Here is a 144,179-nt window from a genome sequence, read left to right on the forward strand (position 1 = left end):
GAATACTTCTCCAATGAATTCAATAGTTTTTTTTAAAAGCATGGAATTCAGAGACAATTTTCATGCAGGTATACTCCGTAGCAATATGGTGTTTCTCAACGGAAAAAAAGGCACATTGTAAAAGTTGTTAGAGTACTGATGAATGAAAAGAATATGCCTTATTATTATTGGGGGGAGGCTATTGCTACAACTGTGTACATTACAAAAATGACCCCTACTGCTACAATGCATGATATGACACCGGAGGAGAAGTTTTGTGGTGAGAAACCAAACGTATCACATTTTAAGGTGCTTGGATGTATTTCTTATGTGTATATTCCAGATGATCTAAGAAGTAAGCTTGATTCGAAAGCAAAAAAAAATTGTATTGAATGGCTATTCCCTTGAGCATAAAGGGTACAAGTGTTACAATCCTATCATGCGTAAAGTGAGGGTGACTAAGGACATTGCTTTTTACGAAATGGAGAGTTCGTATGTTGATGTAAAAGATGATTTGGTGGTTGATGTAAAAGAGAATGTGGCTGCAAAAAATACAAGTGTGCAGTCACAAGTCTTGAGTGGGCCACAAGGGTCACCTAGTGCAGTTCATGGCAAGAATCCATGGAGTGGCAGGCTGCGTGAAAGAGTGAATCCTGCTAACTCTTCAAATGTGTTAAGAAAAGCGAAGGAAAAAGTTGATGAGGCCCCTAAGCTGCCAAATTTGAGTGTCGGTCATGATGATGGTGATTAGATGAGGAGTTTGGCATACCCTCTATAAAGACTCTTGGTGCAAGAAGGGAGCAAATAACCTGGAAGTTATCCTGGACCACATAGGCTGGAAAGAGTAATAAATCATGTGCAGAGATTGACTTATAACAATTATGTGGCTCGTCATTGTGCATTTATGGAGAATATTCTAGAGGAGGTATAACCCACATGTTTTGAGAATGATGTCAAAGATGAAAAATGGAGGCAAGCTATGGATGAAAGATGGATGTACTTGATGCAAATGGAACATGGGAATTGGTGCCATTATCAAAGAGAAAGAAGGAAATTGGATGTAAGTGGGTTAAAAAAAAAGTAATAATGTTGGTGGGAGTGTGAGTAGGTACAAGGCTAGGTTTTTGGCCAAAGGTTATGCATAGACGTATGGGATTGATTACGAGGAGACGTTTAGCCCCGTAGCCAAGATGGCTAGCATTTGTGTGTTTATTGCAGTGGTTGTCGCGTTAATATGGGTGTTGAAACAAATGGATGTAAAGAATGAATTTTTGAGTGGAGACTTGGAGGAAACCGTATATATGGAGCAACCACAAGGTTACGCAAATATGAGGTTATGTGACCTTGTATGCAGGCTAAAGAAAGCATTGTATGGGCTGAAGCAAGCACCTAGAGATTGGTATGAGAGGATTATGACATTCCTCATTTCATTGGGGTTTGAAATGTCTGATTTTGATCTTTCATTGTATGTGCACAAGAATGAGGTAGGAATTGTGGTGATATGCATATATGTGGATGATTTATTAGGTGGAGGAGATAATTTTACTGAAGTAGAGGGAATACAGGCTCTACTTATGAAAGAATTTGAGATGAAAGATTAATTAGACTTGTGATACTTCTTGGGCATTGAAACTATTTGTACAGAAGAGAGTCATTAGGAAGAGAATGGAGTCTAGGAGGGCCTCTTTATTTGGCAGTTTAAGGGAGTCAAACCTTTAGTATTAAGAAAGCAATCAAAGATAACTTTTGAATTCAAACAGGTAAAACAGCTAGTTTATTTGAATTCAAATGTTCCCCCCAAAATGAAATTTAAAGTCTAGCGGGAAAAAGTATATCATGTAACATATCTATGGAAAGACCTCGGCGTATAGATTCTAGATTTGAAATCTCCGCTCAAATTGGAGATCATATGTAGGAGTTATGGAAAGCCGAAAATCATAAATTTGTCCTCCCCCTTTTTTGGGGAAAAAGTGCATCCTTTGACTACTCTTACACCTGTCTTACACACCCACCATTCTTGCATAGATGGCATGTATCTATCCGCGGGCGGTCACTTATCAAAAGCTTCCTATATCATGTACGTTCAAGAGGTTATTAATAATACCTCAATATACATACTATATTTACACTACGTGCCTATTTAAAAAACCCCCACCCCCCTTTGTATGTATACATTTTGATCTTTTAATAATCCTCTCCGGTTAACTCACGTGATATCATACACATTCTAAAAAGTGACCGCCCCGAGGTATCTATTCGTCCAAATGTTAATAACCTCCATAATGTCATGGCAATTAAAGAGGCCCTCCTAGACTCCATCCTCTACGTAGGCTGTCACAAAGGCAATATGCTTTTCATATATAAAAAAGGTATGGTATGGCTGATTTAAGCCAATTGCAATGCCTTTATATCAAAATTTGAAGTTGTTAAATGATGTAGATCAAGTGCTTGAGAATGCTACTATGTACAAGAAGATAGTGGGCACCTTGATCTACTTAACTATCTTACGTCCAGACTTAAGCTACACATTTGGATTGGTGAGTCAATTTATGCAGTCTCCCAGGAATCCACACTTGAATGTGGTGAGGTGCACTTTGCGCTATGTCAGTGATACTTTGGATTATGCACTCTTTTATAGGGTTGATGTGGAATTGCAGCTCTATGGGTACACATATGCGGATTGGGTTGGTCGTGCATACAATTATAGATCTACCAGTGGATTCATGTTCTCACTTGGGAGTGATGCTATCACATGGATCAACAAGAAGTAGCCTACAGTTTCTCTTGTGAGTACAAAGGTAGAGTATAGGAGTGCTGCAATGGCGGTATGTGAGGTAGCATGGTAGGGATTCCTACCTTATGACTTTCGAGGACATGGTACAGAGACCGGTTGTCATCTATTGTGACAACCTTAGCAGCATACAATTGGAATGAAGCCCAATGTTTCATGCCAGGTGTTAACCCTCACAGCTCATGGACACCCTATCACCTACGAGACGGATGTTGTAACCTACTGAAGACATTGTATTATTTATTGGTAGAGTCAGGTACCGGACTTGTCGGTCCAATAGGAAAGAGTAAGAGTGATCGCCGATGAGAGGCGCACTCTAACTGGAACATTCAAGGGATTAGTTGGCTAAGCATGGGCGCCCAAGTGTGAATGGGGCGAGCTCATATAAAAGTCAACTAAACCTAAAATTCACTGATTCTCTCATTTGTGCAATTGAAGAGTGCTCTTGCTCCACCTCCTTCTTCTTCTTCTTCATCTCTTTGTGTGTGTGTGAGAGAGAGAGAGAGAGTGAGAGAGGGAGAGAGAGAGGGAGTGTGTGGGCGATCAAGCATTACGAAGGCACGATGGCGGTGAAGAGGTTGAGCGTGGCATAGCGGCGTCTCCTTCTTTTTCGCGGCGAGGAATCCTCCACGAAGCAAGCGTAGAGCGGTGAGTGACACACCATCGCCTTCTTTGAGCTTACTAGTTTAGGCTTGTTGTGTGCTTGGAGCCATTTGTGGCTAGCACATGATGTATCGGCAAGTTCATTGCATTGACACGTGCGACATATGTGCACATTTTTGGCGCTATTGCCGGGGAACGCCATACATGAAGCTCGAGTAGCACTCTGTGCTTCTCCGTGGTGCAATTTCTATTATAGGAAAGGTAAGGAAGGAGTGTGTGTGTGTGTTGAGAAGAGGGATTTGGTGTTATACTGTGTGTTTTTTTAATTAATGGAGTTTTCAAAGGTTCTGTGTTTATTCTCTGTGTATTAAGGTAGTTAGTTTTCTTTGTTAATAGAGATTTCAAAGGTTCTGTGTTTATTCTCTGTGTATTAAGGTAGTTAGTTTTCTCTCTCTCTGTCTGTCTCTCTTTCCTACACACACACACCTCTCTCTCTCTCTCTCTCTCTCTCTCTCTCTCTCTCTCTCTCTTTCCTACACACACACAGGATGTAGAGGTAGAGAGAGAGAGAGAGAGAGGGATTGGGGAGGGTGGAGATGGACATAATACCTGCGCAGCAGGTTTCGGCCAAGACCCGAGCAGGCGAAAATGGCCCTTGTGCGTGGGTTTCTCTTTTTTCCCCCAAATTTTTTTGTGTCGCTATACGCGTCGATATACGCGTGGCAAATAAAAGCCTTTCTACGCGTATATCGACGCACATTGCGACGTGTATAGCGACGCATATAGAAACACGTATAGCGACGCCCACTAATGTCGTCGATATACGCGTGGAAAAGCATGGCCGTCGATATATACGCGTCGATATCTTCATTTAGTGTTGTAGTGTTGCCGACACTTGTAGGGCACCCAAAGCACATGTATCTACGCTCTGGTCGTGTGCTAGAGTCTGAACAACTAGCTAATGCTTCGATTTATGGGGGTACTCACTATCCTTCCACGCTAGGGTGTACACCCTCGGCGGGGACCCAAGGTAGTGCAACCCAAGACCCAAATATAGCGGCTAGCGACTCTTCCTCTGACTACGATATTATGGAAGAGCATCTTACACAAAGCCCCCGGGGAACAAATGAAACCGTACCTAGCTGGGCCCAACAACCTGGACCTAGTGTTTTTAGCCGTTTGATGGAAACTTTTAGTAGAGCTACGCGCTCTGAACCTACAGCTAGTGAAGTAAACGAAGGGGGTGGGGAAGTAGAATCACCATTCACATCTCCTGTAGACCCCACACTCCCTCAGAGTGTCCACGTGGACATTCTACCTACCTCATTTAATGAGGGCCCTACCAAGCTACCACCTTCCAAAGTTGCCTCTAAGGTAGCGGTGACTAAAAGTCAAAACACGGGAAGCAACATTGCATCCACCTCACGGCAACCCTCTAGTACACCAAGTTTGGACGGGGTATTTCTCAATGAAAATTGGGAATATGACCTACACACGGAGACTTTGACCGACCTATACATGGGCTACACATACCATGTGGGTTGGTTAGAAGTTGTACAATCCACATCTAGTGCCACTAGTCTAGAGGAACAACATGATCTGCAATGTCATCCATAGGATTATCCAGTCCGAGAGGCAAAATCGAGGAATAAACATACCTTCAACGGGTCCTATGCGATTTTTAGACACGGGCAAAGGGAAACAACCCACTCTATCACAAATGGAGACTCCCCCAGTGAGTCCCATCGATCCCCCATATGTTGTTTCGCCAGGGGTCTCAATGCAATCTGAGCCCACAAGTGATAGCTTTACTTTTCCAAGTCTAGCTCATCTTTCCCTGGATGACACCACAGATACCATGCCTACCCCAATGATGGGCATGCCAAGAAACACGCCATGGACCTCATTTGTTAGTAAAGCACCACTACATGGTAGCTCAATGCGTGCAACAGTACCTACAAGTGTGTACCAATCGTATGCACCTATGGGTCCACGTACTCATGTAGTCCCTACCCCTTCCATTGTTTCAACTACCTATGCTCCACAACCACAATACAGAAGTTCTTATTTCCATGGGACTATACCAGATAGCATTAGCATGTTACATCCGACGTCTGCTATGCCTAGGGCCACCCATATGAACTATGGACCACCACATGGCACAACATCGTGCCCAACGTGGAACCGAAGGGCTTCCTATGCACCAAGCCCAATGCCAATACCTACTCCACATGTAGTCTCTAGAGTGCCTTCACCCACGGCGCCTGCTCACTTAGGTGACTTGGCAACATTTGCTCAAGTTATTGGTCGATCTATTGCTGAGAATATGCGTAACACGCCTGATAGAGAGCCTAGAAGTAAGGCAGTACAAATAGCCAAGCTCACACAAAAATTTAGCGGAGACGGGGATGCGAGGAAGCATATCGAAGTGTTTGAACAAATATGCGATTCTCTAGGAGAACACAATGACCTACATAAGAGCAATGCTTTAAGCCTAACCTTAAGTGGAAAGGCTGGGGATTGGTATAGAACCCTAAGGGTGGAAGAAAAAACGATTTACCCTACTCTTAGGAGACTATTCTTAAAAGAATACATACGAGAGGGAGTGCTTTGGGGTGTAGCTTCTCAGCTCCAGAAACCCAACTGGAGGAAGGAGAGTCGGTGAGAGGCTTTATAAGTCGATTGAAGCATTTGAATTCTCGTTGTAATCCAAATGAGCGCTTCAACAATAAACAATTGCTTGATAGATTCATTAGGGGATTACGACATGAGGATATCTACAATGGTCTAGTCATTAGAGGTATCACCACTTGGGAAGCAGTCACTACCAATGCGATCCAATTGGAGGATAATTTAATGATTCAAAGAGAAAGAGTGTCTGTTGAGCCTAAATCTATTAGCTCACAAGCATCGGGGCATCAGTCAATGACCCTAAAACCTATTGCTAAGGAGCCAAAGATATCTGAGATGACTTTAGCATATCTCACCAAGGCTATTCAAGAGAGTCTTAGAGACAATCATGCTCCGCAAAACAATCATCTGTATCCAAGAAGTGAGCAACAATGGTGCTCAGTATTCTATGGACCGCATAATACCAGTGAATGCCCTACTTTTAGAGTAAAATTCAATGGGAACTGCAATGCATGTGGAAGGTATGGTCATCAAGCTAAGGATTGCATAGTATTTAAGCGTGCGATGGCCAATAGACCAACCTTAGCATGGACAGACACACCTCGAGTGCCTGCATTGATGCCGGCCCCACCTCTTGAACAAACAACATAACACATGGTCCCTAGGGCCCAAAATGTTGTTCAAAAAACACCCTTACCACCTCCAGTGCTAGGACCGCAACCACCACATCCGAGAATCACTTCTGTGAATCAAGTGGGTTGTGAGTCATCTATTTCTTGTTTGGAAGGCTATGAGGAAGATATAGATCTTAATATCGCCTATGGGATGGATGTGCTTGAAGAAAGTCCACAATACTACATGGAGGACTATTGGGGACAAGTCAAACCTGTATATCAAGTAGCTGCTCTTGCGGCAAGAGGCCAAAATATCAATTACACTGCTAAGAGACCACCTCTTCAATGCTATGAGTGTGGAGGTCCACATCGTGTAGCCGAGTGTCCTATTAGGCTACAAAAGAACGCCACACTAATGCAAACCAATCAAGCGAGCACGTCTACAATGGGATAGTCTCCCAAGGGGTCCAATGAGCATTCAGCAGCCCAATGGCCTGCCTGATTCCTATTGGCCAGGAGGCAAAGGGGTCCAATGAGAGTTTAGTTGAATAATTAAATTACCTAAGCTCTCAAAAAAGGGGAAAGGGGGACACATGTCAGAAGGCTATCACTTATGCTGCTTAATAGTCATTGGATAGCTCTAGGGAGGTCCAATGGGAGGATAGCAAGAGCAATTAGCAAGAGGGCTCGCCCAAGAGAGAGAGGGGGATGACTTTTGCAAGGATTATCACACAGACAAACACTCACACAGTCTATGTGAGAAGCAAGAAAAAGACTATCTCTTCCCAAGCTTTAATGGTGGAGAGCTCATCACCTACTCCAAGCTTGTGAGATGGAAGCCTACATCGACACACTCTTGGCATGTGGATGCAAATCCAACCAAGAGCCAAGCTTCAATGCATGCTCATCTCCTCTACCATGCTAATTACTAAGCTAAGCTATGCTAATATGAGTGATTATGTGAGGAGATGTACATCTTTCTCGTAAGATACTCCTTCTTCCTCTCAATCTACTCTCATACCCTGCTAGCTCTCACCATCTTCGAAGGTGTGTGAGGTCTTGGGTCTGAGATCGGGGATAATTGATGTTGTGTTTGCTAAGTGTTTTGCTTAGTGCATGAAGATTTCATCTTCATAGCAGTAGCTAGTCTTGAAGGAACACAAAGAATTGTATTGTACAAAGTCTCTCTTCATGGAAGAAACCATAATACAAAGCCTTTTGGAGGGGGGACCGGCTCCATGCAAATCCGGTCCTCAACTGTTGTCAATAGCTTAATTTCTCTCTCTTTTGAAAGTATTGTTCATGCTGTCTAACTAGGTGTTATGCTTTTTGTTGCTCTCTCCACCCAAGCACTCTTGTAATTCTCATGAGGAATCTATTCTAATGAAATGCCCACTATGTTCATGCTAATTTCTGCTACACACAAGGTTTTAGGCCATTAAATGTTAGAGACGGCCCTTAGAGCTTGTTCATAGTGATGTATACAGCCCCATGCCGACTAAGTCTCTTGACGGCACATTTTATTTTTTGTGATGTTCATAGATGATGCAACACACAAAGTTTTGGCTTAATCATTAAAGTCAAAGGATGAGTTTTTCTCTTGATTTAAGAGATTTTTGTGAATTATTGAAACTCGGTCTAGTAAGAAGCTCAAGGCTTTACATTCTGAAGACAATGGTGGAAAATACATCTCTAAAGAGTTTGTTGACTTATGTGCAAGAAGAGGAATTAAGTGTGAGTTCAATGCTCCTTATACCTCATCTCAAAATGGTCTTATTGAGAGAATGAAGCTCAAAATGGTGTTGCTAAGAGAATGAATAGAGCGACTCAAGAGAGAATCATGTCTATGTTATCACAAGGCCATGCTAGCTAAGGATAAGACTTAGTCGAAACTTGCGATGAAAAGTGAGTTGTTTAGCATCAAAAAGAACAAAACTTGGGATTTGGTTCCATTGCCAAAAGGTAAGAAATCATTTCTTTGTAAATGGATCTGCAAGCAAAAGTTTGCATCCAATGTTGGGAAATATGAAGCTCAGTTAGTAGCTAAGGGATTCAAGCAAAATCATGGTATAGATTTTGATGAAATCTTTTCTCCACTAGTCAAAATGACAACACTGAGATTTTTTCTTGGATTAGTTGCTATAGAGGATCTAGAGCTAATTTTGATGGATGTAATAATAGCTTTCTTACACGGTGATCTTGATGAGGAGATTCATCTACAATAGCCTAAAGGATTTGTGCAGAAAGGACTCGGTGTGCATACTAAAGAAAAGTTTTATGGTCTAAAGCAAGCACCCATGTAGGGGTATCATAATTTTGCTACATTTATGTGATCCCTAGGATTTATGCGCAGTATTGAGGTTCCATGTCTTTATGTGAAAATACCATAGAATGGACAGCTTATTGTGCTTACTATTTATGTGATGACATGATTATTGTTGGTGATCATGAAAAGGACATTGTTGATCTAAAGCATAAGCTACAAAGTCAATTTGACATAAAAGATTTGGGTGATACCAATCATATTTTGGGTATGCGCATTATTCAAGATCGTAAGAACAAATTTTAAGACTTGTTTTAGAAGAGTACCTGCGGAAAGTTCCGGAGCATTTCAACATGCAGAAGGGGAAGTCATTGAGTACTCTATTGCTTGCCTATTTGAAGCTATAAAAAAATGATTGTTCCAAATCTGATGAAGAAAAAGACGTGATAGCTAAGGTTCCTTAAGATTCATCTTGTGACAATCTTATGTATGCCATGGTGGTATGAGACCTGAAGTTGTGTATGCAGTGAGAGTTGTCAACATGTATATGTCCAATCCTCGAACGAAGCATTGGGATGTTGTCAATTCAATCCTCAGATACTTGAATGGCACAACAGATAGACATTTATACTATGGTTTTGGAGAGTTATCCTTTAACAAAATATGGATATAACATTCATTGTATCAGAAATTAAAGTGACAATAGTGAGCATTTATTTAAGAGAATTATCAAAGAGCATAAGGAGAGTACTTGATTAAAGGTAGCAAAATGAACATTATACCTAGTTAGCTTGGCATGAACAATACTTGTAAATGAGAGAGAGAACTAGAGAAATCGACAAGAGTTGAGGACCAAATTTACTTGGAGCCGGTTCCCCCTCCAAAAGTCTTTTGTATAATATATTCTCCCATGAAGAGAGACTTGGTACAAGCACCTCAAGCACATGCCTAGCTTGCCTAATGTCTAAAGTACCTAAAGGTCCTAGGTCTAAGGACTTTTAACAGTAACCTTTGGAGGTCTTTAATGAAGCTAACCCTAAGGTATTTTAAGCTCCATTACCTACTCATTGCTCTTTGGTAGACCATCTCCCTTATGGACCCTTCATGAGATGTAGCCTTCTCTCCCTTTGGTCCCGTGCTAAGATAGGTCTAAAAACACATATCTATATTCTAACTCTTGTTCCCATTTTCCCACATTAAATTATCATTCAAATATGAGAAAATCATTTGGGATAGTTAGATATTAGATTTTATGACATTACCTCTCTCTTGAAACCATAGTCGTCCTCGACTATGACGTAGAGAAGATAAAGCCTTAGTCATTAGTCTATGTTTCTTAGCGGGGAGAGGATCCCTTTTTATCCTATAATATCATTCCAAAATGGATGACTAGTCCATTTGGTACTTGGGAGACTTAGTTGCCGCAAGCATGTCTACTCTTTAGTCCAAATCCTACTCCCAAACAAGAGTGACAAATTCTACTTGGTGTTTGGGAGACGTCGTCATCAAAAACAAGATTCTAAGCATGCATACTACTTAAATATGTGCACAATAAAAAGAGAACTAGTCTTATAAGACAAAAACATTGTTCATTTAAAAAAACATTTACATTTGCTTACTCTAGTGTAGCATTGTAAGCATTGACAAGGTTCATACTATCCTTAAGCTGTGTTCCTTGCATCCATCTAGCATCTTCAAAAGGATAATTTTTGAACTTAATAAGATATTGTCGGATAATGTATTCATGTCAAAGGATGGATTCGGGCTGGAGCACCTCTTCCTGATTCTTGATCTTGGGCGGGTCCTCAATTATCGGTTCTCTTGATGGCTCTCCTTTGTAAGGCTTAAGCAGGATCACATGAAAAGCATTGTGTATGAGCCAATGATTGGGCAACTTTAGTTGATAGGCCATCTAGTTGATTGGTTTTATGATTTGAAAAGGACCATAGTATCTTTTTGCCAGCTTAGCATAATGCTTTTGGTGGCCCATAGGATTTTTGCCAGTGGTTTGCCTCAATTGAGCCTTGGGAAACTTGAGTCCGGACCCAATCCTTTTCCTTGAAAGTGAAGGCCCTTATGTGCTTGTTAGTAGCATCTTTTTGCCTTTGTTGTGAGATGGATATAGCCTTCTTAATCTTTTGAAAATATTATTGTAGGTCTCGGCTATACTCATCAGTAGTAGCGAAGATCTTCCCATTTACCTTAAGTAGCAAGGGACTTTCAGGTCTTTGCTCAATGATTTTGAAGGGTGCCTTCGTTGTAGTAGTGTGGACAATGTTATTGTATGCATACTCTACAAGGGGTAGGTACTTCTCCCATTGTGAGAATGATCTACTTCCGTCACATAGGTCTTGAGCAGACCTATAATCGTAAGGTTAGCTATCTCATTTGGCCATCCATTTGTGGGTGATAGGACAAAGAGAAATTTAGCCTTGTACCTAGATTCTCAAAGAGACCCTTACAGAAATTATTGGTCATTCGAGGATCTCTATCTAACACTATGGATGTTGGCAAGCCATGGTGTTTGAAAATTTGTGGTATGAAGAGGGTTGCCATTTAATGTGCCTTAATAGTCTTTTTGATAGGTATAAAATGTGCTTGTTTTCTAAACCTATCAACTATTGTCCATATTCCCGTATTCCCACGGATAGACTTGGGTAATCCAAAGATAAAATCCATGGATATACTCTCCCATGGCAAACTAGGAATTGGCAATGGTTGGAGTAATCTAAGTTGCTTCCCTCTATCATACTTGGTCTTTTGGCATACCATGTATTTTGAAACATACTCTTTTATGTATAATTTCATGATAGGCCAATAGAAATATGTCTCTACTCCTCGGAGAGTAGGTTGAATCCCTCTATGCTCCGCATAGGGAGGAGCATGAGATTCATACATTACTTTCTTAAGAAGGGAGTTAGTAACACATAGGCTGTTGCCATGGAGAAGATAACCATCTTGCAAGGTTCTTTCTTCCCTAAGGAAAGGGCTTACATTATATCCTTGAAATCAGGGTCAATAGCACGCTCATCTATCATAGTGAAGCGGTCCAGGGCGGGCAACAAGAAGAGCAACCTCTAGACACCCTTCAAGGCTCCCGTGCCGCTCAATGGGGCTGGGGCACAACACAACACAAACCAAAACAACAAACCCACAGCCAAATCCCAACTACACAACGGGCACCACCTAGTTTAAGAGCGAACTAGGACGCAAAAGAGGAGAATCGTTAGAGCAACCCACAAACAAGCAAGGAATTTACACTAACCCTAACACTCATGGAACACTCTCACACACTAAAACAAGAGAGAGAGAGAGAGAGAGAGAGAGAGAGAGAGAGAGAGATGGTGCTCGGGCTGCTTTGAAGTGTATCGTTAATGATCAAGCAAACATAAATATATATATGTAAGAAAGAGAGAGAAGGGGAAGGGGGTGCTTGTTGCACTAATGCCTTCTTACAAATCTGTCATCACCAATCAAAGTGAGATTAGTATTTGTTCAACATAGCCTAAGTAAATTACACCAAAACACATCACAAGAAAAAAGCCACCCCAATCACTGTCTTAAGGCCAGGGGAGTCCTCTCCACCCTGTCGCCCTCTTACAGCATGTGGGATTTATGGCTAAATTGATAACAATACCCGGAGACAAGCTATCAAGAACTTAAATAAAACACCAAGACACTTACACATCATTATTGTCCATGACTTCACGTTGGAAGGGAGACAAGGTATCCATGCTTAGTCCAAATTCACCCTCCTTGATTCAGCAAATGTTGGGCTTACACTAGCAGGAGAAATGATAGATTTCCTACTCTCAATTGAATGATCACTCTCTCTTACAATGGCATAGAGTTCCCTTGCTAATCACCCCTAATACAACACATACATATGCCTAATGCCAATGAGATTCCACTCAAGAGCTCCTTCTCAAGAGGTTGAGCTTGGCTTCTCAAGCTATAGCATAGTGCTCTTTCTCCCCCCCCTTTTGTGCTAGCTACACCCTCCTTTTATAGCAATTTTGAAGGCTAGGGTTACTCCTCTAACCACGGTTGGGTTAGATTTTCAGCAATTTATCTAATTTCTTTTGCTTGGAATTATCAAGAAGTTGGTGGGGAAAGAGAGAGGAGAGAAATGGAGGTGATAGGACTTTTCATAGTGGGTTAGTGTTAGTAGAGTTAGTATTAATTTACAAATGGAATTGGATATTTACAATGGGAGTATCTATGTAGGATATAAATAAGGAAGAAAAACTCTAAAGAGGTAAGAAAAGGTGGATTTCTTACAAGGTTGATGCTCCAAGTGTCTTGAGTAGGGCCAATTTTGACGCTTGTTGACGGTCCACTAGCTTTGACGGTACATTCTTTCTCCACTCTTGACCTTCCTTGAGAGACAAGGTAATTGAAGCTGAGTAATCAACCACCATGATGCTGTCTTTTAAGAGAAGAGGCTGAATTTTGTGGTGTTTTTTATAGATATGGGTAATTTGGAGGAGGAAAAATGAGACTAGGTGGTCAATTTTGGAATGGAATTGTGTGTGGGAGGTATGAGTTCACCATGGTTTCTCTTATTCTTCAAGGTTGAGGAGAAGGTGAGTAGGGTGCAGAGAGGAGTGGTGAGAGAGGTGGGGATGATGAGTAGAGAAGTGTGTGTGAAAGAGGAAAATGATAAAGTGGAAGAGAGAGTGTGGCTGCATAGCATGGGAAAACTTGGGTCCACTAATAAAATCATAGCTCACAGCTCGTAGCTCAAAAAAATATGAAAAAATGTGAGGCAAAAGTTCAGCCGAGGAGCTACAACTTTTGTTTGTATCACCTTTTCAAATTCAAAGAGCAAGTGAACTTTAAAAATTCAGCAAAACCGACCATTTTTTTTTCACTGCACAAGGTCCTTGTGGGGTTCTTCTTTGGATGATTCTTTTGAATACCTCCAAGAGTGAGCCCTCCATAGTGCATGTATGCATGCCACCTACCCTTGACCTTATTTGGTAGGTCTATAATTGAAGATATTGTTGAGATCATGATATAAGTGAATAGTACAACTAAGAAAATCAAATATTGAGGGGTCTAAAAAATATGTACATGTCAAATATAAATAATATAAGTGGAAAAAATATAAAGGGGTCAAAAGAAATCTCTCTCATTATGAGGCTACCATAAAAAGATAAATATTTTTGGTGTTCTAATTTTTTTAGAAAAAAACAAAATAGATGTAGGAAGGGAAAAATCACAATAGTGAAAAAATATACACATAAATAAAACTAGTTTTTTTGGATTTTTGTTGGGGTGGAGTTACACCAAATATAAGAGAAGCTTACATGAAAATATTTCTATATGGAATAAAGAGTATGAAAAATGGTAAGAAAAATTGTCGTAATGTTGAGGCAATGTACAGAGCATAAATAACACACACCTAGGTAGAAATATTTAAATAAATACCAAAATAATTATGAAAAAATCTTTTATTTAGGCCCTATATACAAAGAAATATTTACATACGCATGGGCCATAATATACTTATATTTTTTATTTTTTTGGCTCAACTAGCCCAATGACTAGCTAATTGAGGGTTTTTTATTTCAGTAAGGAGATATGGGAAAAGTCCCCTAACTCACACGCGCCTATATACAGTGAAAGGGTGAGGGTAACCACAGTGTTTGAGTGATTTGATAGGGTGAGATAACTCACTATGGCAATTACAGAGAGCCGAAAAACGGCTATCATTAGCCCTCCCCCAAGATGATGGTATATTCATGTACCATCATAAAGAATCTTTTCCAAAGAGAGTGCTTCAGAGTCTTTGACAATATCTTCATTGTTTGGCCCCTTGGAATTTTGGTTTGTGTTACACTCATGCTTCATGGAACAATACTTACATGAGATAGTTGCCTTTTGCTCAGGTAGATCCTTTGGTAGAAGGCGACTCAAGTAAGGCTTCAAGCGATAGCCGTTTCTCTTCCTGGAGTGCTCTTTCCCATTCAAGTCCATAAGTTGATAGTAACTTGAATTGAAAGCCTTCTTGACTATGTATGGCCCCTGCCATCTTGTTTCAAATTTGGCATCAAAACGATTATCGAGTCGATTGTCATACCTTAGCACAAGATCTCCTTCATTGATGCCTTTGTCCTTCAGTTTCTTGTCAAGCTTCTCCTTTGTCTGTGTGGCTTTCCTCTTATAGCACTCGTATGCTGCTTCTCTTTTCCACTCAAGCTCAGCTAAGGTAAGAAGTCGATCCGTCCATGCTTCTTGATCATCTTGTGCTGATTTGCCATGAAGTCGCATTGTTGGAATGTTTAGCTCAATTGGTTGTAAAGCCTCTTGACCATAGACCAAGTGAAATGGTGTGAACTCGGTGGCTTCCCTATATGTGGTTCGATACGCCCACAAGGCACCATCCAAGAAGTCATCCCACAACTTTGTCTTGTTTTTCACCATCTTTCTAATGATGCCTGCAATGACACCATTATTTTTTTCTACCAAACCATTTGATTGGGGATAGTAGGGTGTATTGTGACGATGTAGAATGTGAAGTTCTTCACAGACTTCTGTGAGCAATCCCTTTCTAAACCCTGGACCATTATCAGAAACAATCTCCAAAGGTGTGCCAAATCTACAACAAATGTGAGTGTAGACGAATTTGCTCACTGTCCTCTCATTTACCTTTGCCACACTTTGTGCTTCCACCCACCTAGTCATATAGTCTACAGCCACTAGAATGTAGAGTTTACCATTTTTTGTCCTAGGCAGAGGACCCATAGCATCAATGCCCCACTTTTCAAAGGGTCCATTTGCAAGCACGATTTGCCTTGGACCATAAATCAATCTTCTATTCCCATTTACCTGACAATTGTGACAACTTTTACACCAATGTTGGACATCCACATGCAAAATTGGCCAAACATACCCCGCAAGCAAAATCTTCTTCACAGTTCATTCTTGGGAAAAATGACCACCACATGCCTCTTCATGCAAACCTTTTAGAATGGCTGGAATTTCCGCGATAGTTGGTACTCTTCTACACACTTTATCCTTCCCTCTTTGATAGAGGGAGCCTTCTAGGAAGAGATACATGCTTGCCTTCTTCATGAGTCTCCTCTTCTGAGCTTTTGTGAAGTCTGGTGGAAACTCACCCTCCAAAATGTAGCCAATGATGGGAGCCAATGACTCCAATCCCTGGTACCTCGGTTGCTTCACAACAACCGCCACCATGATGACCCGCACTTCTTTCTTTACACATGCAACGGCTTGTTGTGCAAGTAAATCAGCATCTTCATTTTGTTTCCTAGGAATATGATATAATTGCACCTCCTCAAATTGATTAAATAGCCTACGGATGGTATGAACTTTGGCCCTTAGTCTTTCATTTTTGCATGCCCAAATGCCTAAAATCTGCTTCACAATGAGAAGTGCATCCCCTTTTACCATGAGACGTTGTATACCATGGCCAATGCATATTTTTAAACCATGAAGTAGTGTGTCATATTCTGCTTCATTGTTGCTAGCTGAACTTGGTAGACTGAACTTCTCTTTCATGACCACCTCTCCACTTGGGTTGAGCAACACTAGCCCTCCCCCTACTTTTCCTGTGGCTCGACGAAAAGCTCCATCAAAGAACAAGGTAAAAGCATTAGGAATACTTTTTGGTGGTGGCACCTTAATCTCCTTTTCCTGCACCCTATAAGTGAGAATCCCTGCCAATTGTGCACGCACACTATCTTCTACCTTGAAAGAGTATTGAAACTCTTGCAACTCCATAATCCACTTTGAGATCCTAGTACTAAGATTCATTTGAGATGACACCCAAGGGAACTAATTCTCTGCGGTGAGGATTACAAAAGGTTTTGGGAGCAAGTAGGATCTAAACTTCCTTATCGCAAACATGAGAGAAAAAATCATGAGTTCTGCCTCCGTGTAGCCTCTCTCTAAAGCATTCATGACCCTACTAGCAAAGTAGATGGGCCGCATCCTGGTACTATATGGATCTTGTTGTAGCAAAACTGCACCAATTGTTTCTTTCCCAACACTTGAGCTAACAAAGAATGTGTACTCCCAACAAGGAGGCATGAGTGTTGGTAGCTCTGACAAAATGACTTTAATGTTACAAAAATACTCTTCAAGATCATCAGACCATGCAAATTCTACTTGTTGTGTCAACTTTTGCAAAGGCTGAAGTAACTCCGAGGCTAAGTGAATGAAGCGTGACATATACTTCACCTTTTGAATGAATGAGATGACCTCCTTAAGACTCTTGGGTGATGGTAGCTCAATAAGAGCCTTTGCCTTTGAAGGATCCACTTCAATGCCTTTGTAAGAAACTTTATGACCAAGCAAGATTACTTCATCCTCACCTATATGGCACTTGTCGGGGTTGAGTTGACCTCCCATGTCGTAGAGCTTCTTTAAACCTTCTTCTACCCTTTGTAGATGCAATGATTTTGAGCTATAAATACAGAAATCATCAATGAACACCCTAATTGACTTTCCAAAGAATGCTTGAAACACCATATTCATGAAACGTTGGAATGTTGCAGGATCATTTGTCAGACCAAATGGAATGACTCTAAAAGCATAACAACCCCAAGGAGTGATAAAGGTTGTTTTCAATTGATCCTCCAATGCAATCCCTATTTGAAAGTAACCCGAGTAACCATCGCACACAGTGTACTTCTCATGAACAGCTACCTCATTTAGTATCTCATCCTGGAATGGGAGGGGAAAGTGATCTCTTTTTGTTGCCTCATTGAGGGGACGGTAATCCACACACACCCTCCACTTGCCATTTTTCTTAGGAGTGACAACAACAGGAGAGACCCACTCTGAATTCTCCACTGGATAAATGAAACCTGCTGCTAGAAGCTTTCTTACCTCCTTGAGTAGAGCCTGCTCCTTTATAACTCCTAGCCTTCGTAGCTTCTGAGCTTTAGGTGTGGCCTCAGGCTTTAACTCAATCTTGTGTTGAACAACATCTACCCCACGCACGTCGGTGTAGTCTTTAGCAAAAAGCCTAGGAAACTTCCTTAGCACACATTTGAACTCCTCTCTTTCATCCTTTGTAAGTGTTGTTGATAGCATACCTTCCAGCATCCCTTCATCTTGAACACCTTCGTTCTCTTAAGGACCTACCTCGTCCAAGCCTTGACAAGAGGTCTCTTGGTTGCTTGGCTTAAACCTTACCCCCATGACTTCGATGGAAGACTCCTCTTCAGTAATGCTGCCCCTACTTTCTTCTTCTAAAGTGTTATCGGTCCAACCTTCTTCCGTCTCACTTTGAGATGATTCTTCATGGAGCTCCTCTTGGTGTTGCTCCTTCATGTCAAAGACAACCTTCTTATGATTGTCATTCCTGAAAATTAATTTCCCACTCTCCCAATCCTGCAAAGCTCGCATTTTCATTAGCCATGGTCTTCCTAGGATAAATGGATAACCACTTCCCTTGGTCGACATAACATAAAAATCCACCGCTTTCTTAATGCCAAAGGCCTCTACAAAGACATTTTTACAAATGCCTACACACCTAGCCTTGCTATTGTTTGCCATCTTGACTTTGATTTCAGGTGTCTCATGGATGTGCATGCCTAGTCTTTGCATGAGTCCCTCTGTCATGATGCAAATTTGTGCACCCCCATCCACTAGAAATTTCCTAACCAATCTTCCTTTGATGTAACAGTCTAGCACCGGTGTAATGTCCTCATTCATTTCAGCTTGTGCAATTTTTACAACAGGCACACTCTCTTTTACCTTTCTCCTAGTGCTAACTGCCCTTGTTAAATCCCTCCTAACTTGTGGACATAATGCAAGAAATTGAGGCCATGAAATATCAGGACCCTTACCTCTCATGTCTTCCAACAAGTTGTACAGAGCCATACCATGTCCAAGAGGGAAGTCTTGGAGGTTGATACGACGTCGAGTCCTCTTGGTTTCCTTGGTTTCCTTTGACTTCTTGCCTTGTCCATGGTCACTCTGTGATGTGACTCCTTCTTTCTCTTTACCTTTTCCTCGGCCACGCTTAATGCCATTGGCTTCCATGTCAACCTCATTTAAATTTGTCACCTCTACCACATGCACATTTGGATCTGGCAAAGGTGGAACTCCTTCTACCCCTTGTGGAGGTGGTCTTGGTCCATTTGGCCTTTGTAGAAGCCTTGGTTGTTGACCACCTCCTTCTCCTGCATTCATCACTGGGTAATTCAAGTTAGGTCTCCCTAGCTCTCCACGGGGCCAAGGACAATTATACATCCCATGTCCAGACTCTCCGCAATTCCAACATTGCAAGACTCTCCTAGTTCGTGGCTCTCTCTCTTCTAACTTCTTTGCTTGTCCCTTTGGACCTACAGCTTGTGCAAGGTGAATTGACAGGCTGCTTAAGGATTCATTTAACTTCTCAATCACTTCAGCCGTTACCTCAGGAAGCTCCCTAGATGTTGATGCTTGTGACTTACCTTTGGGTCTAAGACCTTCTATTGGAACCTCTCCCCTTAAGCACTTGAGCTTCCTATATTTCTCAGCAGCCCTAGTTTCAGCTGCATCAAAGGTAGCAGGTGCACCCGCCTCAACTTTTACCTTAAGGTCAGGAAAGAGTCCGGCTATGAACCTCTCCTTCTTTAGAAATTCTGCACCATCACCAGGGTTAGCAACATTTCGTATCCATAGAGCCCAAAGACGTAGGAACTCTTGCTTGTACAAGTAGTAGTCATCTAAGTCCTTTTGCTTATGAGAAACAATGTCTTGCCATAGTTTTTGAGTGTTTTGGGGATCAAAGAAGTATCTCTTAAAACGATTCAAAACTTCTGTGTAATTCCCCTTAACTTCCTCAGGCAAAGAGTCAAACCAAGTACTAGCATCTTTCCTAAGGACCACCTCAAACATTTCTACACGTTCTTGATCGATTACTATCCTCTTGATACGGCAAGACATCTTGAAATTTGCTAAAAATAATTTTGCATCCTCTCCAGGCTCTCCAAAGAAAAGAGGATATCCAGACATTTGGCGTTGGCTCTCCATTATTATGAAAGATTACAACACGAATTACAATAAGGGATACAATAGAGATATAGAACCACTCGCCTGCAAATGAAGAAGTAAGAAAATACCACTCTAGGTTTTCTTCTTCAGCTATCCAAGCTTCAATGAGGTCTCGATTTGTTTGATCAAAACAAAAAGGTAGACTATTGATGAGCTCTAAGAAGGGTTGAAATTCTTCAAAGCTAAGGCGATAAACAGAAATCTCTAGAACTTCATTTTCTGGATCCAAAAGAGCAACCACGTCCCAAGTGATAAATTGCACTTGCTCTACAATTCCCAACGCACAAGCAGTTTGTATAAAAACTAGATCTTCATGCTCGTCGAAGGCCGTGAGAAAGTAGCAATTGACTAGGAGCTCCTTTCCTTCGAGTTCCACACAGTCGGAGTGAGGCAACCTTCTCACAATTTCATAAAGAACATCCTCATCAAGTCCAATCAAGTTTGCAAGATGTAAAGACTCCACTTGTGCTACAAAATTCCTGGACAAAAACTCCTTAGGATTATGGTTAAATCATTCAAAAGCATAAAGAGATTCACAATGTCTCTATGAACAAAGTGTCATAGAAAGTAGAGAAGGATGAGAATTTATACAAATTTGCAATCTTCTCTATGCTCTCTTTATTAAGACAAGCTCTGAATAGCTCCCTATCTCCTTTGTTGAAAGCGAAAGGAAGACTATTAATAAGACGCAAATGAGGGAAAAATTCACCAAATGTGAGTCTATGAAGCATGAACTCTGGGCGCAAGTTTCCTGAAGAGTCTTCCTCAATGGTGAAATGCACTCGCCAAACGTCAAATTTCACTCTATTTACCAATCTTAGGGCACACACTAGTTGGATGAATGCGCGGTCTTCCTTAGTGCCCAACAACAAGAGGAAAATGGAATCCACGCGTAGGACCTTTCGTCTTAACTTCACCACCCTCTTGTTATGAGGGAGACGCCTTACTACTTGCTCCTGCAACTCAATTGGTAATAGAGCTAGATCTCTAAGGATTGAACTTTCACTGCACACACATTCCCTGTTAGAACAAATGATCTTTTTTTGTTTCTTGTAACAACTTGGACAAAGAAAAAACAAACATACACACTATTTTGCCGGGCTGCACTTCATTTTAAAATAAAATGAACACATGTACATCAAAAGAAGTGTGGTAGTTGATGAGAGGTAGAATGACAGGGTTTGGTGATGCAAGAATTTCTCCTACTCTTTGGGCACCAAACATGAACACCATTCGTTGTTGAAAATGGATCTTTCTACTAATTGCAACATTTATTCTAATGTGTGGAGTAAAATGAAAAGGAAAAACCTCTATTCTTGGGCCATTATCCATGGCCTATGCATGTCCTAATGCTTAAAATAACACAAAAATATAGACGTCCAAGCTAATATCGTACCTAATGAGAGGCAAAAGAAAAGGATTTACCGAAGTGTTTATCTCGGCTAACCTAAGAGGACCTAAAATCCTACGAATTACCCGTTGAAATTGCAACTTAGTACTAACAATTATGTGTATCTTTTGGCTTGCAATGGGAATGAAAGGATCATACAAACTCTCGTGATTCATGCAAACTACTTGACTATGCTAAAAGTTGATCCTACACAAAAACATACACGAGTTGTTTTCCTCCGTGGGGGCACCAATTTGAAGCGGTCCAGGGCGGGCAACAAGAAGAGCAACCTCTAGACACCCTTCAAGGCTCCCGTGCCGCTCAATGGGGCTGGGGCACAACACAACACAAACCAAAACAACAAACCCACAATCAAATCCCAACTACACAACGGGCACCACCTAGTTTAAGAGCGAACTAGGACGCAAAAGAGGAGAATCGTTAGAGCAACCCACAAACAAGCAAGGAATTTACACTAACCCTAACACTCATGGAACACTCTCACACACTAAAACACGAGAGAGAGAGAGAGAGAGAGAGAGATGGTGCTCGGGCTGCTTTGAAGTGTATCGTTAATGATCAAGCAAACATAAATATATATATGTAAGAAAGAGAGAGAAGGGGGAAGGGGGTGCTTGTTGCACTAATGCCTTCTTACAAATCTGTCATCACCAATCAAAGTGAGATTAGTATTTGTTCAACATAGCCTGAGTAAATTACACCAAAACACATCACAAGAAAAAAGCCACCCCAATCACTGTCTTAAGGCCAGGGGAGTCCTCTCCACCCTATCGCCCTCTTACAGCATGTGGGATTTATGGCTAAATTGATAACAATACCCGGAGACAAGCTATCAAGAACTTAAATAAAACACCAAGACACTTACACATCATTATTGTCCATGACTTCACGTTGGAAGGGAGACAAGGTATCCATGCTTAGTCCAAATTCACCCTCCTTGATTCAGCAAATGTTGGGCTTACACTAGCAGGAGAAATGATAGATTTCCTACTCTCAATTGAATGATCACTCTCTCTTACAATGGCATAGAGTTCCCTTGCTAATCACCCCTAATAAAACACATACATATGCCTAATGCCAATGAGATTCCACTCAAGAGCTCCTTCTCAAGAGGTTGAGCTTGGCTTCTCAAGCTATAGCATAGTGCTCTTTCTCCCCCCCCTTTTGTGCTAGCTACACCCTCCTTTTATAGCAATTTTGAAGGCTAGGGTTACTCCTCTAACCATGGTTGGGTTAGATTTTCAGCAATTTATCTAATTTCTTTTGCTTGGAATTATCAAGAAGTTGGTAGGGAAAGAGAGAGGAGAGAAATGGAGGTGATAGGACTTTTCATAGTGGGTTAGTGTTAGTAGAGTTAGTATTAATTTACAAATGGAATTGGATATTTACAATGGGAGTATCCATGTAGGATACAAATAAGGAAGAAAAACTCTTAAGAGGTAAGAAAAGGTGGATTTTTTACAAGGTTGATGCTCCAAGTGTCTTGAGTAGGGCCAATTTTGACGCTTGTTGACGGTCCACTAGCTTTGACGGTACATTCTTTCTCCACTCTTGACCTTCCTTGAGAGACAAGGTAATTGAAGCTGAGTAATCAACCACCATGATGCTGTCTTTTAAGAGAAGAGGCTGAATTTTGTGGTTTTTTTTATAGATATGGGTAATTTGGAGGAGGAAAAATGAGACTAGGTGGTCAATTTTGGAATGGAATTGTGTGTGGGAGGTATGAGTTCACCATGGTTTCTCTTATTCTTCAAGGTTGAGGAGAAGGTGAGTAGGGTGTAGAGAGGAGTGGTGAGAGAGGTGGGGATGATGAGTGGAGAAGTGTGTGTGAAAGAGGAAAATGATAAAGTGGAAGAGAGAGTGTGGCTGCATAGCATGGGAAAACTGGGGTCCACTAATAAAATCATAGCTCACAGCTCGTAGCTCAAAAAAATATGAAAACATTTGAGGCAAAAGTTCAGCCCACGAGCTACAACTTTTGTTTGTATCACCTTTTCAAATTCGGAGAGCAAGTGAACTTTAAAAATTCAGCAAAACCGACCGTTTTTTTTCCACTGCACAAGGTCCTTGTGGGGTCCTTCTTTGGATGATTCTTTTGAATACCTCCAAGAGTGAGCCCTCCATAGTGCATGTATGCATGCCACCTACCCTTGACCTTATTTGGTAGGTCTATAATTGAAGATATTGTTGAGATCATGATATAAGTGAATAGTACAACTAAGAAAATCAAATATTGAGGGGTCTAAAAAATATGTACATGTCAAATATAAATAATATAAGTGGAAAAAATATAAAGAGGTCAAAAGAAATCTCTCTCATTATGAGGCTACCATAAAAAGATAAATATTTTTGGTGTTCTAATTTTTTTAGAAAAAAACAAAATAGATGTAGGAAGGGAAAAATCACAATAGTGAAAAAATATACACATAAATAAAACTAGTTTTTTTGGATTTTTTTTGGGGTGGAGTTACACCAAATATAAGAGAAGCTTACATGAAAATATTTCTATATGGAATAAAGAGTATGAAAAATGGTAAGAAAAATTGTGGTAATGGTGAGGCAATGTACAGAGCATAAATAACACACACCTAGGTAGAAATATTTAAATAACTACCAAAATAATTATGAAAAAATCTTTTATTTAGGCCCTATATACAAAGAAATATTTACATACGCATGGGCCATAATATACTTATATTTTTTATTTTTTTGGCTCAACTAGCCCAATGACTAGCTAATTGAGGGTTTTTTATTTCAGTAAGGAGATATGGGAAAAGTCCCCTAACTCACACGCGCCTATATACAGTGAAAGGGTGAGGGTAACCACAGTGTTTGAGTGATTTGATAGGGTGAGATAACTCACTATGGCAATTACAGAGAGCCGAAAAACGGCTATCAATAGAAGATAGATCATTGTGTGTTGACTATAGAGCACTAAATCGGATTACTATCAAGAATAGATTTCTAGTACCGTGGGTAGAAGATCTAGTTGATAAGCTACAAGGCTCTACCTACTTTAGTAGGATTGACCTAAAAATTGGGTATCATCAAATAAGGATAGAGCACTAAATCGGATTACTATCAAGAATAGATTTCCCGTACCGTGGGTAGAAGATCTTTTTGATAAGCTACAAGGCTCTACCTACTTTAGTAGGATTGACCTTAAAATTGGCTATTATCAAATAAGTATAGAGCACTAAATCGTTACTTTAGTAGGATTGACCTTAAAATTGGCTATCATCAAATAATGATAGTGAATGAAGATATTGTAAAAACCACTTTCCGCACAACATTCAGTCTTTATGAATATCTTGTCAGGCCTTTTGATTTGACAAATGCTCCGATCACATTCAACCGCCTAATGGAGAAAAATTTTCGACCCCACCACAAGTTTATAGGAGTGTTCTTTGATGATATCATCGTCTACTCCAATTCTCTCAAGGAACGTAACCAACGTCTCTATGTAATCTTTCAATCTTTGAGGGAGAATAAACTTTTCATTAATAAAAAGAAGAGTGATTTTTTCCTTCAAGAGGTTCAATACTTAGGTCACATTATCTCTTAAGATGATATCCGTATGGATCCAACAAAGTTAGAGGTAATAAAAGGATGGCCTAACCCAAGGAATCTACATGAGCTACAAAGCTTTATTGGTATGTGTATATACTATAGACGCTTTATAGAAAATTTCTCGCAAATAGTAGAACCATTACATGACTTAACAAAGAAGAACGTTAAGTATACATGGACTGCAAAAGAGCAAAATGCTTTTGACAAACTGAAAGAAAAGATTATCTCCTCAACCTGTGCTTACACTCTCGGATCTCTCAAAACCATTTGAGGTCCAATGCGATGCTTGTGGAGATATCCTTACAGAAGTTTTGCTTCAAGAAGGGCATGCCATAGCATATGAAAGTCGAAGAATCATTTTGATGAGCGAGTGTTGGGCATATATGAAAAGGAGCTACTAGCTTTTTTACATGCCCTTGACACATGAAAGCGTTATCTTTTGGGGACTCCATTCATCCTACAAACGGATCACCAAAGTCTTAAGTACTTCATGACGCAAACACTACAACAAAAAAAGGTGGTATCGACGCATATAGCGACGCTTTACGTCGCTATATGCATCCCTGTGAAACTGTCGCAAAGAGCGTCGATATACGCGTGGAAAGGGTTTATTGGCGACGCACATAGGGACGCATATATAGACGCTTATGTAGATGCTTATATAGACGTCGATAGCGACGTGGATATCGACGACCATAACAAAAAAAAAAATCTTGGGCAGAGGGCAGGTAGCCTGGCCTGTGCCAAGTGAAAAGATGGACACAGCCACCACAGCCAGACTCCTACCCTCTGCCCAAGAAAGCGAGCAGCACCAAAATCAACCGTGCTCCCATAGAAATTTCGACAGAGTTCTCTTCGTTTTTACATAAAATTTTCAAAAAATATATATCATGTATACGCCTCCTACATGCTATCCATGTAGGATCTCACATGAGATTTAAGGCCAATGACCATAACGAACCATAACCATAACTTAAAAGCATAACCATAACTTAAAACCATAACCAACCAATATAACCACTTTGATCATAACTAGAAACAAAATTAACAATAACCATAAGAATAACCAAAATGTTAAACATAACCATAAACAAAACCTGAACCATAACTATGTCTATACAAGAATAGGAGAAATAACAATGACAATAACCATAACCATAAGGAAAACAATAACTGTCTCAACAATAATCATAACCATATATATATGTCTATACAAAAGGAGACACAGAAGCGTGTGTGTGTCTCACAAAGAATATATATGAAATTCGGTCCACTGATGACTAGGCGTCACAACTTGCAGATAGGACAGCGAGACTGTAAGGCCGCCCAGTCTACAGGCTCTCCTGCAGCATCAAGATCATTCAATACTTCATAGATACCTCTGCGATATCCATCTGACTCCTCCTGACGTGTCGGGGCTCGATGCATCGCAAGATTCTACGTTTATACAAAAATTAGAGTAATAAGAATACATGATTCATCGCGTTTTAAAAAACGCCATAGTTAAAATTGGATTAGAAACTCACAAACTCATAGCGAAAGGTGTCGAACCCTCCGCTGCCAAGATGAGATGTCTCCCTGGTCATCTGTCGTATCTGCGCGGCCTCACGTTGCTGTCTGAACCACGTGGCCATTGTTCGCTCATCCTCCCTGATTTGCAGCCACGTCTCGTGTGGGATGCCCGAAGGCTTCGGCGAGCCAGTCCTGAAAGCCTTCCGAGCTGCATCTCGTCGATGTTTTATGGTTTCCCATGCAACACCCTTGATCCACCTCCTTGGAACAACGCCAGAACCCAGAGGAGACTGGTACTCTCTCAGGATGGTCTCCACTATGTAAGTGACTTTGTCCTTTTTCTGCTGATCCCAAGACGTCAGAATGCTGGTCGAAAACTGTAGCTCCGCGAGTTGGCGAATCCGCTTTCTCATCTCAGTCCTGACTCTATCCATGTCAACAGAACCATCTAACCGTACAGTATAGAGCTTGGAGGCACTAGGATTGTGTGCCCCCCAAGGTGTCCGAGGTGTGCCAAGAGGTGTGTCGAGAGGTATTCATGGGTAGGACGGGGGTCGTGAGTGAGGAGGGGTCAAAGCATCTATGGACCCTCCTCCACAGCAACCACCACCTCCACCTGACGATCATCGAGATTGGCGAGTGCGCCTGTGCTGCAGAGATGAGGACGTACCCGCCTCTGCCCCACCCCTAGGTGTCGAAGTGGCCATGATGGGAGAAGCAGGCGTCGTACCCATAGGCGTCCCCCCCCCCCCCCCCCCCATATGTGTCCCCCCCTAGGCGTCGAACCCTCGGTGTCGAAGCGATCGTGATGGGAGAAGCCCGGAGGCGTAGTACCCGTGCCTCTGGCTACCCAGTACTGAGAAGCCTTTGCCATCTGAGAAGGCATCATCCATGTAACGAAGCCCATGAATGCATCTGCACTCATAGAAGCGGGATCTGGAAACTGGTATGCCATACTAAAGTCCTGCACAAAGAAAGTAAAATAAAGCGTCAGAACACAGTTGTTTAAATAACTTTAAGCTTAATTTTAAATCAACGTCTTCATAGAAACACTTACAGGCCTAGGCCTCGATGAGTGAGGCATCATCGATAAGAGCTTGCACCGTTTCATCGTCTATCTCTAATTGCAAACATAACTCTGCTCCAACTTGTTCTGGCAGATTGTCTTCATCCATTGCATCTTCATCTACAAGTGTCAATTCTGGCTCGTCTGCGTCATCCCTCGTATATCTATCAGCTTCCTCTGCCATACCTTCATCCATCCCATCTAATGTCACAGTAGTATGGACGTCGTCTGACTGACTTTCCTCCAGGAGATCTTTCCCTTCAAATACTTGTTTATTTCTTGGAGCAACCTGAACCACAAACCACCATGTCGCTCTCGAGGATCCGGTACAAAGACCACTTGATCGCAATGTTCGGGGAGAGCAAATGTGTCGCTCGCATCTGTCCAAACCTTTGTAGAATCTATTTGCACAAGTTTGTTTCCATCTCTGCGTACCGTTGCATTGCGACCAAAAGTAATCACCCTGAACCACTTCACATCCAACAAAAACATCTCAAACCGCCTGAAGCTTACTTTCAGGATATCTGACACCAGACCACAGTAATCTAGGTTGCTAGTGCTCTCATTCGTGTCTCTGGCACTAGCCCAACTCTTTTGCATGAAACTAGCCATTACCCCACTGTCAAACGTGTTTCTTCTGCTGTCAATTTGTTGTGTTTTGAAATGCTTTCCATGCGACCACAGTGCCATGTAAGTATGATACTTCCAGTCACATCCAATAGCCAGCTCTTCCTCTTCTAGAGATATGGGTTCTCCGATCTGTTGAGCTGCTCTCACTGTCTTGTCCAACCATGCCATTGTAGGGAATTCAGGTAGAGGAGCGAGATAGTCTGGCAAGGATAAACCTCTAGTGGTTCGGCTTCGCCTGAAATCCTGTCGCTCCCTATTGCGTCTCTCTTTCTCTTCTTCGTACCTTTCAAGCCATTTTTGCATCGGCGCTGAATTTAGTATACATAACTTCATGATCTTTTCTCGCATGGCGTCATTCATTTTCTTCGGCACCCCTTGCCCTTGCGGCTTCTCTCCCACCAATCTTGCATCCTCCTCATCGCTCCACAGTCGAGGCATTTCTGGGTCAGAAACGGATAGAAATTCGGTCGTCAATACAAGAGACTCTTGCACCAGCCATCCTTTTGCCATGCTCCCCTTTGGACGCGCTTTTTGGCGAACAAAACCCTTAAGTATTTTCATAAACCGCTCTAGAAAGAACATCCAACGGCTATGGACTGTACCTGCCACTGCAATCTCATCTACTACATGGACGAGCAAGTGTATTTGGATAGTTAGGCAGCTCGTGCGTAGATACTTCTCAATCATGCAAACTGTCTCAATGGAGTTAGCCCTTGCGACTGCAATAGATTCCTCCTGTATCTCCTTGGAAGAGATCCACCGCACTAGCTCTGAAATCTTGTATATGCAGGTCCGCACTTCCTCCGTTAAACACCCCTTGATCACAATTGGAAGAATGAATTGCAAGAACTTATGCCGGTCGTGCGATTTCAGTCCTGACAGTTGATCATCATGGGTGAATGCTGTCTTGAGACATCGCATATATCTTGTTGGCGTCCTGAACTCTGAAATTGCCCTTTTAACTTGTCGCTCTTCGTTTTTTAGCAATACCCATGGCGCTCTTGGATGTTTTGTTTGGACAGCTGCATTGGTGAAAGGCCACAGCTCTGGCATATTTCCAACTGACTGCAAATCATCTCGTGAAGATCGTTTGTCTTTCATTCCCATGATTTTCTTCCAGAGGAGCTCTCCCACATTCTTGAATATATGCATTGGATCCAGCAAATGGTTAATTAGTAGATCACCCCAGTACGGCAACGTATGGAGAATGGACAAATGTTTCATTCCTGGAACAGGCTGCCTCTCATGTTGCTCCCTTCGGCGACGCCACTCTTGTACATGCATAGGACGACATTCGATGCGACCAAGCTGACCTTCGTGCAAGTGATGGCCATCTGGAAGATAACAGTGGTGGACTTGATAAATTGTCTTTCGAAGAGAGGCAGAATAGCGCACATCCAAAGACTGCCCGCAAATTGGACATGCATTGTATCCCGAAGTTGTTAGCCCTGCATATATTAAAGCATGAATTAGGCCAAGGCAAAGTGCTTGCGAATAGCGAGAATTTTGTAAATCAATAACCATTACTAGAAGCTTCTCCGTATCCTGGCCAGTCATGCATAGTCCACATAAGAAGTCCATCGATCCTTGCATGTTGTTGTCCTACTGGTTCAACCGCATCTGCTATGTCGATCCCATGCCATAACTCCTGGAGCTCGTCAACTAGTGGAGCTAGATAAACATCCATGTTTTTTGCCTTGAACTTACCAGGTACAATCAAGCTTAAAATTAAATGACCCTTCTTGATAGCAAGCCACGGCGGGAGGTTGTAATTGATAAGACACACAGGCCAAGTGCTCCATGATGAGCTTCTCAAGCCAAATGGATTGACTCCATCCATTGCCATGCCCAAACTCAAATTGCATGGTTCACTCTTAAAATGTGGCCAGGTATCTTCAATGTGCCTCCAAGCCTTCGAATCAGCAGCAGGCACCCTAAATGTTGCATCAGTGGATCTATTCGTAGAATGCCACCGCATCAACTTTGCAATGGAACCACAACGAAACATGTTTTTTATCCTAGGAATAATAGGAAAATGCCGCAACACTTTAGATGGCACTGTCTCGCCAACTGCATCTTGTTTGTAGCGCATTGCTCTGCACTTAGGACACGACAGACAATCTGCGAATTCATTGCGAAAAAGAATGCAATCATTTGGACATGCATGAATCTTGTTGTAGTCCAAGCCAACTGAGGTCAATAGTTGCTTTGCGTCTGGCCTGGAGGGGGGCATTTCATTGCCATCCGGGAGAAGTTGCTCCTGCAACAACCTGTTTAAGCCACATAAAATTAAAAAGCTCTCCAAGCACGTCACCGTTGCAATCGGAAAATCTCTTTTGTAAATTACGTACCTAAACAAAGCAGTGACGCTTGCATCTGACCACCCGTACACTGACTGAAGATTCAAAAATGCCAGACAAGTACGAAGCGTCGATATTTTGGCGCCTTCATAAAGTGGTTGACGTGCCAACTTCCTTAGCATGTCTTCAGGAGATAGGCGCACGACTTCTGATGCTGCTTCGTTAGCGTTCTCCTCGCTTGTCTGGAAGAAGGCATCCATCATCTTCTCCATGCCGTCGTCTTCTGTCTGTAAGTCCTTTTCTACTTCCATCCTTGGCTCTATATTGGTCGGACCTTCACGCATAATCCTTTTTCTCTCTCTCTCAGATGTAGGTGCTTTGTCGCGAAAATCAATGCCCGTTCCGTAGGAGTCATATCGTAGATTTTGTATGGTTTCTTTAGAAAACTCTCCGTACTTGTGCACATGCTCATTACATATCCTACGCTTGCGCAGGATTTGATACTTGCATAGCGTGCACGAGCATGCAATCTTTTCCTCCATGTTAGTTAATGACGTTGCCATCTACAATGATTATGAATGTTGTTTTAATATATATACTCCTCACAATGTAAACTACCTTGCATTCTCTAGTCTTGCCCAATCTCCGTACACCTCGATCCAGAGGTGTACGGAGATCAGAACCACCGGGTCAAAATCTCGTCTTTATTGGTCAAATCCTATATGGGTAGACACATACGTACACTCCCAGGTGTACATGGCAATGCATGTAGCGCGCAAAACCCCTTTGCCTCTACACGCTCTTGACATTGCTTTAAGACTACTTAATGAACTATGGATGGTTTAGGTAGACATAGAAGCCATTTCCGAAGTCCGTTTGCACTTTTCCGTAGAAAAACGCAACCGGATTTGACCTACGGCTTGTGTATTTGGCATTTCTTATATCCGTTTGACCTACGGCTTGCCATACGCGCTCTTGACATTGCCTAAAGACTACCTAATTGTCTACGGATGGTTTCAATAGGCATAGAAGCCATTTTCGAAGTCCGTTTGCGTTTTTTCGTAGAAAAATGCAGCCAGATTTGACCTACAACTTGTGTATTTGACGTTTCTTCTGTCCGTTTAACCTACGGCTTGCCATACACGGTCTTGACATTGCCTTAGGACTACTTAATGGACTACGGATGGTTTCGGTAGGCGTAGAATCAGTTTCTGAAGTCCGTCTGTGTTTTTCCATAGAAAAACGCAATCGGATTTGACCTACGGCTTGTGTATTTTGCATTTCTTCTATCCGTTTGACCAACTGCTTTCCATACGCACTCTTGACATTGCCTAAAAACTACCTAATGGACTACGGATGGTTTCGGTAGGCATAGAATCAGTTTTCGAAGACCGACTGCGTTTTTTCGTAGAAAAACGCAACCGGATTTGACCTACGGCTTGTGTATTTGACGTTTCTTCTGTCCGTTTGATCTACGGCTTACCATACACGCTCTTGACATTGCCTTAAGACTACCTAATGGACTACGGATGGTTTCAGTAGGCATAAAAGCCATTTCCGAAGTCTTTTTGCATTTTTCCATAGAAAAATGCAACCGGATTTGACCTACGGCGTAGAAGCGTTTATGAAGTCCGTTTGCGTTTTTCCGTAGAAAAACCCAACTGGACTTCAAAAACGGCTTGTATTTTGGGCGTTTCTTCTATCCGTTTGACCTACGGCTTGTTATATGCCCCCGCCCAACCTTTTTTGAGGAGGAAGCTTGTCTTTAAGAGCAACGACGGCGCTGTTGTTGCTGCCTAGAGGACTTTCATGTGTAAAGGTGAGAGTTGAGCTTCGAATGTATTTTGAGCTGGTCAAATGAAGTCATAGGCTGCCTCAGACGATCCAGGTCACTTTGGCTCGACATGCACAACGTCCGGTCAGACTACTGACCATGGAGGATATTGATGAGGTCCGCCAGGACAGATGCTGGATCTCCTATGATCTACCTATCCCAACTAGCTGTTTTAGCTGCTTAGTCCACACCCAGCAGTTTAGGATTCCATAATATTTTATTTTGTCATTTTTTCATCTTTTTATTTTGACTTTGTATCAGTCTACCACATTATAACTTTCTGGTCTCATAGCTCATTTTGGCCTTTTGAAGAGTTAATATAACATTTCATTTCATTTGTTTCTTTAATTTTAATTTTTTACGCAAACCATAACTCTCTCTCTCTCTCTCTCTCTCTCTCTCTCTCTCTCTCTCTCTCTCTCTCTCTCTCTCGTTTTAATTTCCTACGCATATTTTTCTCTCTCTATCTCTCTCTTTAATTTCCTACACACACACACACACTTCTCTCTTTCTCTCTCTCTCTCTCTTTAATTTCCTACACGCACACACACTTCTCTCTTTCTCTCTCTCTCTTTCTTTCCTACACACAGACACACACTCTCTCTCTCTCTCTCTCTCTCTCTCTCTCTCTCTCTCTCTCTCTCTCTCTCTCTTTCCTATACACACACACACTGCTCTCTCTCTCTCTCTCTTTCCTACACAAACACACACACACACACACACACACACCTCTCTCTCTCTATCTCTATCTCTTTCCTACACACACACACACGATGTGGAGAGAGAGAGAGAGAGAGAGAGAGTGAGAGAGGGGTTGGGGGGGGGGGGGGGGGAAGAGTGGCATAATACCCGCTGCGCAGGTTTCGGCCAAGATCTGAGAACGCGCACGTTGAGGGCGAAAATGGCCCCTTTGCGCAGGTTTGTCTTTTTTCCCCCAAATTCTTTGCGTCGATATATGCGTGGAAAAATTTACCTTGCTATGCTTATATCCACAGGCATATCGACGGAGTTATCGACGCAGATATCGACGAATGGTAAGAACATCGATATTGACGTGGAAAGGCACGGGCCTCGATATATAAGGCGTCGATAACTTTGGGTTATGTTGTAGTGAAACCAAGCTTTCCAAACAACAATGAGGTGGGCAAATTTTCTTTCGCAATTTAATTTTCAAATTGCTCATATTGTTGGCAAGCACAATCAAGTGGCCAATGCACTATCACGACAACCAATATGGTATGTGCTGTTCTTTATTTTGGACTAATAGGACGGGTGAACAAAAGGGAGAGGAACTAGGCCTCACCATCCCCTTCTCTACAAGTTCATGCACTTGCCTCATAATCACCTCTTATTGAGCTTGAGAAACTCTATAAGGAGGCTTATTAGGCGTTGAGCTCCCAGGTAGAAGCTCTATCTTATGGTCATCATCCCCTCGTTTTGGAGGTAACTCTCCAAGGATGTTATTGATAAAAAAATCTTGAAATCCATTTAGGAAATTAGACAACTCTAATTCCTCTTGATTCCTACCACTTTGATTTGGTAAAACATTAGGATCATTTATGGACTCTTTAACAAAAATCATGTACGTAGAAAGTGAGCTTTCATTGACTTATCAAAAGCATGTGAATTTACAAGAGGTATAGTACAACCCGACTCATTAGCATCTAGGTACATATTCTTTTCCCTGTAGGTGAAATAAATTCTCCTTTCAAGGAATCTCATATTGGCAGCCATCGGTTGAACCATGGTGCCCCTAGGATAACATCCTCATGTTGGAGAAGGAAGATGAAATGTCTCCTTTGTCAACATAGCTTTGGACATGAAGCCTCAATTTCCCAATCAAGAGAGTAACGGAGGCTTGTTGTCCCTTGAAATCTCCATCGGCAGTCACAATATCTCTCATCTCAAAATCTTGTATGCCCAGCTTAGTGGCCAACTCCGTTGATATGAATTTGTGAGTAGAGCCAGGGTCAGAAAGAATAAAGGCATCATGCTCCCTCTCACCTTTCCCCAAGCATAGGAAAGGGATGATTCTTTGCAATGAGTATACTCTTTTGGAGATTTGACCATGGAAGCTCTAGGAGTCTCATTGAGTGTATTTTGTTTGGGGCAAGAACGATATCCATGTCCTTGCTCCCCACACTTGAAACATTTATGGTCTTTGCAAAAAGCTTCTAACTCTTCAAGATAGAGTTTATTTTTACCTTTGTAAACTCCTTTCTCCTTGGTCTTATTGTTGTTGTTGTTGTTGTTGTTGTTTTTGTTGCTAGAATTGCCTTGGGAAGAGTTTTGAGCGTTGTTCTTCCCCTCTAGGTTCATTTTGGTCTTTAGTTTCCATGGGCTTAAAATTCATTTTAGCCCCTTGTTGGAAACTGATTCGTGAATCGACCATAGTATGGTGAATCACCTCAGTGATGATCCTAGGCCTTTGAGAGTTGACATACTCGGCCATATCTTCAGGTAGTCCCGCACAAAATTGTTGCTTTTGTTTGGCAAAGTCTATCTTTTGGTAGACAGTATCTTTGAGATGTGGCTGAAAGCATGAAATGGTGGTCCGTTTTAAGGGCTTTTCTAGGTGGTTTTTGAATTAGTTCTCAGGTTTTCTTTGTTCCCTTCAAATAGTTTATTGGGGACGTGGAAAATTGCAAGAAATGGAGAATGCCACCACTTCAAGAATGCCATCATTCTTTGAACATCATTTACGGGTAGAGGGTGACTGTGACTTCAATTGCATGCCAGTCTACACAACAGGAAGCTACCCACATGCTACTCCATCTTCATGCACCCTGCGTGAATAGAGTGAGGAAGAACTACGGCGCTTGCCTTCTCTGTGAGACCTCAATCTTCAGCAAGTATTGTAATCCCCCCGCCCCCGTCTCTCTCTCTCTCCCTCTCCCTCTCTCTCTTTTGTTGCAATTGAGCAATGTGTTTGTTTGAGGACATTGTGAATCATGGATTGTGTTTTTTTGTTTGTACAGTGATATGAAGACTCCACCGCAAAAGTGCACCATGGTAGTTGATGGTGGTTGGGCGAGCATGCTTTCATCCAGTAGCAAGCCTACCAAATTTTTCCAGCCAACAAAGAGATCATAGAAAAGTTTGCAACGTTGTTTGTGTATGAGCGATGCCCAGCTGCTCGGCAAGATCCTGCAGGTCAAAAGGTTGCATGGGCTGCTTTTCGTGAATAGGTTTTGGACCGTTGAAAGAAGCTTCCGGGTGGCATTGACAAGAAAGTAAAGATTTGGCTGGAGAATAATGATGGGACATCACTTCAGCCCCTTCGTCTTGACAATGTCAGGGCAAGTCAGAAAAGTGAGCAAAATGCTCTCTTTTCTGGCAACAATTCTCTAATTAGTGCCTCCTTCATAAACCAGCAAGTAAAAGCACAGGTGGAGCAAATTCTAGATGCAAAAGGGATGCATTAAAGGTTTGGAACACAATATTGGATAATTTGAGAGTAGAGCTACAATACAGGAACCAAAATATGTGGAAGATACAAGGGACATCTTCAGCTGCGGTAGTGCTTCTTGGGCAATTGCAGGAGCTCCAGATATTGCGGTCCAGCATGAAGGGAGCTATCGATACTGACCCTGATTTTTTGGTGATTGAAGGCAAGATGGATTCTCTAACTAGTGCACTCACAGCTCTAGGGGTTGATGCAAGCAGCTCAAACATAAGAGATGAGGTGGATCGTCTCCAGGTATGCATCGACCAAGTTAAGGTAGGATTTTTGTTTATGTGGTAATGCCCTAGGTACTTGACATGGTCCTCTCTTCTATTTAGGTGGTTGTTTTTGTCATGCCAGTTATTTCTATTTATGTGGTAATGCCCTAGGTACTTGAGATGGTACTCTCTTCTATTTAGGTGGTTGTTTTTGTCATGCCAGTTATTTTTGTTATGGTGCTAAGTGCCCAACCTACCTGACAAGCTAGTTTTTTCTATTGTGGGGTTCTTTTGTGACATGGCTATTTTTTTGTTAGGTGGTAGAATCCAAGGTACTTTATATGGTAGATTTTTCTTATTTTATACTTTGGTTTTGCATTCCTGTTTAGTTCTATCATAGTAATAGTGCCCAAGGTACTTGGCATGGTAGTTTCTTTTAACATGGATCTCTTTTTGTTACGGTGACATTGACCAAGTACTTTTCCATGGAGGCTTTTTTTGTAATGGGTGTTATTTTTTTCCATGGAAGTTTGTCTATTATTATGGTACTTGTCGTGGTAGTTTCTTCTACCATGACAGGTGCAGGGGTCATGGCTATTTTTCCAGGTATCATGTAATGGCCAAAATTCTTGTCATGGTACTTCTTTTTATCATGGTGGTGTTTTTTTCATGGCAATATTTCTTGCTATGGTACTTTTCTTTTGCTATGGTTGTAGTGTCCAAGGAACTTTTCTACTTTCCATGGTATATGTCATTACCTTAGAGGTTTTATGGAAAGACATCTCTGTTATGGTGGCAGTGCCCAAGGTACCCTTTCATGGTTTTTCCTACTATGGTTGATTGTTTCTTTAAGGAATTTTTTTTGCTATGGTGGATGTGCCCAAGGTACTTGTAAAGGTAGTTTTTTCTACCATGGTGGTTGTAGATTCATTGCTGATTAGTGTAGTGGTGGTTTTCTATTATGGTGGTAGTGTTCAAGGTACTTTTCCCCTTGCCATGGTATTTTTCATTGCCTTGGTGGTGTTTTGGAGTGCCAGTTATTTTGTTACGTGGCAGTGTCCAAAGTACTTTTTTATGGTAGTTTTTTTTGCTAAAGGTACTTGTCATGGTACTTTGGGCTATAATAGTGCTTCTCAAATCTAATACTTGTGAGTGTTTTGTTCTTCATTTGTCATGCAGAAAGAAGTGATTGACTTGAAAGCATCAGCGAGTACGTGTGTGCAACAGATCAACTTTTGTGAGAGCATGTTGGAGCAGGTGAAGGCTGGTGACACAATGTTACTGCTTATGACAGCTGGCCAGCACTTGAGCCACTTGCAAGCTACAATCTCTATTCCAGGACTATGTGCCGCATGTGGTCTTGCATGGCTTCCCATGTGGTTTGTGTATACACGCTAGCATGTGGTCATGCATACCATGCTTTGTGTTGCTGCATGGCTTGGATCAGAGACGGTATGTGCGAACGCCTCTTGCAAGAGTAGTATTTCAAATTCACCTAAATCAATGCCCCTGCAGATAGGTTGGTTTCCGTTGCTCCAAATCTCATATAAATCCAAGAACTGTTTAGGTTGCCTTTCAGTATCTATTGATTGCACAAGCCTGAACTTCACTGATGTGCTTGCAGGTTCTGGCCATATTCCTTGTGTGGCACCCATACAGGATGACGTGCCAAGGGTTGTGCTACAAGATACTCATGAAGCCCATAGTGTGGACTCCAGTGAGGGCACTCTAGCTGTGAAGGTAGACCCCCCTGTAAGGACAACAGTAGTTGAGCCACAACCAAGCAAAAGCAGTCCAAAGGAAGATGCAACGGTGTTGATGCAAAGGCAATAGCACAAGAGGGAATGGATGCAGTACAGTGCATGGTAGCTGGTGATGAGAATCCAAATTCTCCCATCTTTCTGAGTGACATGGTGAAGGTGTCAAAGAAGCACAAGAAAAATGGTGATGGTAAGTGGTAATGATATTGGACTTGTCAACTTCTAGGCAATGTCTGCATGGGGCTGATGTTTTGTTTTATGACATAGGTGGACCTTCCAAAAAGAATAGACCTTTGGAGTCCACACGTTCAAAGCAGCATGCTCAGCATGCACATGGAGGTATGGGAGAGAGGGAAGCACCCAGATCACCTCCTGCCGTGAAGAAGACTCCCAAAAAGAGTACTCCCCTCCGCAATCCTTCTAATGTTTCCCACCCCCCCGAAGCCTTGAGTTTGCAAGAGATTGTGACTCTTCAATTGTAATACAAGAATCTATGATTTTTTATTTTGAATGCAAAAGAAACTTTTTGTCGGCCTCTATGTCTTTGTCGCTTTTATGTCAAAATATTGCCTCGTGTTTATTTTTCAATGTTGAATGCTATCTTTTACAGAGTGTCCAAAAGAAAAGGGGACCCTCAAGCTGCCCATAGAGAAAATCATCATCATCATCAGAGATCCCCAAAGTACATTCCCCCAACTATCTCCTCCTTGCAATATGATGATCCAACCCAACCAGCCCTCATATTAGATCTTAATGGTGTACTTTGTCTGTCCCCGATATTGAGGCTACATCATTTGTCAAGCAGGATGGCAGGTATCTATTTGTTTCGAAAGATGCATAGATTTTAATGCATGGGCTGTGACATGGGAAAATGTCTACATATTGAGTAGTGCAATGCTCAGCAGAGTGGGTTCAAGAATTCAAACATGTTTTCCACAGGTTCACAACTATACTAGTGGATGGGCTGGATAGCAGTTATGTGATGTGGGCAATTACTATTTTGGTGGTGGAAGACCAGCATTTTTCAAGGTATTGTAGAATTTTTTAGCAAAGTTGCAGTGGTATGATGCCTGCAATGTCCTTTTGACTGACAAAAATTCCTATAAATGTCATTATAATCCCTGTGGTACTTACATCATAGTGCCTGGTATTGAGCGCCACTCTAGGAAATACTTGTCAAAAGATCTAAAGGCCTGGCTGGGAGGGTGGCATCACGCTACAGATCATCGTGCCTTGGCAGACACATTCAACAAATCAAAACCTACTGATGACGACAAGTATGTATTCACAGCAATTGCAAAAGGGTTTGAAAAGACAACGCATGATGCGTACTTATGAGGGCCGCAAATCATGCCCATAGAGTGCAAGCGACAATGATGTCCCTTGCTTCTTTTAGGATGATAAATCCTTGATGTACCTTTTCTAACTAAACTAAACCCCTGGCAGAACCTTGTATATTTATATCCTACTTTCCATGTGGAAACCAATTATTTGGCTTCATTTTGATTGCCATTGTAACTCATGTAATGACTTGATGTCAAATTGACAAAGATGTAATATATTCCTTTTGGTTGGATGTGTTGTCTTTGTGTCCCAGCATTGAAGTGTTATTTTTCTGATTCAAGTAGTTTAAGACTGTTGAAGTGTCCTAGCTTTGAATTGTTATTTTTCTAATTCTTTTATTGTTTCCCAGTTTAAGACAGTTTCCTACAAAAACCACATGTGGACTACCTGTAAGGTACTTTGGGTTGGCATACAAAAACTTAACAAATTGTTATGCACAAACACCACTTGAGGACTACCTATAAGGTACTTTGGACTGGCATACAAAAACTTTTACAAGTCCTTGTTTCCTACATAGTTTAAGATAGTTTCCACATGTGAACTACCTGTAAGGTACTTTGGGCTGGCAGACCAAAACTTTTTTAAGTGCTTGTTTCTTACATATTTTAACAGATAGTTTCCTACAGAAACCACCTGAGGACTACCTATAAGGTACCTTGGGCTGGCATACAAAAAACTTTCAAATGTGCCTCTTTCCTTCATAATTTCATAGACAGTTTCCTATAGAAACCACCTGTAGACTTTGTTTAAGGTACTTTGTGCTGACAAACCTATAAAGTACCTATGAGGTACTTTGGGATGGCATACAAAAATTTTTACAAGTGCTTCTTACCTACATATCTTAACATACGGAAACCACCTAAGGAGTACCCCTCAACCAAATAGCTCCCTGCAGAAAGTATGTTTCCCTAGGAATCACTCAAGGCTCTTACTGCTTTGTATTTCTCCTCTGAGCACCTCAAAAGGTAGAAGTCAGCTCCATCTTCATTGGCTTGGTGGAAAAGGTATCACTGATGCATAGAGCATCACTAATTGTGTCATGGTGCCCACCATACATCGGCAAATCTGATCCTTCGTCATCACTAAAATCTTCACTTTCTGCATTATCACCATCCAATGCCTCAAGGGCTAGATACTCCCAGTTCTCAACACGTGTGTTGTTCAAGCATCACCTCCAACGCTGGGACATACAAAATTCACAAAAACAAGAGAGAAGTCTACAACGGAGTTGCACTCTTGTCACTCTTGCAGTATCCATTGACACAATGTATTGATCGTGAGCCTTCAACTCGCTTGCAATTCCACTTCTTCTCCCTTGGCACCACAGCTGCTTGGACCTCCCAAAAAATCCGATTCACCTCTGTGTGACCACTTTCATCATTAAATTTATGCTTCAAGAAGCCAACAACATTCTTGGCACACTTCATGTACCACACATCAGGCTTTAACTGTTCAGCCCTCTTAACAACCACCCCTGCCCCATCATGCTCCCCTTTGCCATGGCCCGAGGCAAAGAAACTCCACAACATTTCAATGCTAGTCAAACCATAGTACCTAAAACAATGACCCACCTTCAATGTTGGGCATAAAGAAAATTTTGGAAACTTTTCATCAGAGGTGGAATAAAACCTGGCATACCTTGACACGAAGAAGAATGGTCTAGATGACTTGAATTGAGCAGCACATCCTTCTGACCACACCCAGTGCCGCTTCAAGAATTTGAATCCCTGATTTTGAAGCCAAACACTATGCAATTGCAAGCAATGTTGCACAAAGAGCGTGTCATGATCTTTGTCATCAGAAATGTAAAAATGTGTATATTTTAACACGTGGTCTTTCTTGTCTCGACTGTATGTAATGTGCACCAAGATGGTAACTTGTGAAGAGTACCAATGCATTGACTGGATTTCATTTTTCTTCTTAAATGAGTAAGTTTCCACAAAGTCAATAATAGAGACCACTACATCTCTAGGAAACCTATGAATGCAATCTTTTAACTGCTGAGATTGCCACCGGGCAATAAAACTGTGTCAGATATGTAAGTGGTCAGATGCTTTTGAAGAAAAGATGTGAAATCCCTGCATCCCATTTCCTTCACCAGAAGATCCTTGTGCTTCTTGCCTTGAGAATGGGTTGAGGCAATGTCTTCAAACACCTTAACAAAAATTTGGACTGCACTTTCAAGTGTTTCATTTGGACAAAGCATTAATCTCCGACCCACATTGAGGACATTCTCCCTTCAAGCAAGGCAACTTATGAAATGCGGAGTCCATTGGTTTTGCACGTAACACACTTTCAGTCAATGTGCTTATGCTATGTGTACGTGGAAGCTTCACACTTACTTGGAGTCTCTTTTGGCAAGCATATAGCACACATGCAGCCACACCCATTGTTGTGCATGCCTGTCTTATTGTGTCTCATGTGGTTGAATGATTCCTTGAGATATATCATCTGAATATGAGCAATATAGTAGCACGTGTAACGATCCTTCAACTTACGAACAAACCAAGGTTTCAATCCCTCAGAACATTTGACTGAGATCTTGGTGTGTGGATATTGCATTTGGAACCTCCTATAAAGCTCTCCCTCTGCAAGAAAAAAATAAAACCCATCAGAGGCTCATACTTTTTTCAAAGTAAAAGCTCTGTGAGGTATTCAATGAATTTTTTCTACCTCCAAAGTACCTAGATAACCTCTTTATTGTCAAGGTACTTCCATGACTACCTTTGAAAAGAACTCTATGGTACTTTCAAGACTACCTTTGCGAGGTATTCTAGTCTCTTTCAAAGATCCAAAGTACCTAAAGAGCCTCTTTACTGTCATGGTACTTCCATGACTACCTTTAAAAGGAACTCTATGAACTTTTTCTACCTCCAAAGTACCTAGAGAACCCATTTAAACTCGCATGGTACTCTCAAGACTACCTTTGTGAGGTATTCTAGACTCTTTCAAAGATCCAAAGTACCTAAAGAGCCTTTATACTATCATGGTACTTCCATGAATACCTTTGAAAGGAACTCTATGACTTTTCTCTACCTCCAAAGTTCCTAAAGAACCTCTTCACTCTCATGGTAAATAACTACCTTTGAAAATAACTCTATGGTACTTTCAAGACTAACTTTGCGAGGTATTCTAGACTCTTTCAAAGATTCAGAGTACCTAAAGAGCCTCTTTACTGTAACGGTACTTCCATGACTACCTTTGAAAGGAACTCTATGAACTTTTTCAACCTCCAAAGTACCTAGAGAACCCATTTAAACTCGCATGGTACTTTCAAGACTACCTTTGCGAGGTATTCTAGACTCTTTCAAAGATCTAGCGTACCTAAAGAGCATTTTTTACTATCATGGTACTTCCATGACTACCTTTGAAAGGAACTCTATGACTTTTCCCTACATCCAAAGTTCATACCTGTGAAACTTTAGGAGCATACATGTGAATCATCAAGAAAATGTATTAGATGCTTATGTAAGATTTTCTGCTCAATCGTTTTCAACACACATCTTTTTGGTTTGGCGACAGTCTAGTCTATGTCTACCAAAAGGAAAAAACAAGGTCTTTTGTCGCCTGTGTGATGGTGGAACTTTGAGGTAGTTGACGACTACATAATTGCAAAGGAAATGCGCCAGCCTCAACCTGTTTTAATCGCGAATTGGCTGCTGTAAAGTTTCACCAATGCAATCCAATAAATCTGGCCATCTTGGAGTTGCTAATAGACCTTGATGGATCTCCTTCACTATTCACCAACATCATGCAGACATCTTTTTTAATTTTCAGCTCCTCTTCAAACATGGATGCTTTGACTTTAGTAATTGTGCCTCAAATATTGGATGGTATTGACTTCTCATATGCATGATGCAAAAATCTAAAAACTGGTAGTCCTAGAAGACATTGAAAGGCGGTTTTCTTAGCATCGCCCAAGTCATGCCTTTTGTTGCTTCCTGCCATCATTTTGAGACTTTCATGCAAACCTGATTCACATCTTCTATTGACCTTGAACCTGATGCATCACTTTCTCATTGTCTCCTATGGCTCTCTCTTTTCAGCATAGACCGATGTTATCGCATCGGATGTTTACCTTCATGGCAAATTGTGATCGAGTCTTCCCTGTGGGGCAATTTTGAGGCATGTCATCATGAAGTGGACTATATTGCGCATGTTGTTGAAGTACTTAGAGCCTTGCAGTGTACTTGGAGGTGGCTGGTCGTGCACAATCCTCTCTTCCAAACATCCGACACCACAAGCAATGGTCGGCCATCCAACCTGGCAATTGTGTGTAGACTGTTGCTAGTGCAAAACGTTCTCTCCCCAACTGCTGAAATCGACACTCCACAAAAGGTGACAATCGAGTGGAGGCTGCTGCTTGTGTTGGGGTTAAGGCCTATGTGCCTTGACCGGTCGCCCAGGTCATGGGCGCCCGCCCACTGTTACCCTATACTTATAGTGAGTATATTGTATAGGGGGAGTTGCCACTTCACAGTCTCCCCACCCACATCGTGTGTGTGTCTCCTTCTCTCTCTCACTCTCCATCTGTGGTGCTAACTAGCATAATGTGTCTGCTAGCCACCATACCCATTATGCTAACTAGCATAAAAACTAAGCTAACTAGCATAAATAGCATGCTTTCAGTCTCTCACAGTATGCCAAGTAGCATACAATGTCATGACTAACATAACTAGGTATGCTAATTAGCATACTTGAAATACCCAACATACTCAACATGTATGCTAACTAGCATAGCTGGGTATGCTAACTAGCATACAAACTATGCTAACAAGCATACATAAAATAACTAGCATAACTGGATATCCTATCCAGCATACCCACTATGCTAACTAGCATACAGACTATGCTGACTAGCATACATAGCATAATAAGCATGTATACTGACTGCTATGTATGCTAACTAGCATATACAATAGAATAGATGCTAACTAGCATAACTAGGTATGCTAACTAGCATGCAAACTATGCTGACTAGAATACACAGTAGCATGTATGCTAACTAGCATAAATGTGTGTGCTAGCTAGCATACAGAGTACCATATATTCTAACTAGCATAACGGGGTATGCTGGCCACCGTAGCCAATATGATAACTAGCATACATAGCATAACTAGCATGTATGCTAACTAGCATACACAGTAGCATTTATGCTAACCAACATAAGTAGGTATGCTAGATAGCATAAGTGGGTATGCAACTAAACACATTATTCTAGCCACCATAACCCCTATGCTAACTAGGATACGGACTCTGATAACTAGCATACATAGCATAATTAGCATGTATGCTCACTAGCATACATAGAAGCATGTCTGTGACTAGCATAATCGAGTATGCTAACTAGAATACAAAGTACCATGTATGCTAACTAGCATAACTGGGTTTGTTAACTAGCATACACAATACCATGTATGCTGACAAGCTGGGTATGTTAACTAGCATAATTGGGTATGCTAACCAACATACATAGTACCATGTATGATTACTATCATAACTAGGTATGCTAACTAGCATAAGGATGTTAGTTAGCATACATATTGTGTTAACCAGCATACTCAGAAAGACTACTAAGCATGCTAACTAGTATACTCATTATACTAAATAGCACACCCAACATACTAGGAATGCTAACTAGCATAAACCTTGTGTTAAATAACATACTCACAATGCTAGTGAGTATCCTAGGTATGTTAACTAGCATACTCTATATGCTAGGTAGATTACTAGGCATGCTTACTAGCATACTCATTATGTTCAATATCATAGCCAGCATACTAGGAAGCTAACTAGCATAAATTTTGTGTTAAACAACATACTAGGTATGTTAACTAGCATACTCTATATGCTAGATAGATTACTAGGCATGCTAACTAGCATATTCATGGCATGCTACCTATCTTACCTAGGGTGTTAGCAAGCATTCTTGGTATTATGTACAATATGGTAACTAGTGTTGAGTTTTCAGGCCCGTGGTCGGGTTGTGGCTGAGAGTGCCCACCCTCTTATGTACTCTTTTGTACATAAAGATAATAAGTAGAAGAGAGTGTATTCTCTCTCAAGCTCCACCAAAGGTAGTGTGTCTGCTCCTGCATCCCCTTCTCCTTCCCTCTCTTGCACTGTCCATCTGTGTCCATCAATTGGTATCAAAGCTCAGGGCACCCGACCCCGAGCCCCGGCATCTCTCTCCCCCTACCCGCGTGTGCTCAAACCCCAAGCAAGAGGTGAGCAGTGCCCACACACACACGGCTAAACACACACGGCTACACACACTAACCTCTGGCTCGTCAAACTTTCGACAGTCCTCAGACCGTGCAGGCATTTTGACAGAGAAGGCAGTAATCGATTTTTTTATATAAATTTTAAGCCCACACATACCTTATGTGTGCAAGGGATCACTCCCACGGATCCCTCGGCGCCCCCAATCCTTTGACCCCCGACTCTCTGACTCCTCATCCCGAGTTGCTAGAGACCGAGAAAAACGGATTGAGAGTGAGAGAGAGACAGCAAGAGAGTGATGGAGATGCGAGTGAGAGAGAGAGGGAGCGAGTGAGAGACAAAGCAATCGAGTGAGAGACAAAGCAAGCGAGTGAGTGAGCAGGTTTTTTAACACCAACATATGCGCCTCGACATCGATGGCGATTCGCCACTGCCTCGATGCTTCACCGTTTTGACACCGTGTTTGCGACACGGCATTGACTCTTGATGATTCCCTTATGGCTATTCAACTAGCCACTTCCATTTGGTGGCAGGGTTAGAGCCGTTTTGACACCGTTTCTTGAATTTTGGCATCGGCTCAACATTACTTCCATTACAGGTAAATTTTTGACACCCGACACAACACCGGTTTCACGCGGACGACATGTCCCCACGATCAACGGTTTTGCTTGCTACATGCAGAGGTGAGGTGCCTCTATCACACAAGAGTGACACCCGACATCGGCACTGATCGTGTTGTACAACACGGTTTTTGACTATGACACCTTTGAATGCTATTCAACTAGCGCATTTTTGCTCGACGGTGGAAATTGGTACATAGTGACACTGACATGCAGGTTACAGATTACAGGGGCTTTTGAGCCCGTTCAGACACAATTTCTCCAGGTTTCCAGACACAGTGCTTTTTCAAGCGATTTTGGCAGTCTTTTTTACAATAGTTTCTCTGCGGACAGATGCATTGATAGATGCAGTTGGCAACTCTTTTAGTAGTGTTGCTGGTGCATTGCTCACTGATGAGATTCAACATCAATAATTTGATGCAACTAGTGTGACTAGTGGCAATCGTGACAAGCAAAGGTAGCGTGGTCGTAGCCACGATCATTCACAGGATCACAAGCAAGGTCATAGCAAGAGTCGTAACAAAGACATGAAAAACGTAGAGTGTTTCTATTGCCATAAAAAGGGACGCTTGAAGAAAGATTTTCGCACAATTTAGTGTGATAAGGGCAAAGAGAAATCAAAGTCTGACAAACCTAAAAGCGGTGTGAATATTGAAGAACTTAATGTGGTTGAGTCTCCAGCCATTAAAAAAACTGTTCTCGAAGTGTCAAATGATGTGATGATTTTCACATCGCATTTGAGTCCTGATACATTGTTAGCTCATGCTGAGTGTTATGCGCAGAATTGGATTGTGGACTCATGTGCTAGCTTTCATGTGACTCGTCACAAGGAGTGGTTTTCTATGTACACTGCCACACATGGCATAGTGAAGCTAGGAAATTCTTATGAGCTTGATATATGAGATGTGGGAAGCATCAAGTTTTCTATGTGTAATGGCACTGAGTTTATGCTCCTCAAATTGACAAAGAGTTTGATGTCAGTTGTGGACAGCTGGATGATTTGGATTACACTACCATATTTGCTCATGGTTCTTGGATTATCAAGAAGGGAAATTTGGTCATACTTAAAGGCCAGAAGTCTGGCTCATTGTACTCACTTTATATCTCTTCTATGAAAGAGAATTCTATTTGTATAGCCGAGCTGCCATCTACAGAGTTGTGGCATAGCCAGCTAGGACATATGAGTCAAAAGGGAATGAAATTCTTGCAGCGTTTTGGTTATATCCTTGTGTTAGATTACTCTAATTTCTCTTTATGTGAGCATTGTATCTATGGAAAACAGACTAGGTTGACATCAGTGCCTTTGGACAAAGAGTTAGGGAGTCCTCTAGGTCTCATTCATAGCCACTTGTGCGGACCTATGTTAGTCAAGTCTCTAGGGGGAGCGTTATACTTCCTAATATTCATAGACAACTCTACTAGAAAGGTGTGGGTCTACCTCTTGAAACAGAAGAGTGACCTCGTTATTAGTGTCTTTTAGAATTTCTTAGCATTGGTCGAGAATCAATCAAAGTGAAAGCTTAAATATTTGTGCAGTGACAATGGAGGCGAGAACATGTCCTCCGAGTTCAAGGACTTTTGCACCAAAAGAGGCATTAGAAGACAAGTTACCACTTCTTACACACCCACCCAAAATGGTATGGCTGAGAGAATGAATAGAATCAATCAAGAATGGGTCACTTCTATGTTGTCTACGGCCAACTTACCTCAAGAATTTTGGGGAGAAGCTATTACGATGGCTGCTTACTTGATCAATCAATCACCTAGTACACCACTAAATTACAAGGTTCCATAGGAGATGTGGACGGGTAAAGAGCCAAGTTATGATAGATTACATGTATTTGGGTGTGAGGCATTCTCACATGTACCAAAAGTGCTTAGACAAAAGTTGGACCCCAAATCACACAAGTGCATCTTCATTGAATATCATAGAGGATGTTTCCTCGCCAGTTACACAGAATGTTGGACGTGCTAATGATGTACCTTCCACTAGTACACACACATGTTACTCGAGAGAGAGCAGAATCCAGCAATCAGACACTTCGGAGATCTACTCGTACATCTCATGCACCTGAGCATTTTGAGCCAGGATTGCAGTGAACCCACTTTCTACAAAGAGGCCATTCAAATGGATGATAGCGTGAAGTGGGAGGAGGCTATGCAATCTGAGTATAACTCAATTTTAGCCAATGAAACTTGGGAATTGACAGAGTTACCTACAAGTAAACAGGAATTTCCATGCAAATGGGTATACAAGAAGAAGTATACCACAGATGATTCTGAGCCTAAGTATAAGGCCAGATTGGTTGCTAAAGGGTTCAAGCAAACGAAAGGCATGGATTTTCATGAAATATTTTCTCTAGTGGTCAAGATGACTGCATTGCATCTTGTGCTCAGTCTTGTAGCCATCAAGGTTGGAATTGGTCCAAATGGATGTGAAGACAATGTTTCTTCATAGGGATCTCGAAGAGGATGTTTACATGAAACATCCAGAGGGTTTTTTTATAAAGCCTGAGAAGCCAACACGGACAAACTGGTGTGTAGACTCAGGAAAGCTTTGTATGGATTAAAGCAAGCTCAAGTCAATGGTACATCAATTTTGATAAGTACATTTAATGCCAAGGTTACATACGAAGCCAAGAGGATCACTGCTTGTACACAAAGAGGTTGAACGATGGTTCCCTCATTATTCTGATTTTGTACATTGTGGATGATATGCTCATAGCCATAAAGTCCAAAGATGAGATTGTACTTCTCAAGGATGCCTTAAGCAAGCAATTTTCTATGAAAGATTTGAGCGATGCACATCACTTTCTTGGTATGCATATTAAGAGAGATCGCAAATATAGTATACTTGAACTTTCACAGGAAGAGTGTGTCCACAAGGTCTTGCAACATTTTAATATGCAAGGGGGGAAAGCATTGAGTACCCCAATGGTAGCACACAAAAAACTTAGAAAGCATGATTGTCCCAAATCAGATGCTGAAAAGGTAGAGATGGCAAAGGTGCCGTATTCTTTGGCTTTTGGCAGTCTCATGTTTTCCATGGTTAGTACACAACCAAAGAGTGCATATGCAGTGGGAGTTGTCAGCAGGTTTATGGAAAATCCAGGCGTAAAGCATTGGGAAGCAGTGAAGCACATCTTGAGATATGTCAAGGGATCAACTGGAAAGTGCTTACACTTTGGGAACATTGATGCATCCATAGTTGGATACACTGATTCCGATTATGCGGGTTGTGTGGACACTAGACGATCCACATCTAGATACATTTTCTTGTTCGCTGGAGCTGTAGTTTCTTGGAGATCATGTATCTAGAATTGCACTTCGTCTTTCACCACTAAGGCAGAGTAAGTTACAATTTCTAGTTCCAGTAAGGAAGCTGTGTGGTTATCTCATCTAGTGGGATATTTTGGTATACATCGGACTCCAGTGCTACATTGCAAAAATCAGAGTACAATTGCGTTAGCAAATAACACCGTGTTTCACTCCAAGTCAAAACACACAGAGGTCATGTAGCCTGTGGTACCGGATATGTTGGCTAGCAAACACATTAACTTAGTCAAAGTTCACACATATGAAAACCCAACGGATGCTCTAACAGTCATGCTTCATAGTTTTGTACATTTGTATATAGTAGTCCCTACATTTTTTAGCCACTTGGGCCACGTTAGCCTTCAAGTGGGAGATTGTTGGGTTTTCAAGACCATAGCTGGGCACTCGCCCTCTTATGTATTCTTTTGTTCATAAAGATAATAAGGAGGAGAGAGTGTATTCTCTCTCAAGCTCCACCAAAGGACGTGTGTTTGCTCCTGCATCCCCTTGCCCCTTCTCCTTCCCTCTCTTGCACTCTCCATCCGTGTCCATCAACTAGTATCAATCTACATATGAGTATGCTATTGATCAGCATATACAAATTACTATGCACTAGAGATGCAATACATAGATTGCATAAGTTATGTCATAAGAATTTGATCAATCACCTCAGACTCATTTAGGAGGTACACAGGGTGTTTTATTTAGCTTTTCCTTCCCACTCTCTTTTGACAAACATCCTTCTTGTTGGATGAAACACAAATCTCCTCTCTCCAAATGTAGACCAATTCATTAATTTCATGTTTGATAGGGCTATGGCAATGCTGCTTGTGACATGCAGCAAATGAAAACAATCACCCATCGACACCAAGATTCTCCCTTCGTGATTTTGGCTTGAACAAGGTGTGACAACCGATTTTTAGGACCTTGAAGAATTTTGCAATAGGCATGTTTTCCTTTGAATTCAACATCATCTGCAATGCTACATTCTTCAAAAACAAATCCTTGTTAGACACTGGCTGGTTGACGGTAGCCAATGTGTTGTGGACATTTGATACAATCTGTACATCAGCCTCTTCCACTAAAGACTGATCATGGATTGCCCACAAGTGGATGTTGAGCAACAAGATTCCAAATTTTGTTGGAATTAGGGTTGCAAGAAAACACACAAAGCTTGGAGAAGACGAAGGAAGCTCGAGGCACACAACAGAGAGTATATTACTTAGTGTACAATAGAAAGATAAGTTGGCCCTAGAGTGATGGCTGTATGTACAATGCACGGGGGAAAAACCTCCTAGTCAGGGACAAAATGCATCGGCGGTCCTAAGTGTGTTCACACACATCACTACCACATGTATATGGTAACAAATCCCCCCTGGAGTGATGCGGTGAACGAGAGGTAGCAAATAGAGTAAAAGGAAGTGCAATGCAAGCTTTGCGGAAATCTTCGAACTTCTCATAAGACAATGCCTTTGTGAAAAGATCTGCAAGGTTGTCCTGTGTTGGCACATAAGCCAAGCTAATCTCTCCTGCTGAGAGCCTCTCCCTGACATAGTGGTAATGCACCTCAATGTGATTTGTGGGAGCATGAAAAACTAGGTTCCTTGCAACTGCCAGTGCACTTTGATTGTCAGTGTAGATAGTGTTGGCAGTGTCCTGTCCAACACCCAAATCAGCCATAAGGTGTCTAAGCGATACACATTCAACCGTAGCTATGAAGATTGCCCTGTACTCAGCCTCACAATTGGAACTGGCCACATTGCTTCTTCTCAACCATGATATGCATGAGCTACCAAGCATGAAACAAGAACCACTTGTGGACACTCATGTGTCAAAACAACCAGCCCAATCTGAGTCCAAAAAAACATGTAGTATGGCGGCAATGATCCCCCCTTGGGATAAAACATCCAAGATGTAAAGTGCCACTCAAGTATTGGAAAATCCTCTTGAGAGCGTGCCAATGCTCAGACCCTAGGCTATGCATAAATCTACTAACCCGTGAGACTGCAAACTGAATATTCAGCCTCGTGTTTCATACATAAATGAGGCATCCAATAGCAGTTTGGTAAAGAGTGACATCTGTAGGATCACCAGCATCATGAAGACACAATTTCAAACCTATTTCCATGGGAGTGGCAATAGGTTTGCAATCCTCAAGTCCAAACCTACATAGCAATGTCTCTATGTAGCTTTTCTGACACAAGGCAATACCACCATCACACTGCTTAAACTGTATACCCAAGTAATGATGCAACATCCCCAAATCTTTCATCTTCAAAGTAGCATTCAAATCAGCCTTAAATTCAGAAATGCGTCTCTCATTTGGTCCAGTGAATGATCAACAAATCATCCACGTAGAGAACCACAATGAGAAGTACATCACCCTCACGCTTTACATACAATGTGCTTTCTGTTGGACTATTACGAAAGCCTTGTTTGACCAAATGAGTGTCAGCCTTCTCATACCAAGCACGAGGAGATTGCTTCAACCCATACAAAGCTTTGCTACATTTGCAGACCTTATCCTCTTGTCCTTTCATGACAAAACTGCAAGGCTACATTACATAACTTCCTCAAATATTTCAACATTCAAGAAAGAAGTAACAATGTCTGATTGGTGTACATCCCAACCAAAATGAGCTGCCAATGCACATAGAATACGCACAGTATTCAAACAACAAGTGGGAGCAAAAGTCTCTTCATAATCTATGCCTTTTTGTTGTGCATAACCCTTTGCACAAGTCGAGCCTTATAGCGATCAATCTCACCAACTGGCTCACATTTCAACTTGTAAACCCACTTCGTACCAATGGCCTTTTTGCTAGGAGGAAAATCACATAAATTCCATGTGTCATTTTCTATAAGTGCATCATATTCTGATTGAATGGTAGCCATCCAATTTTCTAAATTTTGTACTTCATCAAAAGACAAAGTTCCTCAACATCATGTAAGCTAGACACACCCAAAGCATAACAATCTCATGCATAAGATACATGGTGAGAGCTTGAACAAGTGCGGCTGGACAAAGGTGCATCCAATTATTGTCATGCAATGTATGCACCAGCCATTTTGGCATACCTCTAGCCTGCTCATTTTTAGCCCTTTCCTCATCAAGTACATCATGTATATCTGCATCAGTAATAGGATGATCTATAACATTTTCAAAAACCCCCATAGGCTCTACATTTGCCTCATTGGAATTTACATTCGAACTTCCACCAATGAAAAGAGGAAACAAAGTGTCATAAATGTCATGTGAGCTTACATTACTGTCTCTAGTACATGATAGCAAGGGCTGAATAGAATATTCCACAAACACAACATCCCATGAAACCAGAATACACTTTTTTTGTGGATGATACAATTTGCAAACCTTTCTTTCAACACTATAACCAGCAAAAATACATTTGACCACCTTATCATCCAAATTCGTGCGTTGCGTTTGTGGAACCAAATCATATGCCAAAAATCCAAAAACACCATGTGCTCAATAGAAGGCTTTCTATCATGGCATCCTTCATATGGACTCATAGACTGCAAAGCTTTCATAGGACACCTATTAAGTACATAAGTGGCACACATGATGGCCTCAAGCCAAAACGAATGTGGAAAAGCTTGACTTTTGACCATACATCATGCCATTTTTGTAAGTGACCTATTTTTCCTCCAGCAACACCATTTTGATGAGGCGTATAAGGCACCGTACGTTGGTGCTTTATCCCACGACTCGCCAAAAATGCATTAAATTCATGAGACATATACTCCCCCTTGATCGGAACGGAGGGTGCCCATAGCACATTTCAATACATTTTCAACCATAGCCAAAAATTGTTTGAAACACATAAACACTTTGGACTTTGCCTTGAGCAGATACGCCCATGCATGCCTGGAGTAATCATCAATAAAAGTCACGAATTAAAGGTAACTGCCCAAGGACAGAGTTTGAATGGGCCCAAAAACAGTACTATGCACAAGCTACAACCTGCATGTGGCCCTAACTGAACCATCCTTTGGAAACTTAGAACGCTACATCTTACCCAAAAACAGCCTTCATAAACATGTTTGACAAGTGCTTCAAGAGGCAGCAAAGAAGAAACCATATCACATTTGCAAATGCAGCAAACTGGCAAAATTCAGATGTCCAAAACATGCATGCCAAAGTTTTGCATCTGAAATAGCCTTTGAATCCACAACTGCATTTGCAAAATTTTGCCCACACTTGTCATACAAAGTGAGCTTATACAGTCCATGGCATAAGATGCCATATGCAAAAATTTCATCACCAAATTTGAGATTATGTATTGTACATCTGTCAATCACAAATTTGACTACAAGACCAAGTCTAACAAGTGCATATACAAACAAAATATTCTTCTTAATCCTAGGTACATAAAGTGCATCAACAAGTGTGAAAGAACTGCCATTTGTAGTAGTAAGCACAATCTTTCCAACTCTCTGAACGGAATAAGAGGCATTGTTGGCACAAGTAATTGAATTCCCACAACAGCCAAACTCAAGAGATGTGAACAAATCACGATGTGAGGTAATGTGCTTTGTAGCACCACTATCAAAATACCACACATGTGAATCTACAGCAACTGACATGCATGCATCATGGACAACAGGATTATAAGTGCACTCTACACCAAAAGCCCATTCTGCATCAAGATTAGCATCACAGTATCCTTTCACAAAAGACTCAACAATAGTTGCATTTGTAGTGGAACCAACATTAGTAGTGGAACCAGCCTCTTTGGCCTTTAACATAGGACACTGCTTGATCAAGTGATCATTAGATTTACAATAATGGCAACACATCTTCTTTTTTCCTTTATCACCCAAATTTCTAGACAAATTGGTGCCAGCAAAAGCATTAGGAACAAGTGATTTTCCACTCGCAGAAGAACCATGAGAAGTGTTTGCATTACTGTTACCCACTTTTCTTTGAGCAGCAATAAAGGCATGTTCAACTGCACATTGTCTAGTCTTGTTTTTTTTAGAAAGCGACTCTTGCAACAGCAATGTGCATAATGCATCAAACTTGACAACTTCAGGATTTCCTTGGGTCATGAGTCTCCAAGTACTAGCAAAAGTCTGGTAAGACTCTGGCAAGGCATCAAGAACAATCCACACAAGGGAACTGTCTAAAATGACTTCACTTGTAGAAATAAGTTGCTCATTAATATCCTTGACACCAGCAATGAAAGTGTCCGTATCATCTTCCTCATGCATAATCTTTGACTCTTACTCTTTATGCAGCAATGCAATTTTTGCCTCATTGCGACTTGCATAAAGACCAGCCAGAATATCCCAAAGCCTATTTTGCAGATTTTTTTGAACGAATGTGAGGACTAGTGGTGCTCTTCATAAACAACGCAATCAATGCATGAGCCTACGCATCTTTTACATCCCAACAAGTTTGTTCTGTTGTAGGCCAAGCAACTCTAACAGCAGCAATCCTTGCAGCAAGACCTGAAACAACAGCAGCAATCCTTGCAGCAAGACCTGAAACATTCTCAACATTGCGTACATCCTTAGAACCAAGACATACATCAATGCACTGCACAATATTCCAAACATTCTTTGATACAAGAACAGGTTGTATCATGTAAGCCCACATAGGGTAATTGTCCCCATCCAATTTGTCCTCAGTAGCAAACATCTTGAACACATCTGTGTTGTTGTCAGCCACGGAAAATGCCTACACCTGATGTGAAAACTGTTCAAAAAGATGAGAAATGTAGCAATAACAACACGTGCTATATATCCCAAACCGAAGAAGACTGTAAGGAACCTGTTATAAAGAAAATAGCATTGAAAATTTTTTGCACAAAATGACAAAATAGCATGCATAGTACTGCCTGTAGTGGAAACAGAGGCTGAAATGAGCCTGAATCAAAAATTTGAGTAGACTAAGCTCTTCAATATTTTCCATAATATTTTTTGACCTACCAATGCTCGCCAAAGCTCACAAAAATCGGAGAAAGTGAGCAGGCGTGTGTTGGAGCTACTGGCGACTAAGCCCAAGAGGACGCAACGTACTTTGATAGCAATTGTTGGAATTAGGGTTGCAAGAAAACACACAGAGCTTGGAGAAAATGAAGGAAGCTCAAGGCACACAACAAAGAGTATGTTACTTAGTGTGTAGTAGAAAGATAAGTTAGCCCTAGAGTGATGGGCGTATATACAATGCACAGGGGAAAAAACCTCCTAGTGAGGAAAAAAAATGCCCTGGCGGTCCTAAGTATGTTCACACACATCACTACCACATGTATATGGTAACAGATTTTCCACTTTGCTTCTGTACTAAAACCTTTAGTCCTACTCTTGAAAACTCTCACAATCTCAGAGGAAAACTTTTTCTCTCCTCATCGTCGAGACATCATGATGTCCTCGTTCAACTTTCACATGTTTGTGCTCTCACTCTTTACTCTTTCTTTCTCTTTCATATTTCTTAATAATTAAAAGAGATAGATCCTAGGAGTTGTAATGCATTTCCTATAATGGCTCCCTTTTTCTTTCTTGTGAGGACTATAAACGTGCATAATATATTACTTACTTGAAATCACTTAAATGAATAGGTATCAACACTCGATGCTTTAATTCCAAACATGCGAGCTCCAAACATGCAATGATGTGACCAACTAAGCCCGTGACTTCATTTGGAGTGAGTGGGCTACCCATAAGGTTGGCTTACCATTATATTACAGCGTGCCTCCATTCCAATATTGGAGCTAGTGACAATTGCTGGTTCTCCATATCTGTAGGTCTATGCCAGAGTGAGGGAGAGAGCTTGGCTTTGAAAACTCAACACCAAGTTAGGATTCCCGGTGCAAGGAATTAATGAGAGATAGATAGAGAGAGAGAGAGACGGAGAGGGATTTTGTGCTACACACACACACACAGAGGCACATAGACTCCAATATCCCACGTCGTCTTCAATAACTAAAAACCAGGCCACACTCCAAATGGGAGGGAATGAACAATATTTTTTGTGAACTTTTTAAATTCAAACTCCACTTGCTCTTTGGTTTTCAATATATGCTAACAAGCACAAGTAACTAGCATTGTCCGAGACAACATTTTTGGTAACACATTAACATGCTTATACCTTGATGTATTTTGATGATGATGTTCATTGTCATTTATAGAAGTCCATGAAACTTTGCAGAGGTGCCTAATGCACCCTCCTCCCCATCCTTGTATAGTTTCATGGACATCGTTTACCATCTTGATGGTGTGGGACTTTGCAAAGACCAATTTTTTTTGTCGTTGAGCCTAGCGAGCCCTATGGAAAAAAATTGGCGATTGTAATGTGCCAAATCAATGAGACGATAACGGATGGCCATGAAACTTTTCAAGGGTATGTAATTCACCCTACTCCCTACCCTTGCAATTTTTATGGCCATCGCTCACCATCTCGATAATGCCAATTTTTTATCATTGGGTCCGTATAACGAGCCCTATAACACAAAAATTGGCGATTGTGCAATGCCACACTGACAAGACAATAACGGATGGTCATGGAGATTTCTAGGGGTGGATAATGCATCCTACTCTTTTCCCTTGCAAATTTTCATGGCCATCGCTCACTATTTCGAAGGTCAGTGCTGGCACAAAGAGCCCTATGGCAAAAAATTGGCAATTGTACAATGCTATACTGACGAAATGGTAACGAATGGCCATAAAAATTTTCAAGGGTAGATAACATATCCTACTCCCTACCCCTGCAAATTTTCTTGGCCATCGCTCATTGTCTTGATGGTCAGGAACAATGCAAACAAACTAATTTTTGGCTATTGGGTCCCTAGCAAGCCCTATGGCAAAATATTGGCGATTGTGCAATGCCACACCAATGAGACGGTAACGGATGGCCATGAAACTTTGCAGTGGTATCTAATCCATTCTACTCCCTACCTTGCAAATTTTCATGGCCATTGCTTGCCATCTCCATGGTCTAAGACTTCACAAATACCAATTCTTTGCCATTGGGCCCCTAACGAGTCATATGGCAAAAAATTGGCAATTGTGTAAAGCCACACTGATGAGACGATAACATATGGCCATGAAACTTTATATGAGTGGGTTACATACCCTATTTCCTACCCCTACAAAGTTAGAGGGCCCCATCACTAACTCTCTCGATGGTGCAGGACTTCGCAAATGCCAATTTTTTTCCATTGGGTCCCTAGCGAGTCCTATCGCAAAATATTTGCAATTATACAGTGCCACACGGACAAAAATGTAATGTATGGCTATGAAAATTTGCAAGGGTAGGTAAGACACCCTGCTCTCTACTCGTCCAAAGTTCCATGGCCATCGCTCATTGTCTCGATAGTTTGCAAACTCCAATCTTTTAACATTGGGCCTTTAGCAAGCCCTATAGCAAAAAATTGGCAATTGTGCAATTCCACACCCAATGAGATGATTATAGATGGCCATGAAACTTTGGAGGGGTAGAAAGTGCACCCTCCTCTCCACCCTTGCAAAGTTTCACGGTCATCGCTCATTGTCTTGATGATTAGGGATGACGTGAATGTAAATTTTTTTCCATTGGGTCCTCAGTGAGCCCTATGGAAACCCCTATAAAGTTTCATGGCCATCGCTCATCGTCTCAATAATCAGGACAAGCACAAATGCCAAATTTTTTCCATTGGGTCTCTAACAAGCCCTATGGAAAAAAAATTGGCGATTGTGCAATGCCACACCAATGAAACAATAACAAATGGACATGAAACTTTGCAAGGGCAGGTAATGCACCCTACTCCCTACCCTTGCAAAGTTTCATGGCCATCGCTCATCGTCTCAATGGATAGGGGCAATGTGAATCCCAATTTTTGACCAGAGGCGTGTCAACAAGCCCCATGTCAAAAAATTGGTGATTGTGCAGTGCCACACTGTGGAGACAGTAACATATGGCCATGAAACTTTTCTAGGCAGGTATTGCACCCTACTGCCCATCTTTGCAAAGTTTCATGGCCATCGCTCAAGTTCTCAACAGTATGAAACTTTGCAAATGTAGGTAATGCACCCTACTCCCTACCCTTGAAAAGTTTCATGGCCATCGCTCATCGTCTCAATGGACAGGGGCGATGTAAATCCCAATTTTAGGCCATTGGGTTGTCAGCAAGTCCCATGTCAAAAAATTGGTGATTGTGCAATGCCACACTGAGGAGACGGTAATGTATGGCCATAAAACTTTGCTAGGCAAGTAATGCACCCTACTCCCCATCTTTGAAAAGTTTCATGGCCATCGCTCACCGTCTCAACGGTATGGAAATTTGCAAATGCCATTCTTTTGCCATTGGGCCCCTAGCGAGCTCTATGGCAAAAAATTTGGCAATTATGCAACACCATACTAATGAGATGATGATGGATGGCCATGGAACTTTGTGGCTAATGCATCCTACTCCCCACCCTTGTAAATTTTCATGGCCATCACTCAGTGTCTCGATGGTGTGGGACTTTGCAAATGCCATTTTTTTTCCATTGGGTCCATAGCGAGCCTTGTGGCAAAAAATTGGCAATTGTAATGTGCCACACCGATGAGACGATAACGGATGGCCATTAAACTTTTCAAGGGTGGTTGCTAATGTACCCAACTCTCTTTGTCTAAAAATTTTATGGCCTTTTCTCACCGTCTCGATGGTGTGGGACTTCGTAAATGCCAATTTTTTTGCCATTGGACCCAAGCAAGCCCTATGGCAGAAAATTGGTGATTGTGCAGTGCCACACGGACGACCATCAAACTTTGCAAGTGCAGGTAATGAATTCTAATCCGTGCCCCTGCAAAATTGCATGGCCATTTCTCACCATCTTGATGGTCAACGCGGGTGAAAACGATAATTTTTTACCATTGGATCCGTAGCCAACCCTATTGCAAAAAATTGGCAATTGTGCAGCACCACACAGACAAGACGGTAATGCATGGCCAAGAACTTTTCATGGGCAAGAAATGCATCCTAATCTCCTCCCTCAAAAATTTTCATGGTTATTGCTCACCGTCTCAATGATCAAGGACGGCGCAAACACATTTTTTTTTCCATTCGGTCCTTAACGCGCCCTATGGTATAAAATTGGTGATTGTGCAGTACAATACCAGCAATAACGGATAGCCATGAGACTTTGTAGGATAGGGAGTGGGTGCATTAGCTACCCCTACAAAGTTTCATGAACATCACTCATGGTCTCGATGTTGTGAGACTTCGCAAACATAGATTTCTTGCCATTGGGCCCCTAGCCAGCCCTATGGCAAAAAATTGGTGATTGTGCAATGTCACACCAAGGAGACTATAAGGGATGGCCATGAAACTTTATAGGGGTGGGCAATACACCCTACATCCCTGCAAAGTTTCATGGCTATTAGGAACCGTCTTGATGGTGTAGGACTTTGCAATTGTGTAGTGACACTCCCATGAGACGATAACGTAGTATGGCCATGAAACTTTGCAGAGGTGGATAATGCATCCTATTTTCTATCTTTGCAAAGTTTCATGGCCATCACTCATAGTCTCAATGGTGTGGGACTTTGCAAATGACATTTTTTTGCCATTGGGTCCCTAGCAAGCCCTATGGAAAAAAAATGGCGATTGTGTAGCACCACATCGACGAGACAATAATGGATGGCAATTAAAATTTGGAGGGGCAAGAAATGCATTCTACTCTCCACCCCTATAAAGTTTCATGGCCATTGCTCATCATTTTGATGGTCTGGGCTTACACAAACACCAATCTTTTGCCATTGGGTCGCTAGAGAGCCCTATGGCAAGAAATGGTGATTGTGCAGAACCACACCAACGAGACGGTAACTTATGGCCATGAAACTTTACAGAGATGGGTAATGCGTCAACATTGAACCCTACTAAAAGAAAATAGAGGGCTTACTGCATTGTTCTTTGCGATGGAATCACCCCTAATGTGCTTTGCTATGCTACCTACCTTATAGCTGTAAAGACCCATTACTAGTGCAACCTCTGCAACTCTCTCTAAAAGCCCATAGAGTTAGCTAGGCAAGAGGGGGGGGGGGGGGGGGGGGGGGGGGGGAATTGTTGCTCATGAATGTGTTGGCCACTACCTTTAACACTGTTGGCACCCTAGCCATTGTTTTTCCAATTAATGTGCTTCTAAGCATGACCTTTTTTTTAAATCAACCCTTGCCTATTAATGTTAGCATAAATTGTTTATCTGTGCCAATGGATTGCATGATCCCACATGACTTCAAAGTGCAAGGACGGTTGACCACATTTAGAGAGAGACCTTGGCTTTCCAAACACCCACAACAACCCAAAGTTTCCTTGCCCTAAACATTCTAGACATCTCTTGGATGTGAATTTCAAAAGACTACATCCTCGACATGAAGCTTGGCAATAAATCTATGTCTTTCATAAACCATAATGATAATCCTCCCCTTGAGAATGAACATCAGTCTAGTGGGACACAACGTGGGGTGTCTTATAGCACAAAAGTTATTGTAGCTTTGTTTTCATCATTTGAATATTCAATTGCAATTTTGACTTTTCCTTTGTTGCATTTATGTCCTCCTTTATCTTTGCTTGTAGAAATGTCTGCTTCATTTGTCTTTCTACAAGTAGTACTTTGACCCATGATTGTTCTTCCATAATGTATACACAAATTGATCTTGTAGACGTCCTTGGACAAATGGTTGCTTCAATTGCAATTCTTGCATCTTTCCCTATCCTATGTGATGATTACATATGCTCCTCTTGTCTCCTTCTGTGTCCCTTAACTTATTCTTGTGCTCCTGCAGTGAGTTGATGATGTCCTCAGTCTTGGAAATAGGATCCTTTTCCTTGAGTACCAGGACAATTTGCCCATAGTCTACATTAGGAGGCACAAATTTGAGTAGAATCACCACTTGGTATTCATTATCCACTAGTGACTGGACATATGCTAACTGGGTGCAAATGCTCTTCAATTTTTTGACAAGAGAAGATGGGTCATAGCCCATTCAAAAGAATCATCCAAAGAAGGACCTCACAAGGACCTTGTACAGTGGAAAAAACAGTCGGTTTTGCTGAATTTTTAAAGATCACATGCTCCCCGAATTTGAAAAGGTGATACAAACAAAAGCTGTAGCTCGTGAGCTGAACTTTCACCTCAAATTTTTTCATTTTTTTTTTGAGCTACGAGCTGTGAGCTTGGATTTTATTTGTGGACCCCAGTTTGCCCATGCTATGCAACCACACTCCCTCTTCCACTTTATCATTTTCATCTTTCACACACACCTCTCCACTCATCATCCCCACCTCTCTCACCACTCCTCTCTACACCCTACTCACCTTCTTCTAAACCTTGAAGAATAAGAGAAACCATGGTGAACTCATGTTTCCTACACACACTTCCATTCCAAAATTGACCACCTAGTCTCATTTTTCCTCATCCATATTAACCATATCTATCAAAAAACCATAAAATTCAGTCTCTTCTCTTGAAAGACAGCATCATGGTGATTGATTACTCATATTCAATTACCTTGGCTCCCAAAGGAAGGTCAAGAGTGAAAAAAACGTACCGTCAAAGCTAGTGGACCGTCAACAAGCGTCAAAATTGACCCTACTCAAGACACTTGGAGAATCAACATTGTAAGAAATCCATGTTTTCTTACCTATTAAGAGTTTTTTCTTCCTTATTTGTATCCTACTTGGATACTCCCATTTGTAAATATCCAATTCCATTTGTAAATCAATAAAATAACTAACTCTACTAATTTACTAACACTAACCTACTATGAAAAAGTCCTATCACCTCCACTTCTCTCCTCTCTCTCTTCTTCATCTATCCACACCAACTTATTGATAATTCCAAGAAAAAGAAATTAGATAAGTGCTGAAAATCTAACCCAACCGTGGTTAGAGGAGTAACCCTAGCCTTCAAAATTGCTATAAAAGGAGCGTGTAGCTAGCACAAAGAGGGAGCCATAAGCAAGAGCACTATGTTATAGCTTGAGAAGCCAAGCTCAACCTCTCTAGAAGGAGCTCTTGAGTGGAGGCTCATTGTCGTATGCTTGTGCATGTGTTGTAATAGGGGTGATTAGCACGGGAACTCTATGCCATTGTAAGAGAGAGAGCGATCATTCAATTGAGAGTGAAAAATCTATCATTCCTCCTACTAGTGTAAGCCCAACATTTGCTGAATCAAGGAGGGTGGATTTGGACTAAGCTTGGATACTTTGTCTTGCTTCCAACGTGAAGTAATGGACAACAATGATGTGTAAGTGTCTTGGTGATATTTTTAGTTCTTGATAGCTTGTGTCTGGGTGTTGACATCAATTTAGCCATAAATCCCACATATTGTAAGAGGGCGATAGGGTGGAGAGGACTCCCTGGCCTTAAGACAGTGATTGGGGTGGCTTTTCTTGTGATGTGTCATGGTGAAATTTACTCAAGCTATGTTGAACAAATACTAATCTCACTTTGATGGGTCATGACAGATTTGTAAGAATGTATTAATGCAACAAGCACCCCCTCCCTCTTCTCTCTCTTTCTTACATATATAATTGTGTTTGCTTGATCATTGCCGATACATTTCAAAGCATCCAGAGAACTATCTCTCTCTCTCTCTCTCTCTCTCTCTCTCTCTCTCTCTCTCTCTCTCTCTCTCTCTCTCTCTCTCTTTACGCGTCCTAGTTCGCATCCAAAAGTAGGTGGTGCCCCAAATTTGTGTAGGGTTAGGTTGCGGGTTTGTGTGTGTGTTGTTGTTTTTTCCAACCCCAACCCAATTGAGCAGCACGGGAGCCTACAAGGGTGCTTAGAGGCCACTCTTCTTGTTGCCCGCCCCAGACCGCCTAAAATTGGTGCCCCCACTGAGGACGGCTTGTGTATGTTTTGTGAAGGCTCAACCTTTAGCATAATCAAGTAGCTTGCATGAATCACGAGAATTTGTATTATCCTTTCATTCTGATTGCAAGGCAAAAGGTACACATAATTGTTAGTACTAAGTTGCAATTTCAACAAGTAATTCGTAGAATTTTAGGTTCTCTTAGGTTAGCCGAAATAAACGCTTCGGTAAATCCTTTTATTTTGCCTCTCATTAGGTATGATCTTAGTTTTGATGTATATATCTTTGTTCTATTTTAGGCATTAGGTTATGTATAGAGCATGGATAATGGCCCAAAATTTTCCCTTTTTACTTCACACCACATATTAGGATAAATATTGCACTTAGTAGAAAGATACATTTTCAGCAGCGTATGGTGTTTATGTTTGGGGCTGAAAGAACAGGGGAAATTCTTGCATCTCCACAACCTGTCATTCTACCTCTCATCAACTACCACACTTCTTTTGATGTACATGTGTTCATTTTATTTTAAAATGAAGTGCAGCCAAACAAAATAGTGTGTATGTTGGCTTTTTGTTTGTCCACGTTTGTTACAAAAACAAAAAAACGATCATTTTTTCTAACAAGGAGTGTGTGTGCAGTGAAAATTCAATCCTTAGAGATCTAGCTCTATTACCGATTGAGTTGCAGGAGCAGGTAGTAAAGCGTCTCCCTCATAACAAGAGGGTGGTGAAGCTAAGACGAAAGGTCCTGCGTGTGGATTCCATTTTCCTTTTGTTGTTGGGCACTAAGGAAGACCGTACATTCATCCAAATAGTGTGTGCCCTAATATTGGTAAATAGAGTGAAATTTGGTGTTTGACGAGTTCATTTCACCATTGAGGAAGACTCTTCAGGAAACTTGCGGCCATAGTTTATGCTTCATAGACTCACATTTGGTGAATTTTTCCCTCATTTGCGTCTTATTAATAGTCTTCCTTTCACTTTCAACAAAGGAGATAGGGAGCTATTTAGGGCTTGTCTTAATAAAGAGAGCATCGAGAAGATTGCAAATTTGTATAAATTCTCATCCTTCTCTACTTTCTATGACACTTTGTTCATAGAGACATTGTAAATCTCTTGATGCTTATGAATGATTTAACCATAATCCTAAGGAGTTTTTGTCCAGGAGTTTTGTAGCACAAGTGGAGTCTTTAAATCTTGCAAGCTTGATTGGACTTGAGGAGGATGTTCTTTATGAAATTGTGAGAAGGTTGCCTCATTTGTGGAACTCGAAGGAAAGGAGATCCTAGTCAATTGCTACTTTCTCACAGCCTTTGACGAGCATGAAGATCTAGTTTTTATACAAACCGCTTGTGCATTGGGAATTGTAGAGTAAGTGCAATTCATTACTTGGGACGTGGTTGCTCTTCTAGATCCAGAAAATGAAGTTTTAGATATTTTTGTATATCGTCTTAGCTTTGAAGAATTTCAACCCTTCTTAGAGCTCATAAATAGTCTACCCTTTTGTTTTGATCAAACAAATCGAGACCTCATTGAAGCTTGGATAGCTGAAGAAGAAAACCTAGAGTGGTACTTTCTTACTTCTTCATTTGCAGGCGAGTGGTTCTAAATTTCTATTGTATCCCTTGTTACAACTCGTGTTGTAATCTTTCATAATAATGGAAAGCCAACGCCAAATGTCCGGATACCCTCTTTTCTTTGGAGATCCTGGAGAGGATGCAGAATTATTTTTAGCAAATTTCAAGATGTCTTGTCGTATCAAGAGGATAGTAACTGATCAAGAACGTGTAGAGATGTTTGAGTTGGTCCTTAGGAAAGATGCTAGCACTTGGTTTGACTCTTTGCCTGAGGAAGTTAAACAGAATTACACGGAAGTTGCGAATCATTTCAAGAGATACTTCTTTGATCCCCAAAACACTCAAAAACTATGGCAAGACATTGTTTCTCATAAGCAAAAAGATTTAGATGACTACTACTTGTACAAGCAAGAGTTTCTACGTCTTTGGGCTCTATGGATCTGAAATGTTGCTAACCCTGGTGATGGTACAGAATTTCTAAAGAAGGAGAGATTCATAGGTGGACTCTTCCCTAATCTTAAGGTAAAGGTGGAGGCGGATGCACCTGCCACCTATGATGCAGCTGAAATTAGAGCTTCCAAGAAATATAGGAAACTCAAGTGGCTAAAGGGAGAGGTTCCAATAGAAGGTCTTAGACCCAAAGGTAAGTCACAAGCATCAACATCTAGGGAGCTTCCTGAGGTAACGGCGGAAGTGATTGAGAAGTTAAATGAATCTTTAAGCAGCTTGTCAATTCACCTTGCACAAGCTGTAGGTCCAAAAGGACAAGCAAGGAAGTCTGAAGAGCGAGATCCACGACCTAGGAGAGTCTTACAATGTTGGAATTGCGGAGAGTCTGGACATGGGATGTATAATTGTCCTTGGCCCCGTGGGGAGCGAGGGAGACCTAACTTGAATTACCCAGTGATGAATGCAGGTGAAGGAACTAGTCAGCAACCACGGCTTCTACAAAGGCCAAATGGAGCTAGACCACCTCCACAAGGAGTGGAAGGAGTTCCACCTTTGCCAGACCCAAATGTGCATGTGGTAGAGGTGACAAATTCAAAAGAGGTTGACATGGAAGAAAATGGCATTAAGCGTGGCCGTGGAAAAGGGAAGGAGAAAGAAGGTGTCACATAACAGAGTGACCATGGACGAGGTAAGAAGGCAAAGGAGACCAAGGAAGCTAAGAGGACTCGACGTCGTATCAATCTCCAAGACTTCCCTCTTGGACATGGTATGGCTCCATACAACTTGTTGGAAGACATGAGAGGTAAGGGTCCTGATATCACATGGCCTCAGTTTCTTGCATTATGCCCACAAGCTAGGAGGGATTTAACAAAGGCAGTTAGCACTAGGAGAAAGGTAAAAGAGAGTGTGCCTTTTGTAAAAATTTCACATGCTGAAATGAATGAGGATATTACACCTGTGCTAGATTGTTACATCAAAGGAAGATTGGTTAGGAAAGGTCTAGTGGATGGGGGTGCACAAATTTGCATCATGACAGAGGGACTCATGCAAAAACTAGGCATGCACATCCATGAGACACCTGAAATTAAAGTCAAGATGGCAAACAATAGCAAAGCTAGGTGTGTAAGCATTTGTAAAAATGTTTTTGTAGAGGCCTTTGGCATTAAGAAGGCGGTGGATTTTTATGTTATGTCTACCAAAGGAAATGGTTACCCATTTATCCTAGGGAGACTATGGCTAATGAAAATGCGAGCTTTGCAGGATTGGGAGAGTGGAAAGCTAATTTGCAGGAATGACAATCATAAGAAGGTTGTCTTTGACATGAAGGAGCAACGCCAAGAGGATCTCCATGAAGAATCATCTCAAAGTGAGACGGAGGAAGGCTGGACCGGTAGCACTTCAGAAGAAGAAAGTAGCGGCAGCATTACTGAAGAGGAGTCTTCCATCGAAGTCATGGGGGTAAGGTTTAAGCCAAACAACCAGGAGACCTGTTCTCGAGGTTTGGAAGAGGTAGGTACTCAAGAGAACCAAAATGTGCAAGATGAAGGAATGTTAGAAGGTATGTTGTCTACAACACTTACAAAGGACGAAAGAGAGGAGTTCAAATGTGTGCTAGGGAAATTTCCGAGGCTTTTTGCTAAAGACTACACCGATGTGCGTGGAGTAGATGCTGTTCAACACAAAATTGAGTTGAAGCCAGAGGACACACCTAAGGCTCAAAAGCTACGAAGGCTAGGAGTCATCAAGGAGCAGGCTTTACTCAAGGAGGTAAGAAAGCTTCTAGCAGCAGGTTTCATTTATCCAATGGAGAATTCAGAGTGGGTCTCTCCTGTTGTTGTCACTCCTAAGAAAAACGGCAAGTGGAGGGTGTGTGTGGATTACCGTCCACTTAATGAGGCAACAAAAAGAGATCACTTTCCCCTCCCATTTCAGGATGAGATACTAAATGAGGTAGCTGGTCATGAGAAGTACACTGTGTGTGATGGCTACTCGGGTTACTTTCAAATAGGTATCGCGTTGGAAGATCAATTGAAAACAACCTTCATCACTCCTTGGGGTTGTTATGCTTTTAGAGTCATGCCATTTGGCGTGGCAAATGCTCCTGCAACTTTCCAACGCTTCATGAACATGGTGTTTCAAACATTCTTTGGAAAGTCCATTAGGGTTTTTATTGATGATTTTTGCATTTATAGCTCAAAATCATTGCATCTACAAAGGGTAGAAGAAGGTTTAAAGAAGCTCTATGACATGGGAGGTCAACTCAACCCCGACAAGTGCCACATAGGTGAGGATGAAGTGATCTTGCTTGGTCACAAGGTTTCCTATAAAGGCATAGAGGTGGATCCTTCAAAGGCAAAGGCTCTTATTGAGCTCCCATCACCCAAGAATCTCAAAGAGGTCATCTCATTCATTCAAAAGGTGAAGTATATGTCATGCTTTATTCACTTAGCTTCAAAGTTGCTTCATCCTTTGCAAAAGTTGACACAACAAGTAGAATTTGCATGGTCTGATGAGCTTGAAGAGTACTTTTGTAACATTAAAGTCATCCTGTGAGAACTACCAACACTCATGCCTCCTTGTTGGGAGTACACGTTCTTTGTTATCTCTAGTGTTGGGAAAGAAACAATTGGAGCGGTTTTGCTACAACAAGATCCCCATAGTACCCGGATGCGACCCATCGACTTTGCTAGTAGGGTCATGAATGCTTTGGAGAGAGGCTACACGGAGGTAGAACTCATGATGCTTTCTCTCATGTTTGCGGTGAGAAAGTTTAGATCCTACTTGCTACCAAAACCTTTTGTAATTCTCACTGCAGAAAATTTGTTTCCTTGGGTGTCATCTCAAATGAATCTTAGCACTAGGATCTCAAAGTGGATTATGGAATTTCAAGAGTTCCAATACTCTTTCAAGGTAGAAGATAGTGTGCGTGCACAATTGGCAGGGATCCTTACTTATAGGGTACATGAGAAGGAGATTAAGGTGCCTGAAATAAAGACCCTACCATTGCCACCACTGAAAAATATTCCTAATGCTTTTACCTTGTTCTTTGATGGAGCTTTTCGACGAGTCACAGGAAAAGTAGGGGGAGGGCTAGTGTTTTTCAACCCAAGTGGGGAGGTGGTCATGAAAGAGAAGGTCAATCTACCAGGTTCAACTAGCAACAATGAAGCAGAATACGACACACTACTTCATGGTTTGAAGATGTGCATTGGCCAAGGGATACAATGTCTCATGGTAAAGGGAGATGCACTTCTCATTGTTAAACAGATTTTAGGCATTTGGGCATGCAAGAATGAAAGCTTACGGACAAAAGTTCATGCCATTCGTAGGATGTTTAATCACTTTGAAGAAGTGCAACTATATTATATTCCTAGGAAACAAAATGAAGATGCCGATTTACTTGCACAACAAGCAGTTACATGTGTTGAGAAAGAAGTGCAGGTCATCATGGTGGCGGCAAATGTCAAGCAACCGAGATACCAGGGATTGGAGTCATTGACTCCCATTATTAGCTACATTTTGGAGGGTGAGTTTCTGCAAGACTTCACGAAGGCTCAGAAGAGGAGACTCATGAAAAAGGCAAGCGCGTATCTTTTCCTAGAAGGATCCCTCTATCAAAGAGGGAAGGATCAAGTGTGCAGAAGAGTACCAACTATCAAGTAGATTCCAACCATTCTAAAAGGTTTGCATGAAGAGGCATGTGGTGGTCATTTTGCCCAAGAGTTAACTATGAAAAAGATTTTGCTTGCGGGGTATGTTTGACCAAGTCTGCATGTGGATGTCCAACATTGGTGTAAAAGTTGTCATAATTGTCAGGTAAATGGGAATAGAATATTGGTGTATGGTCCAAGGCAAATCGTGCTTGCAAATGGACCCTTTGAAAAGTGCGGCATTGATGCTATGGGTCCTCTCCCTAGGACAAAAAATGGTAAACTCTACATTCTAGTGGTGGTAGACTATATGACTAGGTGGGTGGAAGCACAAAGTGTGGCAAAGGTAACTGAGAGGACAGTGAGCAAATTTGTCTACACTCACATTTGTTGTAGATTTGGCACACCTTTGGAGATTGTTTCTGATAATGGTCCAGGGTTTAGAAAGGGCTTGCTCACAGAGGTATGTGAAGAACTTCACATTCTACATCGTCATAGTACACCCTACTATCGCCAATCCAATGGTCTGGTAGAAAAAGCTAATGGTGTCATTGCAGGCATCATTAGAAAGATGGTGAGAAACAAGACAAAGTTGTGGGATGACTTCTTGGATGGTGCCTTGTGGGCGTATCGAACCACATATAGGGAAGCCACGGAGTTTACACCATTTCACTTGGTCTATGGTCAAGAGGCTTTACAACCAATGGAGCTCAACATCCCAACAATACGACTTCATGGCAAAGCAGCACAAGATGATCAAGAAGCATGGATGGATCGACTTCTTACCTTAGCTGAGCTTGAGTGAAAAAGAGAAGCAGCATACGAGTGCTACAAGAGGAAAGCTACGCAGGCGAAGGAGAAGCTTGACAAGAAACTAAAGGACAAAGGCATCAATGAAGGAGATCTTGTGCTAAGGTATGACAATCGACTCGATAATCGTTTTGATGCCAAATTTGAAACTAGATGGCAAGGGCCATACATAGTTCAGAAGGCTTTCAATTCAAGTTACTATCAACTTATGGACTTGAATCGGAAAGAGCACTCCAGGAAGGTAAACGGGTATCGCTTGAAGCCTTATTTGAGTTGCCTTCTACCAAAGGATCTACCAAAGATCTGTCAAAAGGCAGCTATCTCATGTTGGTATTGTTCCGTGAAGCATGAGTGTAACTCAAACCAAAATTCTGAGGGGCCAAACAATGAAGACCTCGCCAAGGACTCTGAAGCACTCTCTTTGGAAAAGATGCTCTATGATGGTACATGAATATACCATCATCCTGGGGGAGGGCTAATGATAGCCGTTTTTCAGCTCTCCGTAATTGCCATAGTGAGTTAACCCACCCTACCAAAATCATCCAAACACTGTGGTTATCCCTACCATTTCACTGTATATAGGTGTGTGTGAGTTAGGGGACTTTTCCCATATCTTCTTAAAAACCCTCAGCTAGCTAGTCACTGGGCTAGTTGAGCCAAAAAAATATATAAATATAAAAAATATAAGTATATTATGGCCCATTTGTGTGTAAATATTTCATTGTATATACGGCCTAAATAAAAGGATTTTTCAGAATTATTTTGGTATTTATTTAAATATTTCTACCTATGGTGTGTTATTTATGCTATGTACATTGACTCACCATTACCATATTTTTTCTTACCATTTTGCATACTCTTTATTCCATATAAAACATAATTTCATGCAAGATTCTCTTATTTTTGGTGTAACTCCATCCCAACAAAAATCCAAAAAAACTAGTTTTATTTATGTGTATATTTTTTCACTATTTGTGACATGTACATATTTTTTTAGACCCCTCAATATTTGATTTTCTTAGTTGTACTATTCACTTATATCATGATCTCAACAATATCTTCAATTATAGACCTACCAAATAAGGTCAAGGGTATGTGGAATGCATGCATGCACCATGGGGAGCTCACTCTTGGAGGTATTCAAAAGAATCATCCAAAGAAGGACCTCACAAGGACCTTGTGCAGTGGAAAAAACAGTCGGTTTTGCTGAAGTTTTAAAGATCACATGCTCCCCGAATTTGAAAAGGTGATACAAAAAAAAGTTGTAGCTCGTGAGCTGAACTTTCACCTCAAATTTTTTCATATTTTTTTTGAGCTACGAGCTGTGAGCTAGGATTTTATTTGTGGACCCCAATTTCCCATGCTATGCAGCCACACTCCCTCTTCTACTTTATCATTTTCCTCTTTCACACACACCTCTCCACTCATCATCCCCACCTCTCTCACCACTCCTCTCTACACCCTACTCACCTTCTTCTAAACCTTGAAGAATAAGAGAAACCATGGTGAACTCATGTTTCCTACACACACTTCCATTCCAAAATTGACCACCTAGTCTCATTTTTCCTCATCCATATTAACCATATCTATCAAAAAACCATAAAATTCAGCCTCTTCTCTTGAAAGACAGCATCATGGTGATTGATTACTCATATTCAATTACCTTGGCTCCCAAAGGAAGGTCAAGAGTGAAAAAAACGTACCGTCAAAGCTAGTGGACCCTCAACAAGCGTCAAAATTGACCCTACTCAAGACACTTGGAGCATCAACATTGTAAGAAATCCATGTTTTCTTACCTATTAAGAGTTTTTTCTTCCTTATTTGTATCCTACTTGGATACTCTCATTGTAAATATCCAATTCCATTTGTAAATCAATAAAATAACTAACTCTACTAATTTACTAACACTAACCTACTATGAAAAAGTCCTATCACCTCCACTTCTCTCCTCTCTCTCTTCTTCATCTATCCACACCAACTTCTTGATAATTCCAAGAAAAAGAAATTAGATAAGTGTTGAAAATCTAACCCAACCATGGTTAGAGGAGTAACCCTAGCCTTCAAAATTGCTATAAAAGGAGGGTGTAGCTAGCACAAAGAGGGATCCATAAGCAAGAGCACTATGCTATAGCTTGAGAAGCCAAGATCAACCTCTCTAGAAGGAGCTCTTGAGTGGAGGCTCATTGTCGTATGCTTGTGCATGTGTTGTAATAGGGGTGATTAGCACGGGAACTCTATGCCATTGTAAGAGAGAGAGCGATCATTCAATTGAGAGTGGAAAATCTATCATTCCTCCTACTAGTGTAAGCCCAACATTTGCTGAATCAAGGAGGGTGCATTTGGACTAAGCTTGGATACTTTGTCTCTCTTCCAACGTGAAGTAATGGACAACAATGATGTGTAAGTGTCTTGGTGATATTTTTAGTTCTTGATAGCTTGTGTCTGGGTGTTGTCATCAATTTAGCCATAAATCCCACATATTGTAAGAGGGCGACAGGGTGGAGAGGACCCCCCTGGCCTTAAGACAGTGATTGGGGTGGCTTTTCTTGTGATGTGTCGTGGTGAAATTTACTCAAGTTATGTTGAACAAATACTAATCTCACTTTGATCGGTCATGACAGATTTGTAAGAAGGTATTAATGCAACAAGCACCCCCTCCCTCTTCCGTCTCTTTTTTACATATATAATTGTGTTTGCTTGATCATTGCCGATACATTTCAAAGCATCCCGAGCTCTCTCTCTCTCTCTCTCTCTCTCTCTCTCTCTCTCTCTCTCTCTCTCTCTCTCTCTCTCTTTACGCGTCCTAGTTCGCATCCAAAACTAAGTGGTGCCCCAAATTTGTGTAGGGTTAGGTTGGGGGTTTGTGTGTGTGTTGTTGTTTTTTCCAACCCCAACCCAATTGAACAGCACGGGAGCCTACAAGGGTGCTTAGAGGCCACTCTTCTTGTTGCCCGCCCCGAACCGCCTCACTGGTGCCATTGTAGTCTTCTGTGAAAGGAGACTGTAATGCTGATGTTGACGCAAAATGGGCTTTTAGCGCAGAGTGCACTTACAATCTTGTTGTCCATGATGCATGCTTGTTAGTTGCTGCAGATTCACATGTGTGGTATTTTGACAGTGGTGCGACAAAGCACATTACCTTACATCGTGAATTGTTTACCTCTCTTGAGTCTGTCCCTCATGGGAATTCAGTCACTTGTGCCAACAACGCCTCTTATCCAGTTCAGGGAGTTGGAAAGATTGTGCTCACTGCTGCTAATGGCAGTTCCTTCACACTTGTTGATGCACTTTATGTACCTAGGATCAAGAAGAATCTCTTGTCTGTATCCGCACTTGCTAGACTTGGACTTGTAGTCAAATTTGTGGATGACAGATGTGCAGTTCATGATCTCAGTTTTGGTGATGAAATTGTTGCATCTGGCCTTTTGTGCCGTGGGCTGTATAAGCTCACTTTGTATGACAAGTGTGGACAAAATTTTGCAAATGCTGTTCTAGATTCAAGGGCTATTTCATATGCAAAACTTTGGCATGCACGTTTTGGTCATCTGAATTTTTCCAGTTTGCTGCGTTTGCAGAAATATGATATGGTTGCTTCTTTGCCGCCTCTTGAAGCACTTGTCAAACATGTTTCTTGAAGGTTGTATTTTGGGTAAGATGCAGCGTTCTAAATTTCCAAAGGATGGTTCAGTTCGGGCCACATGCAGGTTGCAGCTTGTGCATAGTGATGTTTGTGGGCCCATGCAAACTCCGTCCTTGGGCAATTACCTGTACTTCGTGACTTTCATTGATGATTACTCCAGGCACGCATGGGTATTTCCGCTTAAAGCGAAGTTCGAAGTTTTTATGTGCTTCAAACAATTTCTGGCTATGGCTGAAAATGTCTCGAAATGTACTATGGGCACCCTCCGTTCCGATCCAGGGGGGCAGTATATGTCTCATGAATTTAACGCATTTCTGGCTAGTCGTGGGATAAAACACCAATGTACAGTGCCTTATACGCCTCAGCAAAATGGTGTTGCTGAGAGGAAAAATAGGTCACTGACGGAAATGGCACGATGTATGGTCAAAAGTCAAGCTTCACCGCATTCTTTTTGGCTTGAGGCCATCATGTGTGCCACTTATGTACTTAACAGGTGTCCTACGAAAGCTTTGCAGTCTATTACTCCATATGAAGCATGGCATGATAGAAAGCCTTCTATTGAGCACATGCGTGTTTTTGGTTGTTTGGCATATGCTTTGGTGCCAGAAGTGCAACGCAGAAAATTGGATGATAAGGCTGTCAAATGTTTTTTTTTTTGTTATAGTGCTGAAAGCAAAGGTTACAGGTTGTATCATCCGCAAAAAAAACGTATTCTGGTTTCACGGGATGTAGTGTTTGTGGAAGATTCAGTTCAACCCTTGATGTCATGTACAGGAGACAGTAATGTAAGCTCATAGGACATTTATGACACTTTGTTGCCTCTTTTCAGTGGTGGAAATACGAATGTAAGTTCCAATGAGGCAAATGTACAGCCTATGGGGGTTTTTGAAAATGTTTTAGATCAGCCTATTACTGATTCAGATGTACATGATGTACTTGATGAGGAAAGGGCTGAAAATGAGCAGGCTAGAGGTATGCCAAAATGGCTGGTGTACACTTTGCGTGACAGTAAATTGGATGCACATTTGTCTAGTCGTACTCGTTCAAGCTCTCGCCATGCATCTTATGCATCAGATTGTTATGCTTTCGCTGTGTCTAGCTTACATGATGTTGATGAGCCTCTGTCTTTTGATGAAGCACAGAATTCAGGAAATTGGATGGTTGTCATGCAATCAGAATATGATGCACTTATAGAAAATGACACATGGACTTTATGTGATTTGCCTCCTAGTAAAAAGGCCATTGGTACGAAGTGGGTTTACAAGTTGAAACGCAAACCGGATGGTGAGATCGATCGCCATAAGGCTCGACTTGTTGCAAAGGGTTATGCACAACAAAAAGGCATAGATTATGAAGAGACTTTTGCTCCCACTTGTCGTATGACTACTGTGCGTTTTCTATGTGCATTGGCAGCTCATTTTGGTTGGGATGTACATCAATCAGACATTGTTACTGCTTTCTTGAATGGTGACATATTTGAGGAAGTTTATGTAATGCAGCCTCGCGGTTTTGTCATAAAAGGATAAGAGGACAAAGTGTGAAAATTTAACAAGTCTTTGTATGGGTTGAAGCAATTTCCTCATGCTTGGTATGAGAAAGCTGACACTCATTTGGTCAAACAAGGCTTTCGTAACAGTCCAACAGAAAGCACATTGTATGTAAAGCGTGAGGGTGATGAACTTCTCATTGTGGTTCTTTATGTTGATGATTTGATGATCACTGGACCAAATGAGAGACATATTGCTGAATTTAAGGCTGATTTGATGCTACTTTCAAGATGAAAGATTTGGGGTTGTTGCATCATTACTTGGGTATACAGTTTAAGCAGTGTGATGGTGGTATTGCCTTGTGTCAGAAAAGTTACATAGAGACATTGCTATGTAAGTTTGGACTTAAGGATTGCAAACCTATTGCCACTCCCATGGAAACAGGTTTGAAGTTGAGTCTACATGATGTTGACGATCCTGCTGATGTCACTCTTTACCAAACTGCTGTTGGCTGCCTCATTTATGTATGCAACACAAGGCCAGATATTCAGTTTGCAGTCTCACAGGTCAACAGATTTATGTATAGCCCAGGGTCTAAGCATTGGCAGGCTGTCAAGAGGATTTTTTTCTACCTTAGTGGCACTTTACATCTTGGCTTGTTTTATCCCAAGGGGGGATCATTGCCGCCAGACTTACATGCTTTTTCGGACTCAGATTGGGCTGGTTGTTTTGACACGCGAGTGTCCACAAGTGGTTTTTGTTTCATGCTTGGCAGTTCATGTATATCATGGTTGAGCAAGAAGCAACCTACTGTGGCCACTTCGAGTTGTGAGGCTGAGTACAGGGCAGTCTTCACAGCTACGGTTGAGTGTGTATGGCTCAGACGCCTTATGGCTGATTTGGGTGTTGGACAGGACACTGCCAACACTATCTACACTCACAGTCAGAGTGCATTGGCAGTTGCGAGGAACCCATTTTTTCATGCTCGCACAAAGCACATTGAGGTGCATTACCACTATGTCACGGAGAGGCTCTCAGAAGGAGAGATCAGCTTGGGTTATGTGCCAACACAAGACAACCTTGCAGATCTTTTCACAAAGGCATTGTCTCGTGAGAAGCTTGAAGATTTCCGCAAAGCTTTGGGCTTACTCCCCTTTGTGGACTGATCCTATCCTCATGGCATGGCACTTCCCTTTACTCATGTGCCAGCTCTTGTTCACCGCATCACTCCAGGGGGGATTTGTTACCATATACATGTGGTAGTGATGTGTGTGAACACACTAGGACCGCCAGGGCATTTTTTCCCTCTTTAGGAGGTTTTTTCCCCCGTGCATTGTATATACGCCCATCACTCTAGGGCTATCTATCTTTCCATTGCACACTAAGTAACACACTCTCTATTGTGTGCCTTGAGCTTCCTTCGTCTTCTCCAAGATGTGTGTGTTTCTTTGCAACCCTAATTCCAACATAAAAGACGCGGGAATCGGTACATGTTCAAGGATGTTTGTATCTGGGAGATACTTCATGGTGCATCCTCATACAGATGGATTTCCATGCTGTCACAACTGATTGTTGCATCTATACTTTCTTTGTGAATTGAAGATTATCACTAACTCAACTTGAGTGTCGCATTGAAAACATGTAGTGCAAAAATGACACCCTAAACATCCGTAATGACAAGACGCTTGCTTGTCAATTAACGTCAATGTGTACTCCACTGGGTAGAGCTGTTTGATCTTGAGAACAATTGTCTAAGGAATACCAACAAGTGGATCTTATCCTAGATTTAGCAATGGCTCTTAGCCAGCGTGCGTGATTCCTAGCCATCATGGAAATTAGTGTTCAATCGTCGAACGTATGAAGAGTAATATGGATGGAACCTTGCCCAATTTCTAGCTGAGAGTTTTAGAGCATCTTGGTTCAGGAGAACTCAGTAGTGAAACATGAAACAAAACTTCGTAGAAAAGTTTCAGTTTGTTCCATAGAGAAAGAGGTGAAGAATGAACAGAAGAGCATGCTGGCTGAGGAACTTTCCTGACATTTCTAGTGTGTGTGTGCCCAGAATGTGTGCTCTTAGACATCTTATGCCTGCCTGGCAGCTTATCCTAGAAGCATGCAACAATCTGACTGTATGATGCTTGCATCACAAGAGGGAACACAAGTCACATCTTGACTTTGTACCGTGTATGGGTTGTGACTGTATGGGGATGACTTGAATAGGGCACCTTGCTAGTGAATCCAGTAGAAATTTTCATTCTCAAACGTGAGAACCAAAACCATAAGTTCCTTGCACAGTTCAGATTGGTAGGGATTCTGTGAGCTGATATTCCCAATTTCTCCAGTTCCCTGAAGCCGTGCTTCCTATAAAATTGGCAAAGCACTTTGCTTTGCCCAATGACAGTAATTGCCAAGTAAAGTGTAAACAGGAAAAAATAGGAAAAACCTGAACTTGGCTAACCTGGTCATTGTTGCTGTAGCGAGTTGGCCTGATAGTCCATGGAAGAAAACTCGCTTAAAAAATGGCGCATAGCCATACCTGCTGCACGAGTGGGGTCTGTCGTATGTACAAATACGTCGCTTGTATCATATACGCCCGTCTGTTTCTCATGAAATAACCTGCTGGCATATTGTCAAGTCCGTCCCAAGTTTGTATACTCATAGCATAGGCCAAACATGGAAGTCTTGTCCGTGCATGATACTTTTCAGTAGACCCACTTTAGATGCTACCATGCCTTAGAGTTACAGATACTCTTGCTCTTAGACAAATGTCCTAGTGAAAGAAAGTCGACCTTGTCGAGCCATCACAAATAATCGACCTTGTCGAATTGTACAATGTAAAAGAAAAAAATAAAAATTCCTTGCAAACTATGTACCTCGTACCAATTTTCTTGATGACGGAGACGAAGCCGTGCTCCAGGGATGTCTAGAAAAGAAGCCCTAACAATTTGCTGGACAGCCTCTGGAACTAGTGGTTAATGGTTGGTCCTGTCGAGCACCTGGCGCCTCCTTCATCAAGATTAGCAACAGACCGTGCCGATCTCCATTTGATTCTCCAACACCACCATGCCCTAACCTTTGGTAGGCATTAATATAATCCTTACTGCTAAATGCCTGTGATAATTTATCGTATCGACCACAATGCCCGCGTATGTGAGCATCCTTAATACCGAACACCAATATGATGATACTGTCGATCTTCTGTAAATAGCAATTGAAACCTTGAAAGCTGCTCTTGCAGAGGACCATGACCTCATCAAGATTGCTTTGAAGCGGTGATTGAAATGTCCCTTGTGCAGAAGAAGCCATATTATCAATGTTTAGCCCTCTTTGGGCTGTGAAAGCAATCTCCTCGGGTAATCTGCTTAGTTTTCTTCAAGGTGCACCCTCCATGAGAGCTTAACATGTATAGTGGCACTTTCTGGACCCGACTAAAATTTGTTCTCCCCGCAAATAAAGCCAATACCAAAGCCGTACCTTCAAAGAATTTCAAAATTTTTCCTTGGAAAGTTGTCCTCGAATGCTCAATGCGGAATCCCAGCTACATGCAACTCTGATAGTACTGAATTTATCTGAGTATCTGCTGCACTTAGTGCACTCGGCCATGCAACTACGGTCCCTTTGCGGAGGGCCTTGCATGTTCATGCATGCCATGACAACCGCCGAATAGAATCAAGTTGACTCAAACTTTCTGTAATTTTGGACATATCGCAGAAATATGATGCCATAGTTGTTGATCAATGTTACCCTGTATGCCTGGCTTCGATGGCCCAAGGCAAGCGGAAGAAGAATATCCAAGGGATTATCTCCCATGGGAACCTGCCCTTAGTACCTTTATTTGCCCTAAGGCCCTTGGCCTTGGGCGTTCCCATGAGAAACGGAGTCGACTACAGCGTGCAGATGGCGATGGCGGCCGCTTGGAAGACAGCACAAGCCGCAAGGGAGAGAGATGCAGAAATGTGAAACGTACCTTTGCCCAGCGAGAGCACAATGACCTCATGAACTCCTGATTCAGTGCTGGTCGAACTGCCCCCTCCCCCTCTAAGCGGGCCTGAACACGGCTCGGTTCATCGGCTTGCAAGTAGCCAGTCCCACACCCGACACAGTCGACTTTTTTCGGGTCTCGACTTCGTCCTCTTCATCTCCATAGAATGCCTACCCTTGCATGAGAGAGAGAGAGAGAGAGAGAGAGAGAGAGAGAGAGACCATGCAACACCATGCAAACACTAGGCTTCAATCTTCCCCTTCCTCCATGGCTACTCCTCCATGCCCTTTGTCCCTGAGCTCTGATACCAATGTAAGACCTAGGGTAACTGAACCTGGGATCCTCCTCCCTACCGCCCCTTATATAGGCTAGCTCCTAGCACTTACCCTAAGCGGATCCCAAGTCCACACTGGTCCAGCTAGCCCTTGGCCTAGGTCCCTGACCCCCTAGGTTGGGCCTTGCCCCGTAGGACCCTTGTCCTGACATTACTCCCCCCTTAAGGAAGAGTTTTCATCCTCGAAAACATAAGTAGTAATATCTTCTTAAGAATACTGATGTTCTCTTTATTGATGTCCCATAAGTGATCCAGTTGTCTATATGACCGATAATTGGTGCAGTGAGGAGGTTCAATGAAACCAAGAGAAATATCTTGATTTTCAACATTGTTGTCTGTTTGCAACCACTTGGGTCTAAATGGTAACTCCATTTATAACTCACTTGAGTGCTGTAAAGGAGTAACCACAACTAAGAGTCACTTGGTTTCAAATGGTAACTCCATTTATAACTCACTTGAGTACTGTAAAGGAGTAACCACAACTAAGAGTTTTCCAAAGGCATAACCAGTTTTCAGATCTTCTGAAGGTAATGGAATAATGCAAGGAAACCTTGGCATAAATTTCCATGCAGTTGTGAGCCAGATTTCCTACTCGCCTGAGTATCTTGAAAAGTCCGTAGATAGGGAATGTCCTCGTGTTAGAATTCTGAATAGTTTGGAACACAAAGAACTACATGTTCATCCCTAATGAAGGTTACTTGCCAACATACTTTGTCAGCACACCTGGTAAGTCCTTGATGTATGAAAGTATTGACACAATCTCCAACCCCACCACAAGAGGTGTTCTTAGCAGATCCTTTAGCACAAGATTATTCCTTGTAAAATGCCTATCCCCTTGGATAACTGACAGTACTGAGGTGTGTTTTCCTCACGGTGTACAGACAGTCATCCCAGATGACTGGTAAACGGGGAATCACAGTAGTGTTTAACATTGGTGAAGAATCAACAATGTCTAAAATAACCATCGTGATTAACTTGAAAAAATCCACAAGCGCCCAAACCGAGCCATGACCTCTATTGGTGATTAGTGGATCCAAAAGTAATCTCATAGAGATAGTGCACATAGAGTGAAATTTTCTTCATAAGCAACAACCTGAGGAATATGCATGCCGTTCCAAATCAGCCTTTTCTAAACACAAGGGCCCATAACACCTAGTGTGCATGCATTTAGCAAAACCTAACCCGAACCTGTATAGGAAGCACGGCTTCAGGGAACTTGCAAAATAGGGGATATCAGCTCACAGAATCCCAACCCGTTCAAATTTTTCAAGATACTTACAACGTTAGTTCTCACGGTTGAGGCCATCACTCTGCACAAGGGCTTACCATTCTTTATGCAAGGCATGCTAGTGACATGAATTCAATTCTGCCGCTTCATGCATTACGCTTCCACTAACACACTCGCAACTCTGTCAAGGACAGAGTACGGACGGATTGTTGGTTGCTATGAACACTGAACAATACTAAAAAGAACCTACAATTTTGTCTAGATTCACCGACACGGTGCCCCTTTCAAGTCATCCTCATGCAGTCACAACCCTACACGGTAGACGATCAAGCTTTAACTTTTGTTTTCTGTTGTCTCTCTCGATGAGAGAGCATCATACAGACAGATTGTGGAATGCTTATAGGATAAGCTGCAATTCAGACATAAGATGTCTAAGAGAACACATTCTGGGCACACACTCTACAAATTTAAGGAAAGTTCCTCAGTCCAGCATGCTCTTCTTTTCTCTCTTTTTCTTATTTATTTCAAGAATAACGAAACTCTTCTAAGAAGCTTTTGCTACACATTCTGCTCGTGTGTCAGCTTGGGCCAAGGTGCTCTAAATCACAGATAGCATGTGGCTAAGATGCTACTCAAATTAGTCTTCATCGGTTCGTCGATTGAACACTATTATGTATAAGGGCTATGAGCCAAACATGCTAAGAGCCGATGTCAGGACAAGGGTAAGACCCAACTATTGGCATTCTTTGGGTGATTGTTTTCAATACATACCCAAGGAAGTACACGTCGACGTTAATGGACACCAAGAGTCTTGTCATTACGGATGTTTAGGGTGTCATTTTTGCACTATTTGTTTCTAGCATGATGCTCAAGTTGAGTTTTTCATACTCTTGCACTTACATCATCTGCTCTATACCATGGAGTCTAGAGGCAACACACAGTTGAGACAGCATGGCTATTAATACGATCTAGACATCTGACTTATGTGGATTTCTTGCTCTCACTATAGCACTATGGCGTGTCTATGGACATACTGTTTTGGGCTAAGACCTATTGCTGCATCACCCCATAGGCATTAGGGATCACAGTTTGATCTGCACAGTTGATCTCTCCCAGTTATACTTTCAAGGAAAGAATTCCACAATCTACCACACGGTTGACTATGTGTTTACCGTTATCTGCTAGTTGAGCAGTTTCTCTACAAAGAGTCTTACCAAGGGGTTTGACTACGTAGATTCTAATTCAAGGGCTTGGATTGCAACGGCAACACCCACGGTTCCCAGTGCAATGATATTTTTTTTTCAGGTAGGGGACGTGCTCCTCTCCATTTGAATACAGGTAAGTGGACATTACATTCAAATCTCCAGGTACGAATCTATTGATTTGGTGTTACTCCATTTTTAGTATGTTTCGCTTGGTTTTTCAAGATGTCTAAGTACGCTTGAATGCTACAGAGCCATGCCAAGGGCATGTGGACACAAAGTATTTTGGGCACAGTGTCAAATCTACTTTTCTGTCTTATGCTGTTATGAACCTACTTGTAGGGTTCAATTTGGCACATGTTGTCACATGGGATACAACATGGTCTAGGAACTCAAGGAGTTCGGTTTAGCCAGTGTGGAGCAAGGCTAATGAGGGTCCCTCTCACTCCCATCGTAGAGTGTTTGCAGTTACCTCCACACACACGTACATCTTGTACTTGAAGGATTTTTTTTTTACACATCCTTACATGAGACATATTCCACATGTGGAGAATATGAGCCTCTGGACTGACACTGGCGCCATTATTTCAATTATGTGTCACGACAAAGTCCCTACTGCTGGTCACAACTGTTTTCTAGACCATTTTTAGCATGACGTATCAGGAGAAATTTCGTGGCCAGAAATTGTCGAATACTTAGAATGACTTGTTAAGGTACAAGTACTACTAAACAACATTACAGATGGTTGTTTATACATATAGCAAGGCTATAAGTTGTAAATGAAAAGTTTCATTGTCTGTACCTAGAAGAGCTCAATGTTTTACCTTCTATTTCCATTCAGACATTTCAGCAAGGCTTGCAAAAGATTGCAACTGAAAGTATTTAGTTTCTTTTCAGAACTATTTACATTCTTTCTTAATGTGTGCTTCGCGCATCACATTTTTCCATAAGTATTGGCAAGGCTCATTATGGATATCGGGTTAGTTTTTGCTAAATGCATGCACACTAGGTGTTATGGGCCCTGGTGTTTAGCAAAGGCTAATTTGGAACGGCATGCATATTCCTCAGGTTGTTGCTTATGATGCATTTTGCACTCTATGTGCACTATCTCTACGAGATTACTTTCGGATCCACTAATAACCAATAGAGGTCATGGCTCGGTTTGGGCGTCTGTGGATTTTTTCAAGTTAACTACAATGGTTATTTCGGACATTGTTGATTCTTCGCCAATGTTAAACACTACTATGATTCCCCGCTTACCAGTCCTCTGGACGGCTGTCTGTAAACCGTGTGAAAAACACACCTCAGTACTGTCAGTTATCCAAGGGGATACGCAGATTATAAAGAGTAATCTTGTGCTAAAGGATCTACCAAGAGCATACATTAGCACAACGCATTTCTGAATAGATGATTTTCTCCCTATTCTAGAATTTGCTTAAGTATGATTTTCAACTTTGAACACCTCTTGTGGTGGGGCAAGTATGTTGGCAAGTAACCTTCATTACGGATGATCATGTAGTTCTTTGGGTTCCAAACTATTCAGAATTCTAACACGAGGACATTCCCTATCTACGGACTTTTCAAGATACTCACGCGAGTAAGAAATCTGGCTCACAACTGCATGGAAAGTTACACCAAGGTTTCCTTGCATTATTCCAGTACCTTCGGAAGATCTAAAAACTGGTTATGACTTTGGACAACTCTTAGTTGTGGTAACTCCTTTACAATACTCAAGTGAGTTATAAATGGAGTTACCATGTAGCCCAAGTGGTTGCAAACGGACAACAATGTTGAAAATCAGTATATTGCTCTTGGTTTCATTGAACCTCCTCACTGCGCCAATTATGGGTCATACAGACAACTGGCTCCCTTATGGGACGTCAATACAGAGAACATCAGTATTCTTAAGAAGATATTACTTAAGAGGACGAAAACTCTTCCTTAACGGGGGAGTAATGTCAAGACAAGGGTCCTACAGTGCAAGGACCAACCTAGGGGGTCAAGGACCTAGGACAAGGGCCGGCGGGATCAGTGCGGACTGGGGATCCGCTTAGGGAAAGTGCTGGGAGCTAGCCTATATAAGGGGCGGTAGGGAGGAGGATCTCAGGTTCAGTTACCCTAGGTCTTATATTCTATTCCCTGGATGATTGTTCTCAAGATCGAACAGCTCTACCCAGTGGAGTACACATTGACGTTAATTGACAAGCAAGCGTCTTGTCATTAGGGATGTCATTACGGATGTTTAGGGTGTCATTTTTGCACTACATGTTTTTAGTGCAACGCTCAAGTGAGTTTTTGATAATCTTAAACTCACACCGGTTGATCTCTACCATGGAGTATAGACGCAACAATCAGTTGTGGCAAGATGTTTGTACTTGTGTGGGTCTCCTACTCTCTCTATAGCACTACGGAGTGTCTATGGACATACTGTTTTGGGGTAAGACCTGGCGGGTGATTGCTACATCACCATAGGCAGTAATGATCACAGTTTCATCTGCATTGAGGATCACAATTGATCTCTCCCAGTTATACTTTCAAGGAAAGAATTCTGCAATCTACCACGTGGTAACAGACGAACACACTTTTCAAGTTGATTCCACTCAATCCGTACACGGTTAACTAGGTTGGTTATCGTTATCTGCTAGTTGAGCAGTTTCTACAAATAGTCTTATCAAGACATTTGACTACGTAGATTCTAATCCAAGGGCTTGGTTTGCAAGGGAAACATCCAAGGTTCCCGGTGCAATGCTGTTTGTTTTTTTTTCAGGTAGGGGACGTGCTCCTCTCCATTTGCATACGGGTAAGTGAACATTATGTTCAAATTTCCAGGTACGCATTTCTTGATTTGGTGTTATTCCATTTTCAGTACGCTTTACTTGGTTTTTCAAGACGTCTAAGCACGCTTGAATGCTACAGAGCCATGCCAAGGACATGTCGACATAAAGTATTTTGGGCCAAGTGTACAATCTATCTTTCTGCCTTATGCTGTTACGAACCTACTTGTAGGGTTCAATTTGGCACATGTTGTCACAAGGGATACAACATGGTCTCGGCACTCAAGGAGTTCGGTTTAGCCAGTGTGGAGCAAGATAATGAGGGTCCCTCTCACTCCTGTCGCGGAGTGTTTTTGCAGTTCCTCCACACACAAGTACATCTTGTACTTGAAGGATGTTCTTTTTTACACATCCTTACCTGAGACATATTCCACATGTGGATAATATTAGTCTCTGGACTGACACTGGCGCCATTATTTCAATTATGTGTCACGACAAAGTCCCTAGGTGCTGGTCACATCTGTTTTCTAGACTATTTTTAGCAGGACGCATTAGGAGCGATTTCGTGGCCAGAAATTGTCAGATACTTAGAATGACTTGTTAAGATACAAGTACTACTAACAACATTACAAATGGTTGTTTATACATATAGCACGGCTATAAGTTGTTAATGAAAAAGTTTCATTGTCTGTACCTAGAAGTGATCAATGTTTCACCTTCTATTGTGATTCAGACGTTTCAGCAAGGCTTGCAAAAGATTGTAACTAAAAGTATTTAGTTTCTTTTCAGAACTATTTACATTCCTTTTAATGCGTGCTAGGTGCATCACATTTTCCATAAGTATTGGCAACGATCATTATGGATATACAGGTTCGGGTTAGTTTTTGCTACATGCATGCACACTAGGTGTTATGGGCCCTAGTGTTTAGTAAAGGCTGATTTGGAACGACATGCATATTCATCACGTTGTTGCTTATGAAGAATTTTGCACTCTATGTGCACTATCTCTATGAGTTTACTTTTGGGTCTACTAATCACCAATAGAGGTCATGGCTCGGTTTGGGCGTTTGTAGATTTTTTTCAAGTTAACCATGATGGTTATACACTACTGTGATTCCCTGTTCACCAGTCATCTGGGACGAGTGTCTCTAAACCGTGAGGAAAACACACCTCAGTACTGTCAGTCATCCAAGGGGATAGGCAGATTACAAAGAGTAATCTTGTGCTAAAGGATCTACTAAGAGCATACGTTAACACAATGCATTTCTGAATAGATGATTTTCTCCCAAATCTAGAATTTGCTTAAGTACGATTTTCGACTTCGAACACCTCTTGTGGTGGGGTTGGAGATTGTGTCAATACTTTCATACGTCAAGGACTTACTAGGTGTGTTGACAAAGTATGTTGGCAAGTAACCTTCATTAGGGCAGAACCTGTAGTTCTATGTGCCAAAATGTTCAAAAGTTTGCCATAAGGACACACCCTATTATATTTCTTCCTAGCTATAAAGCTTTTTAAGATACTCAAGAAAGTTGGAAATCTGGCTCTCAACTTCAGGGACAGTTGCACCAAGGTTTCCTTGAATTATTCCAGTACCTTCAGAAGATCTGAACACTGGTTATGCCTTTGGGCAACTCTTCGTTATGGTTTCTCCTTTACAGTACTCAAGTGTGTTATAAATGGAGTTACCGATGGGGGCTTTTCACAAGCCAAGCTTCCATACCCCTCTTCTCTCGTCCCCACCCCATGAAAACCCCCTCTTAGGGAGGGAGTGATAAAAGGCATTGGAAAAAGTAAGAAAAAAAATAAAGTATGATTATGTAAATATATAAGAAAGGTAAAATAGGCCACCTCATGCCTGCGGGGTAGCCCATCCCCACTTTGCCTCTCTTTTTCTTCACTGTTGCCCCGCCGTGTGCCCCTTTTCCTCTCCTCCACTCAAAAGGTCAACCCCCTCTCTCTTCCCCTTGTCCTTTCTCCTTTCTCTCTCCCCTCAAGCTACCCCACCTCTCACCAATAATGCATTATAACTCACCAATAATGCTCCCTAACTCACATGCAACTTACCCTATCTTCCAAAATAGTATACCCCACCCCCTCTTTCTCTCTCCTATCATATCCCATGACCCAAATACCCCCCTCTCTCTCTAAAGGGCACCATGTCTCTTGTCTTGTAGCTAAATAACCTCCCCCACACTCACACACACTTAGTTTCACTAAAAAAGGTGCCCACAGACCCATCCCCACCCGATGGTTACCTGATTTTTCTTGTGTTCACACACATCTGCACACAGATTCACCTCTGAACACAGATTCACCTCTGAACACACTCCCCTCTTGTAATTACTTTATTCTCCATGTCACCTCTCACTTTTTTTCATCCACCCATCTCTCTCTCTTAGTCTCACTCTCATGAGACTGCTGTTCTGGCACATATACACACAGCCAGACAAGTGGGGCCCACAGTCACATGGCCTATGTAGGTAATGATTTCTTCATTTCTAAATTCTAGAATTTCTCCCCCCTCCTCCCCTATATAAAGAGGGGTCACCATCACACTAAATACACACACACCATCACCAAAGAGTACACTATGCACTGTGTGTGCCTAGTGCACACACACACACCCACACCATCACCATCACCGTAATCACCATGCTCGTCTTGAGCATGACCTCTACACCCTTGGGCTATGGAAGATGAAGGGAAACTAAATGAAGGATGATGGCCATAACCCTCGTGCGAGTCTTCGCCATCAACTCCCACCTATCCGCCATGTGCTCTACCACGCTCTCCCTTCTCATTCCCCTACCCTATGCTCCCCATTTCATCACCTTATTCTCTAAATAAAGCTTGAGGTTTTGTGAGTATGTTTTCTTGCAATGTTTTTCCCATGTGAGGTGTGCGGAATCGCCACCTAGTCTTGTGTTTGGAGTGAGCTTGTGTATGTGTGAAGGGTGTGCGGATTCGCCATCCTTTTGTGGTGCCTAAGTACTAAGCCGCTATACCCCCTCCCTCACTCTCTCTCTCTCTCTCTCTCTCTCTCTCTCTCTCTCACTTGATCTCATTCCCTTTCCTCTTCATCATTACTCCCAAGCATCCATCTCTCTTGGATGAAAACTTTGTTATGGTGGTGTGTTGTTTGCGTCCTAGCCGTTGAAGCTAGGTGGTGCCCCCTGTTTGCTTTACCATGACAGGCTCGAGGCGCGCCATTCGGTCCCCGGTGTTTTAGAGGCCGTCGGGGTTCGGGGTTCGCTTTGCTCCCGTCATTTGGTGCCCCCACTGAGGATCTTTTCATGAAACCCTTGAGTTTACAAGACTGAAACCCCTAAACTATTGTGAATGGATGAATGGCTAGCTGGATTTGCTAATTGGACGACAGAAGAAGAAGAGCTCCAAGCACAACTAGACGAACTCCACATCTCCATTGAAGCTCGAGTGCCAGGCATAACGGTAATCGATTTGCAGTGGGAGAGTCAACCAACACACCAAACCCAATGGATATACATAGGCCAAGTGCCAAGAAGAAGAAGGAGAAGGTCGAAACCATGTCCGCAACCTACAACCAACCCACAACAACAAAATGGAAGGAGCTCTACACAATAGAGAATCAACACTATTCTACTTTGAGAATCGGGTAACTCAAGTCACCGAGGTAATAATCACAGTCAGTTTTCAAGTCGCACCTCATGCTGCAGCACAGATAACGGAATCATTGGCTCACACTCTCACTAGAGAAACTAGGGATCTACTAAGTTTGTTTCAGGAAAGACCACCACCCTCTCCCACAAGCTTGGACAGTGACTAAGCACCTCTAAGCTTCACATGAATCGATACAACCTACCTCAAGACAGATCACACATACCAACACGTGTACGCTCAATCAAGGTAATACTGGATTTGAAGGCTCACTACCAGCACGTCATTGACACCATGTTGGGTGGGGAGCGATTTTTTGAGGTTCTGGCATCAGATCAACCATTTGTCTTACCTTTGGTACAAGGCAATGTACCGTTTGAAGTTTTAATCTATGTCCTAGTATAAGAGGGTATACACGCCTCCTTGTAAAGAAGAAAAAAAACTTTTGCAAGTTAAGCAGTGTGTCTTTCTAGCTCTCTCTCAGTAATCATGGGAAGTGTAGCATGTCCAACATTTAAAGGAAAGAAGAGGGAGGATTTGGTAACAGACATCCTAGATGACTTTGAAGTAGCATGTGTAGTGAGCAACAAAGATACGGATGAATCCCGAGTTAGAATCTTTAAGCATCTCATGAAGCTAAAAGCTAGATCATGGTACAATGCACTTCCACAAGCAACCAAGGATGACTGGGAACCCTTAAAAACCACTTTTAAGAGGCGCTTTGGGGGAGGTACCACTTCAGAAAAGTTGTGGGACAAGTTGAGAGACTTGAAGCAGGAGGGTCTTTTAGAATATACCACCTATGAGTCCAAATTTGTGGATTTGTGGGAACGGTGGGTTGATTCACTGGCAAGGGGGGAAGCTACACCCGATTTCCTAAAAAAAGATCGGTTCACGCATGGCTTATGGCCGCTTCTCAAGGAGAAGGTGAAAGGTAGATTCTCGGCTACGTATGAGTTAGCCGTTGAGATTGCTCGCCTTAAGGACAAGAAGCTGCGAATGAAAGCCAAAGAAACCGAGTCAACAAAAGCAGGAACATCGCGTCGACCAGCAACTACGACAACCACCATACCACCACCACTGGCTCTTGGGGTAAGAGATGACCAACAAGATATGTTGGCCCATATTACTGACCAACTTCAGAATTTGTCTATCCACTTAATACAGCAAGGGAGGAGTCAAGAAAGAGATCAAGACCCTGGAAGAGCACGACGACAAAACAGGGAGTATCATTGCTACAACTGCGGAGAAGACGGTCACAGTATGTACTACTGTCCCAAACCACGACAAAACTATAATAGAGGAGGTAGGAGGAACCAATTGTCACCCCCTAGAGAAAGAACACCCCCACCCCAAGCACCAAACACACCAACACAAATTCTACGTCCACCCCAGACACCACTACAAGCATCCATCCCACCTCTTCCACCAGCCCCACCACCTGATCGCCCTGTAAACATCATAAGGCTAGAAGAGAAAGGAAAAGCCGTAGTAGTGGATACACCCAGAGCAAAGGAGAGGGACAAGGGTAAGGAGAAGGTAACCTTTTTAGAACCACTTGAAGTCATGACTGTGAAAAGAGCTAGGAGGGAGAAAGATACACAATCAGATGATGAGAGAAGCATGAGAGGAGAAACTAGTAAGAGGCCATCCAGGCCACGACGGAAATTGGGCATCACCGACTTCCAGCTAGGGGAAAGTTCTAAGCCCTATGATCTAACATTGGATGTGGCAGAGCAAGGACCGAAGATTACATGGCCACAGTTGCTACATCTTGTACCTAAAGTAAGGCGACAATGGTCTAAAATGGTAAGTACAAGACGCTCCAAAACAAAGGTAGCCGGAGCAATTTCGGGATGCAACATGGATGACATCCTTCCAATTGTCGACGTAAACATAAAAGGAAAGAGGGTTGGAAACACCTACATTGATGGAGGTGCACAAATCTGTGTAATGAGCGAAGCTATGATTCTTCGATTAGGGCTCGAGGTTGACAGGCCTTCTCCATGCAAGGCAAAGATGGCAAACAATGCAAAAGTAAAGTGTGTGGGTGTGGTAAGTGCCGTGAAAATCAAAGCTTTCAACACTCAGGTAGAGGTAGATGTTTTTGTAATGCCTACTAAGGGGGAGGGCTATCCACTAATTTTGGGAAGGCCATGGTTGATGGCCATGAAGGCAAAATAGGACTGGGGTATTGGCCTTCTACGCATGACCGGTAAGAAAAGGGATACAATCTGCTACGACATGAGGATTGGCAAGCAGAAGAAAATGAATCTGGAAACATCGGCAGATGAAACCACTAGCGAATCTTCCAGTTCTGAGGAGGAGACCACATCCACCGACGAAAGTGACAGCTCCATTGATGTGATGGGTATCATTATGAAGGATCCACAAAGGGTAAGCACAACTGGTGACCCATCACCAAAAGGGCAACCCAATGAAGAGGAGAGAAAATCACCTGGCCTAGGAAGAAGTAGGTTGAAGGGTATGTTGTCTACAAAATTAACACTTGAGGAGAAAGATAGTTTTTTGCAAATGTTGATGGGATTTCCTAACCTGTTCATTGACAACTATGAAAGAATCACAGGCATTACAGTGGTGGAACATCATATTAAGCTAAAGGAAGGGGTAAAACCAGTTGTGCAAAAGCTACGACGACTGGGGGTCATACAAGAAAAGGCACTCTTGGCCGAGGTAAGGAAACTGCTGGAGGCGGGATTCATCTATCCTATAGAAAACTCAGAATGGGTGTCACCCGTAGTGGTGACGCCTAAAAAGAATGGTAAGTGGAGGGTCTATGTTGACTACAAACCACTAAATGCAGCTACAAAGAGAGACCACTTTCCTCTCCCTTTCTTGGATGAAATTTTGAATGAAGTAGCGGGTTTTGAATGCTATACCGTCTGTGATGGTTATTCAGGATACTTTCAAATACGCATAGCCTTGGAAGATCAGCTAAAAACCACTTTTATCACGCCATGGGGTTGTTTTGCATATAGGGTTATGCCATTTGGTCTCACAAATGCACCTGCCACATTCCAAAGATATGTCACATATGTTTTTCAATCGTTCTTTGGAACATCCATAAGAGTGTTCATTGATGATTTTTGTATATATAGCTCCCGTATTTCACATTTAGAAAAGGTAACAGAAGGTTTGGCTAGGTTGCAGAGCCTAGGTGGGCAATTAAATGTGGATAAATGCCACATTGGGGAGAGTAAATTCATTCTACTAGGCCATGAAATTTCAGCAAAAGGTATCAACGCCGACCCAAGTAAGGTGTCCGCACTCATAGCCCTACCTTCACCAACGACCGCACCTCAACTGGTCTCTTTTCTACAGAAGGTGAGGTACTTAAGTAGATTCATACATCTACTATCACAACTTGTTCTACCACTGCAACAACTCACTCAAAGATTAACTTTCACTTGGGACGAGGAAAGCGAACATCACTACAACAAGGTAAAAGAGGTCTTAGCCACTCTGCAAACTATCCCACCACCTAAGTGGGATGAAAAATTCTATGTCACCTCAAGTGTTGGTGATGACTCATTGGGGGCTGTGCTACTCCAAAAGGATACGACGACATCTTTCATGAGGCCAATCTACTTCTCTAGTCGAATGATGACAGCAGGAGAGAAAGGTTTCACCCATGTGGAACACTTAGTCCTAGCTCTTAGATTTACAACTACAAAGTTTAGGTCATATTTGCTGCCTAAGCAATTTGTGATTCTAACCACGGATTAAATATTTCCCTATGTTGTACAACACATGGATGTGTCTGCTAGAATTACTAAATGGCTAGTTCGTCTGCAAGAGTTTGACTACATAGTACAGGTAGAAAGCACGACAAGGGCAAGTTTGGGGGGACTCATGACCTACCAAGTCTTTGAAGGGAAGGAGAAGCAATCTAAGGAAGAAGAAGTCCGATTACGTCTAGTACCACCAATGGTAGAAGGAGCATACTCTCTCTACTTTGATGGAGCCTACAAGCGAGCGTCCGACAAAGCAGCTGCAGGCATAGTGGTCTTTGATGACAAAGGGACAAAGGTATTTTCGTTGGGCCAATTGTTAGATTCACATTCTAACAATGAAGTTGAGTATGCAGCACTAACCAAGGGTCTACAATGGTGTGTCTCGCAAGGTGTACAACGCCTTAATGTATTTGGGGATGCTCTACTTCTGGTAAGGCAAGTAAATGGAGCATGGACATGCAAGAATCCTAGTTTAAGGACTCACTTAAGTGGTGTAAAAACCTTGTTGGGTAAGTTTGAAGAAGTTCAAATACACCATATCCCAAGGGCTCAAAACCAAGAACCAGATGCCCTAGCAAGTGAAAGACTACAGGAAGTGGTGGTTGGAGCAATAAAACTAAAGCTCCCTCTATTTCAAGGAAGTGATGCCTTGCCTCACATCATGCATTCTTTGGAAATAGGGGAATGCCCATCAGATCTAACAAAGGGACAGAAGCAATGGCTGACGCGGAAGGCCACAAGGTATCGACTCATCAATGACGGTTTGTATTGTAAGGGTAAGGACCAAATACTCAGGAAGGTCCCTCTCTCTCAGGAAATCACGGGAGTAATTGCTAGTTGTCACGACGGGGTTTGTGGTGGTCACTTTTCCCTAGACATAACAAGTAGAAAAATCTTGCAGGCAGGCTTCATATGGCCTAGCCTCAACCGTGATGTACACCACTGGTGCAAAACGTGTAAGTTGTGTCAAAAGGCCGGCACTAGGTCACTTATGCCTGAACCACAGACACCTATTCTCTCATATGGCCCATTTGAAAAATGGGGTATCGATGCCATTGGGCCATTACCTAGGGCCAACTCAGGAAAATTCTACATTATCATGGGGGTCGACTACATGACTAGATGGGCAGAGGCTATAGCCACTACTAGAATCACAGCGGTAGAGGTAGCTAAATTTATCTACGAGCACATATGCTGTAGGTTTGGCACACCTTTAGAGATCATTTCTGATAGAGGGCCAGGTTTTAGAGCAGACTTGGTAGGAGAATTAATGCAGAAACTGGGCATTACAAGGAGGCACTCTTCACCATATTACCCTCAATGTAATAGCCTAGTTGAAAAGGTAAATGGAATGGTTTCTAAAATTATTACCAAGCAGGTAAACAATCATCCTGGAGACTGGGATAAGTATCTACTACCAGCTTTATGGGCCTACAGAACTTCATTTCGTACATCCTTGGGATTCACACCGTATCATCTAGTATTTGGTAAGGAAGCAATCTTGCCCATTGAAGTGCAACTACAAAGTCTCAGAGTAATGGCAAGCCAGCTTCAACAGCCCAACATGCATTTGAGAGATCACATCATCAACTTGGAAAGACTGCAGCTGGACAGAGAAGAAGTAATAAATTATTATGCAGCACAAGCAGAGCATAGACGGCTTAGCTTTAACGAGCATCTCCAGAAAAAAGAATTGAAGAAAAGAATGTTGGTGCTCCACTACGACAATCGCTTCGACACGCGCAAGGATAAGAAACTCCTACTCCGATGGGAAGGTCCTTTCATCATCAGGAAAAAGTATGCCAATGGAAGCTACCAGCTTATGGAGGCTCATGGAAAACTTCATAAAACCAGGGTAAATGGTTGGCGACTTAAACCTTATTTTCTTCGATTTGACCAGGCTCCACCAATTGACATTCTAGATGAGGACACACCATCAGCCGCCACCTCCAATGATAATGATAAAAAAGATGAGCTAGAGACATGAATGCCTCTAGCCAAAAGGGGAGGGCTAATGATGGGGGCTTTTCACAAGCCAAGCTCCCATACCCCTCTTCTCTCGTCCCCACCCCATGAAAACCCCCTCTTAGGGAGGGAGTGATAAAAGGCATTGGAAAAAGTAAGAAAAAAATAAAGTATGATTATGTAAATATATAAGAAAGGTAAAATAGGCCACCTTATGCCTGTGGGGTAGCCCATCCCCACCTTGCCTCCTTTTTTCTTCACTGTTGCCCCGCCGTGTGCCCCTTTTCCTCTCCTCCACTCAAAAGGTCAACCCCCTCTCTCTTCCCCTTGTCCTTTCTCCTTTCTCTCTCCCCTCAGGCTACCCCACCTCTCACCAATAATGCACCCTAACTCACATGCAACTTACCCTATCTTCCAAAATAATATACCCCACCCCCTCTTTCTCTCTCCTATCATATCCCATGACCCAAATACCCCCCTCTCTCTCTAAAGGGAGCCATGTCTCTTCTCTTGTAGATAAATAACCTCCCCCACAATCACATACACTCAGTTTCACTAAAAAAGGTGCCCACAGACCCATCCCCACCCGGTGGTTACCTAATTTTTCCTGTGTTCACACACATCTGCACACAGATTCACCTCTGAACACAATCCCCTCTCTCCCCTCTTGTAATTACTTTATTCTCCATGTCACCTCTCACTTTTTTTCATCCACCTATCTCTCTCTCTTAGTCTCTCTCTCATGAGACTGCTGTTCTGGCACATATACACACAGCCAGACAAGTGGGGCCCACAGTCCCATGGCCTATGTAGATAATGATTTCTTCATTTCTAAATTCTAGAATTTCTCCCCCCTCCTCCCCTATATAAAGAGGGGTCACCATCACACTAAATACACACACACCATCACCAAAGAGTACACTATGCACTGTGTGTGCCTAGTGCACACACACACACCCACACCATCACCATCACCGCAATCACCATGCTCGTCTTGAGCATGACCTCTACACCCTTGGGCTATGGAAGATGAAGGGAAACTAAATGAAGGATGATGGCCATAACCCTCGTGCGAGTCTTCGCCATCAACTCCCACCTATCCACCATGTGCTCTACCACGCTCTCCCTTCTTATTCCCCTACCCTATGCTCCCCATTTCATCGCCTTATCTCTAAATAAAGCTTGAGGTTTTGTGAGTATGTTTTCTTGCAATGTTTTTCCCATGTGAGGTGTGCGGAATCGCCACCTAGTCTTGTGTTTGGAGTGAGCTTGTGTATGTGTGAAGGGTGTGCGGATTCGCCATCCTTTTGTGGTGCCTAAGTACTAAGCCGCTATACCCCCTCCCTCACTCTCTCTCTCTCTCTCTCTCTTTCTCTCTCTCTCTCTCACTTGATCTCATTCCCTTTCCTCTTCATCATTACTCCCAAGCATCCATCTCTCTTGGATGGAAACTTTGTTATGGTGGTGTGTTGTTTGCGTCCTAGCGGCTGAAGCTAGGTGGTGCCCCCTGTTTTCTTTACCATGACAGGCTCGAGGCGCGCCATTCGGTCCCCGGTGTTTTAGAGGCCGTCGGGGGTTCGGGGTTCGCTTTGCTCCCGTCAATTGCAAGTGATAACATGCAGGACATCAAAGACCTAAAAGAGGAGCTGTCTAAATCTTTTTCAATGAAAGATTTAGGTGCTTCAAAGAGGATACTTGGTATGAAAATATCAAGGGACAGGACGAAGAAGACAATAAAGCTATCTCAAGAGGATTACATCAAGAAGGTACTAGAAAGGTTTGCAATGCAAAATGCAAAACTAGTTTCTACACCTTTGGCTAGTTACTTTAAAGTAACGAAGGATATGTGTCCAAAGACACAAGAGGAGATAGCCTATATATCTAAAGTTCCATATGCTGTAGCGGTAGGTTCTCTAATGTATGCTATGGTTTGGACAAGGCCAGACATTGCCCATGCAGTGGGAGTTGTGAGTAGGTTCATGGACAACCCAGGCAAAGAGCATTGGCAAGCTGTGAAGTGGATTCTTAGGTATCTAAAAGGGACAACAACAAATGCTTTGTATTTTGAAGGAACTGATATTTTTTTTCAAGGGCATGCTGATGCAGATATGGTAGGTGACAAAGATATTCGAAGGAGCACTATAGCTATGTCTTCACGGTTGGAGGCACATCAGTAAGTTGGGCTTCAAAGCTGCAGAAAGTGGTCTCACTTTCTACCACAGAAATAGAGTATGTACCAATGATGGAGGCAAGCAAATAAATTATATGGCTTCACAGATTCTTAGAAGATCTTGGATTTAAACAAGACAATTGTGTCTTGTACAGTGACATCCAAAGCGCTATCTATCTTGCAAAGAACTCAACCTTTCATTCAAGGAAAAAGCACATTGAGGTGAGATATCACTTCATACGTTGTCGGGAGATATGTGTTTGCTACGTGAGCCGGGCAGGCGCCGGGCCTCTAGCTGTGGTGGCAGGTGTAAAAGAGAGAGAACAACAGACACAGACATCTCTGGAAATCACCGGAATCATCAATTAATTGAATGAAACTTTGAGTACAACCTAATTCTTAGCCAAGGCGGGCTGTTAACAGCACAGTCACTTTGATCATCTGCTAATTATGAGTTTAAGCTCCCGTTTATAGAATTAACTAGGCCATTAACGGCACCGGAGAATAACACGATGATTAATCAATATTTAGCTGATGATGGTGACAAAAAATCCCTCCTTTCATTTTATCTACTTCATCTGCCCTTGGATTTTGTAATCTTAAATCCTGCTCACTGCTTCAATTACCATCAGTAAGTTCCAGACTTCTGCTTATATCTTTGCTTAGACTCCGGTTCCGGCATCAGCTACTATGGCTTCTACTCCAACTCCTCCTTGAATTGCTTTTTGTGCCGTTACCAAAGAGGGATAAATAGAGATATTTCTCTTTCTTCTTGATGTCGAGAGTGAGAGAGATAGCCTTTCCCTTGCCTCTCGATGCTTTGTAAGAGCCGACGATGAGCCGAGAGCAAGAGAAATAGAAAGAGTCCTCGCTTTGCTTCTCCAACACGAGAGCGAGATCGAGAGCCAAGATGGCGAGCCTATGCTTCCTCCAACTTCTTTGCATGCCCTACTCTCTTAGAGTAGTCCACCTCCTAGTCCACCTCCAGTCTCCTTCGTCAAGCCGAGATTACTTCCTTCTCCTCCTCGACTTTCTCTCAAGCATGAGAGAGAGAGAGAGCCGTTCTCTTTGTCCAAGCTTCGAGAGAGAGAGAGAGCTCGTGATTCCTTCCCAGCTTCGAGCACCCTCCTATAATAGCTCAAAATTTTTTTCACCACCATGCAGTCACGGCGCCATGACTGACGTGGCGTGGGAAAGATTTTGATGATGTGGCAGGGTCGGGCTGGAGCATCACCAAATCGGGCAATATTGGCACTGAAACTGAGCACGCTGGTGAGCTACGCATTTCCTCCTTCTTGCCGTGCTCAACCGAGGTGTCTACAGCCCCTGTCTACAGCCCAGCGGCATCTTCTTTCTCCACTCTGCCTGACGCCCGCTGCTCACACCATGTCCTCCATTTCCCTATTCTCCTCTTTTCCCATTTGCCCTTATTAATTCCCTTCTTGGGTGGCCTCCTTAAGCCTCATAGTGGGTGGCTTCCATTGCTCCCAGGCGGCCATTGAGCCTCATAGTGGGCGGCCAACTGCTTGCATTTTGGTGATATTATCCTCCATGGCACTACATTGAACATATATGTCCACAAGGCCTTGCGTCGCATAACATGTGACATTCATATCAAGCAAGGAACTGGCAAGGTTGGCATTTTCTACACTCAATGCACTCCACAAGACATCATTTTGGATGATGAGCTCATTAAGAGCTTTTTGTGCTTTCTTAATGGCACCACATTAGACATGCACAACTTTAAACTTCAATAGTCCTTGACTAATATTATTATCATGAATTTTGCTGCCATTTTCCACGACACAGTATAGATGATTGCACTTAAGCCATAGCCTTGTTGGGCATTTCTTGTTATCAGCAATCTCCAATAGGCACAACATACTAGCCAAAGCATTGATGCATGACGTTCCGAAACTTGGTCGAAGTCAAAAATTCCCAGATGGCACTCCAACCGAGCGGACGGGGCTGGTACGGAGCCGACCCCCGGTGAATCTTTAACGACTAATATCTTGGCGATCGGGACTCCGATCATTGATCTGAAAAGACCGACATGCTCCACAAAGTGAACACTTCAAGCCCATGCATTCATTTCATCTTTGTCCACTCAGTTGTAGTTGCCCAATCCGGTACGGATCTGCAATCGACTCAAACTTCGAACTGCCATAGCTCCAATCGAGGAGCCGTAAAGACAAGCTGGTAGAGCACTTCAAGCACTGCAGTTCTAGATAATCTTCCATCTGTGCTCACTTCAAGCATACTCAATTTTGGCATCATTAAGGCATCTGTTGGCCCTTTTAAGCCTCATCTGGCATACATTAATCATTAAGCTTGGGCTGTTAACAAGCCGTGATCACTGCTAACTAAGGTGTAGGATTTAAAGAAGCTTAGCTTGCATTTCTCTGCTCTTTTTCTCTTCATGGCAGCGGAGCTGCTCGACATCCACCCCCTCTAAACCTGCACAGCCTCCGGTCTATGCCAACAACACTTCAATCTGCATCTACAGGTACCTTAAGCTCCTTACCCATCATCAGACTCACTTAACTGGTAAACATATAAAAAATGAAATAAGGCTTATACCCTATCATCAATGTTCTAGCTTAATCATTAGGTAGTTGTCCATCAAAAATCTTTGAACTGTATCTGTCGTATCTTCAAAGCATCCAATTATGAAAAACATGTTTAGTGAACCCCGCCAGACTCAAGTGCTCCAGTTAATGATACACATGGCTTGACCATTAATCTCTCTTTAAGGAGCCCTGTCAAGCTCAAGTATGTGTTACTTTGTCTGCACACGAAATGTCCGTCAAGTGCTTTACCTCAAGTTCTGGTAACAGAACCAACTCAAAAGATGTAAATATGCTTCAGCAATTGCTCAAAGAAGTCAGTTGGAAGCCAACCATGTAATCTTATGGAATGCATAACCAAAACTTTTCTTACTTAGCATAATCTGAAACCAAAATCTTGTACTATGCAACCTGCTACAACAGATAACTGGTACTCTGCAAATCTGGAAATGGCACTTTAGTAGCCCCCGGGATCAAACGGGAAACCAATGATTTGCCCCACTGTGATTATTCCTTTAAAAAAATTGCACCATCCTCCAGGATCATAGGGAAAATACAAGAATTTCCAATTATTACAGCATAAACAAAAATTTACCCACAAATCTTCATGCAAACCGCTTGGATCATATGGCATATAAGTCAATTGCCCAGGATCATGCATATATCTGTCACCTCCTGGGCCAAAATCTAGCTCAAAATCCCCTACATCATAGGGTAACATCAGATCCCATATAGCATTAGGTAGCATCAGATACTGCCATATCCCCTGTGCAATTGGCTCATCAAATTGTCGATCATCAATCACAGGTAGAAGCATTGGCAGTACACCTTCACTCTCACTAGGATTGGAATCCGAATCATGCATATCTGAATACATCAAGTTTCTGACAAAAGCCTCTTCATTAGGCTCAAAAGATGCATCTCCAAACAATTCTCTATCTCGTAGAGGCTCAAAATCAAGTACTGCATCGTCTAACAACTGCATAAGTTCATCATCTGCTGAATCTGAACAAACTTGCTCATGCATGATTCTGAATTGATTGGTATCCTTAGCATCTATGTTTGAGAACCCTTCCAAAGCTTCATCCAATAAGAACATAAGATCTAGGTCCACCACTTGAGAAGGTTCCTCAATCCTGCACATCTCAGGTTGCTGCAATAAACGAGGATTTTCACATATGACATGCATACTAAACGCATCTGCAGTAAACTTCTCTTCCAGTCTTTCACCCTCAGCCAGATATCTTTTCACTTCTGTAGCACAAAATTCGGCATGCGCATTGAAAATTTCATCTACTGCCCTGTCTATACCATTGGCACAATGAAACCAGTCATATTCAACATCAAGAGATTGCACTTCACTATGCACCCCCTCTGAATCAGCATCATCAAGCTCATCATTATTCTTCCATAGTGTGAGCCGTGTGTCACATATTCTTGATAGAGAAGAAGTTTTCTCCCTCTCTAAATCAACATCATCAAATTCAAGATCAGTCAGCCAGATTGGTAGCTTTAGGTCACAGAAGGGTGTCAAAGGAGTCTGCACCCCCTTTGAATCATCATAATCACGTTCAAGATTAGTTTTCCATTTTGATAGTTGTACTTCACTAAAACTTATCAATGAAGAAGTCTGCACCCCCTCTGAATCAACATTTTGCAGATCTTCAATCACATACTCTTGCTAAGTCAAGTCCTCAAAATATGGTACATCCAAATTTGGTAAATCTGGTATACCAAAAACCATGGTCGTGCTGCTCGCAACAGCAGCCCTTCTTTGACCTATAACATCTGTATCATAAATCAACTCTTTGGCAAAACCTGTACTAGTATCTTCAATCACCTCTATGGTAAAATCTGCACCAGAAAAAATTTTGCTCTAATTCTGGTTCAGTAGCAAAAGTATCAGCTGTAACTGAATCTTCCTGCATGTCTACCTGAATACGACTGCATTCATTCACCTGCACATCTTCCTGAGCTTTAGCGAATTCATTATCTTGATCCCATAATTTCTTTTCTTCCTGAACTACAGGTATATGTTCTTTGAAAAATTCACCCTGTGTAGTTTGAGGCTATAGAGACTCACCCTCAAGGACTTCTATTTCATGCAAGGCATCTGCAAAACCCAACTTTTCATACACAGCTTTAACTATGTCATCATCATTAGCCTGTAAGAAGGTAGCATCCTGCACAATAAACTCATCAATCACAGCTTCTAACTTTGATCGTACTTGTCCTCGAATATCTGCGTAGTCTGGTAGACTTGAACTCTGTTCTTGATAGCTTTCATACTGCTCATAACGTACTTTCACAATAGCTTCTTTGAAATACTCCCAGTCATCGTTGCAAGCTTTGGTAACTTCTTGAATCTGCTCCTTCACATCTGAACTCACTAACTGCTCAAAATATTTGATCATCAACTCTTCTGGTATCCCTCTTATCTTGGTCTCCAGCTCATAGCACTCTAGGTAGCCCTCTGGATCGTATCCATTAAGGAGTCGTCTCTCGTCGTACACTGCATCTAAAGCTCCATCCAAAGCTTCATCCATTTGATTTTTCTTCTTTACGGTCTCTATTTCAAGCAAAGATCCTTGAACCAATTGAAGCATCTTTTAAAAATCTAGCATTGTTGACTTATCATCAAAATTGTTTGCTCTTAACTCTGCAATCATCTTCATCATCTGCTCTAAATTCTCCATCTTTACCTCCCACCCCGGCTCGTTTCGCGTCAAGCTCACCAAAGATGTCGGGGGATATGTGTTTGCTACATGAGCCGGGCAGGCACCGGGCCTCTAGCTGTGGCAGGTGTAAAAGAGAGAGAACAACAGACACAGACAGCTCTGGCAATCACCGGAATCATCAATTAATTGAATAATACTTTGAGTACAACCTAATTCTTAGCCAAGGTGGGCTGTTAACAGCACCGTCACTTGAATCATCTGCTAATTAGGATTTTAAACTCCCATTTACACAATTAACCGGGCCATTAACGGCACGGAGATTAACACGATGATTAATCAATCTTTAGCTGATGATGGTGACAAAAAATCTCTCCTGTCGTTTTATCTACTTCATCTGCCCTTGGATTTTGCAATCTTAAATCCTACTCACTGCTTCAATTACCATCAGTAAGTTCCAGACTTCTGCTTATATCTTTGCTTAGACTCCAGTTCCGGCATCAGCTACTACGGATTCTACTCCAACTCCTCCTTGAATTGCTTGTTGTGCCATCAAAGAGGGATAAAGAGAGATATTTCTCTTTCTGCTTGATGTCGAGAGTGACAGAGATAGCCTTTGCCTTGCCTCTCGATGCTTTGTAATAGTCGGCGATGAGCCGAGAGTGAGAGAAATAGAAAGAGTCCTTGCTTTGCTTCTCCAACATGAGAGCGAGATTGAGAGCCAAGATGGCGAGCCTCTGCTTCCTCCAACTTCTTTGCATGCCCTACTCTCATAGAGTAGTCCGCCTCCGGTCTCCTTCATCAAGCCGAGGTTACTTCCTTCTCCTCCTCGACTTGCTCTCAAGCATGAGAGAGAGAGAGAGAGAGAGAGAGAGAGAGAGAGAGAGAGAGAGAGATCCGTTCTCTTTGTCCAAGCTCCGAGAGAGAGAGAGAGCTCGTGATTCCTTCCCAGCTTCGAGCACCCTCCTATAATAGCTCAAGTTTTTTTTTCCCCACCACGCAGTCATGGCGCCGTGACTAACGTGGTTGTGGGAAAGAGTTTGATGACATGGTAGGGTCGGGGTTCGAGCATCACCAAATCGGGCAATACTGGCACCGAAACTGAGCGCGCTGGCAAGCTACGCATTTCCTCCTTCTTGGCTGTGCTCAACCGAGCTCTCTACAGTCCAGCGACATCTTCTTTCTCCGGCCTGCCTGACGCCCGCTGCTCACGCCATGTCCTCCATTCCCCTATTCTCCTCTTTTCCCATTTGCCCTTATTAATTCCCTTCTTGGGCGGCCTCCTTAAGCCTCATAGTGGGCGGCTTCCATTTCTCCCGGGCGGCCATTGAGCCTCATAGTGGGCGGCCGACTACTTGCATTTTGGGGATATTATCCTCCACGACACAGTATAGATGATTGCACTTAAGCCATAGCCTTGTTGGGCATTTCTTGTTATCATCAATCTCCAATAGGCACAAAATACCAGCCAAAGCATTGATGCATGACATTCTGAAACTTGGTCGAAGTCAAAAATTCCCAGATGGCACTCCGATTGAGCGGACGGGGCTGGTACGGAGCTGACCCCCGGTGAATCTTTAACGACTGATATCTTGGCGATTCGGACACCGATCATTGATCTGAAAAGACCGACATGCTCCACAAAGTGAACACTTCAAGCCCATGCATTCATTTCATCTTTGTCCCCTCAACTATAGTTTCCCAATCCGGTACGGATCTGCAATCGACTCAAACTTCGAACTGCCATAACTTCTTCACCGTAGCTCCAATCGACGAGCCGTAAAGACAGGCTGTTAGAGCACTTCAAGCACTGAAATTATAGATCATAATCTTCCATCTGTGCTCACTTCAAGAATACTCATTTTGGCATCATCAAGGCATCTGTTGGCCCTTTTAAGCCTCATCTGGCATACATTAATCATTAAGCTTGGCCTGTTAACAAACCCTGATCACTGCTCACTAAAGGTGTAGGATTTAAAGAAGCTTATCTTGCATTTCTCTGCTCTTTTTCTCTTCATGGCAGCGGAGCTGCATGACAACGCACTCTTTTGGAAGAGGGACAGCTAAAGCTAGGAAAGGTGCATACAAGTGAAAATCCTGTAGACATGTTTACAAAGGTGGTCAACAAGGAGAAGTTGAGCTTTTGCTCATCTTCAATCGGCATTCAAGGATAAGAAGCAAGGATGGAAAGCAGTCACAGGTTTGGTTTGGAGATCAGTCTCCAAATGGGAGATTGTTAAGTATGGAGCCTGATTTACCCCTTGTAATTTTTTGTGGTAAAAACGCACATTTGTAAGGCCCCCATTATGAGGAGAAGCCATCGTGAGTGAAGGAAAATCACTCGCCGGAAATAAACATCACTCGCCGGAAACCAAAATTTTCACTGCCAATCTCGAGCAAAGATCGAGATTGTCTTCTTCGGAATATTCCTTTTCGTCGAAATATTATGGCCGGACGGCGGTCGGAAAGTGATCGGCGGAAAATGACCTGTCGGTTGGCCAATTGGCCGCTAGTCAATGGATGGTGGCCGGTGGTCGGAAGTCAATGGCTGGTGGCCAAATTCAGAAGCAGACTTGTCTTCTCAAGGGCGGCCACACATTGGTGGATTGGAGGGTCCGATTTAGACTTATCTACACAAGGGCGGCTACACATGGTTGCCTCTCATGAGAGAGGGCATCCCTTTTGGCCTATAAAAGGAGGTCATTTCTACACACATTTCATAGTGTGAAGTTGATGCAATAAGGTGGGTGTGAGGTGGTGAAAGTGAATCAAGGCGGGAGCTCTATTAAGGGTATAATCTCTTTGTAAACTACTTCTTGTTTTGAAGTACTAAAGCCCTTGAGTGGCTGCTTTTCCGTGGACGTAGCCCACATTGGGTGAACCACGTATATCATGGGTACTCTCTCTCTCTCTCTCTACTCTATAATCTCTTGTGTGTGAAATATATCTCTCTCCATTACGTAATCTACTCAAATATCTATTGTGCTACGTCATATTTTCTAACAATTGCAAACTCCTCCCAAGAGGAAACAGTTCAACCCACAATTCTTCTCATCGTCACTCCAAAAGGGAAGAGAGGAAACAAAGGAAAAAAGGGCAATAAATAGGTCACCCTCTTCTCCTTCTTCTTCGCCTTCCTCCTCTTCGACAAAAGAATCACAAATCTTATCCTACATGGAAAAGGTCCCAAAATCTCAAGAAGTTCAAAGAGGGAGGAAAGAGTATCTCTTTTCTCACCTATGATCGCACCTTTGGTGCCACCGAAATGTAATGTGACCTTCATCCAGCACATAGGCATGTGGCCTTTGAGATGAGGGCTTCACATATTCAACTCCCAAGCTACTCCATGTGGCTAATGCACTTCTAGAAATCTTCTCGTCAATGGTGGGCTAGCCTTCATGGCAACGGAAAAGTCCCAAAGACATGGAAAACTCTACAAGTTTCCGCCATGAAGCAATTCCTTACAAGTGATGCGAAGGACAAAGTTCTTATTGAACGGCAGAGTTTGGAGCTGCTCTCCAACGAGTCTATCCACAAATATGTGGACAAGTTTTGGGATTTACATTTCAAGGCTACTGTCTTTCAAAAAATATACTTTGTGGAGCAAAAGCAACAAACTTTTGCGGGTTTACCTGAAGAGATGGCCAAGTACGTTAACTCCCAACAGCTTGGTTCTATTATCGAAGTAATCCACCACACTATGGTTTCTTCGTGCAACACACTATGGTTGCTTCGTGCATCAATTTCCAACAAGGGGCTAAAAGGAATACTAAGCTCATGGACTCAGAAAAGACAAAAGTGATGCAAAGGAAAAAAACAATGCCCAAAAGTCTTCCCAAGGAAATTCCAACAACAACAACAATAGTCGGTCCAAGGAGAAGGAAGTTTACAAAGGTAAAAATAAACTCTCTCTTGAAGAGCTTGAAGCTTTTTGTATAAGGACCACAAATGTTCTATCTCGGAACCTAATTCACTTGAGTGATAATCTTGCTTACAGACACTCACACACTTTTACTATGTTTCTCTTTCATCCACCCTAGCTAGCGCGATCCCATTCCCTTAAATTCCCCACTAGCTCTCTCCAACTTTGAATGTGTTTGAGGCCTTGGGACTGAGTCCGGGGATAGTTAATGCTTTTACAAAGGATTATGTTATGCTTGTGATGCATGAAGTTTCCCATCTTCATTGCATCACCTAGGTCGCAAGGAACCACAAAGATTGTATTGTACCAATTCTCTCTTAATGGGAGAATATTTAGTACAAAAGCCTATTGGAGGGGGCTCCACATAAATCCAGTCCTCAACTGTTGGCATGTTCTCTAATTCTCTCTCTCTTGCAAAAGTATTGTTCATGCCAAGTTAATTAAATGTATGGTTATCTTGCTACCGCTAATTAAGTTCACCCTCTATGTTCTCAAAGTAGTCTCACAAAATTGCACTCTAATTCTCTTAATTCCGCTATTCTCAAAGTTCATAGGACATTTCCATTACAGCTTCAAAGTCATATTTATAGCCAATGGGCTGATTGCAAGTGGCATGATAGATTCATTGCCATGAGATTTCTACCACATTGTGTGAATGAGTAGGGTGGCAGACATTGCAAGCAAGCGGTTGCCTCTGCCTCCATTTGTACCCACCCTTTGACAAATGCCTCACAGTCACACTCGATTCCCCTTCAACACTATATCACACATGCATGTTCAAATGGGATCAAGCGTGGAGGCAAAAATGAGAGTGTGCATAGATCAAGGGTTGTTTGATCGGGAGGCACAAATTTCAAAATTTTCTTGAGTTTACAAATCCCCTTGCGTTTATAATATGACGCACCCAAATTCCATATATTTGAATGATCGCATGGGGGTGAAGTACATGGCTTGCTAGGGGTTCAAGACGAGGGGATGTAAAATGATGGGGATTTATGCACTTAGTACTCGTATTTACCTTTAGCCCTGAATTTACAAACGTGGAGCATTGAGATGGTCCACACTCTCCCAGCCATAGATCCCATTTGAAACCAGACTATGTATGTAGCTACCACATTGTGTGAACGAGCCTATTGATAGACGTTGAAGGAAAAAAAATAGTCTTCACCTCTCGGTTGAACCCACCCTCTGACAAAATGCCGGAGGCCCACACTGATTAGGGTGTGGAATATTAGACAATATGGTATCCACATACCACACTATACCACACAAGCATGTTCGAACGGGATCAATCAAGGAGGCAAAAATGAGGGTGCACATAGATCATGGGTTGCCCGATCGAGAAACACAAATTTACAAAATTTTCTTGAATTTAAAAATCTCCTTGCATTTACAATAGGTCATTTGAACCCCTGCATGCAGATGTAGTTGTGGTTTGCTAAGGGGGAGATCATGAATTCAAGATGGGAGGATTTTTGCACAAGGCCACCCACCTTTAAAACAAAAGCATTCATGACTCCATGAAGATCTGTGAACCCGTCACTTTGTATGTGCGTTATAATGGTTGTGATGGAGGAGAAAAGGAAAAGGGCCAAATCTGCTAGAAGAGTAAGAATTTAGGACATAGTCACACCTAGGGTTTGAGGGGGCAATGTGGGAAAAAGCAAGAATCCATCTAGGAAAACCCCAAAAAATTACTCTAGGACTCTAAAAAAACTTCAATGGCTATATTAGCATGACATCTACTGGGTCTATACTCAAAGAAAGCAATTAATTAGTCAAGAAGATTCCTTTTGGAATCTTCAATTGTAAGGAAAAAGTGAAGCCCCACTCCTTGGCTGCCTGCTCCACGCTCCACCCACCATCGCGTGATAGTCCAACCCTCCTTGTCTGCTTGCTCGATCCACCCTCCTCATCCTGATAACTCCTCAGGATTTCAAGCCAAAAAAACCCCCGCCTTTGGGTCGCCATCATGATGAGCTCCTCGCCATCTCCATCCTCTTCCTTAAGGCGGGGGTCGCCATCATCATGTCTAAAAAGCGACAACTCCTCGCAATCGCCACCCTCTTCCTTCGCTCTCTGTGCAAGCAATAAAAATCTTCACAATCATCGGCTCTGTGCACCATCAATGTCTTGGTCCTTGTCTCTGTGCACTCCTCTCCCCTTTGATTGTTGCGCAATCCTGCCTACACCATCCTTTTGGGTTGCAAGGCTTGGGGATCACGCAACTGCAATCTTCTAGGATGATGGCCATCAGCGCAGCGATCCGAGGGAAGGAATTCTAGTTGCTCTCCTTGTCCCCTGCCTAGCGGGTGTCGCTCTACACTGCGAGACATATGTCGAGAGGAGAGAGAGAGAGAGAGAGAGAGAGAGAGAGAGAGAGAGAGAGAGAGATCTCAGCCTGGTCTAATCCCTGGCATCCTTCGGTACCTTCTAACACTCGTCCCCTACAACGCTGCCTTCGATCGCACGACCCTCTGCCCCTAGTGGATACACACCATGCCACGTGCAGGCTCCACATTTCTTTGACACACAACTCCAAACTGAGTCTCCCATTTACAAACTTTTAGGGTACCCAAAACAAGTATCCAAAGGTCAGTGGGGCACCAAAGCGTGAATTTTTAGAGACTTGACCAAGGGCAAAAAGGGCTTCTGTGCACTAAGCCAAGGTGTTCTTATCAAGGACCATCTTGAGAGTATTGAGTGAGGCTTAAACGTGACAACTCATCCATCATTAGGGTTTCCCACTCAACTGAGAGCTATGCCACCTACACAAACAACCAGAAATACTGCAACACCTATAACAAGAGGGTTGAGACAAGACCATGAGGCTTATCAATCATATCAAGACAAACCTGAAGGCATGGCTCATGGACATTTTCAAGTGATCATGTAGATCATTGGAAGCCAAACCAATCAACTAAAATGCGGGAGTTTGGAAGAGCAAAAGTGGAAATTTGTTGGAGACTTAGAGGAGAAGCATCCTCTAATCAACAAACCCAACGTGAGGTTCATCAAAACCAATGAAGCCAGTAGAGTTCTAACGGATTACACTTATGGTGGCCTTTATAGGTTACCTATTGGGGATCAAAAAAACTTCTATAGATGTTTAAATTCCATCATTGAAGAGTTGACAGACTATAAGAACCTCTATGCCTTCACATACACAGATGACCACTGCTCACTTTTTTACACAATATTGTAACTCACTGAGCTTATGATTTAGGAACAACTAGAATATCAAATCAAAGACTTGTAAAAGATTATTGATAGAAGCCTCAAGTAAAATATATGTGTGATACGTGAATATAGCTCTCGTCGCTCTATTTCAAAGGTTCCCTTTGCATGTATTGGCAAAGGTTCCAGAAGGATTTAGCGTCCTTTCTCCGAGCTTGCATGGCCACCACACATAGATCTATCCACTATGAGATGTAACTCTCCTCCTATTGCATGTCAACGCCCCCTCCTACTTTGCATGTCTCACCTCATGGCTACTTGTTGATACATACAAACAGAGACATGTTGCAAATATTCTTTCAAGAGAAAAGAATAGAAAAGGCAGGAACACGTACCTTCCTGAGAGTTCTCATATTGTAGAATGGAGTCCTTTGACTCCACCATATACTTTCTCATGTGATTGCACTTGAAAAACAATCTTCAAATGCAAGCCCACCTGTTTGCACAAAACCCTATATTAGATTAGATACACAAGAAATTTTTCATTTACATCTCTCCCATGTGAAGCAACTTGGTGGATACGCATATCTTTGCTAGTGATACTACATTTGTACTACACCGAGTTGATCTACCTACCAAAGTGATGGCACAATTATCTACTCACCTCACTCACTAGCCGTTTACACTAGACTGGTGTACTAGTTTTGACTTTATGTTGTATTTTCCCCTTATGTTTTGTAGACCTCTTATCTTGAGTTAGTGAAGAAGAATAAGTACATTCTCTTTGCCTCCATGTGCGCGTGTGTGCGCGCGTGCACGCGCTTTCAAGAGCTCAAGCTCTCTCTCTCTCTCTCTCTCTCCTTGTCTATCTCTTCACATGGTATCAGAGCCCAGTTGTGTCTGAGGAGCAAGTAGGAGCAGCAAAGGAAACGGTCTCGAGATTCCCGCACGTCATCATCCAACAATATTTGATTTAGGTGCTTCCTTTTGGAGAGTGTGTGTCTCACGGTTTTGTAGAGACTATGCAACCGAATTTCCATTTTCGACGCGTTTTGACCCCCAATCTGGAGTCAAAGTGCGTTCACATGTAGAAAGGCAAAGGTTTAGTATTCTGTGGATCTACATTTGGGAGGTGCAGAAAGCTTTGATTTGGTTGCAGTGGTCAAAGAAATTGTTAGGAGTGTGGAACAGGTGTATACACGCATACTGTGGTTATAGATGGTAACTGACTATTTTCAGTAGGCTGCTCAGAGACTTGGTGCAAGGTTCCAATCATGTCGTCCAACCATGATGGACTTAACCAGATTGTCAGTGAGAAGCTGAACAAGAACAATTTTCATGCTTGGAATTTTAGAATGAACAATTTTCTTATGGGTAAACGTTATTGGGACTACATTGATAGAGAGCATGAGACAACACTAGTGTTACAAGAGGAAGGTGTAAGTGCTGCACAGATAAAGATGTTTGGAGATTGGAACTACGGAGCTCAGAAGGTCATGTACTGGCTTTCTATGAGTGTGTAGGAAACTATGATTGGACATATACAATATGCTCAGACTCTGGAGGAGGCTTGGGACACCCTGCTGTCATTGGATGTGACCAACGCAAAGGCAAGGAAGCTGCAATTGAAGACTGAGCTGAATATAGTGCATAAGGAAAATATATCTATCAATGACTATTTGTTGAAGATAAATACATATGTGAGTCACTTGCATCAATTTGTGTTATAGTTGATGATGATGACAAAGTTCAAGAACACCATGTTAGAGAGTTTGAGCCTTTAGAGACAATTTGGCAATCACCAATTTCTTAAAGATTTAGCCATATGGAATAATCTCAAACTATTCTTTAAGGCCAACTCCTTCCACAAGGTAGTACTTAAAAATCTCTCTGAAGTCATGCTCTCAAAACTTTGGCTAAGATTTGACCATGTGGTCAAATCTTAAGATCATTTTGAAAGTAGGAATTGGGAAATTCCCAAATTCACTAATATGGTGTTGAGTGTGTATGTGAGGCTTAGATCCAGAGTATAAGAAACTCAAGACTGGTATCCATCTTTGAGAGAACATTCCCTTGTTTACAGATTTGGTTTCCTAATTGATTGTGGAAGAAAAGGAAGTTGAGGAAGACTCGTGTATGCACGAAAGAAACAATTATGAGTAGGTCCTTTTCAACAACAGAGGAAGAGGAAGAGGACGTGATAAATTTCATGGAGTAGGCCATGGAAGAAGCAACTACCAAACACAACATTAAAATAACAATTGAGGTCATCACACAGGTTGTTGAGGAAATGTCTGAGGCAGGGGGAGTTCAAGAGGTTGTGGAAATGAGCAACGCAATAATGCAGGTCAACACAAAAATGCAGTATCTTGGGGTTGTGGAAGACATGGTCACTGTGAACATGATTGTCAAGACAGAAGGCAACAAAACGGCTATGCAACTACCAACACAAATGTAGATGAGCCTGAGAGGCTATTTGTGGTGCAACACATGCTGAATACCATGTCTACAAATGTGGTAAAATCTAGTGATAATGTCTAATATGTGGATTTTGGTGCATCAAATCACATGACCAGTCATGGTGAATAGTTTAAGGAAATGCATACTTTACAAATTCTTGGTTAAGTACAAACTAGATGATATTGCACATCCCATTATGGATACTAGACTCTCATTTGTGCAATTGAAGAGTGCTCTTGCTCCACCTCCTTCTTCTTCTTCTTCATCTCTTTGTGTGTGTGTGAGAGAGAGAGAGAGAGTGAGAGAGGGAGAGAGAGGGAGTGTGTGGGTGATCAAGCATTACGAAGGCACGACGGCGGTGAAGCAGTTGAGCGTGGAGTAGCGGCATCTCCTTCTTCTTCGCGGCAAGGAATCCTCCACGAAGCAAGCGTAGAGCGGTGAGTGACACACCATCGCCTTCTTTGAGCTTACTAGTTTAGGCTTGTTGTGTGCTTGGAGCCATTTGTGGCTTTCACATGATGTATCGGCAAGTTCATTGCATTGACACGTGCGACATATGTGCACATTTTTGGCGCTATTGCCGGGGAATGCCATACATGAAGCTCGAGTAGCACTCTGTGCTTCTCCGTGGTGCAATTTCTATTATAGGAAAGGTAAGGAAGGAGTGTGTGTGTGTGTTGAGAAGAGGGATTTGGTGTTATAATATGTGTTTTTTTAATTAATGGAGTTTTCAAAGGTTCTCTGTTTATTCTCTGTGTATTAAGGTAGTTAGTTTTCTTTGTTAATAGAGATTTCAAAGGTTCTGTGTTTATTCTCTGTGTATTAAGGTAGTTAGTTTCTCTCTCTCTCTCTCTCTCTCTCTCTCTCTCTCTCTCTCTCTCTTTCCTACACACACACAGGATGTAGAGGTAGAGAGAGAGAGAGAGAGAGAGGGATTGGGGAGGGTGGAGATGGACATAATACCTGCGCAGCAGGTTTGGACCAAGACCCGAGCAGGCGAAAATGGCCCTTGTGCGCGGGTTTCTCTTTTTTCCCCCAAATTATTTTGTGTCGCTATACGCGCTGATATACGCGTGGCAAATAAACGCCTTCTACGCATATATCGACGCACATTGCGACGTCTATAGCGACGCGTATAGAAACACGTATAGCGACGCCCGCTAATGTCGTCGATATACGCGTGGAAAAGCATGGCCGTCGATATATACGCGTCGATATCTTTATTTAGTGTTGTAGTGTTGCCGACACTTGTAGGGCACCCAAAGCACATGTATCTACGCTCTGGTCGTGTGCTAGAGTACGAACAACTAGCTAATGCTTCAATTTACGGGGGTACTCACTATCCTTCCACGCTAGGGTGTACGCCCTCGGCGGGGACCCAAGGTAGTGCAACCCAAGACCCAAATATAGCGGCTAGCGACTCTTCCTCTGACTACGATATTATGGAAGAGCATCTTACACAAAGCCTCGGGGGAACAAATGAAACCGTACCTAGCTGGGCCCAACAACCTGGACCTAGTGTTTTTAGCCGTTTGATGGAAACTTTTAGTAGAGCTACGCGCTCTGAACCTGCAGCTAGTGAAGTAAACGAAGGGGGTGGGGAAGTAGAATCACCATTCACATCTCCTGTAGACCCCACACTCCCTCAGAGTGTCCACGTGGACATTCTACCTACCTCATTTAATAAGGGCCCTACCGAGCTACCACCTTCCAAAGTCGCCTCTAAGGTAGCGGTGACTAAAAGGCAAAACAAGGGAAGCAACATTGCATCCACCTCACGGCAACCCTCTAGTACACCAAGTTTGGACGGGGTATTTCTCAATGAAAATTGGGAATATGACCTACACACGGAGACTTTGACCGACCTATACATGGGCTACACATACCATGTGGATTGGTTAGAAGTTGTACAATCCACATCTAGTGCCACTAGTCTAGAGGAACAACAACACATGATCTGCAATGTCATCCGTAGGATTATCCAGTCCGAGAGGCAAAATCGAGGAATAAACATACCTTCAATGGGTCCTATGCGATTTTTAGACACGGGCAAAGGGAAACAACCCACTCTATCACAAATGGAGACTCCCCCAGTGAGTCCCATCGAACCCCCATATGTTGTTTCACCAGGGGTCTCAATGCAATCTGAGCCCACAAGTGATAGCTTTACTTTTCCAAGTCTAGCTCATCTTTCCCTGGATGACACCACGGATACCATGCCTACCCCAATGATGGGCATGCCAAGAAACACGCCATGGACCTCATTTGTTAGTAAAGCACCACTACATGGTAGCTCAATGCCTGCAACAGTACCTACAAGTGTGTACCAATCGTATGCACCTATGGGTCCACGTACTCATGTAGTCCCTACCCCTTCCATTGTTTCAACTACCTATTCTCCACAACCACAATACACAAGTTCTTATTTCCATGGGACTATACCGGATAGCATTAGCATGTCACATCCGACGTCTGCTATGCCTAGGGCCACCCATATGAACTATGGACCACCACATGGCACAACATCGTACCCAACGTGGAACCGAAGGGCTTCCTATGCACCAAGCCCAATGCCAATACCTACTCCACATGTAATCTCTGGAGTGCCTTCACCCACGGTGCCTTCTCACTTAGGTGACTTGGCAACATTTGCTCAAGTTATAGGTCGATCTATTGCTGAGAATATGCGTAACACGCCTGATAGAGAGCCTAGAAGTAAGGCAGTACAAATAGCCAAGCTCACACAAAAATTTAGCGGAGACGGGGATGTGAGGAAGCATATCGAAGTGTTTGAACAAATATGCGATTCTCTAGGAGAACACAATGACCTACATAAGAGCAATTCTTTAAGCCTAACCTTAAGTGGAAAGGCTGGGGATTGGTATAGAACCCTAAGGGTGGAAGAAAAAATGATTTACCCTACTCTTAGGAGACTATTCTTAAAAGAATACATACGAGAGGGAGTGCTTTGGGGTGTAGCTTCTCAGCTCCAGAAAGCCCAACGGGAGGAAGGAGAGTCGGTGAGAGGCTTTATAAGTCGATTGAAGCATTTGAATTCTCGTTGTAATCCAAATGAGCGCTTCAACAATAAACAATTGCTTGATAGATTCATTAGGGGATTACGACATGAGGATATCTACAATGGTCTAGTCATTAGAGGTATCACCACTTGGGAAGCAGTCACTACCAATGCGATCCAATTGGAGGATAATTTAATGATTCAAGGAGAAAGAGTGTCTGTTGAGCCTAAATCTATTAGCTCACAAGCATCGGGGCATCAGTCAATGACCCTAAAGCCTATTGCTAAGGAGCCAAAGATATCTGAGATGACTTTAGCAGATCTCACCAAGGCTATTCAAGAGAGTCTTAGAGACAATCGTGCTCCGCAAAACAATCATATGTATCCAAGAAGTGAGCAACAATGGTGCTCAGTATGCTATGGACCGCATAATACCAGTGAATGCTCTACTTTTATAGTAAAATTCAATGGGAACTGCAATGCATGTGGAAGGTATGGTCATCAAGCTAAGGATTGCATAGTATTTAAGCGTGCGATGGCCAATAGACCAACCTTAGCATGGACAAACACACCTCGAGTGCCTGCATTGATGCCGGCCCCACCTCTTGAACAAACAACACAACACATGGTCCATAGGGCCCAAAATGTTGTTCAAACAACACCCTTACCGCCTCCAGTGCTAGGACCGCAACCACCACATCCGAGAATCACTTCTGTGAATCAAGTGGGTTGTGAGTCATCTATTTCTTGTTTGGAAGGCTATGAGGAAGATATAGATCTTAATATCGCCTATGGGATGGATGTGCTTGAAGAAAGTCCACAATACTACATGGAGGACTATTGGGGAAAAGTCAAACTTGTATATCAAGTAGCTGCTCTTGCAGCAAGAGACCAAAATATCAATTACACTGCTAAGAGACCACCTCTTCAATGCTATGAGTGTGGAGGTCCACATCGTGTAGCCGAGTGTCCTATTAGTCTACAAAAGAACGCCACACTAATGCAAACCAATCAAGCGAGCACGTCTACAATGGGATAGTCTCCCAAGGGGTCCAATGAGCATTCAGCAGCCCAATGGCCTGCCTGATTCCTATTGGCCAGGAGGCAAAGGGGTCCAATGAGAGTTTAGTTGAATAATTAAATTACCTAAGCTCTCAAAAAAGGGGAAAGGGGGACACATGTCAGAAGGCTATCACTTATGCTACTTAATAGTCATTGGATAGCTCTAGGGAGGTCCAATGGGAGGATAGCAAGAGCAATTAGCAAGAGGGCTCGCCCAAGAGAGAGAGGGGGATGACTTTTGCAAGGATTATCACACACACACACACACACACACACACACACTCACACAGTCTATGTGAGAAGCAAGAAAAAGACTATCTCTTCCCAAGCTTTAATGGTGGAGAGCTCATCACCTACTCCAAGCTTGTGAGTTGGAAGCCTACATCGACACACTCTTGGCATGTGGATGAAAATCCAACCAAGAGCCAAGCTTCAATGCATGCTAATCTCCTCTACCATGCTAATTACTAAGCTAAGCTATGCTAATATGAGTGATTATGTGAGGAGATGTACATCTTTCTCGTAAGATACTCCTTCTTCCTCTCAATCTACTCTCATACCCTGCTAGCTCTCACCATCTTCGAAGGTGTGTGAGGTCTTGGGTCTGAGACCGGGGATAATTGATGTTGTGTTTGCTAAGTGTTTTGCTTAGTGCATGAAGATGTCATCTTCATAGCACTAGCTAGTCTTGACGGAACACAAAGAATTGTATTGTACAAAGTCTCTCTTCATGGGAGAAACCATAATACAAAGCCTTTTGGAGGGGGGACCGGCTCCATGCAAATCCGGTCCTCAACTGTTGTCAATAGCTTAATTTCTCTCTCTTTTGAAAGTATTGTTCATGCTGTCTAACTAGGTGTTATGCTTTTTGTTGCTCTCTCCACCCAAGCACTCTTGTAATTCTCATGAGGAATCTATTCTAATGAAATTCCCACTATGTTCATGCTAATTTCCGCTACACACAAGGTTTTAGGCCATTAAATGTTAGAGACGGCCCTTAGAGCTTGTTCATAGTGATGTATACAGCCCCATGCCGACTAAGTCTCTTGACGGCACTTTTTTTTTTTTTGTGATGTTCATAGATGATGCAACACACAAAGTTTTGGCTTAATCATTAAAGTCAAAGGATGAGTTTTTCTCTTGATTTAAGAGATTTTTGTGAATTATTGAAACTCGGTCTAGTAAGAAGCTCAAGGCTTTACATTCTGAAGACAATGGTGGAAAATACATCTCTAAAGAGTTTGTTGACTTATGTGCAAGAAGAGGAATTAAGTGTGAGTTCAATGCTCCTTATACCTCATCTCAAAATGGTCTTATTGAGAGAATGAAACTCAAAATGGTGTTGCTAAGAGAATGAATAGAACGACTCAAGAGAGAATCATGTCTATGTTATCACAAGGCCATGCTAGCTAAGGATAAGACTTAGTCGAAACTTGCGATGAAAAGTGAATTGTTTAGCATCAAAAAGAACAAAACTTGGGATTTGGTTCCATTGCCAAAAGGTAAGAAAGCATTTCTTTGTAAATGGATCTGCAAGCAAAAGTTTGCATCCAATGTTGGGAAATATGAAGCTCAGTTAGTAGCTAAGGGATTCAAGCAAAATCATGGTATAGATTTTGATGAAATCTTTTCTCCACTAGTCAAAATGACAACCCTGAGATTGTTTCTTGGATTAGTTGCTATAGAGGATCTAGAGCTAATTTTGATGGATGTAATAATAGCTTTCTTACACGGTGATCTTGATGAGGAGATTCATCTACAATAGCCTAAAGGATTTGTGCAGAAAGGACTCGGTGTGCATACTAAAGAAAAGTTTTATGGTCTAAAGCAAGCACCCATGTAGGGGTATCATAATTTTGCTACTTTTATGTGATCCCTAGGATTTATGCGCAGTATTGAGGTTCCATGTCTTTATGTGAAAATACCATAGAATGGACAGCTTATTGTGCTTACTATTTATGTGATGACATGATTATTGTTGGTCATCATAAAAAGGACATTGCTGATCTAAAGCATAAGCTACAAAGTCAATTTGACATAAAAGATTTGGGTGATACCAATCATATTTTGGGTATGCGCATTATTCAAGATCGTAAGAACAAATTTTAAGACTTGTTTTAGAAGAGTACCTGCGGAAAGTTCCGGAGCATTTCAACATGCAAAAGGGGAAGTCATTGAGTACTCTATTGCTTGCCTATTTGAAGCTATAAAAAAATGATTGTTCCAAGTCTGATGAAGAAAAAGACGTGATAGCTAAGGTTCCTTAAGCTTCATCTTGTGACAATCTTATGTATGCCATGGTGGTATGAGACCTGAAGTTGTGTATGCAGTGAGAGTTGTCAACATGTATATGTCCAATCCTCGAACGAAGCATTGGGATGTTGTCAATTCAATCCTCAGATACTTGAATGGCACAACAGATAGACATTTATACTATGGTTTTGGAGAGTTATCCTTTAACAAAATATGGATATAACATTCATTGTATCAGAAATTAAAGTGACAATAGTGAGCATTTATTTAAGAGAATTATCAAAGAGCATAAGGAGAGTACTTGATTAAAGGTAGCAAAATGAACATTATACCTAGTTAGCTTGGCATGAACAATACTTGTAAATGAGAGAGAGAACTAGAGAAATCGACAAGAGTTGAGGACCAAATTTACTTGGAGCCGGTTCCCCCTCCAAAAGGCTTTTGTATAATATATTCTCCCATGAAGAGAGACTTGGTACAAGCACCTCAAGCACATGCCTAGCTTGCCTAATGTCTAAAGTACCTAAAGGTCCTAGGTCTAAGGACTTTTAACAGTAACCTTTGGAGGTCTTTAATGAAGCTAACCCTAAGGTATTTTAAGCTCCATTACCTACTCATTGCTCTTTGGTAGACCATCTCCCTTATGGACCCTTCATGAGATGTAGCCTTCTCTCCCTTTGGTCCCGTGCTAAGATAGGTCTAAAAACACATATCTATATTCTAACTCTTGTTCCCATTTTCCCACATTAAATTATCATTCAAATATGAGAAAATCATTTGGGATAGTTAGATATTAGATTTTATGACATTACCTCTCTCTTGAAACCATAGTCGTCCTCGGCTATGAGGTAGAGAAGATAAAGCCTTAGTCATTAGTCTATGTTTCTTAGCGGGGAGAGGATCCCTTTTTATCCTATAATATCATTCCAAAATGGATGACTAGTCCATTTGGTACTTGGGAGACTTAGTTGCCGCAAGCATGTCTACTCTTTAGTCCATATCCTACTCCCAAACAAGAGTGACAAATTCTACTTGGTGTTTGGGAGACGTCGTCATCAAAAACAAGATTCTAAGCATGCATACTACTTAAATATGTGCACAATAAAAAGAGAACTAGTCTTAATTATAAGACAAAAACATTGTTCATTTAAAAAAACATTTACATTTGCTTACTCTAGTCTAGCATTGTAAGCATTGACAAGGTTCATACTATCCTTAAGCTGTGTTCCTTGCATCCATCTAGCATCTTCAAAAGGATAATTTTTGAACTTAATAAGATATTGTCGGATAATGTATTCATGTCAAAGGATGGATTCGGGCTGGAGCACCTCTTCCTGATTCTTGATCTCGGGCGGGTCCTCAATTATCGGTTCTCTTGATGGCTCTCCTTTGTAAGGCTTAAGCAGGATCACATGAAAAGCATTGTGTATGAGCCAATGATTGGGCAACTTTAGTTGATAGGCCATCTAGTTGATTGGTTTTATGATTTGAAAAGGACCATAGTATCTTTTTGCCAGCTTAGCATAATGCTTTTGGTGGCCCATAGGATTTTTGCTAGTGGTTTGCCTCAATTGAGCCTTGGGAAACTTGAGTCCGGACCCAATCATTTTCCTTGAAAGTGAAGGCCCTTATGTGCTTGTTAGTAGCATCTTTTTGCCTTTGTTGTGAGATGGATATAGCCTTCTTAATCTTTTGAAAATATTATTGTAGTTCTCGGCTATACTCATCAGTAGTAGCGAAGATCTTCCCATTTACCTTAAGTAGCAAGGGACTTTTAGGTCTTTCCTCAATGATTTTGAAGGGTGCCTTCCTTGTAGTAGTGTGGACAATGTTATTGTATGCATACTCTACAAGGGGTAGGTACTTCTCCCATTGTGAGAATGATCTACTTCCGTCACATAGGTCTTGAGCAGACCTATAATCGTAAGGTTAGCTATCTCATTTGGCCATCCATTTGTGGGTGATAGGACAAAGAGAAATTTAGCCTTGTACCTAGATTCTCAAAGAGACCCTTACAGAAATTATTGGTCATTCGAGGATCTCTATCTAACACTATGGATGTTGGCAAGCCATGGTGTTTGAAAATTTGTGGTATGAAGAGGGTTGCCATTTAATGTGCCTTAATAGTCTTTTTGATAGGTATAAAATGTGCTTGTTTTCTAAACCTATCAACTATTGTCCATATTCCCGTATTCCCACGGATAGACTTGGGTAATCCAAAGATAAAATCCATGGATATACTCTCCCATGGCAAACTAGGAATTGGCAATGGTTGGAGTAATCTAAGTTGCTTCCCTCTATCATACTTGGTCTTTTGGCATACCATGTATTTTGAAACATACTCTTTTATGTATAATTTCATGATAGGCCAATAGAAATATGTCTCTACTCCTCGGAGAGTAGGTTGAATCCCTTTATGCTCCACATAGGGAGGAGCATGAGATTCATACATTACTTTCTCAAGAAGGGAGTTAGTAACACATAGGTTGTTGCCATGGAGAAGATAACCATCTTGCAAGGTTCTTTCTTCCCTAAGGCAAGGGCTTACATTATATCCTTGAAATCATGGTCAATAGCACACTCATCTATCATAGTGAAGCGGTCCGGGGCGGGCAACAAGAAGAGCAACCTCTAGACACCCTTCAAGGCTCTCGTGCTGCTCAATGGGGCTGGGGCACAACACAACACAAACCAAAACAACAAACCCACAGCCAAATCCCAACTACACAAGGGGCACCACCTAGTTTAAGAACGAACTAGGACGCAAAAGAGGAGAATCGTTAGAGCAACCCACAAACAAGCAAGGAATTTACACTAACCCTAACACTCATGGAACACTCTCACACACTAAAACACGAGAGAGAGAGAGAGAGAGAGAGAGAGAGAGAGAGAGAGAGAGAGAGAGAGAGAGAGAGAGAGATGGTGCTCGGGCTGCTTTGAAGTGTATCGTTAATGATCAAGCAAACATAAATATATATATGTAAGAAAGAGAGAGAAGGGGAAGGGGGTGCTTGTTGCACTAATGCCTTCTTACAAATCTGTCATGACCAATCAAAGTGAGATTAGTATTTGTTCAACATAGCCTGAGTAAATTACACCAAAACACATCACAAGAAAAAAGCCACCCCAATCACTGTCTTAAGGCAAGGGGAGTCCTCTCCACCCTGTCGCCCTCTTACAGCATGTGGGATCTATGGCTAAATTGATAACAATACCCGGAGACAAGCTATCAAGAACTTAAATAAACCACCAAGACACTTACACATCATTATTGTCCATGACTTCACGTTGGAAGGGAGACAAGGTATCCATGCTTAGTCCAAATTCACCCTCCTTGATTCAGCAAATGTTGGGCTTATACTAGCAGGAGAAATGATAGATTTCCTACTCTCAATTGAATGATCACTCTCTCTTACAATGGCATAGAGTTCCTTGCTAATCACCCCTAATACAACACATACATATGCTTAATGCCAATGAGATTCCACTCAAGAGCTCCTTCTCAAGAGGTTGAGCTTGGCTTCTCAAGCTTTAGCATAGTGCTCTTTCTCCCCCCCCTTTTGTGCTAGCTACACCCTCCTTTTATAGAAATTTTGAAGGCTAGGGTTACTCCTCTAACCATGGTTGGGTTAGATTTTCAGCAATTTATCTAATTTCTTTTGCTTGGAATTATCAAGAAGTTGGTGGGGAAAGAGAGAGGAGAGAAATGGAGGTGATAGGACTTTTCATAGTGGGTTAGTGTTAGTAGAGTTAGTATTAATTGGAATTGGATATTTACAATGGGAGTATCCATGTAGGATACAAATAAGGAAACAAAACTCTTAAGAGGTAAGAAAAGGTGGATTTCTTACAAGGTTGATGCTCCAAGTGTCTTGAGTAGGGCCAATTTTGACGCTTGTTGACGGTCCACTAGCTCTGACGGTACATTCTTTCTCCACTCTTGACCTTCCTTGAGAGACAAGGTAATTGAAGCTGAGTAATCAACCCCCATGATGCTGTCTTTTAAGAGAAGAGGCTGAATTTTGTGGTTTTTTTGATAGATATGGGTAATTTGGAGGAGGAAAAATGAGACTAGGTGGTCAATTTCGGAATGGAATTGTGTGTGGGAGGTATGAGTTCACCATGGTTTCTCTTATTCTTCAAGGTTGAGGAGAAGGTGAGTAGGGTGCAGAGAGGAGTGGTGAGAGAGGTGGGGATGATGAGTGGAGAAGTGTGTGTGAAAGAGGAAAATGATAAAGTGGAAGAGAGAGTGTGGCTGCATAGCATGGGAAAACTGGGGTCCACTAATAAAATCATAGCTCACAGCTCGTAGCTCAAAAAAATATGAAAAAATTTGAGGCAAAAGTTCAGCGCACGAGCTACAACTTTTGTTTGTATCACCTTTTCAAGTTCTGAGAGAAAGTGAACTTTAAAAATTCAGCAAAACCAACCGTTTTTTTTCCACTGCACAAGGTCCTTGTGGGGTCCTTCTTTGGATGATTCTTTTGAATACCTCCAGGAGTGAGCCCTCCATAGTGCATGTATGCATGCCACCTACCCTTGACCTTATTTGGTAGGTCTATAATTGAAGATATTGTTGAGATCATGATATAAGTGAATAGTACAACTAAGAAAATCAAATATTGAGGGGTCTAAAAAATATGTACATGTCAAATATAAATAATATAAGTGGAAAAAATATAAAGGGGTCAAAAGAAATCTCTCTCATTATGAGGCTACCATAAAAAGATAAATATTTTTGGTGTTCTAATTTTTTTAGAAAAAAAACAAAATAGATGTAGGAAGGGAAAAATCACAATAGTGAAAAAATATACACATAAATAAAACTAGTTTTTTTGGATTTTTGTTGGGGTGGAGTTACACCAAATATAAGAGAAGCTTACATGAAAATATTTCTATATGGAATAAAGAGTATGAAAAATGGTAAGAAAAATTGTGGTAATGGTGAGGCAATGTACAAAGCATAAATAACACACACCTAGGTAGAAATATTTAAATAAATACCAAAATAATTATGAAAAAATATTTTATTTAGGCCCTATATACAAAGAAATATTTACATACGCATGGGCCATAATATACTTATATTTTTTATATTTTTTATTTTTTGGCTCAGAGCCCAATGACTAGCTAATTGAGGGTTTTTTATTTCAGTAAGGAGATATGGGAAAAGTCCCCTAACTTACACGCGCCTATATACAGTGAAAGGGTGAGGGTAACCACAGTGTTTGAGTGATTTGATAGGGTGAGATAACTCACTATGGCAATTACAGAGAGCCGAAAAACGGCTATCATTAGCCCTCCCCCAGGATGATGGTATATTCATGTACCATCATAAAGAATCTTTTCCAAAGAGAGTGCTTCAGAGTCTTTGACAAGATCTTCATTGTTTGGCCCCTTGGAATTTTGGTTTGTGTTACACTCATGCTTCACGGAACAATACTTACATGAGATAGTTGCCTTTTGCTTAGGTAGATCCTTTGGTAGAAGGCGACTCAAGTAAGGCTTCAAGCGATAGCCGTTTACCTTCCTGGAGTGCTCTTTCCCATTCAAGTCCATAAGTTGATAGTAACTTGAATTGAAAGCCTTCTTGACTATGTATGGCCCCTGCCATCTTGTTTCAAATTTGGCATCAAAACGATTATCGAGTCGATTGTCATACCTTAGCACAAGATCTCCTTCATTGATGCCTTTGTCCTTCAGTTTCTTGTCAAGCTTCTCCTTTGTCTGTGTGGCTTTCCTCTTATAGCACTCGTATGATGCTTCTCTTTTCTACTCAAGCTCAGCTAAGGTAAGAAGTCGATCCATCCATGCTTCTTGATCATCTTGTGCTGATTTGCCATGAAGTCTCATTGTTGGAATGTTTAGCTCAATTGGTTGTAAAGCCTCTTGACCATAGACCAAGTGAAATGGTGTGAACTCGGTGGCTTCCCTATATGTGGTTCGATACGCCCACAAGGCACCATCCAAGAAGTCATCCCACAACTTTGTCTTGTTTTTCACCATCTTTCTAATGATGCCTGCAATGACACCATTATCTTTTTCTACCAAACCATTTGATTGGGGATAGTAGGGTGTACTGTGATGATGTAGAATGTGAAGTTCTTCACAGACTTCTTTGAGCAATCCCTTTCTAAACCCTGGACCATTATCAAAAACAATCTCCAAAGGTGTGCCAAATCTACAACAACTGTGAGTGTAGATGAATTTACTCACTGTCCTCTCATTTACCTTTGCCACACTTTGTGCTTCCACCCACCTAGTCATATAGTCTACAGCCACTAGAATGTAGAGTTTACCATTTTTTGTCCTAGGCAGAGGACCCATAGCATCAATGCCCCACTTTTCAAAGGGTCCATTTGCAAGCACGATTTCCCTTGGACCATAAATCAATCTTCTATTCGCATTTACCTGACAATTGTGACAACTTTTACACCAATGTTGGACATCCACATGCAGACTTGGCCAAACATACCCCGCAAGCAAAATCTTCTTCACAGTTAATTCTTGGGAAAAATGACCACCACATGCCTCTTCATGCAAACCTTTTAGAATGGCTGGAATTTCCGCGATAGTTGGTACTCTTCTGCACACTTTATCCTTCCCTCTTTGATAGAGGGAGCCTTCTAGGAAGAGATACATGCTTGCCTTCTTCATGAGTCTCCTCTTCTGAGCTTTTGTGAAGTCTGGTGGAAACTCACCCTCCAAAATGTAGCCAATGATGGGAGCCAATGACTCCAATCCCTGGTACCTCGGTTGCTTCACAGCAGCCGCCACCATGATGACCCGCACTTCTTTCTTTACACATGCAACGGCTTGTTGTGCAAGTAAATCAGCATCTTCATTTTGTTTCCTAGGAATATGATATAATTGCACCTCCTCAAATTGATTAAATAGCCTACGGATGGTATGAACTTTGGCCCTTAGTCTTTCATTTTTGCATGCCCAAATGCCTAAAATCTGCTTCACAATGAGAAGTGCATCCCCTTTTACCATGAGACGTTGTATACCATGGCCAATGCATATTTTTAAACCATGAAGTAGTGTGTCATATTCTGCTTCATTGTTGCTAGCTGAACTTGGTAGATTGAACTTCTCTTTCATGACCACCTCTCCACTTGGGTTGAGCAACACTAGCCCTCCCCCTGCTTTTCCTGTGGCTCGACGAAAATCTCCATCAAAGAACAAGGTAAAAGCATTAGGAATAGTTTTTGGTGGTGGCAATGGTAGGGTCTTTACTTCAGGCACCTTAATCTCCTTTTCCTGCACCCTATAAGTGAGAATCCCTACCAATTGTGCACGCACACTATCTTCTACCTTGAAAGAGTATTGAAACTCTTGCAACTCCATAATCCACTTTGAGATCCTAGTACTAAGATTCATTTGAGATGACACCCAAGGGAACAAATTCTCTGTGGTGAGGATTACAAAAGGTTTTGGGAGCAAGTAGGATCTAAACTTCCTTATCGCAAACATGAGAGAAAACATCATGAGTTCTGCCTCCGTGTAGCCTCTCTCTAAAGCATTCATGACCCTACTAGCAAATTAGATGGGCCGCATCCTGGTACTATAGGGATCTTGTTGTAGCAAAACTGCACCAATTGTTTCTTTCCCAGCACTTGAGCTAACAAAGAATGTGTACTCCCAACAAGGAGGCATGAGTGTTGGTAGCTCTGACAAAATGACTTTAATGTTACAAAAATACTCTTCAAGCTCATCAGACCATGCAAATTCTACTTGTTGTGTCAACTTTTGCAAAGGGTGAAGTAACTCCGAGGCTAAGTGAATGAAGCGTGGCATATACTTCACGTTTTGAATGAATGAGATGACCTCCTTAAGACTCTTGGGTGATGGTAGCTCAATAAGAGCCCTTGCCTTTGAAGGATCCACTTCAATGCCTTTGTAAGAAACTTTATGACCAAGCAAGATTACTTCATCCTCACCTATATGGCACTTGTCGGGGTTGAGTTGACCTCCCATGTCGTAGAGCTTCTTTAAACCTTCTTCTACCCTTTGTAGATGCAATGATTTTGAGCTATAAATACAGAAATCATCAATGAACACCCTAATTGACTTTCCAAAGAGTGCTTGAAACACCATATTCATGAAACGTTGGAATGTTGCAGGAGCATTTGTCAGACCAAATGGCATGACTCTAAAAGCATAACAACCCCAAGGAGTGATAAAGGTTGTTTTCAATTGATCCTCCAATGCAATCCCTATTTGAAAGTAACCTGAGTAACCATCACACACAGTGTACTTCTCATGACCAGCTACCTCATTTAGTATCTCATCTTGGAATGGGAGGGGAAAGTGATCTCTTTTTGTTGCCTCATTGAGGGGACAGTAATCCACACACACCCTCCACTTGCCATTTTTCTTAGGAGTGACAACAACAGGAGAGACCCACTCTGAATTCTCCACTGGATAAATGAAACCTGCTGCTAGAAGCTTTCTTACCTCCTTGAGTAGAGCCTGCTCCTTTATAACTCCTAGCCTTCGTAGCTTCTGAGCTTTAGGTGTGGCCTCAGGCTTTAACTCAATCTTGTGTTGAACAACATCTACCCCACGCACGTCGGTGTAGTCTTTAGCAAAAAGCCTAGGAAACTTCCTTAGCACACATTTGAACTCCTCTCTTTCATCCTTTGTAAGTGTTGTTGATAGCATACCTTCCAGCATCCCTTCATCTTGAACACCTTCGTTCTCTTGAGGACCTACCTCCTCCAAGCCTTGACAAGAGGTCTCTTGGTTGCTTGGCTTAAACCTTACCCCCATGACTTCGATGGAAGACTCCTCTTCAGTAATGCTGCCACTACTTTATTCTTCTGAAGTGCTATCGGTCCAACCTTCTTCCGTCTCACTTTGAGATGATTCTTCATGGAGCTCCTCTTGGCGTTGCTCCTTCATGTCAAAGACAACCTTTTTATGATTTTCATTCCTGCAAATTAATTTCCCACTCTCCCAATCCTGCAAAGCTCGCATTTTCATTAGCCATGGTCTTCCTAGGATAAATGGATAACCACTTCCCTTGGTCGACATAACATAAAAATACACCGCTTTCTTAATGCCAAAGGCCTCTACAAAGACACTTTTACAAATGCCTACACACCTAGCCTTGCTATTGTTTGCCATCTTGACTTTGATTTCAGGTGTCTCATGGATGTGCATGCCTAGTCTTTGCATGAGTCCCTCTGTCATGATGCAAATTTGTGCACCCCCATCCACTAGACCTTTCCTAACCAATCTTCCTTTGATGTAACAGTCTAGCACCGGTGTAATGTCCTCATTCATTTCAGCTTGTGCAATTTTTACAACAGGCACACTCTCTTTTACCTTTCTCCTAGTGCTAACTGCCCTTGTTAAATCCCTCCTAACTTGTGGACATAATGCAAGAAATTGAGGCCATGAAATATCAGGACCCTTACCTCTCTTGTCTTCCAACAAGTTGTACAGAGCCATACCATGTCCAAGAGGGAAGTCTTGGAGGTTGATACGACGTTGAGTCCTCTTGGTTTCCTTGGTTTCCTTTGCCTTCTTGCCTTGTCCATGGTCACTCTGTGATGTGACTCCTTCTTTCTCTTTACCTTTTCCTCGGCCACGCTTAATGCCATTGGCTTCCATGTCAACCTCATTTGAATTTGTCACCTCTACCACATGCACATTTGGATCTGGCAAAGGTGGAACTCCTTCTACCCCTTGTGGAGGTGGTCTTGGTCCATTTGGCCTTTGTAGAAGCCTTGGTTGTTGACCAGCTCCTTCTCCTGCATTCATCACTGGGTAATTCAAGTTAGGTCTCCCTGGCTCTCCACGGGGCCAAGGACAATTATACATCCCATGTCCAGACTCTCCGCAATTCCAACATTGCAAGACTCTCCTAGTTCGTGGCTCTCTCTTCTGACTTCTTTGCTTGTCCCTTTGGACCTACAGCTTGTGCAAGGTGAATTGACAGGCTGCTTAAAGATTCATTTAACTTCTCAATCACTTCAGCCGTTACCTCAGGACGCTCCCTAGATGTTGATGCTTGTGATTTACCTTTGGGTCTAAGACCTTCTATTGGAACCTCTCCCCTTAAGCACTTGAGTTTCCTATATTTCTCAGCAGCCCTAGTTTCAGCTGCATCAAAGGTAGCAGGTGCACCCGCCTCAACTTTTACCTTAAGGTCAGGAAAGAGTCCGGCTATGAACCTCTCCTTCTTTACAAATTCTGCACCATCACCAGGGTTAGAAACATTTCGTATCCATAGAGCCCAAAGACGTAGGAACTCTTGCTTGTACAAGTAGTAGTCATCTAAGTCTTTTTGCTTATGAGAAACAATGTCTTGCCATAGTTTTTGAGTGTTTTGGGGATCAAAGAAGTATCTCTTAAAACGATTCAAAACTTCTGTGTAATTCCCCTTAACTTCCTCAGGAAAAGAGTCAAACCAAGTACTAGCATCTTTCCTAAGGACCACCTCAAACATTTCTACACGTTCTTGATCGGTTACTATCCTCTTGATACGGCAAGACATCTTGAAATTTTCTAAAAATAATTCTGCATCCTCTCCAGGCTCTCCAAAGAAAAGAGGATATCCAGACATTTGGCGTTGGCTCTCCATTATTATGAAAGATTACAACACGAGCTACAATAAGGGATACAATAGAGATTTAGAACCACTCGCCTGCAAATGAAGAAGTAAGAAAATACCACTCTAGGTTTTCTTCTTCAGCTATCCAAGCTTCAATGAGGTCTCGATTTGTTTGATCAAAACAAAAAGGTAGACTATTGATGAGCTCTAAGAAGGGTTGAAATTCTTCAAAGCTAAGGCGATAAACAGAAATATCTAGAACTTCATTTTCTGGATCCAAAAGAGCAACCACCTCCCAAGTGATAAATTGCACTTGCTCTACAATTCCCAACGCACAAGCGGTTTGTATAAAAACTAGATCTTCATGCTCGTCGAAGGCCGTGAGAAAGTAGCAATTGACTAGGAGCTCCTTTCCTTCGAGTTCCACACAGTCGGAGTGAGGCAACCTTCTCACAATTTCATAAAGAACATCCTCATCAAGTCCAATCAAGTTTGCAAGATGTAAGGACTCCACTTGTGCTACAAAATTCCTGGACAAAAACTCCTTAGGATTATGGTTAAATCATTCAAAAGCATAAAGAGATTTACAATGTCTCTATGAACAAAGTGTCATAGAAAGTAGAGAAGGATGAGAATTTATACAAATTTGCAATCTTCTCTATGCTCTCTTTATTAAGACAAGCTCTGAATAGCTCCCTATCTCCTTTGTTGAAAGCGAAAGGAAGACTATTAATAAGACGCAAATGAGGGAAAAATTCACCAAATGTGAGTCTATGAAGCATGAACTCTGGCCGCAAGTTTCCTGAAGAGTCTTCCTCAATGGTGAAATGCACTCGCCAAACGCCAAATTTCACTCTATTTACCGATCTTAGGGCACACACTAGTTGGATGAATGCGCGGTCTTCCTTAGTGCCCAACAACAAGAGGAAAATGGAATCCACGCGTAGGACCTTTCGTCTTAACTTCACCACCCTCTTGTTATGAGGGAGACGCCTTACTACTTGCTCCTGCAACTCAATTGGTAATAGAGCTAGATCTCTAAGGATTGAACTTTCACTGCACACACATTCCCTATTAGAACAAATGATCTTTTTTTGTTTCTTGTAACAACTTGGACAAAGAAAAAACAAACATACACACTATTTTGCCGGGCTGCACTTCATTTTAAAATAAAATGAACACATGTACATCAAAAGAAGTGTGGTAGTTGATGAGAGGTAGAATGAGAGGGTTTGGTGATGCAAGAATTTCTCCTACTCTTTGGGCACCAAACATGAACACCATTCGTTGTTGAAAATGGATCTTCCTACTAATTGAAACGTTTATTCTAATGTGTGGAGTAAAATGAAAGGGAAAAACCTCTATTCCTGGGCCATTATCCATGGCCTATGCATGTCCTAATGCTTAAAATAACACAAAAATATAGACGTCCAAGCTAATATCGTACCTAATGAGAGGTAAAATAAAAGGATTTACCGAAGTGTTTATCTCGGCTAACCTAAGAGGACCTAAAATCCTACGAATTACCCGTTGAAATTGCAACTTAGTACTAACAATTATGTGTATCTTTTTCCTTGCAATGGGAATGAAAGGATCATACAAACTCTCGTGATTCATACAAACTACTTGACTATGCTAAAAGTTGATCCTACACAAAAACATACACGAGTTGTTTTCCTCCGTGGGGGCACCAATTTGAAGCGGTCCGGGGCGGGCAACAAGAAGAGCAACCTCTAGACACCGTTCAAGGCTCCCGTGCTGCTCAATGGGGCTGGGGCACAACACAACACAAACCAAAACAACAAACCCACAGCCAAATCCCAACTACACAAGGGGCACCACCTAGTTTAAGAGCGAACTAGGATGCAAAAGAGGAGAATCGTTAGAGCAACCCACAAACAAGCAAGGAATTTACACTAACCCTAACACTCATGGAACACTCTCACACACTAAAACACGAGAGAGAGAGAGAGAGAGAGAGAGAGGGAAAGAGAGATGGTGCTCGGGCTGCTTTAAAGTGTATCGTTAATGATCAAGCAAACATAAATATATATGTAAGAAAGAGAGAGAAGGGGGAAGGGGGTGCTTGTTGCACTAATGCCTTCTTACAAATCTGTCATGACCAATCAAAGTGAGATTAGTATTTGTTCAACATAGCCTGAGTAAATTACACCAAAACACATCACAAGAAAAAAGCCACCCCAATCACTGTCTTAAGGCCAGGGGAGTCCTCTCCACCCTGTCGCCCTCTTACAGCATGTGGGATTTATGGCTAAATTGATAACAATACCCGGAGACAAGCTATCAAGAACTTAAATAAACCACCAAGACACTTACACATCATTATTGTCCATGACTTCATGTTGGAAGGGAGACAAGGTATCCATGCTTAGTCCAAATTCACCCTCCTTGATTGAGCAAATGTTGGGCTTACACTAGTAGGAGAAATGATAGATTTCCTACTCTCAATTGAATGATCACTCTCTCTTACAATGGCATAGAGTTCCCTTGCTAATCACCCCTAATACAACATATACATATGCCTAATGCCAATGAGATTCCACTCAAGAGCTCCTTCTCAAGAGGTTAAGCTTGGCTTCTCAAGCTATAGCATAGTGCTCTTTCTCCCCCCCCTTTTGTGCTAGCTACACCCTCCTTTTATAGAAATTTTGAAGGCTAGGGTTACTCCTCTAACCATGGTTGGGTTAGATTTTCAGCAATTTATCTAATTTCTTTTGCTTGGAATTATCAAGAAGTTGGTGGGGAAAGAGAGAGGAGAGAAATGGAGGTGATAGGACTTTTCATAGTGGGTTAGTGTTAGTAGAGTTAGTATTAATTTACAAATGGAATTGGATATTTACAATGGGAGTATCCATGTAGGATACAAATAAGGAAGAAAAAATCTTAAGAGGTAAGAAAAGGTGGATTTCTTACAAGGTTGATGCTCCAAGTGTCTTGAGTAGGGCCAATTTTGACGCTTGTTGACGGTCCACTAGCTTTGACGGTACATTCTTTCTCCACTCTTGACCTTCCTTGAGAGACAAGGTAATTGAAGCTGAGTAATCAACCACCATGATGCTGTCTTTTAAGAGAAGAGGCTGAATTTTGTGGTTTTTTTGATAGATATGGGTAATTTGGAGGAGAAAAAATGAGACTAGGTGGTCAATTTTGGAATGGAATTGTGTGTGGGAGGTATGAGTTCACCATGGTTTCTCTTATTCTTCAAGGTTGAGGAGAAGGTGAGTAGGGTGAAGAGAGGAGTGGTGAGAGAGGTGGGGATGATGAGTGGAGAAGTGTGTGGGAAAGAGGAAAATGATAAAGTGGAAGAGAGAGTGTGGCTGCATAGCATGGGAAAACTGGGGTCCACTAATAAAATCATAGCTCACAGCTCGTAGCTTAAAAAAATATGAAAACATTTGAGGCAAAAGTTCAGCCCACAAGCTACAACTTTTGTTTGTATCATCGTTTCAAATTCGGAGAGCAAGTGAACTTTAAAAATTCAACAAAACCGACCGTTTTTTTTCCACCTCACAAGGTCCTTGTGGGGTCCTTCTTTGGATGATTCTTTTGAATACCTCCAAGAGTGAGCCCTCCATAGTGCATGTATGCATGCCACCTACCCTTGACCTTATTTGGTAGGTCTATAATTGAAGATATTGTTGAGATCATGATATAAGTGAATAGTACAACTAAGAAAATCAAATATTGAGGGGTCTAAAAAATATGTACATGTCAAATATAAATAATATAAGTGGAAAAAATATAAAAGGGTCAAAAGAAATCTCTCTCATTATGAGGCTACCATAAAAAGATAAATATTTTTGGTGTTCTAATTTTTTTAGAAAAAAAAACAAAATAGATGTAGGAAGGGAAAAATCACAATAGTGAAAAAATATACACATAAATAAAACTAGTTTTTTTGGATTTTTGTTGGGGTGGAGTTACACCAAATATAAGAGAAGCTTACATGAAAATATTTCTATATGGAATAAAGAGTATGAAAAATGGTAAGAAAAATTGTGGTAATGGTGAGGCAATGTACAAAGCATAAATAACACACACCTAGGTAGAAATATTTAAATAAATACCAAAATAATTATGAAAAAATATTTTATTTAGGCCATATATACAAAGAAATATTTACATACGCATGGGCCATAATATACTTATATTTTTTATATTTTTTATTTTTTTGGCTCAACTAGCCCAATGACTAGTTAATTGAGGGTTTTTTATTTCAGTTAGGAGATATGAGAAAAGTCCCTTAACTCACACGCGCGTATATACAGTGAAAGGGTGAGGGTAACCACAGTGTTTGAGTGATTTGATAGGGTGAGATAACTCACTATGGCAATTACAGAGAGCCGAAAAACGGCTATCAATAGAAGATAGATCATTGTGTGTTGACTATAGAGCACTAAATCGGATTACTATCAAGAATAGATTTCTAGTACCGTGGGTAGAAGATCTATTTGATAAGCTACAAGGCTCTACCTACTTTAGTAGGATTGACCTAAAAATTGGCTATCATCAAATAAGGATAGATCACTAAATCGGATTACTATCAAGAATAGATTTCTCGTACCGTGGGTAGAAGATCTTTTTGATAACCTACAAGGCTCTACCTACTTTAGTAGGATTGACCTTAAAATTGGCTATTATCAAATAAGTATAGAGCACTAAATCGTTACTTTAGTAGGATTGACCTTAAAATTGGCTATCATCAAATAATGATAGTGAATGAAGATATTGTAAAAACCACTTTCCGCACAACATTCAGTCTTTATGAATATCTTGTCATGCCTTTTGATTTGACAAATGCTCTGATCACATTCAACCGCCTAATGGAGAAAAATTTTCGACCCCACCACAAGTTTATAGGAGTGTTCTTTGATGATATCATCGTCTACTCCAATTCTCTCAAGGAACGTAACCAACATCTCTATGTAATCTTTCAATCTTTGAGGGAGAATAAACTTTTCATTAATAAAAAGAAGAGTGATTTTTTCCTTCAAGAGGTTCAATACTTAGGTCACATTATCTCTTAAGATGATATCCGTATGGATCCAACAAAGTTAGAGGTAATAAAAGGATGGCCTAACCCAAGGAATCTACATGAGCTACAAAGCTTTATTGGTATGTGTATATACTATAGACGCTTTATAGAAAATTTCTCGCAAATAGTAGAACCATTACATGACTTAACAAAGAAGAACGTTAAGTATACATGGACTGCAAAAGAGCAAAATGCTTTTGACAAACTGAAAGAAAAGATTATCTCCTCAACCTGTGCTTACACTGTCGGATCTCTCAAAACCATTTGAGGTCCAATGCGATGCTTGTGGAGATTTCCTTACAGAAGTTTTGCTTCAAGAAGGGCATGCCATAGCATATGAAAGTCGAAGAATCATTTTGATGAGCGAGTGTTGGGCATATATGAAAAGGAGCTACTAGCTTTTTTACATGCCCTTGACACATGAAAGCGTTATCTTTTGGGGACTCCATTCATCCTACAAACGGATCACCAAAGTCTTAAGTACTTCATGACGCAAACACTACAACAAAAAAAGGTGGTATCGACGCATATAGCGACGCTTTATGTCGCTATATGCATCCCTGTGAAACTGTCGCAAAGAGCGTCGATATACGCGTGGAAAGGGTTTATTGGCGACGCACATAGCGACGCATATATAGACGCTTATGTAGATGCTTATATAGACGCCGATAGCGACGTGGATATCGACGACCATAACAAAAAAAAAAATCTTGGGCAGAGGGTAGGTAGCCTGGTCTGTGCCAAGTGAAAAGATGGACACAGCCACCACAGCCAGACTCCTACCCTCTGCCCAAGAAAGCGAGCAGCACCAAAATCAACCGTGCTCCCGTAGAAATTTCGACAGAGTTCCCTTCATTTTTACATAAAATTTTCAAAAAATATATATCATGTATACGCCTCCTACATGCTATCCATGTAGGATCTCACATGAGATTTAAGGCCAATGACCATAACGAACCATAACCATAACTTAAAAGCATAACCATAACTTAAAACCATAACCAACCAATATAACCACTTTGATCATAACTAGAAACAAAATTAACAATAACCATAAGCATAACCAAAATGTTAAACATAACCATAAACAAAACCTGAACCATAACTATGTCTATACAAGAATAGGAGAAATAACCATGTCTATACAATGAAAATGACAATAACCATAACCATAAGGAAAACAATAACTGTCTAAACAATAATCATAACCATATATATATGTCTATACAAAAGGAGACACAGAAGCGTGTGTGTGTCTCACAAAGCATATATATGAAATTCGGTCCACTGATGACTAGGCATCACAACCTGCAGATAGGACAACTCACAAAATTATTATTGATATTACTTCACATATACTTACTTAATTAAATCAACTCACACATATTAACGTCTCACCCCAAGTGATCAGCGAGACTGTAAGGCCGCCCAGTCTACAGGCTCTCCTGCAGCATCAAGATCATTCAATACTTCATAGATACCTCTGCGATATCCATCTGACTCCTCCTGACGTGTCAGGGCTCGATGCATCACAAGATTCTACGTTTATACAAAAATCAGAGTAATAAGAATACATGATTCATCGCGTTTTAAAAAACGCCATAGTTAAGATTGGATTAGAAACTCACAAACTCATAGCGAAAGGTGTCGAAGCCTCCGCTGCCAAGATGAGATGTCTCCCTGTTCATCTGTCGTATCTGCGCGGCCTCACGCTGCTGTCTGAACCACGTGGCCATTGTTCGCTCATCCTCCCTGATCTGCAGCCACGTCTCGTGTGGGATGCCCGAAGGCTTCGGCGAGCCGGTCCTGAAAGCCTTCCGAGCTGCATCTCGTCGATGTTTCATGGTGTCCCATGCAACACCCTTGATCCACCTCCTTGGAACAACGTCAGAACCCGGAGGAGACTGGTACTCTCTCAGGATGGTCTCCACTATGTAAGTGACTTTGTCCTTTTCCTGCTGATCGCAAGACGTCAGAATGCTGGTCAAAAACTGTAGCTCCGCGAGCTGGCGAATCCACTTTCTCATCTCAGTCCTGACACTATCCATGTCAACAGAACCATCTAACCGTACAGTATAGAGCTTGGAGGCACTAGGATCGTGTGCCCCCCAAGGTGTCCGAGGTGTGCCAAGAGGTGTGTCGAGAGGTCTTCATGGGTAGGACGGGGGTCGTGAGTGAGGAGGGGTCGAAGCATCTATGGACCCTCCTCCACAGTAACCACCAGCTCCACCTGACGATCATCGAGATTGGCGAGTGCGCCTGTGCTGCAGAGATGAGGACGTACCTGCCTCTGCCCCACCCCTAGGTGTCGAAGCGGCCATGATGGGAGAAGCAGGCATCGTACCCATAGGCGTCCCCCCCCCCCTCCCATAGGTGTCCCTCCCTAGGCGTCGAACCCTCGGTGTCGAAGCGATCGTGATGGGAGAAGCCCGGAGGCGTAGTACCCGTGCCTCTGGCTACCCAGTACTGAGAAGCCTTTGCCATCTGAGCAGGCATCATCCGTGTAACGAAGCCCATGAATGCATCTGCACTCATAGAAGCGGGATCTGGAAACTGGTATGCCATACTAAAGTCCTGCACAAAGAAAGTAAAATAAAGCGTCAGAACACAGTTGTTTAAATAACTTTAAGCTTAATTTTAAATCAACATCTTCACAGAAACACTTACAGGCCTAGGCCTCGATGAGTGAGGCATCATCGATAAGAGCTTGCACCGTTTCATCGTCTATCTCTAATTGCAAACATAACTCTGCTCCAACTTGTTCTGGCAGATTGTCTTCATCCATTGCATCTTCATCTACAAGTGTCAATTCTGGCTCGTCTGCGTCATCCCTCGTATATCTATCAGCTTCCTCTGCCATACCTTCATCCATCCCATCTAATGTCACAGTAGTATGGACGTCGTCTGTCTGACTTTCCTCCAGGAGATCTTTCCCTTCAAATACTTGTTTATTTCTTGGAGCAACCTGAACCACAAACCACCATTGTCGCTCTCGAGGATCCGGTACAAAGACCACTTGATCGCAATGTTCGGGGAGAGCAAATGTGTCGCTCGCATCTGTCCAAACCTTTGTAGAATCTATTTGCACAAGTTTGTTTCCATCTCTGCGTACCGTTGCATTGCGACCAAAAGTAATCACCCTGAACCACTTCACATCCAACAAAAACATCTCAAACCGCCTGAAGCTTACTTTCAGGACATCTGACACCAGACCACAGTAATCTAGGTTGCTAGTGCTCTCATTCGTGTCTCTGGCACTAGCCCTGCTCTTTTGCATGAAACTAGCCATTACCCCACTGTCAAACGTGTTTCTTCTGCTGTCAATTTGTTGTGTTTTGAAATGCTTTCCATGCGACCACAGTGCCATGTAAGTATGATACTTCCAGTCACATCCAATAGCCAGCTCTTCCTCTTCTAGAGATATGGGTTCTCCGATCTGTTGAGCTGCTCTCACTGTCTTGTCCAACCATGCCATTGTAGGGAATTCAGGTAGAGGAGCGAGATAGTCTGGCAAGGGTAAACCTCTAGTCGTTCGGCTTCGCCTGAAATCCTGTCGCTCCCTATTGCGTCTCTCTTTCTCTTCTTCGTACCTTTCAAGCCATTTTTGCATCGGCGCTGAATTTAGTATACAAAACTTCATGATCTTTTCTCGCATGGAGTCTTTTCTCGCATGGAGTCGTTCATTTTCTTCGGCACCCCTTGCCCTTGCGGCTTCTCTCCCACCAATCTTGTATCCTCCTCATCGCTCCACAGTTGAGGCATTTCGGGGTCAAAAACGGATAGAAATTCGGTCGTCAATACAAGAGACTCTTGCACCAGCCATCCTTCTGCCATGCTCCCCTTTGGACGCACTTTTTGTTCGCGTATTTTCATAAACCGCTCTAGAAAGAACATCCAATGGCTGTGGACTGTACCTGCCACTGCAATCTCATCTACTACATGGACGAGAAAGTGTATTTGGATAGTTAGGTAGCTCGTGCGTAGATACTTCTCAATCATGCAAACTGTCTCAATGGAGTTAGCCCTTGCGACTGCAATAGATTCCTCCTGTATCTCCTTGGAAGAGATCCACCGCACTAGCTCTGAAATCTTGTATATGTAGGTCCGCAATTCCTCCGTTAAACACCCCTTGATCCCAATTGGAAGAATGAATTGCAAGAACTTATGCCGGTCGTGCGATTTCAGTCCTGACAGTTGATCATCATGGGTGAATGCTGTCTTGAGACATCGCATATATCCTGTTGGCGTCCTGAACTCTGAAATTGCCCTTTTAACTTGTCGCTCTTCGTTTTTTAGCAATACCCATGGTGCTCTTGGAAGTTTTGTTTGGCCAGCTGCATTGGTGAAAGGCCACAGCTCTGGCATCTTTCCAACTGACTGCAAATCATCTCGTGAAGCTCGTTTGTCTTTCATTCCCATGATTGTCTTCTAGAGGAGCTCTCCCACATTCTTGAATATATGCATTGGATCCAGCAAATGGTTAATTAGTAGATCACCCCAGTACGGCAACGTATGGAGAATGGACAAATGTTTCATTCCTGGAACAGGTTGCCCCTCATGTTGCTCCCATCGGCGATGCCACTCTTGTACATGCATAGGACGACATTCGATGCGACCAAGCTGACCTTCGCGCAAGTGATGGCCATCTGGAAGATAACGGTGGTGGCCTTGATAAATTGTCTTTCGAAGAGAGGCAGAATAGCGCACATCCAAAGACTGCCCGCAAATTGGACATGCATTGTATCCCGAAGTTGTTAGCCCTGCATATATTAAAGCATGAATCAGGCCAAGGCAAAGTGCTTGCGAATAGCGAGAATTTTGTAAATCAATAACCATTACTAGAAGCTTCTCCGTATCCTGGCCAATCATGCATAGTCCACATAAGAAGTCCATGGATCCTTGCATGTTGTTGTCCTACTGGTTCAACCGCATCTGCTATGTCGATCCCATGCCATAACTCCTGGAGCTCGTCAACTAGTGGAGCTAGATAAACATCCATGTTTTTTGCCTTGAACTTACCAGGTACAATCAAGCTTAAAATTAAATGACCCTTCTTGATAGCAAGCCACGGCGGGAGGTTGTAATTGATAAGGCACACAGGCCAAGTGCTCCATGACGAGCTTCTCAAGCCAAATGGATTGACTCCATCCATTGCCATGCCCAAACTCAAATTGCATGGTTCACTCTTAAAATGTGGCCAGGTATCTTCAATGTGCCTCCAAGCCTTGGAATCAGCAGTAGGCACCCTAAATGTTGCGTCAGTGGATCTATTCGTAGAATGCCACCGCATCAACTTTGCAATGGAACCACAACGAAACATGTTTTTTATCCTAGGAATAATAGGAAAATGCCGCAACACTTTAGATGGCACTGTCTCGCCAACTGCATCTTGTTTGTAGTGCATTGCTCTGCACTTAGGACACGACAGACAATCTGCGAATTCATTGCGAAAAAGAATGCAATCATTTGGACATGCATGAATCTTGTTGTAGTCCAAGCCAACTGAGGTCAATAGTTGCTTTGCGTCTGGCCTGGAGGGGGGCATTTCATTGCCATCCGGGAGAAGTTGCTCCTGCAACAACCTGTTTAAGCCACATAAAATTAAAAAGCTCTCCAAGCACGTCACCGTTGCAATCGGAAAATTTCTTTTGAAAATTACGTACCTAAACAAAGCAGTAACGCTTGCATCTGACCACCCGTACACTGACTGAAGATTCAAAAATGCCAGACAAGTACGAAGCGTCGATATTTTGGCACTTTCATAAAGTGGTTGACGTGCCAACTTCCTCAACATGTCTTCAGAAGATAGGCGCACGGCTTCTGATGCTGCTTCGTTAGCGTTCTCCTCGCTTGTCTGGAAGAAGGCATCCATCATCTTCTCCATGCCGTCGTCTTCTGTATGTAAGTCCTTTTCTACTTCCATCCTTGGCTCTATATTGGTCGGACCTTCACGCATAATCCTTTTTCTCTCTCTCTCAGATGTAGGTGCTATGTCGTGAAAATCAATGCCCGTTCCGTAGGAGTCATATCGTAGATTCTGTATGGTTTCTTTAGCAAACTCTCCGTACTTGTGCACATGCTCATTACATATCCTACACTTACGCAGGATTTGATACTTGCAAGCGTGCACGAGCATGCAATCTTATCCTCCATGTTAGTTAATGACGTTGCCATCTACAATGATTATGAATGTTGTTTTAATATATATACTCCTCACAATGTAAACTACCTCACATTCTCTAGTCTTGCCCAATCTCCGTACACCTCGATCCAGAGGTGTACGGAGATCAGGACCACCGGGTCAAAATCTCGTCTTTATTGGTCAAATCCTATATGGGTAGACACATACGTGCACTCCCAGGTGTACATGGCAATGCATGTAGCGCGCAAAACCCCTTTGCCTCTACACGCTCTTGACATTGCTTTAAGACTACTTAATGAACTATGGATGGTTTAGGTAGACATAGAAGCCATTTCCGAAGTCCGTTTGCACTTTTCCGTAGAAAAACGCAACCGGATTTGACCTACGGCTTGTGTATTTGGCATTTCTTATATCCGTTTGACCTACGGCTTGCCATACGCGCTCTTGACATTGCCTAAAGACTACCTAATTGTCTACGGATGGTTTCAATAGGCATAGAAGCCATTTTCAAAGTCCGTTTGCGTTTTTTCGTAGAAAAATGCAGCCAGATTTGACCTACAACTTGTGTATTTGACGTTTCTTCTGTCCGTTTAACCTACGGCTTGCCATACACGGTCTTGACATTGCCTTAGGACTACTTAATGGACTACAGATGGTTTCGGTAGGCGTAGAATCAGTTTTTGAAGTCCGTCTGTGTTTTTCCATAGAAAAACGCAATCGGATTTGACCTACGTCTTGTGTATTTTGCATTTCTTCTATCCGTTTGACCTACGGCTTTCCATACGCACTCTTGACATTGCCTAAAAACTACCTAATGGACTACGGATGGTTTTGGTAGGCATAGAATCAGTTTTCAAAGACCGTCTGCGTTTTTTCGTAGAAAAACGCAACCGGATTTGACCTACGGCTTGTGTATTTGACGTTTCTTCTGTCCGTTTGATCTACGGCTTACCACACACGCTCTTGACATTGCCTTAAGACTACCTAATGGACTACGGATGGTTTCGGTAGGCATAAAAGCCATTTCCGAAGTCCTTTTGCATTTTTCTATAGAAAAATGCAACCGGATTTGACCTACGGCGTAGAAGCTGTTTATGAAGTCCGTTTGCGTTTTTAAGTAGAAAAACCCAACTGGACTTCAAAAACGGCTTGTATTTTGGGCGTTTCTTCTATCCGTTTGACCTACGGCTTGTTATATGCCCCCACCCAACCTTTTTTGAGGAGGAAGCTTGTCTTTAAGAGCAACGACGGCGCTGTTGTTGCTCCCTAGAAAAATTTCATGTGTAAAGGTGAGAGTTGAGCTTCGAATGTATTTTGAGCTGGTCAAATGAAGTCATAGGCTGCATTAGACGATCCAGGTCACTTTGGCTCGACATGCACAACGTCCGGTCAGACTACTGACCATGGAGGAGATTGATGAGGTCCGCCAGGACAGATGCTGGATCTCCTATGATCTACCTATCCCAGCTAGCTGTTTTAGCTGCTTAGTCCACACCCAGCAGTTTAGGATTCCATAATATTTTATTTTGTCATCTTGTTATTTTGACTTTGTATCAGTCTACCACATTATAACTTTCTGGTCTCATAGCTCATTTTGGCCTTTTGAAGAGTTAATATAACATTTCATTTCATTTGTTTCTTTAATTTTAATTTTTTATGCAAACCATAACTCTCTCTCTCTCTCTCTCTCTCTCTCTCTCTCTCGTTTTAATTTCCTACGCACATTTTTCTCTCTCTATCTCTCTCTTTAATTTCCTACACACACACACACACTTCTCTCTTCTCTCTCTCTCTCTCTCTCTCTCTCTCTCTTTAATTTCCTACACGCACACACACTTCTCTCTTTCTCTCTCTCTCTCTTTCTTTCCTACACACAGACACACACTTCTCTCTCTCTCTCTCTCTCTCTCTCTCTCTCTCTCTTTCCTATACACACACACACACACTGCTCTCTCTCTCTCTCTCTTTCCTACACAAACACACACACACACCGCTCTCTCTCTATCTCTATCTCTTTCCTACACACACACACACAGGATGTGGAGAGAGAGAGAGAGAGAGTGAGAGAGGGGGGGGGGGGGGGGGGGGGGGAAGAGTGGCATAATACCTGCTACGCAGGTTTCGGCCAAGATCTGAGAACGCGCACGTTGAGGGCGAAAATGGCCCCTTTGCGCGGGTTTGGCTTTTTTTCCCCCAAATTCTTTGTGTCGATATCTGCGTCGATATATGCGTGGAAAACTTTACCTTGCTATGCTTATATCCACAGGCATATCGACGGAGTTATCGACGCAGATATCGACGAATGGTAAGAACATTGATATTGACGTGGAAAGGCACGGGCCTCAATATATAAGGCGTCGATAACTTTGGGTTATGTTGTAGTGAAACCAAGCTTTCCAAACAACAATGAGGTGGGCAAATTTTCTTTCGCAATTTAATTTTCAAATTGCTCATATTGTTGGCAAGCACAATCAAGTGGCCAATGCACTATCACGACAACCAATATGGTATGTGCTGTTCTTTCTTTTGCACTAATAGGACGGGTGAACAAAAGGGAGAGGAACTAGGCCTCACCATCCCCTTCTCTACAAGTTCATGCACTTGCCTCATAATCACCTCTTATTGAGCTTGAGAAACTCTATAAGGAGTCTTATTAGGCATTGAGCTCCCAGGTAGAAGCTCTATCTTATGGTCATCATCCCCTCGTTTTGGAGGTAACTCTCCAAGGATGTTATTGATAAAAAACTCTTGAAATCCATTTAGGAAATTAGACAACTCTAATTCCTCTTGATTCCTACCACTTTGATTTGGTAAAACATTAGGATCATTTATGGACTCTTTAACAAAAATCATGTACGCAGAAAGTGAGCTTTCATTGACTTATCAAAAGCATGTGAATTTACAAGAGGTATAGTACAACCCGACTCATTAGCATCTAGGTACATATTCTTTTCCCTGTAGGTGAAATAAATTCTCCTTTCAAGGAATCTCATATTGGCAGCCATCGGTTGAACCATGGTGCCCCTAGGATAACATCCTCATGTTGGAGAGGGAAGATGAAATGTCTCCTTTGTCAACATAGCTTTGGACATGAAGCCTCAATTTCCCAATCAAGAGAGTAACGGAGGCTTGTTGTCCCTTGAAATCTCCATCGGCAGTCACAATATCTCTCATCTCAAAATCTTGTATTCCCAGCTTAGTGGCCAACTCCGTTGATATGAATTTGTGAGTAGAGCCAGGGTCAGAAAGAATAAAGGCATCATGCTCCCTCTCACCTTTCCCCAAGCATAGGAAAGGGATGATTCTTTGCAATGAGTATACTCTTTTGGAGATTTGACCATGGAAGCTCTAGGAGTCTCATTGAGTGTATTTTGTTTGGGGCAAGAACGATATCCATGTCCTTGCTCCCCACACTTGAAACATTTATGGTCTTTGCAAAAAGCTTCTAACTCTTCAAGACAAATTTTATTTTTACCTTTGTAAACTCCTTTCTCCTTGGTCTTATTGTTGTTGTTGTTGTTTTTGTTGCTAGAATTGCCTTGGGAAGAGTTTTGAGCGTTGTTCTTCCCCTCTAGGTTCATTTCGGTCTTTAGTTTCCATGGGCTTAAAATTCCTTTTAGCCCCTTGTTGGAAATTGATTCGTGAATCGACCATAGTATGGTGAATCACCTCAGTGATGATCCTAGGCCTTTGAGAGTTGACATACTTGGCCATATCTTCAGGTAGTCCCGCACAAAATTGTTGCTTTTGTTTGGCAAAGTCTATCTTTTGGTAGACAGTATCTTTGAGATGTGGCTGAAAGCATGAAATGGTGGTCCGTTTTAAGGGCTTTTCTAGGTGGTTTTTGAATTAGTTCTCAGGTTTTCTTTGTTCCCTTCAAATAGTTTATTGGGGACGTGGAAAATTGCAAGAAATGGAGAATGCCACCACTTCAAGAATGCCATCATTCTTTGAACATCATTTACGGGTAGAGGGTGACTGTGACTTCAATTGCATGCCAGTCTACACAACAGGAAGCTACCCACATGCTACTCCATCTTCATGCACCCTGCGTGAATAGAGTGAGGAAGAACTACGGCGCTTGCCTTCTCTGTGAGACCTCAATCTTCAGCAAGTATTGTAATCCCCCCGCCCCCGTCTCTCTCTCTCTCCCTCTCCCTCTCTCTCTTTTGTTGCAATTGAGCAATGTGTTTGTTTGAGGACATTGTGAATCATGGATTGTGTTTTTTTGTTTGTACAGTGATATGAAGACTCCACCGCAAAAGTGCACCATGGTAGTTGATGGTGGTTGGGCGAGCATGCTTTCATCCAGTAGCAAGCCTACCAAATTGTGCCAACCAACAAAGAGATCATAGAAAAGTTTGCAACGTTGTTTGTGTATGAGCGATGCCCAGCTGCTCGGCAAGATCCTGCAGGTCAAAAGGTTGCATGGGCTGCTTTTCGTGAATAGGTTTTGGACCGTTGAAAGAAGCTTCCGAGTGGCATTGACAAGAAAGTAAAGATTTGGCTGGAGAATAATGATGGGACATCACTTCAGCCCCTTCGTCTTGACAATGTCAGGGCAAGTCAGAAAAGTGAGCAAAATGCTCTCTTTTTTGGCAACAATTCTCTAATTAGTGCCTCCTTCATAAACCAGCAAGTAAAAGCATAGGTGGAGCAAATTCTAGATGCAAAAGGGATGCATTAAAGGTTTGGAACACAATATTGGATAATTTGAGAGTAGAGCTACAATACAGGAACCAAAATATGTGGAAGATACAAGGGACATCTTCAGCTGTGGTAGTGCTTCTTGGGCAATTGCAGGAGCTCCAGATATTGCGGTCCAGCATGAAGGGAGCTATCGATACTGACCCTGATTTTTTGGTGATTGAAGGCAAGATGGATGCTCTAACTAGTGCACTCACAGCTCTTGGGGTTGATGCAAGCAGCTCAAACATAAGAGATGAGGTGGATCGTCTCCAGGTATGCATCGACCAAGTTAAGGTAGGATTTTTGTTTATGTGGTAATGCCCTAGGTACTTGACATGGTCCTCTCTTCTATTTAGGTGGTTGTTTTTTTCATGCCATTTATTTCTATTTATGTGGTAGTGCCCTAGGTACTTGAGATGGTACTCTCTTCTATTTAGGTGGTTGTTTTTGTCATGCAAGTTATTTTTGTTATGGTGCTAAGTGCCCAACCTACCTGACAAGCTAGTTTTTTCTATTGTGGGGTTCTTTTGTGACATGGCTATTTTTTTGTTAGGTGGTAGAATCCAAGGTACTTTATATGGTAGATTTTTCTTATTTTATACTTTGGTTTTGCATTCCTGTTTAGTTCTATCATAGTAATAGTGCCCAAGGTACTTGGCATGGTAGTTTCTTTTAACATGGCTCTCTTTTTGTTACGGTGACATTGACCAAGTACTTTTCCATGGAGGCTTTTTTTGTAATGGGTGTTATTTTTTTCCATGGAAGTTTGTCTATTATTATGGTACTTGTCATGGTAGTTTCTTTTACCATGACAGGTGCAGGGGTCATGGTTATTTTTCCAGGTATCATGTAATGGCCAATATTCCTGTCATGGTACTTCTTTTTATCATGGTGGTGTTTTTTTCATGGCAATATTTCCTGCTATGGTACTTTTCTTTTGCTATGGTTGTAGTGTCCAAGGAACTTTTCTACTTTCCATGGTATATG

Source organism: Adiantum capillus-veneris, chromosome 15, assembly GCF_014529385.1.
Source record: "Adiantum capillus-veneris isolate H3 chromosome 15, ASM1452938v2, whole genome shotgun sequence".
Classification (NCBI taxonomy): Eukaryota; Viridiplantae; Streptophyta; class Polypodiopsida; order Polypodiales; family Pteridaceae; genus Adiantum; species Adiantum capillus-veneris.